The sequence below is a fragment of the Phoenix dactylifera genome, chromosome 3, assembly GCF_051530095.1.
Source record: "Phoenix dactylifera cultivar Ajwa chromosome 3, Ajwa_hap1_PhDact_Kaust_v1.1, whole genome shotgun sequence".
NCBI lineage: Eukaryota > Viridiplantae > Streptophyta > Magnoliopsida > Arecales > Arecaceae > Phoenix > Phoenix dactylifera.
The window spans coordinates 31,567,914-31,689,815 of record NC_143192.1 but is presented as its reverse complement, the minus strand read 5'-3'; the positions used below and the strand labels follow the sequence as shown (position 1 = coordinate 31,689,815).

Genomic DNA, 121,902 nt, shown 5'->3' with positions numbered 1-121,902 from the left:
GGATGTAGTCTACCACTACTCCCAATGCCAACACTAAAAGGGAGGGAGGATTAAACAAAAAAATCAACAATCATGTCTGACCCACATTACTTAAAGAACATTATAGTATCTCCTGCCACTCTCCTCTCGAATAGGTTTTATAGACTAACATAAATAAATCCTCCAATCGTTTTCGCAATAACAGCTTCAGAAAATCAGGTTCCCCCTGTTTATTAAAAATACGCTTTTGCAGTCCTTTACCAGATTCATTAAAAAGGTGTCAGATAAATTTGAGGTGTGGTAATGGTTCATGATCATGAATCTCAGGATAAAAGGTTCAGAGGCACTTTCTTCTTACCCATCTTGCCCTTTAACATCATTTTCACCCTGAAAAGAACAATTTCTGTTTTGGATAAAATAATGAAAAAAAAAATTATTGTTCCATAAACTGGTCAAGAAATTAAGGGAAACCATTGATGTTATTTATGTATTTTTCCTTTCGGCAAAGAAACCAGTGATATTATAATAAATGGTATGATGCAGCTTCAACACATGTTAGAAGGAAAATTTGATGTTTGCTAAGAGCATACTGTTAAATGTTCAGAACCCACTAGGATTAAGGTAAGCTGCATCAATAGTAACATAACCACAACTCCACAAGATGTACCTATCTCAGAAAACTAAGCGATGGAGACTTTTTCTTCGTTTTTCTTAAGAGGAAAGAGTTAGGAAATCCTAACCCCTTATGAAAATATATGATAAGGTGAGTCATGGGGGGTAGGGCAGTGGACTAATACATATTTGCATATTGATGCCAAGTAATTATATCAGCAAGAACAGCCATTGGATCACAAGTTTGAAGCCGGAATGAGAGTGGATAACATGGAAACTGTTGTCTGCAACTTGGATTTTTTTTTTTTTTTCCCTGATGAAAAGGGAGGTGTAAGCCACGCAATTTATGGAATGAAAAAAAGCAAGGTTACAAAGAATTTACAGAACATATCTGAAGAGTAAGAGAGCAAAGAGGCTTACAGCACTTCAGACTACAACAGTAGAAGAACAGAAACAAAAAACTTATTGGCAAAAACAGAGGAAGGATCTAATAAGAACAGCAGGCAAAGTACTCCAGATCAGAGTCAAAGAGTTGAGCCAAAAGGGCTCTGCCTTCCTTGGCCTCATCATGTCCAGAGCCAGAATTTGTTGAAGCACAGATGTCCATTCTCTAAAATGATACAAAAATTTGTAGAAGCACCGTACCGCTGGATGATTCATTCAAGTTAAAAATTCTCTTGTCACGTTCGATCAATAAGCACCAGCATGCGGCTAACAGAGATCGCATTGATCTCAGAACTGCATTTAGCGATGTAAGCCAACCACCCAGAGATCGGATCTTGCTTTTCTATCCTGGAAGTCTCCTATTAAATTTGTCCAACAGGACCTACCAATCTGATTTCTTTGGAGCTGAATGATGTGATGGAATGCCGACGTATGTGACAGGAAACTCGATCACTTTGTTTCCAATTAAACTGGCCAAATGCTGGGTTATATTCTGCGAGAGATTTAATCCTATGAGAAAGCTTTTTCCATAGTTGATTTTGAGACCTGTGAGCAGCTCATAGGAAAGAGGATGAACAAGTATGATATCTGCATGATGCGCAGGGAGAAAATGAAATTATAATTATCAATTTATACAATAAAAGAATAAGTAATTTTTGTGATAAACAATGTCATATAAATTGTAAGTAGAATGTATTCAATAATCGATGTCAAAATGAAATATGAGGAGTTTAACAGATTGTTAAGATCTTTAATAGACCTACGAAGCTTCTTAACAGCATATCCACTCAGAATTTCAAGATTGGTTAAGGATTTTAAAAGAGCTATTTATTAAGGGACCTCATAATTACTTTGCTTTCTTTTTATCAACTAAGCATAGACTACAAAGAGTTTAAGTAAGGATTTTAGGAAGAGTCAGTTGCTGAATGTATTGCTTCCTACTGGCATTGGAAATTAATTATGTTATGGCTGGAGAAAATATCACCATCAATGAATCCAGAGGTGAAAATTACATGGTCTAGCTTTCATGGGCATGCTCACATTTCAAAAGATTCAGAAAGCTCATCAAAGTCCCAGTATATATCAGCTGATGATGTACTTCTTATTGTTATAAGTTCTCAAGAGTTGCTATCTACCATATGGTTTTCCAATGAGTTTTGTCATAACTTCGGATATAAATGGAAACCTTATGTCCAAAAACTGAAGAGCCAATAACTGTTAGTGATGCAGTTTGAGATTGCAAACCTTTATGTACTTACTTTTGACCTTTCTCTAACAGCTTCATGCAATAAAATTAATATCATTTCCTATTCATCATATTAAAAATTCGTTTACTCATCATGTAGATAAATTTTCAAAAGATTCTTCATAAGAGAAAGTTGTAAAAAAATGTACAAATGTATTATTACTAGCATGATGTTATCGTGTTAATATAATTTGAATTTTAAAATAGTCCTATTGTTTAAGTTTGAAGTGGCATCAGATTGTTAAGATCCTTATAGACCTGCTATGAAGTTTCTTAATGGTGTATCTGCTCAGGATTTTAGGAAGAGCAGCTGGTCAGGAATTCAACAGCTTTTTTCAAACCAATGATAGAAACCAAAAGATAAGGAAGACTTCACATCAGACTTAATAAAAATAATATACAACGGTTACCGAGAGATTGGATTTGTTCAAGATTTTAAAAGAACTAACTATTAATTAACAATTTAATAACCATATTTCCTTTTCTTTTTATCAACTAATCGTATTTGTAGGCTAGGAAGTGACCAAGTAAATATTTTAGAAAGAGTCAGCTATTAGGGAAATTAATAATTACTTTTCCTTTTTATCAACTAATTGTAGGCTAGGAAGAGTTGAAGGATTTTAGGAAGAGTCGACTATCAAGGAATTTAATAACTACTTCTATTTTCCTTTTTGAACTGACCAAGTCAGATTGAATTTAAATAAAATTCGTTAGTCAAGGATGGGGAGAAGGTGGATTAAATAGCAGAGTTCTTCAAAAATGGTGGCCAGCTAGAGTCCATACATGCAAAATAACAAGCAAATACTAAAGGTATTGGTAAAAAAGCAAATGATCCGCAAGATTGATAAGAATAAGTTATGGTCCTGAAGGAAAAAAGAAAAAGTATGCAAAGAACAAAACTATAATTAAGATACTGAAAGAAATTGTTAGCCATTTACAGAATATGAAACTGCTATAAGACACACCCATAACTTTACATAGTCAAGCATAAAGACACCTTGAAATCTCTGGTCACAGAGAGAGAGAGAGAGAGAGAGAGAGAGAGAGAGAGAGAGAGAGAGAGAAAGATAAATCAAACAGGAACAAATTACTTACTGGCCATCTTTGAATGGTGTTTCTTTGAGAGGAGATGCACACCAATGGCTAGGAGAGAGATATTCAAGTTAGTGTAAGAAGTGGGATATGTGAATATGATATTTAATTCAAAAGGGGAAATTATGGTAAGCTAACTAAGGGAGTGAAGCTTCTGAGAGCTTGTGGTGCATTAATTATGGGAAATAAGTAGCAAGTGAAATTTAAATTTTAAAATTAAAAAGCCATTACCTGCCTTACCCAGCCAGATGAAGTTTTCTAGATATCCAAGTGATAAAATGTGTAGAACATGCGGTAAGCTTCTTTCACAAACATTTCTTTCTCTATAAAGAAGCCCATATATAGAGTACAGAAAATAATTACTGAATAGAATTTAGATTGTAAAATTTAAAAGTCATAATCTGTCAATCTGAACCTGATCTATTTATTCAATAAGTCAAAAATTCAGATCTAAATCTAACCATTTTATTGAACAGGTAATCCAATCCAAGCTACAATGGATTGAAATTTGAACCAAGTTAAGCAGGTTAAACAGGTTAAGCATTGCCACCCTTGAGTCCCTCTCATGATGCTTGGTGTTCCGTCGGAAGAGCATCACGATGATCATGGATCACAAAGCTTGTACTTGTTATTTTTCAGCATTGCATAATAGCTGTTACGAAGTGAATTCATTGCTGAACTGCAAATATAACAGCCGCTAACAAAAATTAGTGGCTTGTAATGGGATATGTTATTTAGGTGCATTGGCGTTATTGGAACCTTCGGTGAATGTTCTTTCACCAACTTCTTTTGACTGGGTGACTGAGTCAACGGCCCAAAAATAAAGAAAACACCCCACCGGTGCAACCACAGGACGTGGCCACTGGCAAGTGTTTTGTGGACGTGAAGAGAGCAGCTGCTCTCGATTCCCCCACCTTTATTTCCTCCCTCAAATGCTCTCCTTCCCAAAAGTTTCTCTCCCCCCATATTCCAAGGATCTATCTCCTTCTCTTCTCTTCTTTTTTTTTTACCTTCCTTCCCCCTCCTCTTCCATTATCAGGGGGACTTTCCTCTTTGAAGCAAACATGGTGAGCCTCTTCCCCCTATTTTTTGTTTCTTTACCCACCTTGTTAAGCTTCTTAACTCTCTACCAATGATTTTTTTTCTTGTGTCACCATCGGTGTTTGTGTTAGTTTTAGATTGCCATATCTATTAATGCTTTTATTTGGTAGATATATATGTAGAAGCGGCTCAATACATTTGGAGCTTAAGGCGAACTCACTAATAATAATAATAAATGCATTTGGAAATTATATGGGGCCTCAATACTGCATTTATAGCTAAGAGTCTTTTTGGGGCCTCAAAGCATTTATAACTAAGAATCTTTAGGCTTGAGGGCCTCAATACTGCATTTATAGCTAAGAATATGAAGCCTCAATATATCTATAGCTAAGAGTTTTTGGGGGCCTCAATGAATTTATAGCTAAGAGTCTTTAAGCCGGAGCCTTAGGCGCGCGGTCCTGTTACTCCTGTACATATGTTCGATCAAAATATGCTAGTATAGCTCTCGAAAATATTTTTGCCATTAGTCCTTCCTTATGAATACAAACTTACAAGTTGATTTTCAAAGGCCAATTCTTCATCGGGAATAGCAGTTAATGATGAATGTAATCTCAAGTTCTCAGAGCTCAAGGCCAAGCGGAACTTCCGATTCATTGTGTTCAAGATTGATGAGAAGATACAGCAGGTCACGGTGGAGAGGCTTGGCCAGCCTGATGAGAGCTATGATGATTTCACCGCGTGCCTGCCACCCAACGAGTGCCGCTATGCCGTCTTTGACTTCGATTTTGTCACCGATGAAAATTGTCAGAAGAGCAAGATCATCTTCATTTCTTGGTAATGGCGCACCACCCAAGTTTTGAAATCTCTCGATAAGTTTATTAGATTATTTGAATGATCATGGCTTTGGTCTTCTCTTTTAACCCTTTCCTTGAGTAAGAGACTGGAGTTTCCTAGTTAGTTAGACACGGGAAGCAAACGTTAAAACGTTATATTTTCTTCCTATTTAATTTGCAAACCTTGCATATTTAACCCTAACCACAAGTGTGACTTGGAATATTGGCCAGGTTTATGGTTAAACTAATTAAGAACGTTTATTTCTTCTCTCAATTTAACAACTCTACGTGCATTGCTGGTAAAAGCTAACTTTGCATGGTAAAAGCTATTATTGAAGTAGGTGAAAATATCTGAACTTGAAGGAACCTCTAACCAATGAAAAGCTTATATGATCTAAAAAAGTTGGCCTTTTTTCAATCCTAGCGGCAATGCCAAAGTAAATGGCTTCTATATGCCGTGCTTATATCAAAAAAAAAAAAAATATTTACAATGCATATATGTAGAAATTAATTCATACATAATTAGCATTGATGAATAAAAAGAACATGTCATAGTTGTTTGCTTATACATTAATCTACATTATTCGGTAACATGGTTATGGGCAGACCATAATTAATGAATTCACCAAACTACATTAGAAAAATTGCAAATATCTGCAACTTAGAATATATATGAAAAGCCTAATGCAACCACTACTCTACCTTGACCTTGTGCAATTTCAAAGGACGACATTCCAGGAATCATGTATTTTTTTGTTTGAGGGAAATAACATAACTTAACCAACAAAATGAGATGGATGTTTCTCGTGTTCACAGGTCTCCTGATGCATCAAAGGTGAGGAGTAAGATGGTATATGCGAGTTCGAAGGACAGATTCAAGAGAGAGCTTGATGGCATACAAGTGGAGTTGCAAGCAACTGATCCTAGCGATGAGCATGGACGTTGTAAAAGGAAGAGCTATATGAAGAATAAACATATCTTTTACTTTGTTCTCAATGCTCGGGCTTCTTTTCACCCAATCAGTTATGTTGGCGTGCATCCTTATGTTCAGGATGGGTTGTATTGAAGTTTATCCTTGGTGATATTTGAGTAGATCGCGTCGCTTGAAACCATGGGAACAATGTCATAATATTCATTTCCTTTATTTATAAAATAATTTTCAAGATTGTAAATGCCCCTTAAATATTTATTTTTGAATATGTAATAGGAATTGGAAGCAATTATTAATTTCTTTGGCATGCTATACTTTGATTAGCTAGCTATGGGACTTTTTTTTTGCTTACAGAAATCATATTTATAACTGAAGAGTGGAATATTAAACATGCATGCACCCTAACAGTTTTATGCCAAAGTTTAGAATTTGCTGGCATACAATACCAATTTTTCAATAATCAATCACATGAAATTAGGTTACAAACTATTAGAAGTATAGAGATACTTACCTAGTCAAAAAAATAATCAAGCAATTTCCTTCAATAGGATGCAAGGTGCACACCCTATCACAACCCTTGTGAGAACTCGTGTAGGCGTACATTTAGTCCTACATCGATTATGCACTATTAGATTTTAAATACTTAGGCCAAAAAATCTAAATAACACATTTTGGCTAGTTTTTATGAGTCAGGTCCTAGATTGCTATAAATGATATTACAGACGGATCCAATTCGTGGCCTATGGACTAGAGGATGTTGTAGTATGGATCCATTTGGACTAATTATGGGCTAATTATATTATTTGTGGTTGTATTTGAGGTACTTGTTTGGGATAGGTTGTGTGAGAAGAGAGGGTGGAGTCATGAGTCTAGCTAGGTATTAAGGTTAGAAGGGTTTGCTATTCGTCTTAAGTTAGAGTTGGGTCATGAGCTAAGGCTCATCCTAATGGTAGCATCCCTCTATTTGATTACGAGCCTTGGTGGTGTGCTGGCTCCCAAGCATTTGGGATCAAGTAATTAGAGCAAAACTACCGTGACTCAAAACATAGTTGAAGGTCATATAGGTTCTATGCACTAATCACTTTGCTTTATTAAATGGCAACTTCACCATACCAATTTACAGCATGTCAGCTGAGCGACTTTTTGAGTGATATTTTTGCATTACTTTGGGATTTTAGGGTAACTCATCGATGTAATTATATTGAGATCTTCCCATTTCCTCAAAAAAAAAAAAAAAAAAAAAAACAACAACGGTGTTGGTAATTATATGTGATAGTGTTTCCCTCTCTTTGAAAAAGGCTTGGATTGAGGTAGCAAGAGAAAGATTGAGGATGGAGGGGCGGCAGAAAAATTATGGAAAGAGAGAGAGGGCGTTCCTTGAGGCAGGTTAATTCCACACTTTGGGTCGGACTTTGCTCCCGCGCGCTGTCTAAATCCTAATACTAATAGCTCGCCCCTCTTTCTCATTCTCTCTCTCTCTCTCTCTCTAAATCCTAATAGTGTCTTCTTTCCCGTGAATACAAATTCTCTAGAAACCGCAGTTCTCTTTACGATCATGGTTGCATGCGGATGGTTGATTTTAAATTGCAAAAGATGTGTGACAAAAATTTCCGCCAACCGAGTTGTAGTTTTCTTCATCTTACTAAATTTGGAGTGGGCTTCGACTAATTTTCTCTTTTATAAATAATAATAATAATAATAATTTCGAATGCATGAGACCACAACCTTGCTGTATTAAGGGTGGGTTTTGCTTAATTCTCTCTTTTATTAAATAATAATAATATTTCCGACCGTACAAGGCCGTAACCTTGTAGTATTAGGAGTCCAGAGTTTTCGGATTCTACCTAGTAAATATGTATCTCCCTCCTGGCAGCCCTTAGACGTCGTTCCAAGAGCGTGGATTTCCTCCCTTGGTTCTGTACCTTCATCTTCTACAATTCTAGTACTCAAATCTAGCACCATGGAAGCAACTGTTGGGATCCCGTCAAGTTGTGGCCCACATTGACAAATGGCGTCAATATGGTCCAAGTGGGAGAATGTTGGATCCCGTTTTAATTAAACCCTGATCCCGTTTAATTAGAACCCACGTTTGACAAGTGTCCCTTGAATTTCGTAAATCCTGATAATCACAAGGGCATTAAGGTATTTTCACAGTAGTGAAGGGTTACCTTGATGGGGGGTGACTCTTCACGGGTGTAACCATCTGCAGCGTTTGGTCCCTGGAGAGGGCTATAAATAGCCTGTTAGACCCCTTCTCTAAAGCACGCATTAAGAGCTCTCTCTCCAGAAGATCTCTCGCTAATCTCTATTCAAATCTCGATTGATCATGGCTGCGCACGCATTTCAAAGCTTAATTCAAGATGGATTTAGCGAGTCAAGGTATGGTTTATGATTCATTAAGATTAATCATTCCGTCAATGGTATCAGAGCGGGTGGATTTGATTACAAAATAAATCATACTTATTTGATTTATTAATTTACTCTGCTTGAGAACCCGATGTTATTTAAACATCGGAACGAATTTTGGCTAGCCGATGTGGGACTAAACTCTTATCTCTGAATCAGAAGTTTTCCCCATATTCCTTAAAGCAATGACTTTTCTTCATTTGGGCGATGTGGGACTAAACGCTTCCCATCTTTCCCCTCGTTCCATTTTTCTCAAGAAAAATAAAGAAGGGAGAGCGGCGGCCATGGCAGCGGCTCTCCCCGTCCAACTGGTGGCCAACAGGGCCACTGTCCAGCGGCCCGACTCCCCGGCTGCCGCTGCGACCCGCCCCCCGGCGAGCCGGCAGCGGCTGCAACCCGCCGTGGCCGCCATGGCCACCGCGGGCGAAGAAGAAAAAAAAAAAAAATTGGCCGCCATGGCCTGCCGCTAAGCGGCCCCGGCCACTGCCAACGGCGCCAGCCGCGCCACCCACGGCGCCCGCAGCACGGCCTCCGGCCGACGCCCCTGCGGCCGACCCCGGCCTCCGGCCCCGCCTTGTGGCCGCCCCGCGGCCTGCCGCCGCGCCTACGGCCGGCGGCGGCGGTTGCGCCGCCGTCGTTTCGGAGAGAAGGGGCCACTGGTTTTGGCCCCCTTCTCTTTTCGTTTGGGGGAAGATGAATAGTGTTGGGTTTCGGGTTTTAACCCGAAACCCGAATCCGGTTAATTAAAAAAAAAAAAAAAGGGTGAAGGGATTAACAGGTTTCGGGTTATTGGGTATCGGCCAGCAACCCGAAACCCGAATCCTTTTAACTAAACTGTGCATTTTGCAGTTAAACCCCTGACAATATGTTATTATGAAAAAAGGGGCTTTTGAAATTCATATATGGTCCCCAGCCGAAAGTTGAATTATCAAAAGGGTCCTAAAATATTTTTATGTGGTCCCTTTGCTAAAGTTTCATTACAGAACAGTACTTTGACAATTATATATTACTCCATGTAATGAATTTATTGCATAATTGATCAATTTATATGCTTTCTTATGATGATACATGATTATTTAAATTTATTCATATTTTTCATGATAAAAGGATGATATATGCATGAGACGAGCCAAAGCATCTTATGTAGGAAAAGACATATAAATGATTAAATTTTTGCATATTTGTGGTGACGAGCCAAAGCATCCCATAAATTTTAGAATGCTTTAGTTTAATTTAATCAATAAAGAGTCTTTTTATCATCATCTCATGAAATTGAATAGTTGCATCATATATAATGAACTGGCCCCAAAGGGAAATCATTATACAAAGTTAATGGTGGGATGAAATAATGTTATTAGTATGATATTTATGATGAAATCTTGTTGCCCAAAGGCCTTGAATTCTTCATTAACATTGAACAATATCTAGTAAAATTTTATCCATTGAATAACGGTGTCTAAGAAAAGCTTGTCAAAAAGGCATACGTGCCTAAGAAAGGCTGGTACTTAAGTGAGCCTAGTGCTCCACCACCGATCTGGAGCTGATCTGGCTGTTATTCTTTGGATTTTTTCAACTAGATATATAAAGTTCATTAAATATCATACTTAATGCATTAGTTTTATCGTAAAGGGGTAAATCATGTAAAGTTAATTTTGATTTAGTCACTAAATTGCTAATATGGGTTAGTGATTTAGATAAGGTTTTAGCGTAATTATAGCATGCATATTGATAGTAAGCATATGTTTTGCAGCTTTGTTTCTGACAGTTTTTTCACAATCCACATCATCCATCCCAATACTTAATGGTTCAAATTTCTCGGAATGGAAAGAAAGACTGACATTTACTTTAGGGTGCATGGATATGGATTTGGCACTTCGTGAGGACATGCCACCTGTCCCCACGGAGGAAACTACGCTAGAGGAGAAAAAGTTGTATGAGAGGTGGGAGCGGTCAAACCGCTTAAGTCTTTTACTCATACAAAATCATATCTCCAGAAAGATAAGGGGCTCTATTCCTGATTGCAAAACTGCAAAAGAATTCTTAACAGCAGTAGAAGAGCAATTTGTGAGTTCAAAGAAAGCCCTAGCCAGCACCTTAATATCAAGGTTTGCTTCCTTAAAGTATAATGATAATGGTGGCATACGCGAGCACATTATGGAATTACGTGACATCGCTGCCCAATTAAAATCATTGGAAGTAGACATGTCAGAGACTTTTCTTGTACACTTTGTTCTTAATTCTCTGCCTATGGAGTATGCACCATTTAAGATCTCATACAACACACATACAGAAAAATGGACTATGAATCAACTTCTAGCCATGTGTGTTGATGAGGAGCAGAGAATAAAACAAGAGAGGCAAGAGAGCGTTTATCTCACCTCTCATAAGGGAAAAGGACATAAAGAGGTCGGCGGTACCAGTCATCATATTCCTGTTAAGAAGAAGAAAATGAAAGTGTCAGCCAAAGTGACTGACAAAAGGCAAATAAAGTGCTTCTTCTGTAGGAAACAGGGACATTTGAAAAAGGACTGCATCAAGTACAAGAAATGGCTCGAAAAGAAAGGTACTTTTCTTTCCTTAGTGTGTTATGAATCAAATTTTATTGATGTACCTCATAACACATGGTGGATTGACTCTGGTGCTACTATCCATATATGTAAAACTTTGCAGGGATTGTTGAACAAAAGAATTCCAACGGAAAGTGAACGAAGCATCATAATGGGAAATAAGATGCGTTCACATGTGGAAGCTGTTGGAACGTTCAAATTGACCTTAAAGACTGGCCATATTTTGTATCTAGAAAATACCTTCTATGTACCTGGATTTTCTAGAAACCTAATATCTATTTCGAAACTTGTTTCCTTTGGATATACCGTTTCATTTGGATGGTCTTTTGTAAACCTTTCCTTGAATAATATTATTGTTGGTAATTGCTTGTTAGAGGATGGTTTATTCAAATTAGACCTTGATACATCCTTTGAGCTATCCCTTTTATCTCTGCAAAATAAAGAACATTATGGATTAAAACGTAGCATGATAAACGAAAATTCCTCTATGTTATGGCACCAAAGGTTAGGTCATATCTCCATAAAAAGAATCAAGAGATTAGTAAATGATGAAATTTTACCAACTCTTGACTATGGTGATTTTGAAACTTGTTTAGACTGCATCAAGGGAAAGCAGACTAACAAGTTTAAGAAAGGTGCCATAAGAAGCACAAATTTATTGGATCTCATACATACAGATATATGTGGGCCCTTTTCGACCCAATGTTTTACTGGTCATAAATATTTTATCACCTTTATTGATGATTACTCACGCTATGGGTATCTCTACTTATTGTATGATAAGGCTGAGGCATTAAATGCCTTTAAACTTTTCAAAACAGAGGTAGAGTTACAACTTGATAAAAAGATTAAAGTTGTGAGATCAGATAGAGGTGGTGAATACTACGGTAGGTATACTGAAACTGGACAACATTTAGGTCCATTTGCTCGATTTCTTCAAGAGCAAGGTATAGTTGCACAATACACTATGCCTGGTACTCCTGATCAAAATGGAGTTGCGGAAAGAAGAAATCGAACATTAATGGAGATGGTAAGAAGTATGATTAGTCACTCAACTCTCCCAATTTCTCTATGGGGTGATGCCTTAAAAACCGCTGCGTATATTCTAAACAGGGTTCCTACTAAAGCTGTCCCAAAAACACCCTATGAAGTTTGGACAGGTAGGAAACCTAGTTTAAGACATCTACACATTTGGGGGTGTCAAGCTGAGGCAAGGGTGTACAACCCACAAGAGAAAAAGTTGGACTTTAGAACCATTAGTTGTTATTTTATTGGTTATCCAGAAAAGTCCAAGGGATACAGATTTTATTATCCTAATCATACTTTGAGGATTGTGGAGACAAGAAATGCTAGATTTCTTGAAAATGACCAAATCAGTGGGAGTATAAACCCTCAAGAAATTAATTTTGAGGAAAAGCAAACTCCGTATGCTGTGCAAGATTCAAATAAGCAGCCAATGATTCCTCCACCTATCATTAATAATGATTTAGAGAAGGATGAGTCTACTATTAATGTTCCACTTGAATCTGTGCCAATTATCACTGAGAATGTTGCTCCTCCACCTATAGAACCAGTGGATCAAGAAGCAACTTTAAGAAGGTCATCAAGGGTAAGGAGATCTCCAATTCCACCAGATTATATAGTATACCTTCAAGAAAGCGATTATGACATAGGGAATGTAGATGATCCAATAAATTTCTCACAAGCCATAAATTCAGTAAATTCCTCCAAATGGTTAGATGCTATGAAAGATGAGATAGATTCTATGGCTAAAAACAATATTTGGAATCTAGTTGAACTACCTTCTGGAGCTACTGCAGTACGCTGCAAATGGGTTTTTAAAACCAAAAGAGACTCCAAGGGCAAGGTAGAGCGACATAAGGCTAGACTTGTTGCCAAAAGATTTACTCAAAAGGAGGGTATTGATTATCATGAGACCTTCTCTCCAGTTTCAAAGAAGGACTCTTTAAGGATAATTATGGCTTTGGTGGCTCATTTTGATTTAGAGCTGCACCAAATGGATGTGAGAACTGCATTTCTTAATGGCGATTTAGAGGAAGAAGTTTACATGAAACAACCTGAAGGTTTTGTTTCAGAAGGTCAGAGTCAAAAAGTTTGCAAGCTAAATAAGTCTATATATGGACTCAAGCAATCATCCCGACAGTGGTATCTTAAGTTCAATAACGTCATTTCTACATTTGGCTTTGTAGAAAATATTGTTGATAGATGTATTTATCTTAAGATCAGTGGGAGTCGATTTATTTTTCTAGTCCTATATGTAGATGACATTTTACTTGCTAGTAGTGATTTGGCATTGCTTAGGGAGACTAAGCAATTTCTCTCCAGTAATTTTGATATGAAGGATATGGGTGAAGCCTCATATGTCATCGGCATTGAGGTTCATAGAGATAGATCTAAGGAAAAAGTTTGTCTATCTCAAAAAGCCTACATTAAGAAAATGTTGGAGAGATTTGGTATGGAAAATTCCAAACCAAGCCCAGTGCCTATTACTAAAGGCGAAAAGTTGAGCCAATCACAATCTCCGAGGAATGAAATTGAAAGGGAGCATATGAAAGCATTTCCATATGCTTCACTAATTGGGACTTTAATGTATGCTCAAGTCTGTACCAGACCTGATATAGCATATGTTGTGGGATTACTGGGGAGATTTCAAGCTAATCCAGGAATGGAACATTGGAGAGCTGCAAAGAAAGTATTAAGATATCTTCAAGGAACTCAAGATCATATGCTCACATACAACAAATCCGATCTTTTGGAGATAGTTGGATACTCAGACTCAGACTTTGCGGGATGTCCAGATAGTAGAAAATCAACATCAGGTTATATCTTTCTACTAGCTGGTGGTGCAGTCTCGTGGAAGAGTTCGAAGCAAAAGATGACAGCTGCTTCAACAATGGAGGCTGAGTTATTAGCATGTTATGATGCAGTTACACAGGCTATTTGGTTGAGGAACTTTATCGCAGGCCTACAGATCGTGGACACTATTTCAAGGCCCATAAAGTTATATTGTGATAATTTAGCAGCAGTTTCCTCAATAAAGAATAACAAGATGTCCAATGGAAATAAGCACATGGAGGTGAAATATCTTGTTATAAAAGAAAAATGTGATGACCATAAAGTTTCAGTTCAATACATCAATACTGTGCTTATGTTGGCAGATCCTTTGACCAAAGCAATAGCCCCGGGATTGCATAAGGAGCATGTCGGTCAAATGGGCCTTTTCTGTATAAATTAATTGATGTGTTATTGTGCACATTTCAAATGGCTGTAAATCACATTTTTTGTATTTTTTGCTTTAATGAATTCATATGGTTTATGCATACTATGGTAGCAGAAATTGTGACCAAAGAATGGATTTCATGAGAAGTTCATTCATAAGGGTTTGGTTATGATGGTTTAGTAATATAGTGATCATGGAAGGTTATACGTCAATCAAATAGGTGTTATTTCCGCCATGGTTCGTATTATTATTCTCAAAGTAATCAAACATAAAGTTTGCCCACAATTGATATCAGAATAGAAAGAATACGCATATAAAGATTATAAAATTCAAGTGCTAAGGATATTTCACTTGTCAATATGGTCCAAGTGGGAGAATGTTAGGATCCCGTCAAGTTGTGGCCCACATTGACAAATGGCGTCAATATGGTCCAAGTGGGAGAATGTTGGATCCCGTTTTAATTAAACCCTGATCCCGTTTAATTAGAACCCACGTTTGACAAGTGTCCCTTGAATTTCGTAAATCCTGATAATCACAAGGGCATTAAGGTATTTTCACAGTAGTGAAGGGTTACCTTGATGGGGGGTGACTCTTTACGGGTGTAACCACCTGCAGCGTTTGGTCCCTGGAGAGGGCTATAAATAGCCTGTTAGACCCCTTCTCTAAAGCACGCATTAAGAGCTCTCTCTCCAGAAGATCTCTCGCTAATCTCTATTCAAATCTCGATTGATCACGGCTGCGCACGCATTTCAAAGCTTAATTCAAGATGGATTTAGCGAGTCAAGGTATGGTTTATGATTCATTAAGATTAATCATTCCGTCAGCAACTCGAATTGTTTCGCTTATCCTGGCTTCAACTTGGAAACTACGCTCCATTGCTCTCATGGCGTGGTTCTCGTATCTTCGAAAACTCACAAACTCCTTCCCTTCCTTCTCCCTCCCCCGCACTCTGAGATATCGAGACTCAAGCTCCGGCCAACTTCACGACGACAAGGTAGATTGGGGCATAATCTTGGAGGGCCTCTCGCAATGGCTCATCAAAGCCCAAATTCAGACGGTCCCTTACTCAAACCGCATCCACCTGATCATCCCGCCTCTCGAGTATGAGACGCGGCACGGCGAGCTTCTATTCAGGGAGGAAGTGAGCAAGTACATGACCATGAACGATATCCTCCCTCTGACGCACCCCACGGTTGTCAAGGTGCAGTCCATAGCAAAAAAGATTTTCGGCGTCCTGGATTCCGAGCTGGGGATAAACGGGGCGACTTCGACAGCGAAGGAGAGGGAGGTTTCCTTGCCCTCGCTTCACCAGTCCACGGAACACTTGGAAGGCATGGAATGGGAAGTTGTTGTAGCGAGGGAAGAACGTATCAACGCTTTCTACCATCCGGGTGGCAAGATCCTGGTCTTGACGGACCTCTCCGGCGAATTTGGAACCGATGCAGATATAGCAGCGGCCATTGCGCATGAGGTGTTGTCAGGCTTTCGATCGATCTTGTGTTAATTTGTTTGTACGTAGAATTCTTGCGTAAGCTGATGAACTCGCTTCTGTCTTCTGAAGGTTGGCCATGCTGTGGCAAGGCATGCTGCGGACGACTTCAACGATCTCCTGTTTGCAGAAGTGCAGAAGTGGCTGATGTTCTTGTGAAGCTGCCTCTGATCGATCGTCTGCTTGCGATACTGGCTGAAGTTCTTGCGAACGTGCCTCTGATCGGGACCCCACGATTACTTTATCCATTGGAATTACCCATCGGGGAACTCATCCTCAAGTGGTTCTCCCGCAGGTAAATCTTGTTTCTAGTAATGCAGCTGCTGCTGCTGCTGCTTTTTTTTTTTTTAACGTGGCTCCTTTTGCCTCCCCCTTTACATCAAAAAACTGTTGAATAGAACAGTAATGTTTCTTTCATACTTGAGCTGTTCTTTTGCTTTAGAGCAGTGATTCGTACTTAATTTTTGTTTTCTTATGCCTTCACAGTATCACTTTATCTGCGAGCGTGTGTGCGCGTATGTTTTTATTTTTTATTTTTTAAATTATGCATGCCAGGGTGAAAACTGGGTGAACCATGGAACTTTGAATATTGCAATAACGTAGACCTTTTAAAATAATTAAGCCCAGTCCAGATGCAGTACATGAAATCTGTGAATAAATATGGTATAGGCGCTGATTGTCCATTCAATGGCCAGGATAAATCTAATCGTCACTTGATGCATGCACTTAACCTTGTCGGCTAACTAGGTGACATATTGTTTTCTCAAAAAACTAAGTGTCAAATTGTTAATTAACAAAAAATTTAAAAATGCTGTCGTGTAATGGGTAAAGGAAGTCCTACAAAAGCTAATCCACTAGGGATAACATGGATCTACATCATGAATTCTTTGGGTTCTTGAAAGGGTTTGAGCATGGAGTTGCACCTTTAATGAAAGGAAGTAATTAGGTATACCAACGCATCACAAGTTTTTTGAGAGAGATACCAACAAGTCTGACTCGGTTGTCTTTTTTCCCCGATAGAAGTAGCTAAGTTAGGTTATTCAAAGTAATTAAAACATACAGCCATCCCATGACATTATAGTATCATGCTAGTGCCCTTAAAGGAATTTTTTGGTCGCGTGAATAGATCATAGATGTGTATGAGCAATCACTATGGTGTAATATTGCTTCTATCAAAAATAGGAGGTTCTAGTTTCAAGTTATAGGTGATGTATCTTCAAATAAGTGAACCTGGATAATTTACATTAAGTAAATCTGTAATAAACCAAGATCTCCTCCGGAAAGGCTATGTACTAGATAGATCTTGGGTACTTATACAGGGCTAAAGAACCCAAATAATACTTTTTGATGAGTCTTTTTGAGTGAGACTTTGAGTTTTTACAAATGGTATCTGAGCAAACCTAACCAATAATGCATGTGGACTATAAAATACTGTAGCATATGCCTATTCAGGTTGACCACATACTGATCATAGTATCTATGGTTGCATTTATGGTACTTGTGATTGGATTTGAATAAATATGAACTCTTAGTATGAGAAAGATACTAAGGCTTAAACAGAGAATTATGTGAGAATTCATGAGAATGTATGTTTACTCTTACATCAACTATACACTTGATAGGTTTTGGATATGTATACAAGCCAAAAAATTCAAATAACATCTTTTGACTACTTTTTGAGATGAGGTCGAAAAAATTTTTAGTTTACACATATAATGTAAAGATGGAGTTTGTTCTTTAAAAAGTATATTTTGAGTTTGCGGCTTGGTGTTGATTTTTTTATTTATTTTTAGAGTATTTTTTTATAAAAAATACTGTCAAAGAAGTTATCACATTTAATAAGCATTAATAGTTGCATCGTTTCATCCACGTCAATATGAATATGACAGGACCATAAGTTTCTTTTTCTTTTCTTTACATTCTTTTGAAGTGTATATTATGAGGCCAAAATAAAAATTTAGATAATATCTATTTTCTTGATTGTATTGCTTTTGATCTAGGCGGGAGAAAGAAGCTGATGATATTGGAATGTTGTTATGTGCTTCAGCTGGATATGACCCCTTTGACGTGCTGAAGGTTTTCCAGAATGACAGAGATTCACAAGATTATTTCTCTACACATCCATCAGGAGAGACAAGAGCAATGTCTTTATCTCGGCCCAAAATAATGAAGCAGGCTCTAGATAGATATGAGCTGCCCAAGAATTGCCAAACTCTTCCTTAATGAGAATAGGAAAATTTTATTTTCTTTTTCTAGCATATTTTTGTCATGGAGATGGAGGTTTCAAGGGGATGCAAATTGCCTAACCTAGATTTAGATTTTTGATGGGATACCTTGAGGCGTTCGATCCTTAGCTTTCAAATGAGAAAACATTAAATTCAGTCTTTATAATTTTTGGCCCAGTTGTAATTATGTTTTCCTCTTTTCTTGGAACAAAAACTATGGAATTTTTACATGTGCCGTTCATAGTTTCCAAATATGGACATATGTTTGTTGTGACTAAACAAAAGAATATTTAATTAGCTAAACATAACCATCATGACAAAATGGACTATCATGATTAGCTTATAAGCTAAATAGTATTCTTATTGTTTTAGCTTTACAGCAACTAGCATCCTTGTCTTTGAAATTTGGACTCAAAGGCTTATTCTTATCCATATCCACTTCTGTCTCAAGAAAGAAAGGAACTTGTTAAAATTTTTTATTTAAGAATAAAAGAGGAAAAAGGAAGAAGAAGTAGATTGAAGGAAAATGTGTGTTTTCTTTCTCTATCTTTTATTTCCACTATGTGTTGTGTTTGAGTCGCCACCTTAAGTGACTATATTTTTATTTTACCATAGTTGTATAAGAATGTATCCAGCAATTGAAACAAAATAATAAATACAAATTTTTAAGTATTCACACTCTTTCTAATGGAAGTAGAGATGAAATTTTGTCATCCTTTGCAATTCCTACATACATGGCACACTCTCTTTCTCTCCTCGATTTTATTACACTCATAAATTCTAACAAATGGGATAGAAAAACATCGGCTAGGTCTTTGAACCACCATGACCGACAATACAATAAGATGAATATACTGTATAAATCAATTTACGACATGTTCAGTTTGGGGGGGATGGACTATGGAATAGGAATGGTAATGAGTGACTCCTATTCCAGCTGTTTGGTTGGAGGGAGTCACATTCCCATTCTGATTCCAAAGAGAAAAGAAAATATCTCAATCCCCCAAAATCCAATTTCTACTCTTTTCTAGTATTCAAATCTCATTTGGATTCCGGTCATTAACCAAATATGTTGGCAGATATGGCCATTCTGAATTCCATTCTACTCCATTTCAATTCTGATTTTGATTTCAGTCGTGAACCAAATGCGCTCTTATTTTATTGTGTTTGAACCATGCTTTTCTTATATTGAAAAGCTAATTTTATAAACTAAGGATGTCTAGGAATAGGCTCAAGCCCAAAAACTGGGCTCCAGCCTACGAATAGGCCCGAAGGCTGGTTCAGGCTCGAAATATCAGCCTGCAAGTTAAAATGGCCCACTCTCGGGTTTATTTCAGCCCAGCATGGCTTGAATCCTTTATAACATATAATGTATTCTTATGCTTCAGGAATTCAATTTTGGTAACCAAAAAAAATATTAGTAGCTCAATCAGCAGTAAACACAAGTTTATGGGCCTTACCAATCCCTTTCAAATATTTAATCTTTAGAAGTATCTTTTTGTATTTTTGAAACTAAAAGAAAATGTCTAGAAAGCCTGTGGCCTGGCTAGAAGCCCAAAGCCCAAATAAATATTAGGCTCAGGCCTAAGAAGTAGGCTTAAAGGTTGGGCTAGCCCAGCCAGTCTTAAGCTTCACTTATTGTCTATTACATGTTTGGTAGGGATCGGCCCAAACCCAGCTTGGTTGGCCCATTAAGCAAATCTATTTGGAACCTAAATAATGGAAGTTTGACATATGATCCGGCTTACCATATTTTAGATCTCATTCCTGGACTCTATCCAACCCTATCCGTCATGGCAAAAATAATTTCCATCAAGTTTGGTGATCTTTTTAGCACCATTGTTTTTCTTAAATCAATAAATTCACAACCAGAATATTGATACTGAAGAATTCCAGATTTTTTTAACCTCTAAAGGTTGTTTTCAAAAATCTCAATGAGATAATTTTAAGCTATTTGATATATTTTACAATAATGGACAAAGAAAAGTGAGGATGATAGTGTTATTTTGATGATTAACAAGCAATTATCTAGAGCATGCTATAAGTTAAATTGATACTTCATTTATAAGTTCATTACTCTCAGTATATTTGTTTAATTGAAAATGGATAAATGGCCTTGTTCATTTGGATGAATCTAACCTTGAGAATGCAGCAAAGTGTGGTTTGAGTCGACCCATAGGTTGATTGGGTCGACCCCGGCACATCAAGAAGTCATCTGGCACACTCCTGCAAAAATGGCACAAATGAACAGTGAGTTGGGTCGACCCAAGGTAAGCATGAGTCGACCCAACCTCCAAAGAACCTCAAAACACAACAGAAGAATGCTCTCTGGATTTACTGAGAGGGTCGACCCACACAGTGGTTGAGTCGACCCAATCTTGCGTCGACCCAAACCCTGAGAGGGTCGACCCAAAGGCAAGACAGAAAAACAGACAGAAAATGGTTCTCTGGAATTACTGAGAGGGTCGACCCAAGAAGAAGTTATCGACCCAAGTGAACTTTGAGTCGACCCAAAGAATGGTTGGGTCGACCCATGGGAAGGAAGACTGAAATTGAGGTTTCTGTGGTTTCTGAGAGGGTCGACCCAAGGAATGTTTGAGTCGACCCAAGTGAAGGTTGGGTCGACCCAAGGACAGGTTGAGCCGACCCAAACACGGGCTGAACATAACGGCTAGTTGGGCAGAAATGCTTTTTGGACTCCCAACGGCTATAAACGGCTAGTTTCTTCAATCCAACGGTCAGAAAGGACTATTTGGAGGTTGGAGAAGTATTTAAGAGGGAGTATTCATCAGAGGAAGCAAGCTTTTGGGAAAATACATCAAGTGCATTCAAGAGAGAACCCTAGCAAGGCAAGCTTCATCCAAGTGCTTCATTCAAGAGTCAAAAGAAAGGGGTTGAGCAGATTCAAAGAGTCATCAAGAGCTCCATCCTCCCTTGAAGAGTGAAGCATCCTTGACAAAGAAGAGCAAAGCGACTTCAAAGCGATAAATACTTTCTAACTCTTCTTTGTAGTTCATATTGTTTCATATGCTCATTTAGGAGTTTGAATCTTTCCTTTTGTTATTAAACACTTTGTAAAGGTTCGTTGGTGAGCCCGCAAAACCAACAAAGGTTTTTGGTGAACCCGGAAAACCAAAGTGTATAGGTTCGTTGGTGAGCCCGCAAAACCAACAAAGGTTTTTGGTGAACCCGGAAAACCAAGTGTATAGGTTCGTTGGTGAGCCCGCAAAACCAACAAAGGTTTTTGGTGAACCCGAAAAACCAAGTGTATAGGTTCGTTGGTGAGCCCGTAAAACCAACAAAGGTTTTTGGATTGTGAGCCCGGAAAACAATCCAACTGTAATCCGCGGGATTATAGTGAATTCCCAAGGGGACGCTTGGGGAGTGGACGTAGGTGCTAAGGAGAGCACCGAACCACTATATATTGTTGTGTTTGTGTTGTGCTTGTGCTTACGTTTATTCTTGCATCATCTTCTATCTTTGCACTAGTTTAAATCATTCAAATAGTTTAAGGAAGCATCCACCGCACTTAATTAAGAAAACGTTTAAAGCACCAAAATTTAGAAGAAACCAATTCACCCCCCCCCCCCCTCTTGGCTTGTCACCTTGGGCAACAAGTGGTATCAGAGCAAGGTGCTCTAATAGTACTCATTGATCTCACAATTAAGAGTTAAAGATCATGACAACCCAAGTGGGATATTCTATGAGTGAGGGACAATTAATTGATAGACCTCCACTATTTGATGGTATAAACTACACATATTGGAAAGCACGCATGCGCATTTTCATTCAAGCACATGACTACGATTTATGGAGTATCATAGTCAATGGGCTACACACAAACACTAATCATGATAAAGAAAGGGCTCAGCAAAATGCAAAAGCCATGAATATTCTATATTGTGCATTGGATGATAGTGAACTTAATAGCATATCTTTTTGCATAACTGCTAAGGAAATATGGAATATGCTTGAAGTTAAATATGAATGCACTAACGTTTCTAGTGAATTTGAAACTAGTTCCGAAGAAGAAGAGCATCAAACTGAAACTGAAAATCTATGCTTTGGAGCACATGAAGATGAGGTATGTACTCGAACACAAAGTGATTTCTCATTCAAAAATCAAGTACATACTGAAGCTCAATCTGATTTTACATTTGATGAACTTCATGATGCTTTTTCTGATTTATACTTAGAATATAAGAAGCTTAGTTTAAAGAATAAAAAGCTAAATCAGAAAAATCTATCTCTTGCTGAAAGCTATAATATAACTCAGAAAAATAATAAATTACTTTCAGAAGACAATGAAAGGCTAACTAAAGAAGTTAACAAATTTAAGCCTATAGTTGAAAAATTTACTATCAGCTCTGAAAAACTGAACTTAATGATAAATAATCAAAGAGCTGAATTTGAAAAGGCTGGATTAGGATATCAATCTTGGTACACACAAAAATTCCTTAATGATATATGTGTTAAATCCTCCACTATCTATCCTAAAACAGATTCTAATTTATCTAATGAACCTAATGAACAAAAACAGAAAATTAAAAATCCATCATCCACTTATATTAAATCAATGTTTGTTAAATTTAATAAGAGTATGCAGAAATACATTCCTTATAATCCTAAATTCTGCAAGCCTATGGACAAAATAGCCATTAAGAAAATATGGGTTCCAAAAGGAACAATAATAGCTAACCTACAAGGACCCAAAAGAGCTTGGGTTCCTAAGTTGAAAATCTAAATATTTTCTGTAGGTGTGTCTAGCACTCAAGGCTCCAACAAAAGATGCTAATTTAGAAATTGGGTGCTCTAGACATATATTAAAGAATGAAACTTAAAATATACTTTAGAAAAATAATTGAAATGAAAAGAATAATGAAATTAGTAATCCTTGCATCTCATCATTCTCTTTGCCTTAGTATCTAATTAAAACATAAATTGGAGGTATTAATCAATTTTGTGATATAGGTAATATTTTTAAAAATATAATCAAATCACTTCATTTTATAGTATGCCTTACTTACTGCTGGATAAGTTGCTAAATGATTAATCAATTTATTAAGAATAACTCTATGAATTCTCTATCTACTTGATTGAGAGTTTTTATCAATGGTATTATCTTATTGATCATAGACATGAGAATGTATACTTGGTATGCCTTTAAATATATGCACTATGAATACCAAGATTAAAGAAACCACTTTTGGCATATAAAATCAACTCATACTAGTATGGACTTAATCTCAAAAGACCTTGTCATTGGTTCACTTAGATTAATTTTTGCAAGGTCAAAGTTTGCTATGTATGTCATCTAGAAAAATAAACTAGAATCATTTCTAAATTTGAAAATATTGTTTCCACCTTTTAGCCGTTGGAAATTCTCCATAAGAACTTATTTGGATCTCTAGGATTGTGAACCTAGGAGATAAGCTCTCTAATTTTGTAATTATGGATGATTTCTCAAAGCTAATGTTGGTTTTATTCTTGGCACTTAAATTGAAATATTTTCTGCTTTGGCACAAACTTACAAAAGGTTTCAAATGAAAAAGGTTTGCAAACTATGAAAATAAAATTGTATCATGGCATAGTTTTGAAACCAATTTCTTATTAAGTTGTGCACAGAAAATAATATTGAATACAATTGTTTCTACACCAAGAACACCATAAATAAAATAGGGTTGATAGAATCCTTGAAGAAATGAAAAAGACAATGTTGTATGATAGTCATCTACTTAAATGATTTCTGTTAAAGGCTATCATCATTGCTTGTCATACATATGGTTTCTATTAGAAAACTCCTTTTGATCTTCTGAAAAATAGAAAATGATATATTGTATATCTTTTATATTTTTCAGTCATACATGTCATGCTTGATATGTTCTTATGAAAATAATGTCAAATCTGATAAAACAAATATTTCTTTGGATATCACTCTTCAAGCAATGTATATTGAAAATTCAATGAAAAGATACTAGTTGTAGAAATATCAATTCATACTATTCTTATTAAAACTAGATCCTTTATTGAGAATATAGTTTATCATTTTGATTCTATGTAACAATCTGAATTTTGATAGAAACAACTGTTTAAGATAATTTGATTAAAACTTAGCTAGCACGTCTTATTGATAATTATCTTATGCAAATAGAATCTAAGTTAAATTGATTCTGAAAACAAAAAAATTTGATTTAACTTTAATGAATCTTTTTATTGCCTCACATGCTTGTCCTTGAACCATTTTACTTAATGAAGTTATCTCTTTAGTTCAAGTGACTTGTGCTTGCTTATACTTAGGCAATCTCTTGAGTAAAGTGACTCAAATTCAATTATTGTCATGTCTCATGTTGAGTCATCTAGTTAAGAAATATGTTGTATGAATGTTTTTGTATCCTAGAGAACCTAATGAATTGCCTTCAAGAAAAGAAAAAGATTTTGCTAATGATACAGAATTTATGAGCAAGAAATTTCAACTTGAAGGACACATCGATGAAAGATACAATAAACATTCCCTTGCAAACAAAAAAAGAGAGAGATTTTCTTCAGCCAAGGGTGTAAAGAATCTAAAAGGTATTTGGCTTGAAGAATGCTAAATGCACTGGTAATCTAAACTCTTCTCTTGCGAGTTAGTTGAGCAAAATCAATAGTGTGAAATTATATGATTGCATGATTAAACCTTTAATTGTTGATCATCTTGATATCATGCTTCATTCTCATGCTAGTAATAATTGTTTCATGGTGTGATTAAACTACCTTTTTCTATATAATGCATAACCATGAAATACACAAGCTTATGCCTCAAACCTCTAATTCAAAATAACTTGTGATAAGCTATGAATCATTGGGCATAATGAAAATGCTGTTTGCATGGTATATATTTATATGCAGCATATTAGATTAATTTTTTATTCTGCTCTTTCATGTAATTACTTGAAATAATAAAAAGAAAGAGAGATAAAGAAAAGAAAATGAACAATTATTCAAGGGAATACTCCAATCTTTAGGAAAAGCAAAACAAGCATAATATATTTGGCACATTTGTGAGACTAATATAAACATTCCTTTTGGAAGAGATAAAATCTGTAATTAATTACATAAAAAGTTTGAAGTGAACATTTTAACCCTTCTATATTGCTCATCATAGGGATGGTGCTAATGGGGAGGCTAGTGGTAGTACCCGGCACTATTTGACCCAACTATTCGGTGTAGGGCATATTAGGGACGGCACAAGAGGGAGGCTAGTGGTAGTACCTCGTGCCCCTTCCAACTCCACCGGATAGGGAGCAAATAGAGTATAGAGCATAGAAAAGTAAAATCAAAAGAAATGAAGATTAGAATATTCACTGAGTGGTTAAAGGAAGAAATTCAAAAATGAGGAAATGAATGACAAGATAAATGAAAGTATATAAAAAGCTTGTGAAAAGCCAAATGAAGTTTCGATCACTTGAAAACACACCTTAAGGATAAAAGCTTAAATTTAATTTAAAAATGCTTCTATCGTTGCATTTTTGTAACTTTCATTATATACTTCAATGATTGCATCATTTTGGGGAATAACTCAATATGATTTCTAGATGAAATCTACGGTTTAAGAAAAATAGAATTACTTTGGATACCTTGGTTGGTTGCTCCGATACGCATATGAAACATATCATTTTTTATCTTATAAGTGTACTGAAATTGGTCTAAATGATGTGTTTTTCAATGATCTTGATTGCAAATAAATGGTTCTAAACATATGATATTATTTTGATATTAAAAAGATTTATGGTGCTTCATATATACATTGCTGAAAAACTATGACTAAGAAATTAATTTTTTTTTTCCTCTCCTACATTATTAAAGACTTCTATCAAAATATTTATGTATATATATATTATTAAAAGAGTGAATGATCTTAAGTTTAGAAATATTTCAGCTCACTCAAATGATTCTTAAAAGAAAGAAAATGTAAATGCTTTTGAAAGAATTTGAGCTTCAAATGAATTATTTTCTGATTAATATTTCAGTACATTTTCTCAAAGATTAAGAGGAAGCATAACTTGTTCTTAAAAGATTAAAAAGAGTGATTGCTATAAATTTTGAATAATTCTAGATCACTCTACATTCTTGATATCATAAAGTTTCAGTTTTATTCACGTTTATCATTAAAATCTGAAATTCAACAAAAGATAAGAATAATTAAAGAAGAATGCATCTTTTAAGGGGGAGCTTTAGATATTCAGTATCTTATCCTAAAGTTACTTTAATTTGATGCATACCTTGAATTTTATGGATTGATTTTGATGAACCTCCTTATATTGCAAGACTTGCTTTAATTATATAATAAGTTTATACCTTGAGATGAGTTCTATAAAGGTTGTCTTATCTCAAACCTTGAGTCTTATGAAAATAAAATATATTTTCGAGATTGACAATTTTATTGAACAAATTCTAAAACTCTCAAATGGAATGATTAATTAAGGGGGAGAAAGAAAATTTCAGAGGGAGAGATCATATAGAACTTAATCGTATAAATTCGCATCTAAAGATGAGACAAAGAATACTAAATGTAAAGTGGTATTAAACTTTGTGCTTCATTGAATATCTTTTGAAAGTTGGATTTCCATCTGTATTCATCGGTAAATCATTTATTTCTGAAAATTTAATTGAAAAGAATTCCATCTGTCTTAGTTTTGAAAATTTATCTTGGAATCTACTTATGAGTTCTTATTGGCTTGCACTTTGGTGTTTCAATCCTGAGCCAATTCATTTTAATTGATTTTGATGCTATGATCTTTAAAGGAGTAAAAGAAAGTTTTTAAGAGAGCTCTAAAAGAACTTTCAAAGCCTTGAATTTTATATCCTACATTGCATAAATTCATATTTTGGTATCTATGCTCCAATACTTTTATATCATGAAAGAACTTTGAAGTCATTAAGAATTAAGGATTCAACATAATCTTATGTTTTTCGAGTATATAAGTTTTGATCTTTATTTGCTCTTATACTATACTCTGAAAATAAATTAGATTGCTCTCATCTTGTTATATACTTAATATATATATATATATATAAAGATGTTGAGTTTTCATTCGTGCCTTCTTTGAATATTATTCTTGATACTCCTTGAAATAACTTGAAAAAGATTCTATCTACACTTGATTTGAAAATATCTTTGGAATCTACATTTAGAGATCACTTCTGGCTTACATCCTTAATATCTCATTCCTAAAGCCAAACACATAGGAATAAGATATCATTTTATTAGGGATCGTGTGCAAAATGGAAACATATGTATTGAGCATATATGTACTGAAAAACAATTAGCCGACATATTCACAAAACCCTTGAGTGAAGATAGATTCTGCACGCTAAGGAGAGAATTGGGTATATGTGATCCTTTTTATTGAAGAAATATAAAAGGGAGCCAGTAGTCTCATGATACATTCCTCCAATTTCTAAAAATCCATGAAACATGAGTCAAACTTGTTATCTATAGATTCCTTACTCATGTTTCATTGTCCCAGAAAGAATTTATAAGAATTGGAAGCAAGGAAAATTTTTAGAAGCAAAAAGGAAGAGAAAAGAAAAATACTGCACTTGGGTCAACCCAACCCAGAATAGGGTCGACCCAACGTTGAGTCGACCCAAGAAGTTTCTTGAGTCGACCCAACGTCGGGATCCCACTGTTAAAAGGGGGACCCGTGAGCTATCTAGGGCACTGTTTGCCCTTGTCCTCTTCTGAAAACCCTATTCCCCACTCTCAAATCTTCTCCAATCATCTCCAAACAGTAGATTACTTCAAGATCTTGGAGAAATGGGACCCAAGAGAGTCGTAGCCAAGCGATCCGGGAGAGTCTCATGATCTTGTTTAGAGCCTAGGATATGTATCTAGTTCTCATATGTATTTTGTGTTTATCATGCATCTTTAAACTTTGATTAAGGAACACTGTATCTGCTTTTGTTTTTGGTCTGAATGTATGAAAATGATTCCTATTTTGATCAATGAAGTTTGAAGTTTATCATTTATTGCATTTTTTCCCATGTATCTTTTTGATGATAACAAAAAGGGGGAGAAGTAAAGAAAGAGTACTTTAGGAGAAGCAAAGATCATCTTGGCGGAGAAGTAAAGAAAGAGTATCTTAGGAGAAGTAAAGGGAGAAGTAAAGATATCTTTAGAGTAAATAGAGTAACAAAAAGGGGGAGAAGTAAAGAAAGAGTAATAAGAGGAGAAGTAAAGAAAGAAAGAGAAATAATTTGTAAAACAAATTGAAAATCATATAGGAAAGCATATACATCCAAGGGGGAGCAATTTGCAACAATGAAAATGATCAACTCAAAAATTTATATCAAATTTCAGAATTTGGCACACATAAATTCAGAATTTGGCACGCACCTCTCGCACCCCGATACATAGCCTGAAACTCATATTATCTCAAATTTTTGAAGTTTCATCGCTAATGAATTATAAATGAAAGGGGGAGCAATTCAAAGAGTCAAATTGGCAACATTTAAATGATATAGGGGGAGATTTCACAAGTATATATGAAAAGCTGAAATTCAGCAGTTTAATCCCTTTTATAAACTGATTTTAAAGACAAGTATCAATAGGCTTATACTCTTTATTTTGTAATCATCAAAAAGGGGGAGATTGAGGATGATAGTGTTATTTTGATGATTAACAAGCAATTATCTAGAGCATGCTATAAGTTAAATTGATACTTCATTTATAAGTTCATTACTCTCAGTATATTTGTTTAATTGAAAATGGATAAATGGCCTTGTTCATTTGGATGAATCTAACCTTGAGAATGCAGCAAAGTGTGGTTTGAGTCGACCCATAGGTTGATTGGGTCGACCCCGGCACATCAAGAAGTCATCTGGCACACTCCTGCAAAAATGGCACAAATGAACAGTGAGTTGGGTCGACCCAAGGTAAGCATGAGTCGACCCAACCTCCAAAGAACCTCAAAACACAACAGAAGAATGCTCTCTGGATTTACTGAGAGGGTTGACCCACACAGTGGTTGAGTCGACCCAATCTTGAGTCGACCCAAACCCTGAGAGGGTCGACCCAAAGGCAAGACAGAAAGACAGACAGAAAATGGTTCTCTGGAATTACTGAGAGGGTCGACCCAAGAAGAAGTTGAGTCGACCCAAGTGAACTTTGAGTCGACCCAAAGAATGGTTGGGTCGACCCATGGGAAGGAAGGCTGAAATTGAGGTTTCTGTGGTTTCTGAGAGGGTCGACCCAAGGAATGTTTGAGTCGACCCAAGTGAAGGTTGGGTCGACCCAAGGACAGGTTGAGCCGACCCAAACACGGGCTGAACATAACGGCTAGTTGTGCAGAAATGCTTTTTGGACTCCCAACGGCTATAAACGGCTAGTTTCTTCAATCCAACGGTCAGAAAGGACTATTTGGAGGTTGGAGAAGTATTTAAGAGGGAGTATTCATCAGAGGAAGCAAGCTTTTGGGAAAATACATCAAGTGCATTCAAGAGAGAACCCTAGCAAGGCAAGCTTCATCCAAGTGCTTCATTCAAGAGTCAAAAGAAAGGGGTTGAGCAGATTCAAAGAGTCATCAAGAGCTCCATCCTCCCTTGAAGAGTGAAGCATCCTTGACAAAGAAGAGCAAAGCGACTTCAAAGCGATAAATACTTTCTAACTCTTCTTTGTAGTTCATATTGTTTCATATGCTCATTTAGGAGTTTGAATCTTTCCTTTTGTTATTAAACACTTTGTAAAGGTTCGTTGGTGAGCCCGCAAAACCAACAAAGGTTTTTGGTGAACCCGGAAAACCAAAGTGTATAGGTTCGTTGGTGAGCCCGCAAAACCAACAAAGGTTTTTGGTGAACCCGGAAAACCAAGTGTATAGGTTTGTTGGTGAGCCCGCAAAACCAACAAAGGTTTTTGGTGAACCCGGAAAACCAAGTGTATAGGTTCGTTGGTGAGCCCGTAAAACCAACAAAGGTTTTTGGATTGTGAGCCCGGAAAACAATCCAACTGTAATCCGCGGGATTATAGTGAATTCCCAAGGGGACGCTTGGGGAGTGGACGTAGGTGCTAAGGAGAGCACCGAACCACTATATATTGTTGTGTTTGTGTTGTGCTTGTGCTTACGTTTATTCTTGCATCATCTTCTATCTTTGCACTAGTTTAAATCATTCAAATAGTTTAAGAAAGCATCCACCGCACTTAATTAAGAAAACGTTTAAAGCACCAAAATTTAGAAGAAACCAATTCACCCCCCCCCCCCCCCCCCTCTTGGCTTGTCACCTTGGGCAACAAAAAGTGAAGTTTTTCAAAAGATGCTTCGTTCAAGATGCCAAATCAATGAGATAACCTATCTTTTTAATTATTTTTTTGGAAGATGACCTATCGTAAGTGACAACTCACGGTGTAAAAATGAAAAGCTTGTGAGCTCATGGAGCAAAGCTTTGAGATAGAGCCAACTTTATATCATATCAGGAATAAGCAAAGTTCTAATTCCTTAAATTTTCTAATCAAATAAATTATGCATAGTCTCCTGCACCTATGAGTGCAGTCTTCTGTGCTCAAACCGTTTTAAATTTCAATAAGCTCGCGCTTAGTCTGCAGGGCTCATTCACATGAGTTTAGTCCTCTAAGCTCAAATAATTTAAGCATGGCACATGACTTGACCCTCAAACCATAATTAGCAATGCTCTCATGATAATTAAGTGTATTAGTTTGAAATTTGTTATTTTATTAGAGTAGTACATATACAGGTTTCATGGGTAAAATTGGAGTTTGAGTACAAATAATTAAATCTAAACATTTCTGCAAATGCTTTAAAAAAAAAGTTTTTGCAGACACAATTCAAGGTCACTAACAATCATGCCGCAATGTTGTGTTCTTTAAACCTAGTGAAAATCACTATCAGGGTCATGTAAACCATTTCATAAACTTGATCTATAAGTCGAAATACATGCATCTCTCCATTTCCTTTAAATAAAAACAGAAGAAAAACAAAGCATAAACCTACTATGTATCTGGTATCGTGCACATATACAACTACTACCTTTCATATCCTTCTTCATCCATGGCACTATCATTTTTGTTCATCCCCTTGTATTACAGATTGAGACAGCTAAATGCATATATCATCCTTGGTTTGGTTGCCATTGTCCATTTGAATGGACCACTTCTCACCATTTACCAATTTTATCAGAACTCAGAACTAATTATTGTTCAGAACTTGTGAGTTATGATCTAATAAACTCTAATCACGGTGTTATTTCCTTTTCAAAACCCTAAGTTGGCCTCCTTTCTGGACTTTGAGGTGATGAGGCAGTTCAAGGTCGCAAAAGAGGACAATTACATGCATTCTGATCATACACAGAAAACATCATAAGCAATTATCAGAACCAAAGGTTATTCTTTTCATTCTCGTAACAAATCCAAGTTTGAGTTGAGAGGAGATGGATTGGGTCAACAATTGGGATAAGATGCAGAAATTATTACAGAAGTTTGTTATACTATTAAGTATAGATGGATTTGGCCAAGGACTATTTCTTACAGAATTTTGTTAATGAGCTTCCAATTGAAATGAGGGTTCCCTTGTGGAACCTAAGACAACGTCTATATAGATATCCCATAAGGTTTTGATTGGAAAACATGATGCATATGATACTTACATGGTAGATGTAGGTCCATTACTTATCTCTTGTGACCTTGATATATAGGTCTACTTTGGTCTGCCTATGCATAGATATGCCTTTTCTACACAATATTTTATTGCTGAATATCCATATAATAGTTGTAATATGCTTTCCTCATTTACTAAAAACATTAACCTAATTTACTTATTCTACTTGTAAGTTATAGTATGTGGCTTATAAACTCCTTTTTCTGGAAAAAAAAAAACTTCAGATTTTTTTTAAGAGATACTTGATTCAGAGTGGGGAAAGAACCAAGATACTTTGCATCATTGAACCAAGGTGGCGCACTATGTTAGGAATTCTTAAAGCATAATGAACAAAAATTAAAGAATGGATTTTATTCACAAGCTTAGCCTGCCTTCTTAATATAGGTAACATGTGATGTTAATAGATGAAGTAGAGATAGACCCAACTTTATAACATAATACAAATAATCCATTCTCAATATTTTTACAAACACTTGAAAAAAAAAGAGAGAGAAAAGGAAAAAAGTTCATGTAGACATAATTCAAGGTTCCAAACAATTATGCTACAACATTATGCTCTTTAAACTTACTAAAAATCACTGCCAGGCTACGTAAACCATATCATAAACTTGATCTATAAGTCAAAAATAGGCTTCTCGCCATTTTTTGTTGAATGATAATGGACCAAAAACCACCCATAAGCTGATTGCGAATCCTAGCCCCATGCTTATATACAACCACTTGATTTCTGATCCTTCTTCATCCATGGCATTATCATTTTGTTCATCCCCTCCAACAACATTTGGACCTTGATTTGTCTTGTCATCTTTGCACTTTTCAGCTAATGGGAACCCACAAAGACTAGGATTACAAGCATAGATAGATGGATCGGTGAAGGTCTAAAATTGATGACCTGATGGAACTCTTCCTGACAAGTTGTTATATGATAAGTTCAGAAAACTCAAAAAAGTCAAGGCAATCATGCTTGAAGAAATTCCACCAAAAGAGTTGTTTCTTGATAAGTCAAGTGACTCCAACTATTGCGACGCACTAATCTTTTCTGTGATCTCTCATGTCAGATGATTTTTAAATAAGTTTAAGCTCACGAGTCCCAAAAGGTTGGTCAGTTCTTCTAGTATCGTTCCAGACAAGTTATTGTTTGAAAGGTCCATAATGATCACAAGTGGAAGCAATGTGACATACCCAGCATTCTTTCCTTTTATGGTCGCTTGCATATTTTCATGATAGCTACCATTATTTCTTAAAATGGTTCCATGTGTCTCCCCTGACACTTTCATGGCAGTGAAGTTCCCAAAGCTCGAAGGAATGGTTCCTAATAAACTATTATTTGCAAGATCCAGGATTTGAACAGTCCTTAATCTTGATAGATTAGGAGAAATATTTCCAACAGGCTTGTTTAATAGTAGGCTAAGGAACTTCAAAGATAGTAAATTTTCTCCTATCCAAGTAGGTATTGTACCAAAGAATCCATTTTGTCCAACATCAAAAGTATCTAAAGTCATACAACTCTTCGAGGATAATGGAAGTTCTCCTGATAGATTATTGTTACTCAAATGCAACGACTCAAGATATGGTAATGAACAGATTGATGGAGGAATGCTTCTAGATAGACTGCTGCTTGAAAAATTCATGATAGTGATAAGAGAAGAGTGGTTCTAGCAATCAGGGAGCTCGCCCAACAAGTAGTTTTTTGAAAGATCAAGAACCTCCCATTTGAGTTGACAAAGAGACAAGAAAATTTCACCACCTAAATTATTTGTGGAAAGAGAGAGATATGACAAAGAAGGCATACTTTGCTAATGCCTGGATGAATCACTCCTGAAAATAAGTTGCTTGATAGGTCTACCACCCCCATAGTAGAAGAAAAATTTGGCAAAGGACCCTCAAAGTAGTTAGAACTCAAATTAAAATATCTAAAGTTGATGAAGCCTATTAGATCAGGTAGACGACCAATAATTCCATTGCCGGAGATATCCAACTGAAATATCTAGAAAAATAACTTCCAAAACTAATCTAGCAGAGTGTCTAGAATTTTAGTGCTAGATATATCTAGATTGCTATTATTTTCTTGCATCCGGAGCAACATTGGAAATTTTGGTCCTAGCTTGCAAGAACCAATATATGACCACTAAAATTGAAAAGGGGGGATCCAATTAGATATCAAATTCAGAATTAAATGGTTATCTGACAAAAATAGTTCATTCAATTTGGTGAGATTGGCAAAGTGTTCTTCAGACCCGACACCCTCCAAAAAGTTCGAGTTTATGTGTAATGAAATTAGCTCTGCTAGCCTTCCAAGACGTCCCGAGATAGTCCCATTCAGCTTACTATTGAAAAGATCTAATTCTTGAAGTGCCGACGGTCTTCCAATTGATGCAGAAATAGGACTAGAAATTGAATTGTCACTTAAATTGAGAGCTTTGAGCATTCTAAATTTCCCCAACCAATCCGGCAAATAACCGCTAAGCCAGGTGCCCCCCATATACAGAGTTTCTAAGCTATTTTTGATGCATCCCGTAAACACTTTATCAAGTTCATGCAAATTGGATAGTAAACATGCATAATGTATAATAGGCTTAAATTGGAAGGTAAATATTTAATAATAAAAGTAATGTTGGAAAGCAAAAGGAGTGTTTAAGGGATCCTAGGCTATAGCTCTAAGACTTGAGAGCTAACGGAGGGCTAGAAGAAGTTGGAAAAGACCAAAAAGGGATCTAATCTCTTCTCGAATGGTCTAAGATGATGAAGAAAACAATGGTAACATTTGGATTTTTTTTGTTGACTTGGTGAAATCTGGTGACATCTATGGATTGGCTAAAGGAGAGAGCTATAGATCAAAGACTTCGTTCAATAGGTTGAATGCTCTTTTCACAATCTGATGGCTAGAAGTGTTTTTTTCCTTGTAGCTTATGGAGAGAAAGTAATTGGGAGCTCAAAAAGATCATATCTACTTTATATTCACACCTTTTGATGTTTTAATAATTTTATGATGGATTTTTAGATAATTATTGGGTGACTTTAGTTAACAGGGGTTGAGATGTCTACAAAATATTAAACTATAATTAAAACATGTAGGCTATGGGTTGAGGACACCATTCAATTATGATCCTAATTTGAGCCTATTCTACTAGTTTTCAAAAATCATCAAATTTAGGCTCAATATTGAACATGGTTTCCAATCTACTTGCATATGTACAAATTGAACAAATTAGGTGTGAGGAAGTTAATTGGATCCACAAATCATTAACCGAGATATAGGAAACATAGAATTGATGGGTTATTTTGAGAGAATTGGACCAGTTGATTAATCATATTAGATAGGATGAACTGCGATTAGAACATGTAGATTAATTTAGTGAAGTTAGCAATGAACGTATTCAATTAACTTATAATTGGTCAATAAGAGATGGGATTAGATAGAAGAGTGGGTGGATTAGGTTCAAAAAGAAGTTGAACTCTAGGAATTGCATCGAAATTGGTAATTCGGGTATGAAATTAGGGAAATATATCAACTGTATCAATTGGCATAAGTAGGTTCATTATGGATGCAATTGTTAAATTAGACATAGGATGAAATTGGATTTGAACAACCTTGAGCTATTAAAGAAATAGAAGATGGAATATAATTTAAAATTTTAATAAGATTCTAATTTCATTTTGTCTTAAAAATATTTATTTTTTATATGAGCACAGCTCCAACAATGAAGCGGCACTTCAAATTTATTTTATAAACTATTGATTAATATCTTCAATACGTCTAACTTTGCTTCAAAATAAAGAATTACTTAAGGTTAAAAACCAAGGATAGATTTGTAATCTCACACTCTTACCTATGCCTTACTTATAGATGTTGAATCCCCCATATAATTCACAATGTTTTCATTTCATACTTATCACAGCATTTGACTCTTCCACAAACTTGATTTTGCAAAGCAATCCTAACTCGCTTAGAAACTAGTATAAGGTATCATCATCTCCGAAATAACACTGTATCTTAATTTCATCTTATCACAGTGTGAGATTTTTCCATGAACTTGGTTTACAGAGCAAATAGTGTCTTGACTTGTTTATTAACCATAATAAGGTATAACAATAAATTTCAATTTGATCCTTGTCAAACACAATTTTGATATCTTTCTTCATTCTATTAAAATATTATTCTTTTTCTTAGTAATATAATTTAGAGTTTCTTGAATAACTACAGGATGATTGTTACAAAATGCTGTGCTTTTTTTTGGTATAAGATTGCTGCACTCTTAAATAATTTAAAATCTTTCAATTCAGCAAATAATCGAGATAGGTAGCCGGACACAAGCTAACCAAAAAAAGAGAGCTTAAGTTGTTAAGTTTTGGGTCGAAGTAGTATATCAATCATTTCACCCTTCTTTTACCATCCAATGTGGGACTATATTTTCAAACATGTTTCCCAATAATCTCCCTCTTATGTATACTACTCACATCCTTACCTAATCCCCCCTCTCATCCAAATGCACCATCATATGCTACTATATGTTTTCAGCACACTTAAGTTCACTTGTCATATGCCCCTCTCATACAATTTCACCGCATAGTGTTTCACTTATCAAGTGTACTTCTGAACGTATTATATTGTGCTCCTGCATACTTTTATCACACTCTGGTTTACTTGCTATATTACATGCCCTAACTCTTCATTATGCCCTACTCTCCTCGTGTTCATGGCATTGTTGTTGCACGTTACTTTCCGATGGGCTTGAGCCTACATTTTAAGCTTGATGGGCTAGATCGGGCTTGAAATATTAGCTTGCTGATGCAGAACAACTGTAGGAAGAAGAGGAAAGGGGGAAGAAGAGGAGGAGGAAGAAAAAAAGGAGGAGAAGAGGAAGGGGAAGAAGAAGACAAGGAAACTAATTTTTATTCATCATTCATCAAACTCTAAACATGAGCATGGACCCATATATATAGGGTCACAAAATAACAAACAGATTCCTACAAATAAAACAATTCCAAAAAGGCCCTAAAATAACATTATGCAAATAAACCCAAATGACAATATGCAAATAAACCTAATCAACATATAATAAACATAACTAAAATAAATCAATCCAAAATAAAATCAAGCTAGCTGAATCGGCTGGAATCCGCTGAGCTGGCTGGATCCTGTGGCGACCGGCTGATCTGGTATTGGTGTCCGCACCAACTCTTCTCGGGTGGAAAGATGTCTACCTCGACGAAAGCGGCTTGGTAAAGTCTCGGTACTACTCCAATAAGTCAGGATCAATCGGCGGTATCTCCTCGTGTTGGGTCCAAGTATAGCCGGACCTTGGTTGTCCTCGCCAACGAACCAAAAAATATTGGATGCCTCCATCACTGGTAAAAACTATTTGCTCGGCTAAAATAGAATCAATATACTCTTTTTGTGCTCCATGGAGGATAAAAGAAAACGAAGATGGCATGGAATTAATAATAGGATAAACATCGGGTATAGAAGAGTGTGCAACAAAAGAGTTATCGGGAATTGCAACTAAATCTTTAATATTAAGAGCAAAGCTATGACCAAAATCAAATGGAAAGTCAATGGCATAGGCGTTAGTGCCATTCTTGTGCAACACCCTGAATGGTCCAATACTAAGAGACTGCAATTCCTTAAGATGGATCATTATGTAACCCCAAGTTTGAAATTTTTTAGCATGGAAATCAGCTTGCATCCTATATTGAGTAGTACATGCATGAATGCCCTTATGGATTTTCTGATGCAACTTATGAATGTGTTGTGCAAATGCATATGCAAGCTCCGAAATCCTAACATTAGTTTCGATGGGTTGTGTGAGGGCATATCCAACTACACTCATGGTGGACTGGTCAGACTCGCTATCTGACTGTGCAAGCGAGCTAGGCGTAATGTGGGTGCTTCTTAGGGTTTCAAGTTTGTCATCACACTCTTCCTCAATGTCTTAAATGTCATCAAAGTTTGGTTTATAAATTTGTTCCTCTAAGTCATCTGTGTCACCTCCTAGTTCTTGCTGAGCAATAATGAAAGATTTATGAGTATATTGGAAGACAATGTGACCAAAACCTTGGCATTTGTAACACCGAATTGTGGAATGTGGTTTGGGAGGCTCACCAAGAATTTTCGTGTCGTTAGTGTCTCGGTTTGGGGCATGGGCAGTAGGAGGGGGCCTAGGAGTAGTGGACCCTATGGAAGGTTTGGGTCCTGAGGAGTTAGGGCCCGTGGAAGTGCTCCATGTGGCAGGATGCCTTACAAATGTGGATTTAGTGTTCCATCGATTAAGGAGATCGTCCTGGTAGTTACGGGGTAGGTATTTTTCTTTAAGTCTCTCTTTTATCTCTACCCAATCAGTTATTACATATTGATATTTCCTAGTTAACAGCTGTTCCATGTTTTTCTTTTGAGGTCGGCTTGATCAGAATTGGGTGACTTGATGCCGAAAATAGGACGATCCATTTTGCCTCCCATCAAGACTTGGTAAGTCTTAGTTGAGTTTTGATCATTTTTTAATTATTATTTTTTTAAGTATATACCCTCCTAAATATATAAAATTGTATGGATACATTTGTAAAGTTACTATTTACATGTATACCCTTATAATTCTCTTTTTGCATATCACGTGTTGAGGGTGTTTCAGTTATTTCAATTTTAAACCACTAAGATGGGACGAGCATATTTGCAGAAAAAAAAGAAAATTATATATATGAATAGCATCTTTGTATGTGTATTCATGTAATTCCATATATTTAGATGAGCATATGCTCGAAAAACACCTTTCTTTGTTTTTTTTTTTTTTTTCCTCGAGGCGAACGAATCTAAAATGTTTGTTTACAGGTTGCAGCCTTCAAGTTCTGCATTTGGGGGCAAGGGCAAAATTTCTACCACTTGAAGTATTCTAGCGTATTTATAATTTGCTGAATAGTTACACTGCCTTTATCTAGGCACATTAATCTACATCATTTAAAAGCATCTTTCTAATATTATAACATTACTCTATCTAGTCCATGAACTTGAGAGTTGAGCAGTGTTTGCGCTGCGAATTGCTAAATGATTTGCATTTTATAGTTATAATAACTCGTTTCAAAAAAACTATATATCTAAATCAAATTCAACACATGCTCGGAAGATAAGAAACAAAGGAAGTGCACCAGATTATTTTTTCAAGAAAAGAACCATCCAAGTGCTTGCTCGGATGTTATCATCCCTGGTCAAAGTAGGTACAGGGTAAGAAGGGGGCAAGGATTAATTTGGTTAGTGAATTCCAGTGAGAGCCATCTTGGACGGGTTGAGCGGGTATGTGGTAGAAATTAGAAAGGATAAGGACTAATTTGATAAGGATTAAGAAAAGCCTACATTTCCCGGATGACAGATCACCAACTTCTATAATTTTCATACGCGCCTCTCACGTGCGGGCCGCTGCAACCGGACAAGATAATTTAGTGATGATTTCAGGACCGTTCATCAAATTTCCACGTCACAAACCGCCCCTACCACGAGTCCACCAATCAGGGGCTCACCTGGCCAGGACCAACCTGAAAAATAGCCGAAAACCCCTACCGAATCAAGCCGGTTCTACTCCCTCCTCCCTTCCCGTCTCCGTTCCGTTTACCACCCTCGCCATCCTCCTCCTCCTCTTCAGTCTTCCCCCCCTCTCTCTCTCATCCCCTCGCCATGCCTCTCTTCTCCTCTTAATCCAGGTGAGATCTCCCCCCTTCATCTCTCCCTTCACGTTATTCCCTATCATTATTTCCAATCCTTTCAGATCTCGTTTCACCCCACTCTCCTCTCCTCTCCTCTCCTCTCCCCGTCTCCATTTCCTTTCTTTTACTCTGTCAGATCTATTATCCCACGTCGATTTTAATTTCTACCACTCGCTATTATCACCACACTCTGTTTTTTTTTTTAATTGTCTTTAGACGGATTCTTTGATCCAGAAGGATACAATGGAAGAGGATCCACATGAACCCGCCAAAACAGCCTCCTCCCCGCCGGCCAACTCCTCGCGGAGCCCGGCGCCCGGCGGGGCCCATCCACCCGCGGGCCTCACACCCGACGACGACCTCTTTGAGCCCGTCTCCCTCGGCAATCCCGACCATGCCCCCGCCACCGCCGACTCCGTCCGCTCCCCCACCTCCGACAACCTGAACCGCTCCTCCGGCGCAGGCGCCGCCTCCGATTCCTCCCCCTCCGCCACCGCCGCGGCGGAGCTCTACGACTCGCACTCTGCTGACATGCACACCTTTCCGCCCCACAGCCCCTCCGGCCCGGTGCTCAGGCCGTCGCCCTCGTCGGGAAGCTTCGATTCCTACCTGTCCCCTGTGGGCTCGCCTACGAAGCCGAGGGCGAAGCCGGCGATGCCTGACATTTCCCCGGAGCTCGTGCGATTGGTGGACTCCGCCATCATGGGGAAGACGGAGAGCATCGAGAAGCTCAAATCAGTGGTCTCGGATGGTGGCGATTTCGGGGACGTGTCGAGATCCGTGGTCGATGCTCTGCTTGTTACCATGGGCGGAGTAGAAGGCCTTGTTGAAACTGGTACTGGTGCTCCTGCAAATCCTCCGAGCGTGATGTTGAGTTCCAGAGCTGCGGTGGTTGCTGCTGAGCTGATCCCTTGGTTACCCTGGGAAGGAGACTCAGAGACCCACATGTCTCCGAGAACAAGAATGGTTAAAGGTTTGCTTTTAATTTTGAGAGCTTGCACTAGAAATCGTGCAATGTGCTCGGCTGCGGGATTGCTTGGAGTCCTGCTGCAATCAGCAGAGAAACTATTTGTCGATTCCCTTGATCGGGTGCCCTGGGATGGCACACCATTGTGCCAGAGCATTCAGGTTTTAGCAGGGCATTCATTGAGTGTAATTGATCTTCACCACTGGCTTGGACTAATAAAGAAGACCCTCAAAACTGACTGGGCAACACCATTGATACTGGTGCTGGAGAAGGCGATGCGGAGCAAGGAGGCCCGTGGCCCGTCATGCACGTTTGAGTTTGATGGTGAGAGCTCTGGCTTGCTTGGTCCTGGGGAGAGCCGATGGCCTTTTTCTAATGGATATGGTTTTGCCACATGGATATACATAGAGTCGTTTGCAGACACACTCAACTCGGCGACTGCTGCTGCTGCCATTGCCGCTGCAGCTGCAGCACAGTCGGGCAAGACATCTGCGGTGTCAGCAGCAGCAGCAGCAAGTGCACTTGCAGGAGAGGGCACTGCACATATGCCGAGGCTCTTTAGCTTTCTATCCTCTGATAACCATGGTTTGGAAGCCTACTTTCATGGCCAGTTCTTGGTAGTGGAGGTTGGTGGTGGGAAGGGTAAAAAGGCTTCTTTACATTTCACGTATGCATTCAAGCCACAAAGTTGGTACTTTGTTGGGTTAGAACATACTTGCAAGCAGGGTTTGCTTGGAAAGGCAGAGAGCGAATTGAGATTGTATGTTAATGGGAACTTGCATGAGAGCCGCCCTTTTGAGTTTCCCAGGATCTCAAAGCCATTGGCTTTTTGTTGCATAGGGACGAATCCACCACCCACAATGGCTGGTCTGCAGCGGCGTCGGAGGCAGTGCCCCCTATTTGCAGAGATGGGGCCTGTTTATATCTTTAAGGAACCCATTGGATCAGAGAGAATGAGTCGGCTAGCTTCAAGGGGAGGAGATGCATTGCCGTGTTTTGGAAATGGTGTAGGTTTACCCTGGTTGGCAACAAATGACCATATGAGGAGTCTGGCAGAAGAGAACTTGATGTTGAATTCTGAGATTGAAGGAAGCTTGCATCTTCTATACCACCCTAGCTTGCTAAGTGGGCGGTTCTGTCCAGATGCATCTCCTTCTGGTGCAGCAGGTTGGTTAGTTTGTAATTTTTTTTCAATCTTATTCATTTCATTGAACACTTAGAAACACTGAAATTTTAGTGGAATTTGTTGACAAAAAGACAATAATACGGGTGTAATTAAAAAAATCATGGCCAGATGAGTAGTGTTTATAAACATTTCCTAGATCACAGTGTGTGGATACTCCCTCCAAAAACTAGTACCAATAAATGGTACCTGCAGTACCCTTTTCATAGTATCTATTTCGCACCCCTTGCACTTTGAAAAAGAATTTCAAATTGTATGTTGAACACTATCCATTTGTTTCCAGGCCTTTGGGAAGGAGATATTGATCTTTTGATCAAATTCAATGAAATCATTGATTGCTGATGTAAATTCAATTTTATTTAAGTAATACCACATACAGATGAGAAACTTCAGTTGGATCACTTTGACATAGGATATTAGGGCGTCTAATAACTTTGTTACAAGATGTTTAGATTAGACAAGGCAATATTGGACATATATCTGTATATGATGTTTATCAATAATGTTCATTCTGAAGTGGGCTTGCAACAGATGAAACATGATGTAACGATAGTAAGATTAAAAAGTAAGTAAAACATGAAAATGATATTCTCAATTTGTATTTGTGTAGGCATTTTCGTTTACAAGATGATGAATCACACCTGTTGTTCAAACTAATCTGATATATGGAATCAACTCCATGACTTGTCCTGAGGATTAATCTTCAGTAACTTTTATTTCTTCATGTTCTAGTGCGGCTTGCACCTCTCTTAGGCTTCACTGCTAGATGATCACCCCCTTCAACCACATCAATGCATTTCTTTGAGTAACTGGGAAGGAATCCCAACATACTTTAATCAACTTTTATCACTTTTAGTAAAAAAAAAGGTATCTCTATGCCTGAGGCTCCGACTACTGCAAGGTCTCGGGAGGGTCAGCTGTACGTACCCTTAACCCATGTGCGGAGAGGGTGTTTCCGTTATTTCTAACCCGTGCCACCCAAATCACAAAGGTGAAACCTTGCTAGTGCACCAAGGCCCACCCTCTCTTTACTTCAAATATAATTGTTTTTTCCTTCTTAACTAAGGCTTATACTAGTCATGCTCTTGGCCCTTTCAAAACTTTAAAATTCTTGAGGGGTTTCATCTTGTAGCGCATTTACATTGTTTGACATTACCAAGATTTTGAAGTTGGCTGGAAAGGAACATGATTCATAATGGTCTCTTGTCAACATGAACAAGCTTTTCTTTTAACTTTACCTCAAAATATTCTTCAATGGAGAAGTAACTTAAATAGTGGAGAATGAAAAGGGGCATTTTAATGATTTCACTATTTCCAGGCAACTTAATTTTGCCATGATCATGGATGACATGTGTGTCTGGATTTCAAACTCTTAAAACTTTTCATCACCAATGGTCAATATTCTTGCTGCCTTGACATACAATCAAGAATTTTGAATGGTGATCAAGGAAAACAAGAATACCTTATACTAGATGATGCACCCTTATGTTGTAATCTATGCCAAAAGGGCACTTTATGATATTTCACTAAGAATCCCCTGGAAAGGTTACAAACCTGGTTTTTATTGCAGCGCACAAGGGGTTCAGTTGTTAATATGGGGCCGAAACGCTAACTTTGCCCTTGTGGTTCATAGTGAAATGTGATTTGAAGTCGTTTCAGGGAAGTTTTGCAAGATAAAAAGCATTTGGCAATTCTTTCTGATGAATGGAATGAGGGATTGTGTTCGCTTAGCCCATAACTGTTTTGTCCTTTTCAACTTGGACTATAATGATGAAACCTGTTTTTAGAATGTCCTTTTTATCCTTCTATAGTATAACTTTTGCATTGATGAAGCTGCTTAATGTGTGGTCAAGCTTTAGGGTGGGCTAAACACTACAGAACAAAGACTACCTCCTTCTCCAAGATAACTATTTGAATTTTGAATCTGACTTTAGAGCTCTATACATGAAGATCCCTAAGCACCACTAGAATACAATTGGAATAACTTACAAATATTTAAGCTAAGATTTTCTTTAGTGCTAAGATTACTTAGAGAATTAAGTTATAAAGATACTTGGATCTTCTCTGCTATTCAAAATCCAAATCCATAGCCAACTAATACTGAACTCCTCAATTTGATGATTGTTCCTTACCAAACAAAATGTGACTTTTCACTGGTCTCCTCTGCTTAGTCTTTTAATAATCTGAACATTTAAAGTAATAAAGATAATTTAAAAACTTGCTTATTTAAATTACTATAGTTGGAGAACACTCAATTTCTGTCTGTTCTGCTTCAGCTTGCTATTATCTCTATCCAATTGTTTCCAAATGCTGAACTTGTAACTATGATAATTATTGCTCAATGTATAAAATTTTGTACCTCAAATGTCTTTATAATGATGGCAGTTAGCTTATGTACTTAAATGATATTCTATAGAAGGTCCTTTCATCACATGTTTGGTCGTTCTGTAATACTAAGCATTTTTTGTTGACTATTTTCTTAATTTTTGCTTATTAAAAGTGGGGTCGGGAGTCATTATAAGAGGTACCTGTGACCCTAATGATCTTCTGCCAATTATTTTTGTTTGGTTTTATGAACCCATTTTCACTCAGCATTTTTATTGAGGTTGCCACTAGGGTTGCCTTAAGCTTTTTCCAAATCCTTCGAAGAACTTGCATCCGTGCTATTTTAAGCTCTCCTGCTGCTTGCTGACCCTTGAATACAAATCCTGATATCCATGTTGACAAGCAATCATCAGATCTTTGTTGCACATGCCCCTGCCATCTTAGTTGGTCCATCACTTTTCCTCAGTTCGTGTGACTGTTTTCCCTTGTAATTCCTCTTTCTGGTCATATCAGTCCCAGACTATACTAATTTAACCACATACCAACCTTAAATTTCCCTTCCACATTACCCCCTCCCCTTCCTTAGGTTATGGAACGTTACCCCCCCAAAGCGCATGTTTCTGGACACGAAGCTGTACAATATTACTAGACTTACTGAAGTTTGATCATATTTTCTCTAAGTTGCCAAGGCATGTCTTGGTCATGTATCTTCTTATCAACATCTCTCCACTTTATCCACCTAATTTTTAATCATTTAGTTGTCTCTTTTTTTACCTCTTCATTCTTTTGTATATCAAATCCTAGTTTTCGAAATCAATCATATTTCAGAATCTCAGTCTTCAGTTTTTTGCAGGGCATTATTTCCATTTCCATGTAGCCTGAATTGGCAACCAGTATTTGTTAGATACTACTCACAGCTTAGCAAACCACACAGCCTCTGTCAGCACTGGATTTGTGTCAGTAGATAATATAGTCATGTTTGAACTGTTACAAAAGATTTACGTCTGAACTTAATGTGTAGGTTTGTCTATTTAGTGTGCAGTTGACTGGGTGTGTATGTACTATTTGGTAATCTGAAATATTCCAGCCTTTTTTCTATATCTGGTGGTCATATTGTTGAGGTTGACTGATCTTTATAATCTTAAACGCCCCTATGTTTGAACAGGCTACATCTTTGGGAAAAGTTTTCACAGAAATAGAAGGAAAGCTATTTCTTTTTTATTGCCCATCATGGATGTAACTTAATCCACTTTGCCAGATTTTATCATGCTTCAAAATATCACATAGGTCAGGCTTGTTCATGCTAGACTATGTTGGTGAGAATCGTTTTTGTATATGTTGAGATTATGATTATTGTTGAGTCATCCTGTTCTTTTCCTACCTTCTGAATCTGAAAATATCATCTGTGCAAAAAATATAGGTCTTTCAATCATTCATACTTGCAATTCAGCTTTTGCTGGTCAATGCCATCATATTATAATGCATTATCTGGACTTCACCTTGTTAGCTTCAGGATCAAACATTCAGCTCTTCAGGATGAAACATTCAGCTTCTCTTATTTGGGTTAATTAAATCAAGTACATGTTCTTCCTAAATCATTTACATGATTCCTGAGAATTGCATTATGATTTCCATATGCTTATGGGTGCTTTCCAGTCAGTTAATAGCTTATGCCCTTTCTCAAACTTTTCAGGTATTCACCGAAGACCTGCTGAGGTCCTTGGCCAAGTTCATGTTGCTTCTCGAGTACGCCCATCTGAATCTTTGTGGGCCTTAGCATGTGGGGGTCCATTGGCTTTACTTCCGCTGATAGTGAGCAATGTTCAGAAAGATAGCCTGGAACCTGTGATTGGTGATTTGCCCATGTCTCTTGCAACAACTTCATTCTCTGCCCCTATTTTCAGAATTATCTCCAGTGCAATTCAACATCCTGGAAATAATGAGGAGTTATGTCGAGCACGAGCACCTGAGCTTTTGTCAAGAATTTTACATTATCTTCTGCAAACTCTATCAATGCTGGAACTTGGAAAGCAAAATGGGTTGAGTGATGAGGAAGTTGTTGCTGCAATTGTGTCCCTATGTCAATCTCAGAAAAATAACCATACACTTAAAGTGCAGCTTTTTAGTACTTTGCTTTTAGATCTGAAGATGTGGAGTTTGTGCAACTATGGTTTACAGAAGAAGCTTCTGTCTTCACTTGCAGACATGGTGTTTACAGAATCAGCAGCTATGCGGGATGCCAATGCCCTGCAAATGCTTCTTGACAGCTGCAGGAGGTGCTATTGGATTATTCGGGAAAAGGATTCTGTTGATACTTTTTCACTTCATGGTGCACCAAGACCTATGGGTGAAGTCAATGCTCTGGTTGATGAGCTCTTAGTGGTCATTGAGCTTTTAATCGGAGCAGCTCCATCTTCATTGGCTGCTGATGATGTTCGTTGCTTGATAAGTTTCATTGCTGACTGTCCACAACCTAATCAGGTAGATTCATAAATTGTCATCAAGTCGGTTACTGTTCAAGTAAAATATGATGAAACTATTGCTGTTGTCAATTTAAACAATTCTTGTTCTTGAAATTCTAGATTAGTTCGTGTACCAACATTTATTTAGTGCTATTTTCTTTTTCATAATTGTCAGCAGTTAATTGCATCTGTCTGCACTTCCGTGAAAATTATGTATCATTGTTTAAGAAGGCTTATTTGCACCTTGTCTTGCATTGGCTCTTGAGAGTGACTTTCAGAAAGCACGTTGAGGCTCATGGTTGAGGCTTTAAATGTGAGATATATTATTATAAAGTAGCTCATGTGAGCCATATGTGTAGTATTTTGAGTTATGCCTTAATTTTTTTCCCTAAGTTTCTTTGTATTACATTATATGTGGATTTAAGTTTGAAACCTAAGTATGTTGAGATAGGTTATCGTAGCCATTAAGATTCACACACACCTTTGTTGTTTGGAACTTTTTATTTTACCAGTTCCAAACACAATGCTGACATCCTTTAAATTTATTATATTCACACGTTTTTATTAAACTTTCAATTTTTCATGATTTTAAGCTTTTGGTCTTTGGATTACTGCATCATTCATACAATACAAGTTGTAGGCTTGATGTTTGAATTTTTTGTGTTTGTGTCTGCTTTCTGACTTGGTAAATATCAGATAGTTTTAGTCTTATCAATGTACAATCTTTAATTATACGCTAGTTCTTGGTAACATGCTTTATATTAGAGTTTCTACTAGTTATTTTGGCTTAGAACTTTTCTTCTTGATGCTTTTTTCAGGTTGCAAGAGTGTTGCACGTAATCTATAGACTGGTTGTGCAGCCGAATACATCTAGGGCTCACACATTTGCACAGTCATTTATATCTTGTGGTGGAATAGAAACACTTCTTGTTCTTTTGCAGCGAGAAGCCAAAGCTGGTAATCATAATATTTTGGATAATTCTAGTGTATCTGCTGCTGATAATGCATCTGCGGATGTTTCTAGGATGGCAACTACTGGTGGCGAACCAAAAAGCCAGGATGATGAACTAGAATCTCCTGAACAGAAGGAATATGGTTCTCAGGAGGAGATCACAAAATTTGGGTCTTTGAATACTAATAATGGTTCTTTTAAGGTTTCCATGGGCACAAACATTGAAAGAATGATGTCTGCTTCTGATAACCAACTGTTGAAGAATCTTGGTGGCATCAGTTTCTCAATAAGTCCCGACAGTGCTAGGAACAATGTATATAATATTGACAATGGTGATGGGATTGTGGTTGGGATAATAACCCTATTGGGTGCTCTTGTCTCATCAGGTCATCTGAAAAATAACTCAAATGCTGCTACCCAAAGTCCATCAAGTAACATTCTGAGTATTGTGGGTCCTGAAGAAGGGAGTACGATGTTTGAAGACAGAGTTGCTTTGTTACTTTTTGCATTGCAAAAAGCATTTCAAGCAGCTCCACAAAGGCTTATGACTACCAATGTGTATATGGCCATATTGGCAGCAACGGTATGAACAGTTTGCACTACTTGTCAACTACGTCTATTATGATTCTCTCCAATATAGTTTTTAATAGCTAAACAATGCTGAACTGTCAAAAATGCACTACGATATAGAGGATTTGGCATGAATAGTTTTGTCTATGGTTATCTCTTCTCAGAATGTTGAGATAGTTACATGAGTCAAGTTATCTGGTTACAGATATTTTTCTATTACTCCTTTTCACTTGATCAGGCTTTTCTTTTTTATTCATGATGATGAACTATTTGTTAATTGCTGAGGGCAAATGTTTTTAGCTTCAAGTTGGATGTGACAATGTTGAAACCTGAAATTTTGACTTGTTCATTTCTTTGTGTTGTGTACTTCAAGATAATAAAAGTCCATCAGGTCATCTTGCATGATTTTGTAGTGCTTTTCCTGGCCCTGTTTTTTTTTTTTTTTTTTTTTTTTATCATGTTACTGTTATTACTAATAGAATCTCTTACATGGAGTTCAGAAATTAATATTTTTTCTGAGAAAAATGTTTCTCCACAGGAAAAAGTATGTTGTCAATGAATAATGTTGTTTAGTACAAAGACTTTGCGCTTGTCCGGTTGTCCCAGTACCAGTAAAATGTGGCTAGTAATTATATAACATAGACATGAACAATCATGTTAGAGTTGTTGATAGATGAACTCATGACTGCTGTGGCAGAGCAGGTAAGTTGACCCATCTACACCTAAACATTTTGGTACAACTGTAAGTACGTTAGCCAGAAATCCAAAGAATTCACCCTCCATTGCTGTTGCGCATGGCCTAATTCCGATACATGGGTACTTATCATATCTGGAAGCATAATATAGGCAGATATTAGAAAATTTTCTAAATGTTTCTAAAGCTGACTTATATTGCTGTGTAACTGCAAAGGGCAAAACTTTATAAAGCAAAGATCTTCACATAAAATACTTCAGGAAGGATTAACAATAAACGGTAAGACCGATCTCTGTAATTTAAGATATACTGAGGGATGGGCAGGCTAAACATAGTTTCTCTTGGCTGTTTTGGAGCTTGATTGTTGTTGCTTACAATGCTAATACTGAAAGCAGAGTCTCTGGGGCAATGTTGTTTGGCCCATGTTTTTAAATAGTGGTATTGAACCCATACAGTTTTTTCCTCGGAATGATATGGTACTGTAGAGAGCTTCGGAAAAATTGATAAACTGTCGGTACATTTTGAAACCGACAGCTTCAGAAAAATTGATAAACTGTCGGTGCTCAACTGTCAAGGTTCCATCAGTATGCACTGGTGTGCACCAGTATAAACCAGTATGACCAGTATAGTACTATCGGTATACAGTGTTTCGGTATCCAGCACCCATAACAGTGCTGATTGTGTCAGACGTATGGTACCGGTTGTACCATCTGGTTTTTGATACCATAGTTTTGCCCTTTTTTATCTTTTCACTATAGACACCTATACATTGTGCCAGCAACAATTCTCAGTTTCCTGGTGCAACAGATTTACCCATGCTCTTAAAGAGTGGTAAGTGGACCTGATTTGCTGCTTTTATTTAATTAAATCTTGCTGGCCAGATGTGCAGAAATTAGAAACATGTCCTGTCTCACTGGAGAAGGAAAAATCTCTCAAAATTTCATTAGATGTGGACTTCCATTCACCATGAGTCATTCTCTTACTCTTTCTGATATCACGTTATATGGTAATGGATTAAGAAATTGCAGGGAGCATGGATATGGTGTTGTTTTTTAATTTTCTTTTTCTTTTTCTGAGACCATCATCATTGAAGTGAACTTGAGCTACTCCTACATCAATTAACTATAAAAGAGGCATTTACATTTTTTGGAAAGATGGACCTGGGTCTTCTAATTTGATTTTCACCCAAATTTGTTTCTAGATAATATTTTGAATTTGTATCATAGTTTTGTTGATGCTAAGCCTTAATATACTCTTGCAGCATTTACATCTTTACTGATTCTTTGAAGTGTGAAAATGCTAAACCACATTATCTATCTTTTGATCCAGACAAATGTTTCATCCACTGATGATGGCCTGAACGTGCATGATTCTGGTCACCGCTTTGAGAATCTCCAACTTTTACTGGTCCTTCTCCGTTCACTTCCCTATGCATCCAGGGCATTCCAGGTTCGAGCTGTACAGGTAACATGCTGGGACCTCTTTAACTTCTGCACAGTACTTTTTGATCTGCATGCCTACAATTGTGCATATTGCACTGCTGTATGTTTCCTATTGCAAATACAAATTCCTTTATCACGGCCTTTTGTGGTACTACAGAAGCCAACCGCTATGAAATTATCATTATGGAGTTATTGCTGATGTCACTAGCCAGGCTTAGATTACTGATTGCATTCTCTCTGTGAAGCTTTTATCTAATTTTGTTCTTGTCATCATGGTAATTTATGTTTGCACAAGGATTTCTAATGAATTTTGTTGTTTATATATGATCGTTTTAAAGCTATCGTTTCTATGAGACAAATGGGAAATACAAAGAGGAGTAAGTTTTTGTCTACACCCCTGATCATCTATTAGTGTTGCATTCTCACTGAATCATCAAAATCTACATGAGTGCGTGGTAGCTTAGTCTAGTCTATTTTCTATACAAATAATGCAAAATGTAAATTTTCAAAAGACCGGAACCCTTACCTGTCTCATAATCCCGGTAACATACTGAGGCAAAAGCTATTGCTGTGTACAAACATGCATTAGTTGCCAAATTATGCTGCCATCTTTGCTTGTGCTTTATCCCTTCGAAAGAGCTATACAAAACTAATAAGATAATAGTCATATTTAAAAATTATTATACCCATCGCCAACTGCTTTGTTGTACTTCTATGTACATATGTTGCATCAGCTTTTTTAAGCTGCCCACAAATGTTTGGCTCATGAAGATAGTGTTTGTAGGTGGTTGGTTGGTTTTGTCTTTTCAATTGGATGCTACAAGGTTCGCCATCATGGTATCGAACTCCGTTTTGGTACCATCTTACTACAGTATCAGTATGCCCAGTATAGAGGCCAGTTTGGCGTACTGAGTGTCGGTACGTTTTTTGTACCGCATACCGATTCAATATCGTTATAGTACAGTCGGTACGCACCGGTGCTGACCGGTTTATATCATGTTGTGTGGTCAAAGGTAATCAAATGCAAGTTGTTTAGAATGGAATATCAGATGATGTGTAGCTTCAAATTTTCCACTACCCTATTCCCTCTCGTTTCTTTTTGGCCCTTTGCATGCTATTTAGGTAGATTGCCAAAGAATGCGGAAAATGCAAAGGCGCCTAAGGTGTTTGTTTCGTGATGGATTGATAATGATTTAGAGGGAGGCTGGTGATGGTTATCTTTACTATTTTTAATAGGAGGAGGTTTCATGCCTGGACTGCCAACTTTGTTACCCAAACTTACCTTTGTAGCTGGAATCTTTAAAAGATGCAATAATTTTCTCTCTCATTTCTTTGTACAACTCTATTATCAAGGGTACCCAAGCTTTCGCATGCCTCCCAGAAAAATCTTAATTTCTCTCTCCAATAATTTACGTCTAATAGAGTCCTAATTAAAATAGGCAAGAAAAGAATAAATGTGTGAACTTCCATTCCAGCAAAGTTTAATTTAGATAGGAAATAGGACAATAATCGGTCTGGAGCATGCATTTTATATGCTGTGATCAAATAAACTTTCCTTATCAAATAAAAAATCTCAACCATTAACTTTATTTAGAGAGGGGCCATGCTTGCGCTGAGAGTGAGGGCAGCCATGCTAAGAGAGAGAGAGAGCAACTCCCCGTTTTTTTTCTCCATCTCCTCACCCTTTCTTGAAAGGCACATGCTAAGTGTGCTTAGTTAGGTTGAGAGAGGTTAAGTATATGGTTGTGCCAAGATTTCTGGTTTGTCGTTCTAAGTGCCTTTCTTGGGGAGTAAGTCCATGAGAATAGTGGTGTTGGTTCCTCCTTTGAGCAGAATTTCTAAGAAGAGGGGAGTGGGAGATAAAATAGAGGAATTTGTTCCAGGTTTTAGAGAGTTTATTTCAGGTTTTGTTGAAGTCATCGAGTATCATACATTCATGAGCCTGTAGCTTGTTTTTATAGTGGCCCATTTGGTTTTGATAGGAAAAATTGACTAGTGCATGGCCAAGTAGATGTTTGAAATGTGACTGAAAGGGTCTATATTGACAAAACGAGAAATTGCTTTAAGGGAACTCGGTTGTCTGAGAATATTAAACTGTCGGAGTTAAAATGAATTATTAAAGGGGGAATTCTTGACAGCAAGCATTTTGAAGAAGCTGTTCATGGTTATACAATTGTTTCATAATTTGTCTGATGAAGAAAATGCGCTGGTTTGTTAAATGAAGATCATCTTTTAAAATATCTGGGTTTTCTTGGCAGGCTTATTGCCAAGTTTGCTAAAAGATAGTTGCCATACATTATCTGTCCAAGACACCAAGCTAGATGTTCTGTTGTACATCATAAGCTCTGTTGTTGTATGAATATTGTTGCAAATTATGTGAATTATTCCTTTTGAGCATAAGAATGTAAATCAAGTATTCACTTTGTTGCTCTCATGGGAGTGACTTAAATTATGTCGAGACTTGTTACTATGTTTGAATATAGTTTACCATGACTTATGATAACAAATCTCGTATAGCTAAGTTTATCATGTCTAAACACTTTTGTCAATAGAAAAATTTGAGAAGTGCTATCAATGAATTTAGGCAAGACAAAATTACTAGACTTTTTCAAGTGCTACAGAAAACTTGTTAGCAGGTGTGAGTTTTCCTGCTCAATATAGATCCCATTCCAAATTGTAAAGCAAAAATGGGAATTGCAGATCATGCTGCGTGAGATGATTCCTTCTATCTGTAATAAAAGGACAGCAGCCAGTTCCTTTAATTTTAATCTAAGGGCCCAAAACTCACTAGTTCCTTGTTCATTCTGGACAGATCTAGAACCCATGCATTGGTATATGCTTCTGTCCAGCTTGTATTTCTTTTACATTAATGTTGTAACTTCATTGGGCTTATTTTCATTTCCTCTTTTACAAAACTGGCTTTGTTTTCCCCTCTGCTTGGAGTGAGATAAAACTTGGGTGAGTTACAGTGATTGTTTAGAACCAGTATGGCTTTGTTATAGGTTATCCTCTATTGGAAACATGTAAATTCATGGACAAGGGATTCCATGAATTAAGCATTAAAGAGCCCATCAATTTGTTCACTAGAAGTGCAATGCTGCAAGCCATTCTCAATATAAGCATTAGGATGTCAGTGTGTATGGGTACAATGCTTACACTGAAGCCATAATCTATAGGATGAGATTCTGCCATCATCGTTTTGCCCTTCTGATATTTTTAGGGTAACAAGATTTTGCAATGCGTACACTGAAGCTGCACTTTTATAAACAGCTGCAGAATGGTATTAGACAAAATATGGTCAAAATGAGCCATTTTTGACAGCTTAACATGTTTATTAAGTATTATAAATTTAAACCAGTGTATTACTTGATATCTGGGTGTTGAACAAACTTAGTCATTTGTAGTATGCCATGGTTGATGAACATGTTCTCAGGTGAAACAGCATTTGTTCTCGAGGAGTGGGCTTTTCTGTTTGCTTTGGGAGGCTTTTCATAAGATACATGTATCAATATATGTAAAAGCATGCATTAGAATACACAGTTAATAGCTTAGTGAAGTTAAAAGTTATTTGGCGGTGCATTATGATTGGTGCATACTGTCTGCAAGATGTTGTACTCTTAAGAGTGGTAGATTTGGGATTTGCAGCATTCTAAATGGTAGTGGAGGCATCATGGTCTGCCGAACCGACCGGAACCGGTCGGTTTAAGCTATACCGAATCGGTGCCGACAGCTACGGGTATGGTTTGGCGGTGAAAACCGGTACCGAACTGAAACGGGTGCGACCGGCACCGGTAGAAGCGAGAAAGAAGAGGAAGAAAGGAGAGAAGAAGAAGAGAAAGAAGAAAAGAAAGAGTAATAGAAGAAGAAGAGAAGGCAAGTACCGGGAGAAGGAGGACCTCCCTTCCTTGCTCGCGGGCAGGACCTCTCTTCTTTTCTTGCTCGCGGGAGAACGGGGGGAACCGGGAAAGAGAGGAGAAGAGTGGAGGAGAGAGGGGAAGGAGGGTTCGCGAAGAAGAAGAAGAGGAAAAAAATAAAGGAAAAAAAAAACCCGCATGCGGGGGCGAGTGGGAAAACGGGCACGAGTGGGGAACTGCGAGCCCGCTTGCGCCTGCTCGCGTTCCACGCGCAGGGAACCGCGCCCGCACGCGATTCCCTGCACTGGCCGTGATTTCCCGCGTGGCGAACCCATGCTGGTTGCCCCCGCATGGGCTTTAATTTCCGCACAGAGTGGCATTTAATGCCACTCTATGGTAATGCGGACGCGCGCGCGCCCGTGCGTGTCCGAGGCATTTTTTTTTTGTTTTTTCTATCTCGACCGGTTCGGTACCGATTCCGACCGGTACCGGAACCGGTCTTTACCGGTACACTGGTACCATCGGTACCGCAGACCCTGGGAGACATGAACCATAATGAACATCAAAAAGTTGGGAACTCAGGCAAAAGATTTAATGCACAATCTCTCTTTCTCTCTCTTGTATGTATTTTGGTTGAGCTAGGATACTTCTGGCAGGACATAGGTTCAACCCATTGTAAAAGTACTAATCATGTGTTTTTGTGGTTTAAATTGAGGATCCTGCCCTGTTGATCTGATCTAAAATAATTAAAATTCATATAAATAAAAAATCATGTGTTTTTGAGGTTTCTTATCCATGCAATAAGTGGGGCAAAATGGAGTACGTCAAGATATTAAATTTGAGGTCAATTTGGTTTTGGCTGAAATAGATAGCCACATTCCAACACCAAATGAAAGCTGGCCAAAACTTATTATGGATGACATATCTATTTATGACTTTTCAATATTATTTTGAATCATTTCTTCGTTTTCTCAGATATATTTTGGCAATGAATACGTTATGTGGGTGATTTTTTGTTTTCTTATCTGTACTTCGCTTTTCCATTCTTTTGGAGAGTGGATTCAGAATGTAAAAGCTAGGATCTGGTAGATTTAAGGTTAAATCTTATAAACAAACAGATGAATTATATCTAGGTGTAATCTTGTTTTCAAAATTTATGAATTTCAAATTATATATTGGATTATGCTATTCAATGGTCACTGCCATATTAATTTCATATTCAGATGCAAGTTTGTATTTGAAGATTAGATCTTATAGATATTTGCATAGTTATGTCTAACGTAATTAGATAGTTCTTAATCAAAACATATTTCTTGAGCCAATATGCAACATAACTTGTTGATATTCCCAACATTTTTTAATATAATTTTGGAGTATTATAGAATTACACCTTTAAATCTGAGAGCACTGTGACCGTACATCTAATGATTACGAACAATACAAAATACTTAAAGCTTTGTTGTATGTGTTTCCTTGGCCTATTTTCTTTTTCTACTATTTTCTATCTCATCTTTTTCATCAGAATAGCATATCTTGGGCTGAAACTGTTGAAGCTATCGAACTTGAAACTTGATTTGTCGGGCAAAATTTGAATAGTTTCGTACTTTGGGTGGTAGATAATAGATACTGTTGTGGTTAAAATTTGGCCTGAGGGTGACCATGCCGGAAGAAGCTGAGAAGACGCCGGCCGGGATAGAGAAAGAGGGCCACCTCTTGCGCTCTGGGGTACCTGCACAAAGCCTTGGCCGGAGATTCCGGCGAAGGCCCTCTGATGGCTAAGTTAGCCGGGCTTTTGGAGAGGTTTCTAAGTGCCTTAGATGGCCTCTTATGACTTAAGAGTACTTGTAATAGCTTATAATGGCTTGTCCAAACTTACCGAAGGCCTTTCCCTACCCTTTTTTATAGGGTGAGTGTCTCGGCTGTTACCTGAAATTTCGAGTCGATTCGTAATCAACTGGCCATTAATTGGAGGCGGCGTACAACATGGAGATCTATCCTGCGGGCGAAGAATTCGGGAGATATCTTTTCGGATCTGTTCTGAGGGTCTGCCATGTCATTCTTAATGGAAGTGGTCGAGGAAGTTCTTAAATGCGTCGTGTGTGCACTTACTCCGAGGCATTACCTGGTGGTATGCGAGAAGTCAGTCATCAATGCCCTGCCCCCCGAGGCGACTGTCATAATGACTAGCATTTAACACCGCGATCCAGGAAGATCTGCTGAGAGAGCCTCTGGCATGATTTGGCTCTTGGCGGGATCGAGGTCTACTTGGCTCTTGGCAGGGCGTCGTTGCCTGTGGCCGAGGGAGCCTCTTCCGCTCGCGGTTGACACTGCAGGGCGCCCTGGAGCTCAGGCCGGGACGTCATCGTACCTTCGGTGGAGGGAGTCTCTTCGGCCCTCTTGGCTCTGAGGTTTGCTCGACCAGAATTGGGTGACTCCATGCCGGAGTAGGACGATCCATTTTGCCTCCCATCATTTATGCTCGGATATATTTTAATTTATACGACAGATGCGCATGAAAGTTGAGCTTAGTTGGATCTCTATAGACTATATAGCACATTAAAATATTTTATTGTGCTCTTAAAGCCATTTTTAGATTCCTTAACATTTAATTTTCAGTTTTAGATATTTTAGATGTTCTAGGTCATGTTTGTTGGCATGGATTTTCAGATGTTGCCTTTTGATTTTGCGGTGTGTGTTTGAAGCCTAGTCTTATCGTGAGAATACTAGCTCAATTATACTTGTCTGTGCATGTGCGTATGTATGATGTATGTATGTACATAAATATGTATGTATATAAACGAGGAGACCCAGTCTAGCACTATCATATAATTCTTGATGTATGTATGCATTTCGAAAAGAGACAGTATTTTATGAAGCGTGGAGTCCCAGTCTAGCCTTATCATGTAATGCTTGATCTCCAATGGCTGCTGACATGTTTAAACTGATTTTCCATGTATATGATTACAGGATCTTCTGTTTTTGGCTTGCAGTCATCCAGAAAATAGAACTAGTCTTACTTGCATGGCAGAATGGCCTGAGTGGATATTGGAGGTTCTAATATCTAATTATGAGGTGATTTTTTTTTTTTTTTTTTTTTGACATTGAATTCTGTAAACTGTATAAGTACACAAAAAGTTAGCACATGTATGTATTTATCTGTTACTGAAAGTGGCTAACAATATGCATGCTAATATGTGTTACTTTTTTGGTATGGTTTTATGCATGATATGCTTATGGTTATTTTGCTTTATGAGTTGTTTTAATATATCTCTTGCTTTTACAGATGGGTTCAAGCAAAGATTCAAATGGTGTAAGCATTTCTGAGATAGAAGACCTCATACATAACTTTCTCATTATCATATTAGAGCATTCAATGCGTCAAAAAGATGGATGGAAGGTAAGCTTTGTCCATCTGTCGTTGGCAATTCGTGTAATTGCTCATTTCCCTATAGTGTCCTTAATTTTGTTGATGAATATTCCTTGCTCTTCACTTAATCTAGTGTCATGGTAGTCACAGACTAAGCTCTGAATAGTAAAGGTTGCAAAAACAATTCTGCAAAAAATTATTATGTATTATGAAATATTGTCAAAATGGTGGCTTGAATATGCATTTGAGTGGCTATATTTGTTGTTCGTGACTGATTAAGGATGTATTTTGGATGAAGTAAAGGCCTACCTATTTAAAGAATAGGAATGATAGAAGTATAATTGCCAAAAAAAAGCAAATGCACTTTGCACCATACTGCTTGGGTTTTGTCATGGACTGAATCAGAAAACCATCTTATTATTTTGTTAGAACTTAGATTTCGCAATTTATGCAATTTGTATATTTATCTATATATCAAATTTGAATTATTTTCACTAGCACCATGCACAGGGGAAAAAATGTGGACTTCTGTGATTACTCTAAGAGGCTGCAAGAATATGGGCCCAAAGTGGGGATTCCTTTGGGATACGCATGATCATACTTTCTTTCTGTTGTTAAAATGGTATGGGGCTTGCAAGGAATAATACTACTAGGACAAGGCCTCAAGTGAAGGCCATGGAGGAGGGCTACACATGGCAGGCTCGAAACCTGTGGTTGTATAATATAGATTCTTCTCTAACCATCTGAAGCTGCTCAAGTGGGTTTTTTTTTGCCATTCAGAAATTGTTACAAGTAATGTAAAGTTTTGTTTTACTCTATAAAATCTGTCTAGTTTGAGTTCTAAATCTTTGGGAGAAATTTTATAGTTCATTCACAAATCAATAACTTTACGCTTCGGTGTCTCTTTTCCATGGGTATGTTCTTATTTTTGCTTTTCTTTGTTTTTGGGCTTGGAAATTTTGCAGTAACTGAAATTTCAACGACATATTCCTAGTCATGTGTATACTTTTCTTTTCTTCTTCCCCTCTACAAATCTAATGCTTCTTCTCATTCTCAAACAAATGGAACATAGTATCTAGTGAATTTCTACCAACTTTTCCTATATGGCATCGTGAAGGAAATCCATTGACAACTTTCACCTTCATATTCAAGCAGTAGTCACCTCTCCATTTATTCAAAGTGGTGTTTGCCAACTTCTGGTTGCTCTTACAGTCTCCCCCTATATTTTAGCAAAATTACAGTCTCCCTCTATACACGGAGGTGTTTGCCAACAACATATTCCTCATAGGTCGTTGATCTTTTATGATATTGAGCCTTTGGATTTATGAATTTTTGAATTTCCGAATGATTGGTCATGGAGATAGTAGGACTGACAATTGAGGCAAATCTGTAATACTGGGGCTTAATTGTTATTCTGTTAAGTTGGTGTTAGAAAAGTGAAGCTAAATACATGTAACATCCTTGGTTTGCTTGCCATTATCAATTTGAATGAACCACTTCGCACCATTTACCACATTTGTCAGAACTCAGAGCTAATTATTGTTCAGAACTTATGAGTTATGATCTAATTAACTCTAATCACCATGTTATTTTCTTTTCAATACCCTAAGTTGGCCTCCTTTCTGGACTTTGAGGTGATGAGGAAATTCAAGGTTGCAAAAGAGGACAATTACATGCATTCTGATCATGCACAGAAAGCATCATAACCAATGATCAGAACCAAAGGTTATGCTTTTCATTCTCATGACAACTCAAAGTTTGAGTTTGAGAGGAGAAGGATTGGATCAACAATTGGGATAATATGCAGATAATATTACAGAAGTTTGTTATACTATTATGTGTAGATGGATTTGGCCAAGGTGACAATACCTTATAGAATTTTGTTAATGAGCTTACAACTGAAATGAGGGTTCCCTAGTGGAACCTGAGACAACTTCTATATAGATATGCCCCAAGCCTAAGGTTTTGATTAGAATTCATGATGCAGATGATACTTGCATGGTATATGTAAGTCCATCGCTGATCTATTGTGACCTTGATAGGTCTACTTTTTTCTACCTATGCATAGATATGCTTTTTCTATGCAATATTTTATTAGTGAATATTCCTTATAATAATTGTAATATGATTTACTTATTTACTAAAAACTTTACCTAATTAACTTATTCTACTTGTAGGTCATAGAATGTGGCTTATAAACTCTTTTTTCTGAAAACAATTAACTTTAGAATTTTTTTAAGAGAGACTTGATTCAGAGTGGAGAAAGAACCAAGATACATCGCATCCTTGAACCAAGGTTGCACATTGAGTTGGGAATTCTTAAAGCATATTGAACAAAAATTAAAGAATGGATTTTTTCACAAACTTAGCCTGCCTTTTTAATATAGTTCATGGGCGATGTAAATATATGAAGCGGAGTAGTTTTGGCTCCGGGCCTCTCGATTAAATGGGCAGACCTGGGGGTTCAATAGGACATATATATTGCATATGTTGCTGTAATTTGTTAATTTATGAATTTTCATTTGTTTGGAAATTTAGGTCTCTTCAAAAATTTCGTTAGTTACGAGGTAAAACTTAAACTGTTAAACTGAAGATTCCGTAATAGTTAAAAAACGGTTCTTGCATTTTACCATTTTCTTGGTGACTTTGATAAGCTTTTTGCAATCTAATTGCATGTTGTTGATTGTACAAGCACATTTATATGCGAAATATCTGGTAAAATATTTATGTATAAATATTAGATACTCTTAACTCTTGATACCTACCTAGCTAGGGGTGTGCATAGGTCGGGTTGGGTCAGTTTGGAGCTAAACCTGAAACTGAACCAATTTAAACCAGTTTCCTAAAACTAAAACTGAAACAAAATCGACTATCTGCAAAAACTGCTTGCAACTAACCCGAAAAATTTTGTTCGGTTTTGGTTTAGTTTATCGGGTTGATATTCAATGGGCTGGGCTAAGTCTAAACATAAAAAATTTCATTTCATATAGGGTTGACATTCAATGGACTAGACTAAATGGGCTGGGCTAAGTCATTAAAATTTTATTTTATATATAAAAGAAAATATAAAAAATAAAAAATTGAAAAATATATATATAGATACATATGGGTCAGGCTGGGTTGGGTTGGGTCGGGTCTGGTTGAAGATATATATTTGTATATATACACACAGGTTGGGTCGGGTCGGGTCGGTTTGAATTGATTTTGTGAAAACTCAAACCAAAACTGGACTTTATTTTTTATGGTTCAAGACTTTCTCAAACTGAGACCAAACCAAAAAAAAAAAATGATATAAACCAAACCGAAGAGACCGGTTTGGGTTGGGTTTGCAGTTCGGCCTGTTTTTGCACGCCCCTAGGCTTGGCTGTCTAGGCTTCTTGCTTAGCCTTCAAGGGTGTTACCACCTAGGACTACCTTGCTCTCTAAAGCATGTTAGTCATAGTATCAATTTAGTATTCATCAATTTTCTTACTGTTGCCTTGTACAAATCATAGATTATCATATTCATTGCATCTTTTCATTTATAGGATGTAGAAGCAACAATTCATTGCTCAGAATGGCTGTCAATGGTTGGGGGATCTAGTACAGGAGATCAACGAATCAGGTACCTATATAAGGCAGTCATTTAACAATCATATCATTAATGTTGTTATCCCATACTCATGTTAAAATTACTGTTTGTTGTGGTGTACTTGTCTCCTGTCTTTTAGAAAATACAAATTGTTAATTTATCTCTTTGATTGTTGAAACTTTTGTTTTACTATACTATTGCTATTATTGCAAATATATCTGCTTATTGGCTTTATTATGGCAAAAATTATTGGAAGAAAAATGTAATTTCTGATGAAGAATAAACAATGAAAATTAGTCAGAATTCTTGTCTTGTGAAACATCAATGTTAATGGGTGGTTAGCATCTTGCTTCTGACGAGCTGTAGTAGATATGCATTTAGATTTGGCTTATGAAACTATGTTATGTAAAACTTATTTTACATAACCTTTATTAACTCACTTTTTATATTTGAAGACGTGAAGAGTCGTTGCCTGTCTTTAAAAGAAGGCTATTGGGTGGCTTGCTAGACTTTGCTGCTAGGGAGCTTCAAGTTCAGGTAAGTTCCAATTTGTAAATGTTTAAGTTTCTTTTATGTTGCAACTGTTTTGAAATATAGCATGTTGAAGCATATTGGAAATTGAATCTTACTGACATCATTGGTATTACGTATTTTTGCATCATTAGGCTGTATGTTTGGAGCAATATATCACCGAATCTATAATGACAAAACATTTGTCTAGATGATATAATCATTTTCAGTTCAACTATCACCATTGTCTTGTGGCTACCAGATGTGGTCATACAAAACCCTAGGGTGACAGCTTGCATGATGTTATAGAGCATTTTTAGTTTATGAACAAATCGACGACTGGGGTTTAGTTTATGAATAAATTGATCAAATAATATGATATGACTTAAGACTGTGTCATGCAAATATGTGTGTATATGTTTACATTTATAATTTATGAATAAATTAATCTAATAATGATATTCTTATGAATGAATTAATCTAAAATCATACTTTATGCAAAATGGCATAAATAGATATGAAAATGAAGGATGCAGCACAAAGATCTATGAAATAAGGATGATTCGACTGGTGTTGACATTCAAGTGTGCAGTTTTTTTCAATACAAAATACTAGGCTTTAAATATTTATATATATATATATATTATTTTTTTTAGAGAAGCTTTATGAAAGGTTTCAGATGTTGGCACATTTATTGAAAATGAAGGATGCAGCACAAAGATCTACAATGTACTGATTATCTGATTTAAGGTCTATCGAACTGGGCTGTTCGGCCCAGTTCAGGCAGTACTGAACCGATCCTGTGCGAAACCAGATCGGTTCGTCATTCATATTCGGTTCCGGCCCCTAGCGACCGGAACCGATATTGGATTGGCCGGAACCGGCCAGAATCGGTCGGAACCGATATTGGACCGGCCGGAACCGGTCCTTTACTGGCCGGTTCGGTACCGACTCGGTGTGAACCAGTTGGGTATGGGCCATCTGCTACTGCCTTATCGGTTCGGTCCGATATCGAGCTGTATCGGGTGCTGACCGGTACGCGTTCGGGTACCCGTTTGGCGGATCTTGATCTGATTAGTGTTAGTATTTTAGTATTGTGAAAATTATCTTTTGATCCCCTCAACATTGCCCATGTTGCACATATACCCCCTTGCACTTTAAAAATTTTTAACCAGATCCATCAACTTAATTTCTGCTGCAATGTGACCCTTCCATCCATTTTTCCTATGACGTTAACAACCATCTGGGAATGACTAAAATATCTCTTTTAATATAAAAATATTTTTGCTGCAAAGTTCTTGTACTTTCTGAACCATGGATTGTTGTGCCGGAACTGGAGCTTGGACAGGTTGCTTAGCAGCACGGGTCGGTACGCCCTGTATCGACGCAATAGAGGGGGTAGAGGAGAGGAAGAATAGGAGGGAGAAAGAGAGGGAGAGAAGGGAGAGAAGAGGGTGACGGAGCATGGTGGAGGGTGGAGGGCTGGCGAGCCGCGTGGAGGCGAAGGGGCTCTGCTTCTAGTTTTCTTCTTTCATTCGAAATAGGGGGCCTAGAGGGGGCCCCTTTTGATTCTCCGTAGCCCTCGACCGGCCGGCCTCTACTTTCCTCTCTCTTCCTTCCTCTCCTTCTCCCTCCCTCCCTGCTCTCTTTTCCTCTATTTCCTTCTCCTTCTCCCCCTTTATTGCCGGCGTCTCGTTTTGGTTGTCGGAACCGTCCCGATCTGCCGCCGGTAGGGCTCGGTACACCTTGAAGCGGGTGGTTCGGGATGGTTCCGCCCACCATGTTCTGAACGGTACCAACCTATCGGATGAGGCTTCTCCCTGTCTGCTGCCCACGCTGCACATATTCCAAGCTCGACCTCTTTGCTCTTGCTTCCACCCTTGCCCTTGATCCACCACTTCTATTGTCGCTTGCATTATCCTTATCTCCAACATCACCTTGAGCGATAGCCTTCTCCCACCCTCCTCCACTTAGCCACCATGCTCTCTAGCCTTCTCCATGGCTCTGAAGCAAATCCATAGCTAATTGGTGGTCAAAGGATTCAACTTAGATCTCCAAGCACTTATAGAGCTCTTGATTTCATCTGCAAATTCTCTTCATGGAATTATGTGCCATGTTTACAATCTGTTTGAACAAATCTCTATGCTAGGCCTCTTCATATGGAACACATGATTAGAGGCGCTTCACATAGGTCCACATATCTAATGCCATTTTTCTTTATGCTCAGATGCTAGAATGGAGTGTGAAGCCCAATATCTTCATAATTCATATCACCTTTCTCTTCCTCCTCATGGCCTGCACCAAGCTCGCATGGGCCTTTGCTGGAGCCCAGTTGCATGAAACGACTGCGGGTTGGAACTTGATGCATTGTTGAGGAATGCTCATTAATCTAGATGTAGATTCTAGAAATTTGATGATTGGTTCTTCTTGCTTGATAGAGTGGAAGATTTAAAGGCTCCTGCTGCATGAAATGATTGTGAAGTGCGGGTTGGAACTTCGATGCATTCTTGAGAAATGCTCATTAATTTATGTGCAAGCTCTAGAAATTTGATGATTGCTTCTTCTTGCTTTATAGAGTGGAAACAACAAAAAATTAACTAAGAAACTAGGCAACAAAAAAAGAATATGACTACCGGAAAAAAGGAGTCTTTGTTATAGGAATGAGAACAAGAGAACAAGGAGAAGAAGAAAAAGGCAATGAATGATCGGAGGGACTGTCAAGGAGGGGAGTTTGTGTGAAGAGAACGGAGAGAAGGTGCCACCTGAACTCTCTGGTGGTTCAAGAACTCCCCATGGTAAGGTGATTTGAGCTCTTTTGCTCTCTTTAAATCCAAGAGCTAGGATGTGAAAGGAAGACCAATGATTGGTCCTGATAGTTCGCTCTCTCTCTCTCTCTATGGCCCGATCAACAAGATTGTCATGAGACAAAATGTTGGATAGGAAATGGAGATAGAGGATTTAGTGGGTGAGAACTACACGTTGGATCAAGATTTTCTGTATCGGTCAGTATCGGTGCATATCGACCGTACTGTACCATACCAATGCATTCTGACTGTACCGTATTATATCGATCAGTACTGGTGCGTACCGACTATATTGTACCATATTAGTACTGAATCGGTATTTAGTACGAAGGATGTACTGGCACTTGGTACACCGAAGGGGGTACAATACCATGCATACCAACACTATAATAGAATGTGGTACGGTCTAGTAGTAAGACGACAAACCTTGCATTGGATACATATTATAGGCTCATGGAGAGCAGCAAGAGGGGGAGACAGGGAGCAACAGGCACATCAAGGAAGATAATGAGTAGGTTGGGGGGATGGAGGCTTCCCACTTTCCATTCTTACTTTCTTCAGATGGCAAGGGTATTTTTGGGAGGGTCAGATTGCAATGACGATTAAATTAGTGGATCTGTTTGAAAATTGTTAAAGCACAGTTGTGTTTGTGCAACACATGCAAAGTTGTGGGGAATTTTCCTTTAATATTTAGTTTTCCCATACAAGATATATTGGATTTTAAATGCTTGGATGTGCAATCTTTTCAAATGAAGCTTCATAAGAAGTTTTAGAAGTTCACTGCCTAGAGATCCAATAATCAATCCATCTGTCAACTGCTTTTTTTCTTTTATGCATATGCGGATCCTTCTTATTTGACTTTCAGGATTGTTTCCGTAAATCTCTTTGTTGTCAAATGGTGATAGAATTGTAGAAATGGCAAGGGATGTTGGTTTTGAACAGGGAGTAGTGGTAAGGTGGCAAGTAGAAAGATCAGCTAAAAAGCTGGAGAACGGTGCTGGAAGGAGGCCTGTAAAAGTTTGCAGATTAGGAAAATTTATTTACCCAACAATTCCCTCGTTGCACTCCATTTTTGGTGGTTTTGAAGGTTGGTAGTTGATCCTCAATAGACTGGAGGATAAGAAGCGGAAAGTCGGCCAGTTTTTAGTGATTGTTTGGATGGAAATTCTGACAAGGGGCACTAACTATACTGGAATCTCATACAGAGGAAAGCCAGTGATTGTCTTATTAAATATTATTTCGGATAGATTTTTTTTCCTTTAGCTTTATGCTTCTATTGGTTTTCTTAGTTTGCAACTTTGCATGTTACAATTGTTGACTTTGTATCGAGTAGTACTGCATGTTATTGGTCATTCCAGTGTTTATCATCTCTAGCTCTATATATGGGAATTGGAATTTAATTTCATCAAGCCGTTTAGCCTGAAGTGATGTCTATATTAGGACTAGACTCTGGCATCTGAACTCCCATGCTGTATCTGGTATTGGTGATCACAATGTCTTGTAGACAGGATAAGGAATTGCAAACTTATGTGAAAATTATTACGAAACAAGATTGTAGGTAACCATGTAATTAATTCATATCAAATTTCCTTGCAAGAGAGTTAACTCTAAGGAATGCTGTATCTAAGTGTTGGCTTACATGACCAAGTGATGGATGACCACATCTGTGCATATTACAGATATTTCAGTCTCTGCTGAAGAAAGGGCTATATATGTCTAGATGTATTTACTATCATGGAAGATCTGTAGCTTGTAATTGTCACTTTGTTTTTTATTAAGGATAACCCAGGCATGCTGTTATCCTGTTGGTACTAACCACATTAGAATATCACACCATCGTCTATACATGTGCTTTTATTAAAATATTTGTGAAGGGTGCTAAACTAGTGATGTCTTCATTCTACGGTTGGTCTCTTTCTCTAATCTCTGGTTATTGTTTTTTATACCCTTGTGTAGGATATAGAATTGCTAACTGTACATTGTGTATTAGCTTTCAGAACTTGAATCTTGTTTGCTGCTTTTTGTCAAGAAGAGGTGCCAAAATAATAATTTCACCTAGCTCTTCTTTTGCAGCAGACTCAAGTTGTTGCAGCAGCAGCTGCTGGTGTAGCAGCTGAGGGGTTGTCACCACAAGAAGCTAAAGCACAAGCAGACAATGCTGCTCATCTTTCAGTTGCATTAGCTGAGAATGCAATTGTAATTCTAATGCTTGTAGAAGATCACTTGCGGTTACAAGGGCAGCTGTTTTGCACTTCCAAGTCAGTTGATGGCCATAGATCCCCTGCTGCAGTGACTTCATCCACTATTAGTCACTCAAATTCTCTAGATAGAACTGGCAGTGAATCTATGGATGACATTGGATCCAGGAGGACTTCATTGTCCAGTGATACTGGTGGTCTTTCCCTTGATGTATGTATGCTGATATCTCTGTAATAATTCTATTATTCCATGTAGTGAACTTTATTTATATGGACCTCATTTCTGATGATGGTTCATTTGTTTGTTGTATACTGGTATAATGAATTTATCTTGCTTTTTTCATTTGAGATGCCAATTGTTGCTTTGAGTGATGTGATGCTGGTATCAAATCACTCGGGAGCTGCTAAACATCGAAAATGATAATGTTTCTCAGTAAATTTCTGGTTGTATCTAGACTTCTAGAGTTTGCAAAATATTGTTGATTTATCATAAGAGGCTGCATTTTAATTTGCTCTCTTTCTTAGTTCTGGTGTAGTATTTGATGAAAAGGTATCCATAATTTTCCTACATGATTATATATCAGTATGCTCTAGTTTTCAGTATCCCATATATTAAAATTTTGTTTCAGCAATGTAATTGTTCATTTTATGTTACGACACAAATTATTTTTGAACGAATATGTGCGTCCACCTTCAACATTCAACTTATGTTTGCATGGATTTTAAAATTTTGCAATGTTAGGATTAGCTAATATTTTATAGCCGGTGGCATGTATCGGTGATCTTTGAAGAGATGATTTCTCAAGAATGGCTGATATTGTTTTTCATATCTTGGTCGATTTGGGATACCCATTCTAGAATATGTATGTACATATGTATGGATGTATGTATGTATGTATGCAAGTATACACGTTTATGTATATGCATGCATGCATAATCTGATCGATTCAAATCTAATTAAATAACTTCTTGCTGAATCTGTTTTTCCATATCATCCAAGTCATCTCTAAGTTTGTATATTGTTCTCCAATTCAGGTCCTTGCTTCTATGGCTGACGCAAATGGCCAAATTTCTGCAGCAGTTATGGAGCGCCTTACTGCAGCAGCTGCAGCAGAGCCTTATGAATCTGTTCGGTGTGCGTTTGTATCTTATGGCAGCTGTGTCTTAGATCTAGTTGAAGGTTGGAAGTACAGGAGCAGATTGTGGTATGGTGTTGGCATTCCCCCAAAATTGACAGTCTTTGGTGGTGGGGGAAGTGGTTGGGAATCTTGGAAATGTGCTCTGGAAAAGGACTCAGATGGAAACTGGATTGAGCTTCCATTAGTGAAGAAGTCAGTTGCCATGCTGCAAGCACTTCTGTTAGATGAATCTGGAATTGGTGGTGGTCTTGGTATTGGAGGTGGATCTGGCACTGGGATGGGTGGAATGACAGCACTTTACCAGCTGTTGGACAGTGATCAGCCATTTTTATGCATGCTTCGCATGGTTCTTTTGTCGATGAGGGAAGATGACAATGGCAATGATGACATTTTCATGAGGAATATAAGTATAAAAGATGGCATATCAGAAGGGTTGAGTTATCAAACTGGGAACACCAAGCCATTAGATAGTAATAATCGCTTATCAACAAGGAAACCTCGTTCAGCACTTCTTTGGAGGTAACATTGTACTAAACTTATCTGTTTGTTACACTCAAAAATGGTGCAATTTTGGATCTAGGTTTAATTGATTCCATGTCTCTTCTACTAGATCAACATGTTGTTTCCTTTCCTCCATTTGAACTTAGCCGTGCTGCTATGTGCTTCCAATGGTTATACTTAGGTCCTTTGATGTCCCATTTAATGAGGTCCGTGCTTGTCATCAAACAATGTCTTATCTCTCATTACATTCTCATTCATTATATTTCTATAATGAACTACTGAAGGCTGAAGCTTCTTATGGTTTTACCATTTTCTAGAATTACTCATTTAGGTTTATTATGCATCCAACTCTACATTTTTGTCCTTGCTACAGTGCATGGATTTAATGCCTCATTAGTGCATAGCTTGATATATGTGGCATAATAATGTATTTACTTCCATGTATTTTTTAATCAATCCAATATACTTATTAGCTAAATCATTTTTGTTTTAGTTTGTGGAAATAATATATTGTGTTCTGCCTCTCTTTTTTATGTAGCAATTCCATTTCAACTTTCAAAATTATAGGGGTGCATGTGGTCATGGAGTAAGTTAACTCAGTTTAAATAGTAACTCAAGGTTTGCATAGTTAATACTGGGGTATGTACTAGTTGGCGACCAGTTTGGTATGGTACCAATACGTACTAACCCGATGCATATCGAAATAGGGGGAGGGAGAGGGCGAGAGAGAGGACTCGCCTAGCCATCACCATGGATGGCGGTCTCGTCGAATGGGGTTGCTAGGGTTTTTCTCTAGGGAGCAGGAGGGATAAGAAAAGAATGCTTGATTCGGAGTTCTCTCGCTCGTCCATCCTGGAGAGAGTGAGAGAGAGGTATAGGGGAGAGAGGAGGGGGGATCGGAGAGAAGGAGACGGTGGGAGACTAAGTGGGGAGAGGAGGATCTGAGAGAGGGAGAGAGAGGGAGAGGGGAGAGGAGAGATGATCATCGGAGAAAGGGAGAGAGAGGGAGAGGGGAGAGGAGAGATGATTATCGGAGAAAGGGAGAGAGAGGGAAGGGGATAGGCACTCGTGAATCGGTATCGGGAGAGATTGGTCGAAACCCTAGCCTTAAGCCGTTATGAATTGCTGAAAACAATTTCCGTAAGGGACTGGTCCAATTCAGTATGTGCCAAACCATCCGGTTTGGAAAGGTTTGGCGATCCCTAGTTTAATTCACTCCTAAGTCCTAACTCACTTTATTATTGAATAAACTACTCCACCCTATAGAGTGGAATAGTTTTCTCCGAGTTAGGTGGAAAAGTAGCTTTACCAACTTTTAAAATATCCACTTTGCCCTCGGAATAAATTGCTTATTTTTTCTAGTGCTTGGTGGGTTATATTGGAATAAATGGCTTAAAGGGGTTTTTGTTCCATTTAATCCTCCTTTAATCCCTAACTAAATACAGCCTAGATGCCTTATGTCCATTTATATTGTGGGAAAGTAATGAACCGTGTCAATGTGATCTTGGTTCATGAGTTAGAGACATATCCTTTTAGGTCGATTTTGGACATAATCTTGTATAGATGTTTGATTTATGGTGTTGTGGTTCTTGTGAATTTCATGCATGAGAAAATTGTTTCATACATAATTAGAAAATTTGTTGAATAACTATTGCAATTATTGATATAGCTATTTGTATCATATATCCAGGGTCTGCTGAACCCGTCAGAACTGACCGATTCAGCCTGTACCGTACTGGTACCGGCCAGTACTGGTACGATACAACTATAGAATTTGCTTCCAACCCTAATGGCTCCTTGCCCGTACCGGTGGAACCAGTGCGGTTCGCACCGATACAACTTGGTATCGGTGCGAACCGGTACCGGCACCGGAGAAGAAGAAGAGGAAGAAAGAGAAAGAAGAGGAAGAAGAAAAGGAAGAGGAGAAGAAGAAGAAGAGAAGAAACCTACCTATTGCACCGGGCCTTGGGCCAACCTTCTTCCTCGGGCCGACGAGGATCACCCGTCTTGCTTGTGGTTCCGGCCCCTTCTTTGCTCGCGGGAGAAGGGGGAAAGAGAGAAGAAGAGAGGAGAGAGGGGAAGAAAGGAGAGGAAGAGAGTTCGGAAAGGAGGAAAAAGAAGGAAAGGGAAAAAAAAGGCGTTCGCGCACGAGGCAGCGCGCCCCCGTGAGCGCAAACAGGAAATTGCTCACGCTCGTGCGCGGTTTCCCATGCGAGGCAACGAGCCCACGCGGCACCGCGCGCAAGAACGAGCCCACGCAGCCCCGCGTGGGCATTTAATGCCACAGAGTTAATGCCACTATGTGGCTAAAATACGGACGCACGCGCGTCGATGATATTTTGTTTTTTTTGGCAGTTGGCCGGTTTGGTAATGATACCGAATCGGTACCGGTCTCCACCGGTACGTCGGTTCGGTCGGTTTGGCGTACCTTGCATATGTCTATATATTTGTATGTTAATATGCAGACATAAATTGATATTTGTGAATAAGTCACATTGTAGGATGTATCTCTCCCATTGGGCCACTATTACCTATTTGAACATTTTTATATTCACTTTGCAGAGTCAAGCTTTTCTCCCTTTGAAAATATAGAAAACATATTTGAAGTGTCACTCGACAAATTATCCGCTAGCTATCTGCTCTATGCAATCTGTTCAAGTCATGGTTGGCCGCACTGCCCCAAATCGAATCAACAAGGAATCGGGATGGTTCGCCTTGTTGGCTTCGTACATAGGCCGAACCACCGCCAGTTCAATTATGAACCCTCCCAAGTCCTGATTCATTTATAAACTGCCCCTCCCCTCCCTCTTGGCTTACAATTTGAGAGAAGCATCACCCCTTCCTCCAGCTCGCGATGGTTTTTGGGAGCCTCCCTCCCTACTTAATTGACACTGCTCGCCCTGTCATCGGTAAGCATGCCCTCTATCTCTCTCTCTCTTTCTCTCTCTCTCGCTCTGCTAGGGTTAGTGTTTCCCTCCCTCCCTCCCTCTCTCTCTCTTGCTTCACCATGGTTAGGGTTTAACCCTCGGCCCTCCCCCTTTCTTCCTTCCTCCCTCTCCCTCTCCCTCCCTCTCTTCCTCTCTCCTTTTTCCTCTCTCCACCTCCTTCCCTATTTTGGGAATGCCTTGGTTTGGCACAATACGGACTGTACTGCATCGAATCCTATAGCCGGCCGGTACTACCTCTAGCACCGGTTCAGCAAACCTTGGTTCAAGTGATTGATACAACCAAACATAAAACTACATATGTGACACTTTTCTACACATCATAGTGGCATATTTTAAATTATGAATATAACATGTTCATTGAAAAACTTTTTTGAAGGTAGATGTAAAAGTTGAAGTGTTACTAGTTAATTTAATCTACACATGTTTAAGAGGCTTCTAGCTATCACAAGTCATTACTTGTTAAATTAGTTGCATAAACCAGCATATGGTTATTGAAAGGCAACCGCCAAACTTGCCAACACTCAAATTCGTAGTCCAATCATTTTTGCTTACCTATAGTACATGGAATGTACTAATTTTGAATAAGTTAGATCTTTTCTCATTTTTCTCTAGCAAGCACCAAGAAGCCTTGTGCTTATAGTCCACCCTTTAAGTTGGCCTGTGGTATCAGGTGTCAGAAATCTCCTTACTCAATTGATACCTCTCCTGCATTTGCTGTTACAATTATATTAAACAGAGATTTCTTTCTTAACAACCATCAAATTAACAGTGTTGGAGATGGTTAAGTGGCTAACAACCAAGGCAAATGAGAGAGAAATTGAAGGGAGGGTGACATTGACAGCATTTCTTTGGTGCTTCTGTTCTCTTAATTCTTGTTACCATGGATGCTCTGCTACCTAACTTTGAGGAAGGGAAGGCTTTTAAAAGAGAGGGAAAATTAGGAAAAGAATTTTCACCAGTCTAGTTTATGGTCGTTGAAGCCTCAAAAGTATGTGGATCATAATTTAGGTCCCACTAAAATGGGATGGTACCATTAGTACCACAAAATTCTAACAGAAACCAGGACCGGGACACTTGTGGGACACCGGTCGCTATTTCTAACTATAAAAATAGAGAGAGAGAGAGAGAGAGAGAGAGAGAGAGAGAGCAGTAGGGGGTCCAGCTCTCTCTATATCTGGCTTAGTCACAAGGGGCAGTGCAGGCGGAGACTGAGAAAGACAGGGAAACAGATGGGGGAGAACAAGAAAGGAAGGAAGAGGATAAAGGAGGGGAAGGAGGGAAGATTCAACCTGCCCTTACAGCGATCTGGCTTCTGTGATGCTGGGAACCTCAAAAAGTATCAATGTTTACTCAAATACTCATTTGGGAGACAAAAAGTTCAAAAAGAAAATGACAAACAAAACCAGAAAAGTGCATTTTGGTATGGTACAAAGATGCCAGATCATCCTGATAGTTGGGAAGGTATGTGGTACTGGTATTTTAAACCTTTTATTGCGTAAAGAGAAACTAATGCTGATTCCCTAATGTGCAATAAATAATAGAGAAATACCTCAGCAGTAGTTAGAGAACATTAGATGAATTTTCCATGGCTACTGCATTATTTATAGCATACATTTAATAGTGGTAGTGAGTCTTTTACTCAATGATTATGTCGTATTGGTTATTTGTCAGAGATCTAAGACTCATTTTTGGTTTAATCTGTGTCATTTTTGATGCTGTTCTTCTGTTGTATTAGAATTTTGTATATCATTCTCTCTGAAGGTTGGTGTCTTCAAACAATTTACTCTAACAATATGCCTATGATGTACAGTGTACTTGCACCAATTCTTAACATGCCAATATCTGAATCCAAGAGACAAAGGGTGTTGGTTGCATGTTCTGTCCTTTACTCCGAGGTTAGTTAAATTTGTCTTCTCTTCCAGTTTTTCCAGTTAAGCAAGATATGTTTACTTTCTTGTCTTTCTCGGGAATGATCTACTGACATGCCTAAACATGATCACACATTTCAACTTGCAACCATGCCATACGCTTTCATACATTTGTTCTAATGGTCTCTCTGGTTACTAAATTCGGTCTATTATTACTACTGATCTATCCAGTAAATATATGACTCACTCTACTTTATTTTTTCTAAACTCTGACTTCAACTTTATTTCTTTGGGAGCAATTACAACTTGCTTTTCTCCTCTCTCCTATGAACTTGATCTTGTAACAAAGAGTCTATTTTATGGGGTAGTATTCTTTCTTTCTTAAAGATTAAAAAAGCTGAAGCAGAGATATGATGCGGAACTTGAAGAATAAATATATAATTGGATATCTTTTCTTTTTTTCCAAAATTGATGACCAAAAGGTACCCCAAAGAGAGCATTACTATATTGTAGATCTTTTATCAGTATTATTTAGGCAACTGAAGAATGTACAAGGTTATGAAAACATTAATGGGGAGAATAGAGTGAGATGCATATTAGTTGTGTAATTGGCACATTTGATGAACTGTAAAGGATGACCGACACAGTTGTGTGGCTAATATATTGATGTACTATCGACAAGAATTGTCTGATGCTGACATGGTAAAATGAGAAAATCAGAATGAGTACATTGGATGAAGTTTAGGTTTTCCATTAATTGATAGACATGATATGGGCCTGTTCTAGATGATAGTGGATTTTGTTTTGTGATCTAGAAATAGTATTTTCTGTTCTTCAATTTTTATAGGGTTTTACTGTTGTTTTAGAACAATATTGATGGAAATTAATGTCTCTTTTCTCTATTCGCCTGCATAAGTGTTGCTATATTATGCATCATGTATCATAAAAGGACTGTTTTCAGCCTCCATGATACAGTTCATTAAGTTTAGCAATGCTTCAATGACATCCAGCTTACAATTGCTAAACAATGTGCATGAAGGAAAGACAATGTGCCGTTCAATCAATTCCAAGATGAATTTACCTATCCTTTTTGTAAGGCTGTTTGCAACAATGTCCATGAGCAAACTGTACTGGCATTATTTTTAAGATAATCGACCTTATCAAAGTGAAATAGTAACAGATTTCTATGTGTACAATGGGTGCCGAAATTGCCAATCAAGAAAGATATTCTGAAATCTGAATGACCCTTCTGTTTGACATAAAGAAGTAATAAGAGAGTATTTTTGTATCATTATCTGATTATTTTTTTGGATCTGGGTGTTCTATTGGCATAGCGTTGACACAACTTCACTGACCAAGAATTAGCAACTGTTAGTTCATTCCATAAAGCGCACGCGTGTGCGAGAGAGAAATTCATTTGCATGTGATAGATCACTGCATATTGTATCAGTTTCTCAATGAATGTCACTGACAAGAAGAATGAAGAGAGAGATACGAATCATGATGAGCGATTTCTTGAAGGTATTGAACATATTTCATTAATAATAGGTGTACTTTCTTCTAAGCAGTGTATTCTTTTGGCAAGTCCTTTTCTGTTTCCTAACAGTGAGCAATATTTCTTTTTAAATCCTCCATTTTTGTTCCTTTCCTTTTTTTAACTCAAGTTTATCCCTCCGTTGGTTTGAGGAGCTGCATATTAGCATACTTTTAGTGCAATAGTTGCATTATTGCAGGCCCACTCATGTCAGCTTACTGATAGTGCGATTAGTGCAAGATTTATTATAGCAAGTAGCAACCATGTGGTAGATCTCTATATTCTTCTATGACCTGAAGTGATTCTACACTGCAGCCATATTGATATGACCCTCTATGACTTCCAATTCACTGTATGAACAAGTTTGTTGGTCTCCTATTTAACTCACTAGATGTATTTTAGTTCTCTTTTGTATATTATTGAAATATCAGATCTCTATGTTTAATCAATTCTAAGCATCATATCATGTAAGGTATGCCGCCTCGGTACCGGGCCCTGTACTAGTGCCATGCTATTGCTATATTATAACGGTACGGTGCGGGGCTGGTTTGGCATGCCAAGTGTCGGTATGCTCTCTGTACTATGTACCCATATGGTATGGTATTGCCCTGTACCGTCTAGTTCAGTATAGTATGGCGTACCTTGATATCCTATCATCTATGTACTAGTCTCTTTGTAAGAGCAACTCAAATCCAATATCTTTGCTTATATTAAAGTTCAAAGCAAGAAAAGTTTTCCTCTAACCCAATCATATTAGTTTAAAATCTTGGAGCACATACATACCTTTAGTCAGCAACCATTGGCCCATTCTTCTAATATTTTGAGCATAGTTGATATTGCTTAAACATAGTGCTTTTGCGACTTTTAAAACAAGAAAACACTTCTCCAAAAAAATAAGTATTCAGTACTATCATTTGAAAAGTGCTTCTACAAGAAGAAAAGTCAAAAAAGCCTTTTAGGTGAAGCTAGAAAACCTAGCTTCTAAATTCTCCACCTTTTTTTTTTTTGTGAAGCAGAAGCAATATCAAATATACACTTTATGACAAAAAAAGGGAATAAAAATAAGGATAACAAATAAAGAAATTGTCTCATGCATTTAAATTTCTTATCCTTCTTCCCCTACTAGATTCCATCACTTGCAAGGTTGTTAGACATCCTGGTAGGCCCTTGATGATGAACCTTAGGCAAAGCACCTAGGTGGCTAGGTAGGCACTTGAAGTTAAAATTTACTCAATAGATTCTCCAGATAACATAAAGTACCATAATTTGTCATTATACATATAGCTTTTAAAAAGATAGCTTTTGGATAAGGTGGAGAACATGGAGGGCATGAAGCAATACTTGCTGGATGGTGGTGATTTCCTTAACTACTTAAGCTTGTATAAATAGATACCAACTTAGTTTCAGTACTTCTGTTTTCTAGAAATTGTTTGGACAAAATCATAAAATCATGAACATGTTTTGATAAATTTAGACTGTATTTTTAAATCAAGTGATATATGAACTCAAATCGTCAGTTTGCACTCTCTGTAGTCCTTAAAATCCAAACATGGAAAAACTAGGGTTTCTTTTTCTTCATTCTAAGATAAAATAAATTTACAACATTATTATTAAATAGTGAGCATAGTCAAAGCAACAACCTAAGCACCAAGGTATTCCGAATCGGTACCGGTAGGCGTATCGGTGGCCTACCGGTCCGGTTCATTGTTCTCGGTACCATTTCAGTACCGGGTCGGGCCCGTACCGAGAGCCAGAGCCAGAGAAGACGAGGTGAAAGAGAGAGTGAGCAGGGGAGGGAGGGAGAAGGAGAGGCCTCCGCCGCCAGCGGAGGGCCGGTGGAGGCCGTGGGGGGGCGGCGGAGGCCTCTCCTTCTCCCTCCCTCCCCCGCTCGCTCTCTCTTTCTTTTCTTTTTCTCAGGCTTCAGTTGGGTTCTGTTGGTACGGGTTGTGTACCATTTTCCACGGCTGAACCATACCGGTCAGGGTCCAGACCGGTATGGTACGATACGTGCTGAACCGGCAGCATACCATGCTAAGCACTAGGTGGCCTTTAAGCAACCAAATGCTAGATGTCCTAGTAGCTGCCTTGCTTGATATACATGAGAGTTGTAGGCAAGGTTTGCCAGACAAGTATTGGAGCTCGTACTGGCCGACGATTGGTTCAATACAGTACGAGCCCATATCGTACTGTGTCGGACCGAAACAGGGAAAAGAAGGTGGAGAGGGAGGAGGTGGAGGGAGAGAGAGAGGAGGGAGGGAGAGAGATGGAGAGAGGGGAAGGGGCTTGGACATTGATTGGCATCAATCAACATTGAAGAGGAATGAGACGAGTGACTGACGACGCACATAGTGGAGCTTTGAAGCTCCCATCATGGTAGAAGAGTGGAGAGAGGGATAGAGGGGGGAAGAGAGAGAATGGATGGTCGGGGGCATTTGGGGGAGAGTGAGGTTTTTGGGAGGGTTTTAAGGGGCTGAACCATCCTGACCGCTTGAACTATCCTGGTTCTTGACCGGTTTGGTTTGGTATGGCTCGAACCACCCAGTTCAGGATAGTTCAGCATACCTTGGTTGTAGGTACTTGGTGGTTAAGTTGCCAAATCACCTTAGTGGCTGTCATTGGCTATATCTATTACTTGTACTATATCATGAACTTCATATCTCATTCTAGTTAGTGTTGAAGACATAAAACTATCTTGCTATCAACTAGTATTTTCAAAATCAGTTGCAATGTGTGGGCGGTCAAGACATTTGAACAGGTTAGTATTTCCAAACAAAAAAATAAAAGATATATTAAATATAGTAATTTTAATAATATTAATTACAATTAACATCTAACATTAATGATTACTATTAAGTACTTAATTCTTGCTAACAGTAGTCATAATATTATTAAAAAAATAATATATGCTTGTTTGGCTCATTTGAAATCTATATCTAACCCAAGTGTCATATTCAACCTGTTGTATTCACATAGGCCCACATCAAGTGGGCTACACATGGTCATACAATTTTATGAAGCCCACATATGTGGTCGAATAATGGTAAGGAGGCCCATTATATGTGGCCACAAAATGATGAAACGAGCAATTTATGTGGCCACATAATAATAAGTAGGCTACATATGTAGCCTTGAAATGCTTGTCCTATTGCATATGCATGCGCAGGGTGCTAAGTGAGCCACCTTTTCATCCCATATATGGTCTGACTGCATTTTATAGCTGCATATAGGGTATGCAGTGTGGTTTGGAGATTGCATATGCATAAGTGGCTGTATATTCAGCAACATGCACCACATTTTAAAACACTAGTATCAATTGTCACTTAAATATCATGTACTTTGCTATTATCAATTGAAACTATGGCACAATGTGTTACAATATATTGTGTCAAATAATGAAAATTGGCGGTATGTTACGGTTTGTAAATAAACTCGAGTTACACTACAGTATTGATATCAGAATCCTAAGTTAGTCTACATTATAATACAACATATTTGAAAATAGACTTTTCAGCATTATTTAATTCTTTGGATTAACTATGCAAATTTACCATAGGGATGATGAGCAACTATAGGACTAGGAACTGGGCCCGCGCGCAGGGAAGAGCGCCCGCACGGGTGCGAACGGGGAATCGCGCGCCTAGCTTGCTCCCATGCACAATTTCCCGCATAGGAGAACTGCGCCTGTGGCGGTTCCCTTGCAGGGAACCGCGCCCGCGCACAGTTTCCCATTTAGTGCCACTCTATGGCATGACCGCGCACAGTTTCCCATTTAGTGCCACTCTATGGCATTTAACGCATTGTTTTTTTTTCTCGTCCGCGCGTTGTTTTTTTTTCGTGTCCGCGCATTGCGTTGCTCTGTTGGCCGATCGGTACCGAACCGGTACCGGTGCCTACCGGTACGTCGGTACAGTCGGTCCGGTAGATCTTGGCTAAGACAAAACTGGACCGCAATATTTCAGACCGTGAATAATAGTGTATCCAAAGATCCCATTAGACTAATGCTTTCATTTCCTTAATATGTAGTATTATTCTTGTTTATGATTTTTTGTCAATTGCTTTACTTTTTTGATTTATTTTAATAAAATTTCATTGTGATACAAAAAAAAAAAAGTTTGTGCTTTTTTATCAATCTCATGATGCAGGTGTGGCATGCCATTGGCAGAGACAGAGAACCTCTTAGAAAACAGTTTGTTGAGGCAATTTTACCACCATTTGTAGCCATTCTAAGACGTTGGCGACCCCTTTTGGCTGGAATTCATGATCTTACTTCCTCGGATGGTCAAAATCCTCTTATTGTTGATGATCATGCTTTGGCAGCAGATGCGCTGCCAGTTGAGGTGAATAAATTACTGCTTTACTTTAATTATTCCTTTTACATAGATGTAACTTCAAATTGTTTCATAACTTGGAATTTTGCTGCCTGGGAAACACGAACTTTTCCCTCAACGTTGTTAATGATCTCCATGTTTTACTTCTGAAATTAATTTCTGGCAAAAATGCTACCATTTTCTTGTTTCAACAATTTTACTGGATGTATGTATGAAATATAATTTAAATTCTCATTTCTGTACTTAGGTTATGATATCTTTATATAAAAGTTAAGCTAATCGAACATTATTTATTTGGATTGTTGTCCAACAAGTGATTGACCTTTAAACTTCCTTTTTATTGCTTGAATGAAATTCATGCCTAAGCTGTGGTTTCAGTTGATTTCAGGAGTTGGTTATTTTTCCAGTTACGTTTTATTAGTCATTAAAACTATTAATATTTTTAAACAAGTGATTCAACGTACTTATAAGGACTCTCTAGATCTTGGCCTTCTCATCAAGCTTCTATGGACATCTTTTCTTTGCATAAAACTTCTCTTTTCTACAAGTCTCTGTTAAATTAAAAATATGCAAGAGTTTCTTTAAAACTATGATATTGGTTTTCTACAAAAACATCATACTCGTTATTCATTAAATTTAAGTGTTTCATCCCAACATTTTTACCCGAAGTTTGTTTTATTCACTGCACCTTGCACCTTACTGCTTGTAATTAATATCCTTATATTTTCTCCCATTGATCCTTGACTTGCGTGAGGGCTTTTGATGTCGCTACTCTTAACTGCTGTTCTAATATTCTTTTCTCGTCCCCTCTAACCAAGTGTTTGCTGTTAATTTATTATGGTGCTTGTGTACCTGGGTCCCACGTTCCAGGCATTATTGTGTAGCCTGAATATCTAACTTGATGTAACACTCGCCCTTAATTTTAAGCTGTTTCCAGTTGTTAATCAATTAGCTAATTGTGTTCGTAAATGACATTTACTTAAACTGGCTAACATTTTGAGTATGACATTAATAGATATGTAATTTTATTTCATATTGTTGACAAATTTTTGTGATAGTCCCGTTGTATCATACATCTATTTTACATTATGGACCAGTTTAGGGAGTACCAACATCTGCCACTGGAACTAGACAATTTTAGAAATTTATGATATGGTTGTGAAATGGGTTTCAGTGCACTATTTTCTGTAGTCTGGTATTAATGTACGTCAACTTGTTGTATGAGCATTTCCAGTCCTAGAAACTTTAAATGGACCTAAAATTATGTAGTGACTGTATTTTCGTCCAAGCATGATTTATATGTTATGATGGATTGTATAATTTGTGTTCAATTTCTGAATTAAATAGTTCTGGAGTCTATTATTTCCAGTCCTAAAAACTTTAATTTTGGACCTAGAATTATTTCCATGTCTCATTTCAATGTGTTTTGGCCCACCCACCTCTAAGAGGAGGGAGAATTCCCAGCTATAGTCACTGCCATGCTCCATTTTAAAAGGCTCGTCTTGAGATCAGATGCCCTTGCTTGACTAGTAGCAGGCATCGCCTTCGATGCAATGACTGATAATAATAAGTAAATATTATTATACAAAGCTATAATTTTAAAACATCATTTACTGCACTCTGCATATGCAGATTATTCTGAACATTATCATATTGGTGTCTGCTTAATATGCGTGTGCCTCATCTTGACCACTTCAATGATTTGTTCTAATGTATCTTAGTATATGTGCATACATGTAATGCATGGATCACACCTATTATTCATGCATGGGATCATAATGATGACCTGTTAATTGTCATCTGCTATATTCAGTACACAAAATTTACAATCTGGATGTCTGTAACCTGCATTTATGATTTACAAATAGATCTGATGCTTAGCAGTTAGACATGCCAGCTTTTTATACTTGCATTGTACTCTAGTGTCTCTTGTTGTCTAATATATTTGTCCTTTTGGTACCATTATGCTTCAAAATCTTGTGCACAAGTACTAGCAGAGTATCTGAACTTAAAATGCTGATTGCACATGTACCAAACATGGTATCTGTTTGTCTCCCAGTGTTAACATGTCTAACTTCCTAACAATATCATTTCTAATTTTATACCATTATATTCATGTAAAATATGCCCAAAACTTTATTAGCCCTATGTGGTTCTAGCAGTAGTATTAAAGTCTCTATTCCGTGCATAGTCTTGTCATTTGTTTCCTGGCTTGTGTGCTCTTAAATAGTGAATTGGATTTTTCTGATGCTTTTTGTGTAATGAAATATTGAGATTCAAGTTGTTCTCATCGCAATTTTGTGAAACATTGATACTTCTCTATGTTTTGTTTTCTTTCTTATTATTTCTTCTGTGTTGGTAATACATCATTGATTACCAAACTGGGGTCCTTGATTGGACAATTTGGTAAAACTTGGTTTGCAAAGCCAATGGCATATTCTGCGATCAGGCTTGTTTTCTTCTTCTTGTTGCTGTAGTTGTTGTTGGTGACATCATCAGGATTGATAATTTCCTAACCTCATTTCAGGCTTCTCTTTCAATGATAACCCCTGGCTGGGCTGCTGCTTTTGCATCACCTCCTGCTGCAATGGCACTAGCGATGATTGCTGCAGGTGCTGCTGGTGGAGAAACTGTGACACCTGCAAGAAATACCCCGCTTAGGCGTGACACATCATTGCTTGAGCGTAGAACAACTAGACTGCATACATTTTCAAGCTTCCAGAAGCCTCTTGATACACCTAATAAATCTCCACCAGTACCAAAGGACAAAGCTGCTGCAAAGGCTGCAGCATTGGCTGCTGCACGTGATCTTGAACGTCATGCCAAGATTGGCTCTGGAAGAGGTCTCAGTGCTGTAGCAATGGCAACATCAGCACACAGGAGGAGTGCAAGTGATATTGAGCGTGCAAAGAGATGGAACATATCAGAAGCTATGGGTGCTGCCTGGACAGAGTGTCTCCAGTCAGTTGATTCAAAATCAATATCAGGGAGGGATTTTTCTGCATTGTCTTATAAATATGTTGCAGTCCTTGTAACAAGCTTTGCTTTAGCAAGAAACATGCAGCGCTTGGAGGTATGATCGGCATGCTACTCCTTCCTCATGTGGTGTTTCTAAATAGCCATGTAGCATATTGAGACTTTCAGATTTGCAGATGGATAGACGTGCACAAGTTGATGTATTAGATAGACACCATGTATCTACTGGGACTCGTGCATGGAGAAAGCTTCTTCATTGCCTAATAGAGCAGAGTGTGCTCTTTGGACCTTTTGGAGACTCCCTATCTAATACTGAGCGTGTATGTCTAGTCTTGTTTCTTAAATTATTATGTTGTTGCTATATCCCTTCTCTTCTGTACCATTTTTTTTCTGAAAATATTTAATTTAGGAGATTTGTGAATGTTTTAATCTGCAGGTTTTTTGGAAATTAGATCTTACAGAAAGTTCATCAAGGATGAGAAGTTTTTTGAAGAGGAATTACGGGGGATCTGACCATTTGGGTGCAGCTGCTGATTATGAAGATCGATTGCATATTAAATTTGGCGAAGAATCGGATGTGTGTAGTGCTGATCCAGATGCTTCATTCACCACCAACCTTTCTTCAACTGCTTCCATTATAATACCCGAGGCGATGTCAGTGGAGGAAAGGAATGAAGACGATGAGCAGATGGAAAATGAGACTACTAAGAACAGTATCGACAACCAGAGGCTTTCTCCAGCTGCTGACCAATCTTCAAAGGCATCATTAGATCCTAGAATTTCTGGAGCCTCTGGTGATCAAAATTTGGTTCTATCCACACCAGTAGTTGTTCCTGGGTGTGTGCCTGGTGAAACTGATGAAAGGATTATTTTTGAACTTCCTTCATTGATGGTACGACCCTTGAAGGTTGTACGTGGAACCTTCCAAGTAAGTGCAGATGTAACATCTTTGTTTATGCTTAGGCTTTATGCTCTGATATGTGCTGGTCCAATCTTTTGGACATCTATCCTGCTCATGTTAATACTCATCTGAATTGAATGCACTGTTGTGCTCTAAATATAGGCTTTTTGACAAATATTTCTTTTCCATTTTGTGTATTCATCTGAATCAAAAGTCCTGTGGTTGGAATGCTTAGGGTTTTCTTAGCTGACAAGATATTGTGTCACATAGATTTGCAGCAATCTTATCACTAACGCAGTTAGTGCTTCTGGTTTCAATCGAAAAAAATTTCTAGGCAAAGCTAGCAAGCTTTGTCCATTGTTCATTCTATTTCCTTGTGGTTTCATTTTAAATGAAATTTTGATGGAAATTTTTAAATATGCAATTTCTGAAATTTTATTTTTGTGAAATTCATTGTTCCCGCCTGTGTAGGTTCACAATTCTTGGATCTGTGGAAGCTTTCACAGGTGTGCTGATCAGCTGCAACAAAAAAGGGGCAGAAAGGATAGGAGTAGGTCTATAGGCATGAATCCTAAGATCTTAGGGATACCAAAATATGTTTGTCATATCATTCAGTATTTCAAAAGTCTTGAGATTGTGGAATTGCTTGGCCTCTCGTATCCTCTGGATATTGCTTTGGCCACCGGGTTTTCCTCTTTGATTGTACCTTCTGAAATTTATCTTCGTACAACTGAATATCCAACTTGTTACCTGGTTGTTTTATCATTATCTGCAAAACGAAAAATAGACTCATCATGTTCTTCTATCTTTCATGGATGTTTATATTTATCCAACCCCTTCTTCTCTTCCCAACTGAATATGGTCAAATGGATGGTAATAATTCCAGGGCCGTCAGTTTATTCGGCATAGATAATCACGTTACTCATGCTGCAAACTTGTCTAGAAATATGTTATAATTTTAAAAGTCTTCCTCTCTATTCTATATATTGCTTATATTATATTATAACAATTCTCTTCAACAGAAATTCCATCTAAGATCTTGTTGTTCTTTCTTGAATTATTAGTTCATTTTGAGGCATCTAATAAAATTTTTCTTATTCATAAAATCTCAATCAAATTTACTTTGTCATTTTCCAGATAACAACAAAGAGAATTAATTTCATAATCGTTGAGCTTGCCAATGATACTTCCACAGAGGATGCGGTGACTTCTGGTTATAAAGAGCAGGACAAGGATCGAAGCTGGTTGATCTCGTCCCTTCATCAAATGTTTAGTAGAAGGTAAATGCGATTTTACTACCATTTTATTGTCAATTAAAGGCTGCCTTCAGATGTCTCCTTGTCATGGGATTAATATGTGTTATAAAAACAAGAAAAAAAGAAAGAGTACACTTTATATCTTTCCTTCCTGAAGATGTCACCCACAATTTGCAGTTTTGCCAAAACTTTGAATCCAAAAGAGAAAGAAATGTTTCAGTTTTGGCTGGAATAGATCTGAGTTTTCATTGAAACTAAGTTATAAAGAAATATGATAATTATGTCTTTTTCTCTTTTAACTATTCTTTTGTTGTTGTTGACGTAAGTAAGAATTTGTTTCTTGATCTAGATTGTGTGCTTTGAGAAGACTTGGAAGCTTGGCAATAACAAGTCTCAGTGGTCTTTAGAGGAAAGCAAAAAATTTTCACAAGTTTTGCCATCGAAAAATTCAATTCCCGTAGATATTAGGTTGTCACTATTTGGATCATGAAGTTATAGCGCATACCAAGCCATAAAGATCATATTGTACTTACTAGTTGCTACCATGGTATGCTGAACCCGTCTGTACCGGCCGGTTCAACCCGTACCGGACCGGTCCAATTCTGCAGTGAAAAATAGTTCCGGCCCCAATGAGGCTGGAATCGAGCGGTACAGTGTCCGTACCAGCCTGAACCGGCCGGTACAAGACCGTACCGGACGGAACCGGACCGGTTCCGTCCGATTCGGCCTGCGAATTGGATGTCACAATGCCACTCTGTGGCATTCCACAGCGCGCCATAGAGTGGCATTTAATGCCACTCTGTGGCATTTGCTACAATGCCACATAGTTAATAACACTCTGTGGTCACAGCGTGTTGCCGCGCGCCGTGTGCACTGCGCGCTGTTATCCGATTTCGTACCGGTATAAACCGGTCCGAACCGGTACTGTACCGGTTCGGTAGGCGACCGGTACGCCTATCGGTACCGGTACAGCATACCTTGGTTGCTAGTAGTACTGGCATGTCTTTTAATACCACATTATACAATATTGGCACATGGAATGATATCTCACATATGCTTTGCGGGCACCAGTAGGTATACACATCTCTATGCGGTACTTTACCGCGTTGATATGTACCATAAGTCAAGGTACCAATACTTGTACTTTAAGCCCTTTCGTTTCATCTAAAACTACATATAATACTCAACATCAAGGTTTGCTGTCTCGATATCGGACTTCATATTGGTACCGGACTCTATATCGGTACCACACTAGCATAGTATCGATACGATATGGTACGGAATATAGTGTCAGTCGCTACCTGTACCGGATATCGGTACCGAACCGGTATAGGACGGTATGTTCCGTACCATCCGGTTCGAGCCGATACGACTTACCTTTCTCAATATTGTTTTTGTTATTATATTTTTCAAAAATATATTTTGTTGTCCTATTGAGATACCGCAAAGGATACATCCAATGGATGCAAAGAATGTTATATAGTTTGAACTTTGAAATGGTGCCTAATTTATTATTTTTGACATTAGTTTCCTATAATTTCTATTTTTAAGGATTTTCATGACTCTTTATTTTTTTTTAAATCTTTTTACTTCTACAGCAAAATTTTTGAGACCAAGATACGTTGAGCCGGTATCGGTTGGCGTACCGGTCGCCTACCGGACCGGTTCATATCGGAACCGGTTCGGTATGAACCTGTCTTTTGCCTTTTTTTTTTGGTTCACGTCCGCGCACGGACGCGCGCGGATAAAAGACTGGCCACAAAGTGGCATTAAATGCCACTCTATGGCATTTATGATCCGCGCGGGGCAGCGCGCTCGCATGGATGAACTGGCCCACTCCTGCGCGGGCGGGGGAACTGCGTGTGGGGTAGTTTGCAATGTGGGGAATCGCGCGCCGCGTGTGGAAATGCGAGAGGCGGGGAACCGCGCCCCGGCGCGCATCCCCGCACCCGCGTGGGGTGCTGTCTCGAGGGAGCGTGTGGCCACGCACTCTAACACCATAGCGTGCACGCGCTGTGGTTTAAAATTCAGCACGGTATGGGCCGATACGAGATTGGTACGCAACTGGTACGCACGCATATCGGTCGGTACTGGTCCAAAAACAGCTGGAACCGGTTTCTTCGCTATCCAGGTACCGGTTTTAGGCTGGACCAGTCCGTACTGGGCCGAACCGGCCGGTACGGTCCGATTCGGTAGACCATGCTTGAGACCATTGGAAACTGCCGAAATTGAAATTGATTGCTCTAGTTGAGCTGAAACCCAAAATCTCTAGGTTAGTGCCCAGTCTCCAGAGTAGCTTGTCCATAAAAGCTCCAGTTTACCAGGTGGAGCTACAAATAGGAGGATGGAAAGGGACGACTAATTTCACTGGTGGTGGTTGAATGGACCAACTATGAAACGTCTTTTATTTTCGGAGCATAGTGCGGCGCCGAGCGAGAAACGTCTCTTCTTTCGGTTTATTCACTGATCTGAAATGAAACATATCTTCTAAACATTACTTGCACCCATTATTTTTTGGACTCCTTTTATTTTCTTTGCACGAGAATCAGGTTTTTAGGATTATTCATATTGACCTCTGTAAACATTTTCTAGAGGATAATGTGCAACAATGTCGGCAAACTGCTAAGAGAATTTGGCATGTCTGTGATGAAATCCTCAATTATTTGTTGGGAGTCTATTCTTATTCATGATAAGAATGTAGCAATGTGTTTAGTAATATTGTAACGACCAAGGGTCTCAACAAAAAAGGACTAGCTAGATGCTTAAGTACCCAACATCTCCTCAATGCATAGCCAATGTATGACTAGACAAAGTCTGTCATTTAAGCCTGATGTCTTTGCCAAGGAAAGGGTGGAAATCACAAACCCCAGGATCCCTCTTGTGGTTAGCCTAAAAGGGACAATGATCCCTTAGCCACATGGTCTATGGACTAGGTTGGCTCTAATACTGTTCATAACAACTTAGGATCTCACCCAAAAATGGCGAATCAGGAGTTATTATTTAGGGTCCTTGCCCTTGCTTAAGTACCCAAGGCCTCATTTATGTACGCCCAATGTGGGGCTAAACATGCCCGCATGGTCCTCACACTCTCCCCGTTTAAGCCCTGGCATCCATGCTAGGGGTAGGATATAGTCATAAACAACATGACTAGCTCGTAGTAAGCTCCAAAAGGGTCTGTTTTGTAGTGACTTCTAGTCACGTGGGCTGCAGACTGGGTTGATTTTGTTTGTGATAAGCCTAGATCTCACCTAAATGGGGCTAGCTAAAAGTTAGTAATTGGAGCCCTTGGCCTGCTATGGGTACTTAAGGTCGGCCAAGACCCCAATTAATAACTTCTTGTCTAGCCATTTTGGATGAGGTCCGAGGTCTTTATAGTTATTTCTAGAATGAGTATACTTTCCTAAATTGTTCGAATCAAACAATCACTATGCTAATGCCAAGAGTGCAACTTTGACCATACATTGTCATCATTGGATATGATAAATGGAAAACTTGCAACTTAAGAACCAATCTGCTTGTATATGATATGTGTAATGAAATATACTTGTTTTTTCCCTATACATGGTCTTATATATGGTTAGTTATGTATCTTAGTATTGTTATTTTGGTGCTTGTTGTTCTGGAGCACTAATATCCTGACTGTCTTTGATTATTACTAGAGAGCATGCAATGCGTAATGTGATTTTTCATCTTTATAAGATTGACTGATGTATCTAACCTTAAATACTCTTACATATGAGCAACCATAGATAATTTTTTAATGAGTAATCTTGCTTTTTGATTGTTAGAATACTCTACAGTCGTATTAACTTTTAAATTATTTAATGATAACATGGTCTCTGTCATTTTGTGACATGTTCTTTTCAGATATCTTTTAAGGAGGAGTGCTTTGGAGTTGTTTATGGTTGACCGATCAAATTTTTTCTTTGACTTTGGGGTAACATATATGTGTTTGAAATTCGCTCTTCTCTCATATTTCATGATTATGGGACATGGTTGTTGCACCTGGCCATCATATTGCATGACTATATTGAACTTTTATTGCAATTCAATCCAGAGTATCGAAGGGCGCAAGAATGCCTATCGTGCTATTGTTCAAGCTCAGCCTCCTCGTCTAAATAATATATATCTGGCTACACAGGTCCTTACCCTTTTTGCAACTTATCATTGTTGTGGTCTAGTTTATATCAATCGTTATTGCAACTTTTTAATTGGTTGTAGAGACCTGAACAAATTCTCAAAAGAACTCAGCTCATGGAACGTTGGGCAAGGTGGGAGGTAAAAGATAACCATGCACTGCCTATTGATTCTACAATTGTTACATTATAGGGGTTAAAAGTTAAGAGCGAAGTACAATCGTGTCACTGCAGATTAGCAATTTTGACTACTTAATGGAACTCAACACCCTGGCTGGGCGTAGCTACAATGACATCACCCAGGTCAGTTTGTTGAATGTTTCTTTTAGTCATGTTTTGATTAATTTCATTGTAAGTCAGTTCCTAGTAACCTTTTATTCTTTGCAGTATCCTGTTTTCCCATGGATCTTGGCAGATTATTTTTCAAAGAAATTGGATCTTGGGGATCCTGCTTCATTCAGAGATCTTTCAAAGGTAGGTTCTTTACTTTCCAGGTCATGCTTGTCCTTACCATTTATAATTTAATTGTATGCTTGACCAGACTAATTATAATCATGCAGCCAATTGGTGCATTGAATCCTGACAGACTAATGAAGTTCCAAGAGAGGTACTCTAGCTTTGAAGATCCAGTCATCCCCAAGTTCCATTATGGTTCACATTATTCTAGTGCGGGAACGGTAATTATTTTATTTCAAATTTAACCTATATGACCATCTTGTCTATCATAAACCTACAAGACCATTCACATATATATTTGTGCATCCATTACCTTTGTCCATTTCCTCTTTTTGTTTATGTCTGCATGCTTTCTTTTGCTTTTCTCAGGTCGAGTTCTTTATTCCTCCTACTTCCTCAACCTATTTTTTTCAAAATGAGTTCTTTATTCCTTGTACTGTAGCATATATATTTTTTGTCAACATTATCGAACTTATTGCTTTGATTTCATCTGGTAGGGTCTATGCTGTTATGAAAATTGTTGTACAATTATGCATGATAAATATTACTGTTGTGAACTTGAGAGTTAACTCATTGCATGTATCTGCTTGAATCAATTTGTTAACAGACTGATACACCATAGAGATTGATGACTTTTGGATTGTTGCTAATCCTTAGATCATTCAAAGCTTTGTTGTTGCATGCTTGATTATTAAATATCAGTTGTGTCCTTGAGGCACTATTGTTTATCCTAAAAGGCATTGAGCTTCTCCAATTTGGTGCTTCTTATAAAGCTAGTGTCTCTAATCATGTTATGTAGGGTATCCAGTTTTTGGAACAGAGCCTAGATCTCTTTATTGCCAGTCAGAAAATTATCTCTTCCTACTGTAATCCTCAGTCCTGATATCATTTTGCCTTCTCTGCTTGAGTGCTCAAAATAGGAGTTATTGGCTTTACTAGCAAGGAAGTCCGAAGGAGTAAGCACTGTCCTAGAAGAGAAGAGTTCTTCTGTCTCCCTCTCAAGCCCTTCCTGTATACATAAATGCATGCATATATACATAATATATGTATTTATGTATGTGTAGATGTATATATGTGTTTGTATGTAAATGTGTGTGCATGTGCATGATATCCAACCATTCTCTCTCCCCTCTTGTTGTTGATGCTTTTGGGGCTCTTTCCTATTTAGATGCTAGTCAGAATGTGATCTCTTATAGAAAAGATAATTATTCTGAAGCTGCAAAAGTAAACTCTAGTCAAGCTGCTGGGAACTGGAAATGATTAATCCAGTATGTGAAGTATGAAAATGTGCTTCTTCTAAGGTTAATGAAAAACAGAAAAGGATGATTGTTACAGATTGTGGATGTTGGACTGCAAAATGCGCTTGTGTTGATCAGCCATACTGGTAACCAGTGAAACTACTTTTGCGATAAATATAACCTTATCAACAAATCTTTCCGGTTCTATAGAAATTTTAAGATTTTGCTGAATGGTGAAGAACATGGAAGAATAAAATATATTTCCTGTAAAGCATATTAACAACTTTTGTTATAATAAACATATGTCCGGATCATGTTATCATATTGTCTTGATATTTTGATGAGAAAAAATGAACTTTTATAACTTTCTGAATGTCAATCAACTTAATTTGAAGAAAGTAGTTATTGGAGGTACTTTCCATTTTCTCGAGAATTTCTCATAAAGATAAAAGAAATTTTAAACTCTTCTGAATCTCCTAAGTTATTCTGGATGAAAACCTGAGGGCAAGATTTTGTACTATGACTGTAAACCTGCTGCTAATGTAAGATACTTTATTATTTGTTGCTTTAATAGGGGCTGCTCGTAATTGTTCTCTCTTCTTGTACTTTTCTCGTCTTATTTCTATTTTCTTCCCTTTTCTGTTTATTCTTTGGATTGTTTATATGTGTTTGAGGGAAAAAAATCAAATAAAAGCAGATTATACATTTGATGTCATATTCTAGTTTGGCTGTGTATTGCAGGTTGAAGGAAGCTATCTTGATGTTATTAACTTTGAAGCTTTAGAAGCAATTTCATGTTTATGAAAAAGAAATCTTGCATAGATGTTTTCTAGGAGTATGTTAAGCAGTTTTATACTTACATCAGCTAGGCATTAAAGTATTTATTTGTTTGCGATGTTGATTAACTCTTGAAAGTTATTATATTCTCATCTTTTGTTGTAAATATCCTGTTGCTTTTAATGTTTCCCATTACCACTATGATTGAAGTTGTTGACAAAAGTGCTCATTTGCATTTTATATGGAATTCCCAAGAAATTCTGTACTTCTGCCTTGTATTTGATAGCCTATTGCTTAACACAATGTTTGCCAGACTGGTCGGTACCATACTATACCGGGCATACGGTACCATACTGGTACCGAACTGGTACGTGGTACTGTAGTGTACCGATATTCAGTATGCTGAACCTTACTATATCAGAATGCATACTGACACTATAATAGAATAGTACTGGTATGGGATCCGGTACCAAGATTGCAAACCTTGGTTTAATATAGTTGTGTTGGATAATTAGTTAAATTTGTGTTTCCTTCTGTCTTGGTGCTTTTGCAGGTCTTGTATTACCTAGTTAGAGTGGAGCCTTTTACTACTCTAGCTATTCAACTACAAGGCGGAAAATTTGACCATGCTGATCGCATGTTTTCTGATGTTAGCAGTACTTGGAAAGGTGTTCTTGAGGACATGAGTGATGTAAAAGAGTTGGTACGAATCCACATATGCAATTCATAAAAGCAATTTTTTCAGTTTATATTTTCTTAGTGTTGCACATGACTTTAGATGAGGTTGCCAATTGCCATCCATTGTTTCTACCTTTCGGTCATTACTGTTTTGATTATTTTCTGTGATGAATCTAAATGTGGCCTTTCTGTATCTAAGTTCTTATTCTGTGTCTCTAGGTCCCAGAGATGTTCTATCTCCCTGAGGCACTAACTAATGTCAACTCAATTGATTTTGGCACTACACAACTAGGAGGAAAGCTGGGTAAGTACATTTTGATGGCCAGAGTTTAGATGCACAAAAGGCGATGAAACATCTGCAAACAATGCATTCATGTTGAGTCATCTTTCGCAGATTCTGTCAAATTGCCTCCTTGGGCTGACAGCCCTGTTGATTTTATCCATAAGCATAGGATGGCTCTTGAGAGCGAGCATGTATCTGCTCATCTGCATGAATGGATAGACCTTATATTTGGGTATGTTAGTTATGTTCAAACTGTATACTTAGCAGGAATTATTCTTTCTTTATTATCACCGCTGTAACACCAAATGTGATGGTAGGAGTAACATGGAAAGAGGCCCATTATTTGTTCTTTTTGGCTTTTGTTTTTCAAATTTCTTTGTAGTAGATCCCACCAAGATATGGTTATGTAACAACTTGCCACCAGACAGGTCTAATTGGCCTAATAGTAAGGATCAATCAGAAAAGAGCATGCAACCTGACAGTCCATTATATTGATAGCCATGGTATTTATTCCTGATCAACAAATAGCACCTTCAAATGTGGATTATCTACAGGACTAACATTCGAGACCCCTCCCTAGCAACTAGTGTTAACCTTTCCATATGTCACCCAACATGCGTGCCATTAAGCTTCACCAAATCTAAATTCCAGCTTATCTCAATGGGATCTAAAACCAAGACCTCCACCAAATGAAGAGCACCCATATCTGGGCTGAGCACCTTTTTGTAGTTCTTTTTTCAGATACCTTTTACCATTTACTATCTGGATGGATAAACTGATGTTTCAGATACAAGCAGCGAGGCAAAGAAGCTGTGGCAGCAAATAATGTTTTTTTCCACATTACATATGAAGGGACAATTGACATAGATAAAATTGCAGACCCAGTAAGCCTATTGGAGTTTGTTCTTAATTTTCATGATTGAATATCATGGTTGCTTATATCTGTCCTTTTAAAACCTGTAAAGGTACAACGACGTGCTACACAAGACCAGATTGCATACTTTGGGCAAACCCCATCTCAGTTATTGACTGTCCCACACTTGAAGAAAAAACCATTTGCAGATGTACTACACTTGCAGGTACTCCTTGATGCGTTACTGCACTTGAGTTTGTCTTCCATAAACGAGGTGTTGCAAACATTTGTTCTGTGCTTGCATCCGTCAGTATGTTTTTCTGACAAATTTGGAATAATATTTTGCTGAACCTAATCTTGCTAACCTGCCAAATTGCCAAAAATACATGCTAATACAAGTTGATTAAGAATGATGTGGTTTCTTATACATTCAAAAAATTGAAACTAGAAATACGAATGGTCTAAATTAAAAATTTTGTTTGATATGGAACATCTTTTCCCAAGACCTGTTATCATGCTTGTCTAAATGAAATTGCTACACATGAAGTTGTTCTCACCAGCAGGAGTAGAGCCCTTTCTTGATTGTTTTATCCTCTGTAATCATTATGCTCTTGAAGATTCTCTCCATTCCAGCAATCCAGGTTATCCTCCAAATTTACTTCCTGGTGTCTAGCCCTTTGATTTGCTTTTTGCCAATCATGTCGGTTCTGCAAAATATGTTACTTGTGAGTCATCACACATAGTGCTTGGAGATCCAACTCGGGCTTATTTCATTGATATATAATCTCATCATGTCCAGGTTGCTTAAAGCCATATTTCTGCTCTTGAAGTTACCTGATTATATTACAGATGTTCTCTAATGGATGCAATATCTTACTTATCCTCTGTGGAAATGCAAGAAGCATGTGGCTTTTGAAAGTCATAAAATGTCTTATTGGTTATGCCATAGTATAGCATTCTGTCTGTTTGTTTTTAATAGACCTTTCCCTGTAAAAACAGATTTTTATGTTACCATTGTGACCTCAATTGTAATAATAGCCCATATGTGACAAAAGTTGTTTGTGTCTACATTACAGGTCATTTGCTACCCTGAAAGTAAAATACAATAAATTAAAATGTGCATTGTGTAAGCAGAGAGAGACATATTTTCCATGAATTTCAATTTTTGAATCGCTTTCTCATTGGCTTGTAATATTATATTTAACATAGCGATTGATTTTTGTCCTTTGTTTACTGCATTCATGGATCATTTTTGAATCTTTTGAACCTCACCTTTTGTGCATAATTAATTTTTTAATTTCTCCGCTGAAATCATGTTAATTTTATTTGGCATAAAGCATGAAGCATAAAGAGCTGATCCTTGCTTAGATTTTCTAAGTGTTTGTGCCTTTTGTTCAGACAATATTTCAGAATCCTAGCGAAATTAGACCTTATCTGGTTCCAAATCCAGAACATTGCAATGTTCCTGCTGCTTCTATTTTTGCATCACACGACTCTGTCATAGTTGTAGATGTGAATGCACCTGCAGCAAATGTAGCACTGCACAAATGGCAACCGAATACTCCTGATGGCCAAGGAACACCTTTCCTGTTCCAACACGGGAAAGCTTCTGCAAGTTCCACAGGTGGAGCACTCATGCGCATGTTCAAAGGACCAGGGGGATCTTGTACAGAAGATTTGCAATTCCCTCGGGCTTTAGCATTTGCTGCATCTGGAATACAAAGTTCCACTGTTGTTGCAGTTACATGTGACAACGAAATTATCACTGGTAGGTATCAGCTTTTCTATTCATCTTTGAACATTTATCCTAAATTGAATTTCAACTAGCTGCTTTCCCCTAGAGAAATTTTGAAGATTCTGACCTGCTTAACATCCTCTTTTATTATCAGATACATCAGATTATAATGTTACTTGCTAGATTCATAATGTTAAATAAAGCATCCAAATTTCGATCCATGCCAACTTTATTGGCATCATAATTATTGAAAATATAATTGTGTTGTATTTTTCTGGTAAGTACATACTATCAGTGCTACATTCTGAGCAGGTATAGTTTGGTTATGCAGAATGGTGAGAATATGCATGCCTTCCAGCTTTCTCAGTTTTGAAATGAAAGTCTAATTTATATATTGGAAGGACATAATATTAATTGCATTGGCTGACCTCAATATGTTTGCTAATATAGAAATATTTAGACCACCAAAGCTAGCATATTGCATTATTCAGGTCATTATTTTGAGCTTTCTGAGTCAATTCACTTGAGGAAATATCTCCTTGTAATATGTTAGTGTCAAACCAAACTTCTAGTTTTAAAATATAAGACAATAATATCCAGTTTGTTATTTTATATGATTTTTTACTTTTTCCTTTTCTGTTTGAATATGGCTGGTAATCGTCCTATTCGACAGCTACGTTAGTCTGTCAAATACAATATCCTCTTTATGTTCTTCATATAATGAGAGGACTGCATATTTGGACCTTTCTTGCCTAACTGTATGGACATCCTGTTGATTTTTTATGCTGCATATATATATAGGTGGGCATGCTGATAATTCTGTAAAATTGATATCCTCGGTTGGAGCAAAGACCATTGAAACTGCAGCAGGACATTGTGCACCTGTTACTTGTCTGGCTCTCTCTCCAGACAGTAAATATCTGGTTACAGGTTCTCGAGACACAACTGTAATACTTTGGAGAATACATCGGATGTCCCCTTCACACATGAATAGTGTTTCAGAACCTTCCTCAACCACACCCGCAACTCCAATGAGTCCTAATGCAGGTGTTAGTAGCTCAAACAGTACCCCAGAAACTAGGAGGCACCGGATTGAAGGTCCTATGCATGTGCTAAGAGGTCATCTTGGGGCAGTAACATGCTGTTCTGTTAGTTCTGACCTAGGCATTATTGCTTCCTGCTCAAACAATTCCGGTGTTCTTCTGCATTCGTTAAGGAGAGGCCGGTTGATGCAAAAGCTAGATATTAGGGAAGTATGTGCAGTCTGCCTCTCATCTCAAGGAGTTGTATTAATATGGAACAAGTCAGAGAAGAAACTTTCTACCTTTACAGTCAATGGGATCCCCATTGCTACAAAAGTTCTATGCCCTTTTTCTGGCGCAATCAGTTGCATTGAGATTTCTGTTGATGGAAAAAGTGCTTTAATTGGAACCTGTTCTTGTAGAGATGATAAGCCGAAAGAAGAATCTGCTTCAGAAGATGATTCGCAGTTGAATAAGACCAATTGTGGTGCAACAGAATCACTTCCACATGGAGCTAATGAAGAAAGACTAGCCATTCCTGTGCCTTCAGTTTGTTTCCTTAATTTGCATACTCTGAAGGTAAGGCAATATATATAGGGGAAAACTACTATATACTGGGTTTCATGTTCAAAATTGCCACAGTTGTTGTTCCTGTTCGGTATGATTTAAATTAACAGAAGTTGTTGTGCAGGTATTTCATACCTTGACACTAGGGGAAGGTCAAGATATCACTGCTATAGCTCTAAACAAGGATAATACCAATCTTTTGGTTTCAACAGCAGATAAACAGCTCATTGTCTTCACTGATCCTGCTGTAAGTGTTTCTAAATTAAGTTCTGCATTAGAAAAAAAAAGTTTCCTGCTTTTGTCATCCTATTAGATTTTTGTATGGGTCACCAGTAATTCGAGTTTTCTGCTTCGTAGTTAATTTGACACTTGATTAGAAAAAAGGAATCTCTATGACAAAGTTGAATCGTATCCTCTTCTGTTGACCTCTATGCATACAACCCTCTTACATCACTCCCTAGAATGGGTGTTTAGTGGTATGCATGGATGGACTTGCGCTGATATTGAACTGTCTTCTCATCTTTGCAGTTAAGCCTGAAGGTAGTGGATCAGATGCTTCGGCTTGGTTGGGAAGGTGATGGGCTACTCTGGTGATGAACAAGTGCAAAAGGATAGGTACATTCTTGGAACTTTGGCAAATCTTGGCCCGCTGTCGAACAAGTACACAAGTTAGAAGAAGCGCCGCCGGAGCAAATAATAGTTTGATATGATTTAGATACGTTTGTGTAAAGCAGGGAAAGTGAGACATGGAGGAAGAGTTGTTTTTTTCTTTTGGTTTTTATTATTTGTGTGATCTTATTCTTTTATATATAAAGAAAATCATTTTTGTGATAATTTCCCTCTGTACTTTCATTTCTAGAGTTTCTGGCCATTCTTACAATTTGTATGCATAATAGTGTGCAATTGAAATAATGCACTGTACATGAGAACATGAAGGAAATTATAGCTTATGTATTCCTGATGCTTTTGCTATGTTAGAAAGGGTACCAATTATCTTCAAGATATCATTAGGAGACTGTTGGATGCCCCAGCAAAACCTAATGAAAACCTGTGGAAACTATGAAATTTAATTATCATCATCATCATTATTTGGCGGTAAAACTTGATTTTTTATGGAATATATTACTATTAGGTATTAGGAAATATGGGAACGGATATAACCATAATCTTGACATAGAAAAGTGCTGGAGAAAAGGATTTTATAGCTGCTTAAGAAAGCAGAAGCCAATCTGCCACTCCATTCCAGGATCCTGGATGTGTTCTGTACAGACTTATCTCTTAATATCATGAAGTCATAAGTTGTCTTGGGTGCAAACGTCACATTCATGATGAACAAACTATTAATTAAATCATAATAAAATGCCAGTTATCATATGAACTCGTGCACAGGTGGAGAGACTAGAAAGAAATAAGAAAATTTTTCAAAGCTTGTAAGAGAGAGAAGGGAATTTGCTGGTAATAGGTGGTAGGGAGACTAGAAAGAAATAAGAGAATTTTTCAAAGCTTGGAGTCTGTTAGTAACCTCCCATCCTTTTCAAATAAAGAAAAAAAAAGAGGAAAAAACCACTGCTTGTATTCTATAGAGGGTACAGCATTCTTTCTCAATGTTATCAAAGCATGTCGTTATGAATATTAATATTAAGTTGTTTTGGGGATCAAATAACATGTTAACAAAATCTATCTTTTATTAGAGACCTACTTTCTTTTATTGGATGAATTGGAATCTCCTGTGCCCCGTTTGGATATATAAGAGAGAAGATAAAAAGGGAGAAAGGAGGCGAGAGAAAAAAAAAGGAAAAAGAAGAAAGAGAAACTCATGTCCAAGTGAAAAGAAAAGAAGAGAGTAGAAAAGAACCCGAGAAGAGGGGCGAAGAAGATTTTATTTTCTTCTATGGTCACTTTTGAAGAGATCGAAAAGGGGGTTTGGAGAAAAATTACTTTGTCTAATTTTTCTTCTCCTCTCTCTTGACTTACTATTCAAACAAAAGATTTTAGTTCTCTTCCTTTTTTTCTTATCCTTAATTTCTATCAAATGAGAAAAATTTAATTTCTCTTCCAGGGAGTTTTACTCTCTCCTCTTTTTTCCTTTTCTCTTCTGTCCGATTTTTCTTAATCCAATAGGAGCCTGGGAGACTACCAATTTTGCATTTGGCACCCTCAACCCTGGCAATTTATTTCCTCTCTCTCTCGGGTTATACAGTTGGCCGGATACTGGTGTTTCGGGCTTGGGCCGACTAGGGGGTTGATTATATCAGGTTGTAGGTCCGTTGGTTGGGTCAGGCTGGTCCAGATCGATGCCACGGTCCGACCCAACGGCGCCCCGACCCGGCCAACTTTGCATCCCTTTGGTCCCGGTGGCGTGCCGACCCGCAGCACCCGTTGCACTCAACGGTTCCGGTCCCTTTCCCATCCCTGCTCCTATAAATATCCCAACCCCAAAGAGTAAATGTTGAACCCGTCACCTCCCTCTTTGTCCATCTCCTCCCTCTTTCTATTTTCTTCTCTCTTTATTTTTCTAGGTTTTCTTCTAGGCGGGACTCAATCTAGGTATTATTCGCTTCTCTCAATCCCTGATCTCAAGAAATTAGGGTGGTCCCAATCCATATAATTCCTTCTATCTCCCTTTTCTTTTCGTTGATTTCTATTAGAATTTTCCAGTTCTTGGATCTGATCGAGTTTGGAGAAGAGATGTTGGAGCAGCTGCTGATCTTCACCCGGGGCGGGCTGATCCTGTGGACGTGCGGCAACGCCCTCAAGGGTTCCCCGATCGACACCCTCATCCGCTCCTGCCTCCTCGAGGAACGCTCCGCCGAGACCTCCTTCAGCTACGACGCCCCGGCCGGCGGTGCCGCCTACACCCTCAAGTGGGCCTTCCACAACGACCTCGACCTCGTCTTCGTCGCCGTCTACCAGCGGATTCTCCACCTCCTCTACGTCGACGATCTCCTCGCCGCCGTCCGGAGAGAGTTCTCGCAGATTTACGACCCCAAGCGCACGGCGTACGATGAATTCGATGAGATCTTCCGGCAGCTCCAGAAGGAAGCCGAGGCTCGCGCCGAGGAGATGAGGAAGTCGAAGCAGTCTAATCGGGCGTCTCTCGTGGCTGGGAAGAAGCAGGGGGCGGGCGCCGGCCAGAGGGCTGGGGGGCAGGGAAATGCGAAGCAGAAAGGTGGGAAAGCTGGTTCTGGTAAAGATGATGATGATGATGGTGAGTCGGGCAGAGGGCGTGGGTTATCGAACGGGCGGGAGAATGGAATCAAGGAGCCTTCTCGTGCCCGGAGTGTTGTTGTTAAAGGAAAAGACAACGGAGCCCCCGAAGTAGGGGCTTTCGATGTAAATAAACTACAGAGGCTGCGCCCAAAAGGTGGGAAGAAAACAGATACTGGTGGCTGGAGGGCTTCCAAGGCGGAGCCAAAAAAGATAGTAAAGAAAAATAGGGTTTGGGATGATTCACCTTCCGATTCGAGGCTGGATTTCACGGATCCAGTGGATGAGAAAGGGGATGAGATCGTAGATGTTGGGAAGACAGATCATGGAGAGAGCATGATGGACAAGGAGGAAATTGTGAGCAGCGACAGTGAGAGCGAGGAAGATGAGGAAGTGGAGAGTGCCAAGCCTGGCACCGAGAAGAAAGGGTGGTTCTCATCAATGTTTCAGAGGTAAGAGTTTGACTTCTATGTTACTCTCCGTGCTACGTGGCTGTATAGGTGGTTGTGTTGGTGTTGATTTATTGTTATGAGCTTAACATACAATGATTTCTTTGTAGGGGTGGAAATGGATTGGATCAACGTCTGCTGTGCCGGTACTGAGCTCGTACCCGTTGCCCGGCGGCACGGGTCGGTACAGCCCCGTACCGTGCCGGCCTAGTGCTGACACAGTAGAGACGGGGGAGAGGGAGAACGGAAAAGAGGAAGAGAGAGAGGGGCAGGGAGGGAGAGGGAGAAGAAGGAAGAGAGAGGCCGGACGGGGCCTATCGGTGGAAACCGGGTATCCTTCGTGCGGAGGAGGCGGAGGCGGGGCGCCGCCTTCTGTCCTCTGTTTCATTCGAAACGGAGCCTAGAGGGGCCCTTTTATTTTTGTGAATTTTAAATAAAAAATTAAGTGAAGTCGGCAATGAGTTTGCCGACTTTAACTTAAAATCCGCATAAATAAAAGAGCTTAGATGGGGTCCCTATTTCGAACAAAACAGGAAACTCTGCGGCGGAGGCTCCCCGGCCTCTGCCGGACGGCCTCTCTTTTCCTTTCTCTCCCTCTCCCTCCCTCCTCTGCTCTCTCTCTCTCTTTTCCTCCTTTTTCTTCTCCTTCTCCCCCTCCGGCGACGGGTCTCGATTTCAAGGACGGAACCGTCCCGGTACGGCTTGTGATGCTCTGAACCGGACGGTTCGGAGCAGTTTTGTCGACCATGGATTGGATGATACCCATCCAGATCCATGTTCATATCCGAATCTATCTAGATATGGCTACAAATTTTAACATCTGAACAATATCCATATCTATATTTGTGTTCATTAGAGAAAATCATATATGGATATGGATTATGGATAATGGAGACAAAAATATTTAATCCTTATCTGGATATGAGGCTTTGTTTGCAATCATATTTAGTCTCCTATAGCTCTCATAAATTCCAAAACAAAATAAACGGAAACATCAATATGTCTTTTCTTTCCATATGATGTCATCTTTCATTTGGTGAACTGCATCATTTTTTTAATTCAAAGTATGTTACTTGGAAAAATTATTAGGATCCACTAAGGGCTCATTTGGTTCGCGGGAAAAGAAGGGGGGAAAGTGTGGTCAACGGGAAAGTAATGAGATGCCTCTTGTTTGGTTGGAGTTTTCAAGGGAGAGAGATGGAAAAGTTGTATTCCCATAGAAATATGATTCCCACATTTCATGGGAAAGTCTTTCCCATGAGGCGGGAATCACTCCATGTTTATTTTTTTCCAAAAAGGCCCTTCAGCATTAAAGAGGCATTAAAGATCCAATTTTTATTAAGGGTATAATAGGAATTACACAACTTTTTCAGGAAAGTGGATGGTCAACCAAATATAAACACTCTGAAAATCTGTCACTTTTTCATGTTTAACCAAACATGCCAAAAGTACATTTTCAGGCATTCTCTTCGTAGGAATTTTCTTCGCAGGAATCATATTCCTAGGAGGAAAAATGCTTCCCGCGAACCAAACGAGCCCTAAAAAGTTAGGTGATTAGGTGAGTGCAGCTTTATCTTTGTCATTTTTATATGATCATTTGTTTTTGTTCGAGAAATTATAAAAGGGAGTTGTTGAGAGTAATATACCTATTTTCAGAAATAAAATATAAAGTAGAATATTATCCTATCCATAAAGTTTAGCCGTCTGAGTTGGGGACATTTGTGAATACCTGATTCATATCTCTGTCAGTTGAAAACACATAGGGCTCGTTTGGTTCGCGGGAAGCATTTTTCCTCCTAGGAATATGATTCCTGGGAAACAAATTCCTAGGAAGAGGATGCCTAGGAAAGTACTTTTGGCATGTTTGGTTAACCATGGAAAAGTGACAAATTTCCAAAGTGCTTATGTTTGGTTGGCAATCCACTTTCCTGGAAAAGTTATGTATAATTTCTATTATGCCCTTAATAAAAATTAGGTTTTTAATGCCTCTTTAATGCTTCTTTAATGCTGAAGGGCCTTTTTGGGAAAAAATAAAAATAAAGTGATTCCCGCCTCATGGGAAAGTAACTTTACCATGTTTCTCATAGGAAAGACTTTTCCATGAAATGTGGAAATCATATTCCCATGGGAATATAACTTTCCCATCTCTCTTCTTTGAAAACTCCAACCAAACAAGAGGCATCTCGTTACTTTCCCGTTGACCACACTTTTCCCCCTTCTTTTCCCGCGAACCAAACGAGCCCATATGATTGTAGCATATGATTATCAAGATGTTATTTAGGTCCTCTGCAAAGTGGAAACCAAACTTCCGTTTTGGGTTTGTTTGCCATACAAGATGGATCCTGAGCTTCTGAAACTCCTTCCCTATAGGTCTTTAGTGTTCTTCTTGTCTGGGTTCGCATTTCCAAATCTCAAAACCTGCCAAGTACGACAAGCTGGCCCAAAGTTGGAAACTTGGTTTCCACTTTGCAGTGGAGCTAAATCACATCCCATTTGATATTCATATCCGTATTTTTACTAGCCAAAATCAAATGGATATAGAAATTGATCTTGGTGATTCTTAGTCTCTTGCTTTTTTTTATATTGCTCAAATTGTTGATTTATGAAGCATTTAAAGGAGTTGGGTCTAATGAAGAAACAAGATGATTGAATTTTTGGACAATTGTAAAGTACTGATGAAGTGGGTGAAATATTAAGCAAGTTGCATTTGGGGTTTAAATTCATTATATGGAGAAGATGACTATAACCTTGGTCTCTTTTGATTTAGAAGTATAATGTTCCTTTTTTGAAGTAGTGTCTTAGGGGCTCATAGTATTTGCAAAGTATTGATGTCAACGGATTGGATCGTACTTTTAAACTGATTTTACTTCTTTTTGCTGAGAGTTAGGTTTAATCACATGTGGGGACTCTTAAAGAAAAGAAAAAAGGGTCTTCATTTTTCCATGTGTTAAAATGCAGCTTCATGCATAGGGAATGATGTAGAATTTGCTTCTTTGTTAAATTGAATATGTTGTGGGTTTCGCTCGTATGTAATTAGGTTATTTTCTATGCAAATTGGGGTGAATGAGAGAACTGTGTACCCTCATGTTTAAGTGGTGTTGCAAGTTTATTAAGTTGGGCGGCCTGCATAGGTAAACATGGTCTTACCATCTACATTTCATGTCGTTGGCTTGTATCTTGAGTTGAGATTGTTGCAACTACATAGTTGCTGCTAGGTTTGTAGAATAATAACAATAAGATATGAAATATGAAAAATTTTCTTATTGATTTATGTTGTTTAATCAATTAATGGTTCCTTTAGTTTACTTGATTTATTAACTAGGTACAGATGTTGTTTAATTTTAAATAACTTTTTATGTTATATTTGTGAAATTTATGTGAATGTTGGTTAATCAATGTTTGATATGGTTTGGTGTTGGTGTTCTTTCCTTTTGCTTGTTACCTATTACTATGATGAAACTATAACAAATGTGTTGTTACGTTAACCAACAAACCCTTTCCTCTTCATATGGTCAGCTTTTCTGATCAACGTATGGCTCGTAAAGTTTGCAAACACATTACTACCAGCTCTTAAGTAGATGTCAACCATTTATATTGGTGCCAAATGCCTAATCAAGGCAAGTTTGGGCTATGAAGCAAGTTGCAAGTTACACAAACATATCCTGTTTGTTATACAATTAAGCTCATGCAATTAGGGCAGAGGGCCTTAATAAAGCAGAAAAAATTTATGACACCTATTTTCATGTTATCCCCATTGATGTGTTGGCAAATATATATTGACACATATTCATATGTAGGATAGCTTGGGGTTGCTCAGTGAACACTTTACTATGGATAAATGCATGTTGTTGGTCATCAGATTAAAAATAAAGGATACCTGAAGCTAAACATGTATGATCAGATTTATATGCTAGCTAGAGATAGATTCAGGGCTTTGTTTGGAATGGAAATATGTATATGTAGGTCACTTGGACCTAGCATTATGTTATAAGGAGAATCGATGTAGGGCTCCATTGTCAAGCCTTTACAATTATAAAGAAGTATGATGAGCTTTATTATGTTGCACATGATTTGTAAAATGTAAATTATACTGAAACATCTTACTGACATTAGGCTTGTTAACGAGACGAGCCCGAGCCTCCCAGGCTCGGGCTCGGTACCGAGCTTGGTATTGGGCTCAAGCTCGGGCTTACTTGGCAAAGTAAAGGCTCAGGCTTGAGCTCGTAAAGCTCGTTTCAGTTACAAGCTCAAGCCCGAGCCCGAGCTCTCGGGAGCTCGGGCTCGGGCTCGATGAAAAGCTTGGGCCCATTTCAATTGTGCATGGCTTATCCACAAAATTGATTTGTATACCACAAAATGTCCAATATATTAGAATTACAGTCACATAAGATGAATAGTAAAAAGTATGTATCACAAGGATATAGTACATAAGAAATAATCAGAAGCATTAACCTTTGGACCTTTGGTACATTCTTTATTCAACCACTGCCACTCCCTTCACCCTGCTCTTCCTGGCGGCCCTCTCGGTGCTGCTCTCCACCAACCCCTCCTTCCCTGCGGCCATCTCCTTCCCCGCGGCCACCTCCGTCGCCGTTGACCCTTCCGTCGCCGGCGACGCCCTACCTCGGCCGCACCTTCCTGGGCCTCAAATCCGACCCCCTCCGCACCTGCCTCCACCTCCTCCTCCGCCAGGCGGCCGACCACTCCGCCCTCGTCCATGCCTACGCCGCCTACGCCCACTGCCTCAAGCTCAATAACTCCTGCCAGCTCTGCGCCTTCGAAGACCTCACCTCCTCCTCCTCCCTCGCCGCCCGCCTCGACTCTGTCCTCCCCTTCGATGAGGACTCCCTCCGCCCCCTCGAGAAGGAGGCTAAAGACCGCATCAAGTTCGCCCGCGCCCTCATCTCTGAATCCAAGGAGTCCTTCGACTGCTACTACCAACATTGTTTGCTGCTAAATCTATTCGAGGTTGGTATGGCGCGAGCAGAGGTGGGACGGTGCCTGGCCTAGCACTTCGGCCAGCCGCAGCACCACCATCTCGAACAGCATGAAAGGCGCCCCCGCCCCCTCGTACACGCTCCCCATCGGCAACCTCACCCCTAGCGAAGCTCCCGACTCCTCGCCGTCAGCCATGGTTTGGGCCGGGATGTACGCCACCGCGTTTGCGCTCCGGCACGCCATTCTCCCCGCCTCTGGCCGCGCGGTCAGCAGCGCCACGCGGGCCCCGGCGAACTTGGCCACACTGCAGATGGCGTCGATGGTGGAGAAGTTGCCGGGGCCGGCGGAGGCGAGGAGGTCGCCGGCCGAGACGGGAGGCGTGGTGACGTCGCCGACGACGTGGGCGGAGAGGCCGAGGTTCTCAGTGAGCCAGTATTCACTTTGACTCGAGAGAGGAGGGCTAGGAGTCTTGGTCCTCTTGGAGAGCTGGAGAGAAGGGCCTTGGCCGTTGGATGCAGGGTTTCCAAATGATCTCGACCGTCAAATTCTGAATTTAGTCACGAGCTCGTTTGGGCTCGTGAGCTGCTCGGACTCGAGCTCGGGCTTGGGCTCGGATTTAAACGAGCCTCATTTTGAGCTCGGGCTCATTTGACTAACGGGCCGAGCCCGAGCCGAGCTTTTATTGAGCCGTGCCCGAGCAACTCGGCCTGTTAACAGCCCTAACTGACATGTTAAAACTTAAAAGGGGTTTCGCCCTTAGAAGCAACCTTCAATTGATTGCGACATTTGGTCATGCTAATGTTAAGGTCATTTTGTGCTTCTAAGTTGCACTTTCAGTTTCTCCAGGATAATATGTTTAGCTTTTTTCAGGTTCATTGTCACATGATCATTGAGTTGCCTTTGGAAATCAAACTTAGATGACTTAAGGGAAATTTGAAAAAAAAAATGCGGAATTAAAGAGCATTGAGTTCATTGCCACGTGATCATTGAGTTGCCATTGGTACTGTCTTATTGAGACTTAACTTCTGATTTATCAGTACTAAAGAAACATTTTAATTTTATAAGACTAATGTACTTGATTCATATTTTGTAAAGGAAAAGAATTCTCTGTTTCTTGTTTTCATCTTTCACTTGATTTTTATGAAAAGGAAGATTCCAAATAACCATACCAGTTTGCCAATCTAAGAGAAAAATGTCTCATGTAGATTAAGTTACCTGTGAAAAATGTATGACCTCTTATTGCAGGATACCTCCTATTTTGGTTTAGTTAATGAGGTTTACATTCTCAACATTTTTCTGTTGCTATTTAATTAGTTGAATCATGAAAAATAGCAAGCAAGGTACGCCATCTCGGTCCTAGGCTCCGTACTGGTGCCAACCTATTACTGTGTCAGTATACCCTGTAAGGGGGCTAGTTCGGCATACTGAGTCTCGTATCAATTTATATAATATGCCCCATACCGCTTGGTTCGGTAAGGTATGGCATACCATGATAGCAAGCTTTTTGTACTAACAATTTTTTCTCGCCCTTATATATTCTTGAGTTCAGCATTGCAGGTAAAGCTGTTTTGGAGAAGGCGGATTTGAAACCAGCATTGAAAGCTCTTAAGGATAGGTTGATGACTAAAAATGTGGTACGTGTCTGGTCATCATATATTCTTGTTACATGACTAAGTACAAACGCTTATTCTGTTTTGAGTTCTTGAATGCACTGATGGAGTTACTAAGTTGTGACATTTTGCAGGCAGAGGAAATAGCTGAGAAGCTTTGTGAATCAGTAGCAGCTAGTCTTGAAGGGAAAAAGCTGGGATCTTTCACAAGAGTTTCCTCAACCGTCCAGGTTTGTCAATAACATTCCTTTTTGTTATACATAATTAGTTGTCAACTGTATTCTGCTTTCGTGTGCACTTCGCAAATTCTGTCTTATTGTTGCATAAATACTACAGACAGCAATGGAGGAGGCTCTTCTTCGCATTTTGACTCCGAAACGTTCCATTGACATTTTGAGAGATGTACATGCTGCCAAAGAGCAAGGAAAACCATATGTTATTGTTTTTGTTGGTGTCAATGGAGTTGGTAAATCTACCAATCTTGCCAAGGTTAAAATAAATTTTTCTTTTCTTTTTTATTTTTTTTCTTAAGGATGCAACTGAGATCAGTTTGGATAAGCTGAAATGCTTAGTTCACCTGTTTTCTCTTACCTACAATGCGCAGGTTGCATACTGGCTCGTACAGCATAATGTCAGTGTCATGATGGCAGCTTGTGATACATTTAGGTCAGGTGCTGTTGAGCAGCTCCGTACGCATGCACGCAGACTCCAGGTATGACTCTTAACATCCTTTTCACTTGTCATAATCACATCTTTTTGATGGTATATGTCTGAAATGTTGTGTGTTTAGCATTAAACATGAAAAAAGTTGCAGCTTTCTGTCCAAAAGGTGAGTGCACATATTGCTCTACATCTTTCTGAATGTTAGATCAAACAATAATATTTCAGCCTAGTCATGCCAAAAGATCACAATTGTTCCTTAAGCATACTGCAGGTAGGGTGCTTAATTTGCTTTTTGGCATGAGTATACCAAAATCATCTGTCATGTGACCATTCAATTGAATATAAAATATCTCCAACTTGCGATGGTGTGTAGTACTTTATTCAGAGAGCACTTTAGGTATGTTGTGATTACAATTTTGGTGTCTACAACTCTCTATGTGTTAAATAGGTATCTGATAAATATCTACAAAAGAAAAATAGTCGGTTGGGATTTCCAGTATAAGATGCATGTTTCCAACTTGTAAGTCTTGCTGTCTGCTGAGCGTCATCAATGATAATTGAAAATTTTCTGCAGGTACCTATATTTGAGAAAGGTTATGAAAGAGATCCAGCGATTGTAGCAAGAGAAGCTATTCAGGAGGCCAGTCGTAATAATTCAGATGTTGTTCTTGTTGATACAGCTGGCCGCATGCAGGTAAAGAGAGATTGCGATGTGTTTTTTTTTTTTTTACTTTTTTCCTTTTTCCCCTATATCCATCTTCTGACTACTATTTTTGCTTTTCTTTGTAAACACATAACATGTCAGGACAATGAACCACTGATGAGAGCACTCTCCAAGCTCATCAATCTCAACAACCCAGATTTAGTTCTTTTTGTTGGAGAAGCATTGGTTGGAAATGATGCTGTTGATCAACTATCAAAGTTTAACCAGGTACTGAGCTTCTCATGGTTAACTGATTCTAGTTTTTCTTAGAAGGATGCAAAATATCATGCAAGAGTACCTATTGAAGAGGGAAGAAAATTGTTTGTTGTGTTTCGCATTACTGTTCGGCTGTTTCAGTAATCACTTGATGTAAACCCTTGTGCAGAAATTGGCAGACCTATCAACAGTTCCTAATGCTAGGTTGATCGATGGCATCCTGCTTACCAAGTTTGATACAATCGATGATAAGGTTATAAGCTGTTAGGGGTTGAAGTTCCCTTTACAATGAAAATATCCATTTTCTTTTCTTTTTATCTCACTGGTAAATTTCTTGCAGGTTGGTGCAGCCCTTTCCATGGTTTACATTTCTGGAGCTCCTGTAATGTTTGTTGGCTGTGGTCAGTCCTATACAGACCTCAAGAAGCTCAATGTCAAGTCCATTGTGAAAACTCTTCTGAAGTGAATTCTGTTCCACACTCTCACATGACTGCCTGTTACTTCTTTGCGAACTTAAATCCCCCATGACCTCATCGTCTTGACTTTGGAAGTGAATCAGTTTACTGTTGTTTAAATTCGTGCATTGATTTATCTTTTGTTATAATGTGTTCTCTGTTTAAATTTTGCTCTAGTTAATCAGGTGTTTGCAAAAACCAAAAGAAATCTGTTGGTAAATGCCTAGTTCTAGTTGCTACATATTGTAATGGCAAGGAGAGGATTATATCTGCATTATAAATGATAGTAGTTGGTAGTAGACCAAATCAACTTGTTTCTGGAAGTAGGTTGAGACCATTAAACTTACCTCAGGATGTCAAAATCATTTGTTGGTGCCTTTCTAATCGAGATCAGTCAACTATATCTGGTTTAGGCACATCTCCTCCTTCACACATAGAAATCAGTTTGGTGACTGCAAAACTATGTTCCTGAGATCACAGCCAGTAATTTTCAGGGTTTCTTGTTATTTGTTAAATGTTTCCTACCATTATTTTTGAATGGCTGCTGCTTGATGGTTTCCTCTCAATATACTCTTAGGTAAAATCTCATTGCTGATATTGAGCCCTATAAGATCTGCAAAATGTAGCTGCCATATGATGATATAAAATAATTTGGTACTTAAATCCTTATACTGTGGCAATATTTCATAGCAGCTCCCCAGAAATTCATTATGTACACCCTCCATACAATGAATATGAACTAGTGTCATCATGTTCTAGTATTTATTTTTCTGTCTAGTGATGTTCCTAAATCCTGATGTTCTTTCTTTTTTTCTTTTTTCTTTTTTTTGTTGCTTAAAACAGGTGCTTCATACAGTACGTGAGTGAATATACCCAATAAGATCAAAATACAGTAACTCACGGAGTGCCAATGGCAACTCCCCCTCCTCCGACCAAAGGGCATACCCCGAGTGGTGGGCCACTTAGGCAGCTACCCAATCGGCTGCCCCGTTGGCCTCCCTGAGAATCCTGATGTTCTTCAGCATCACGTGTTGGAGCCCATGTTGAGGACCTCTTGATGTCCTCACTGGGGGTGCAAACTAACAAACTAATCCATGAATTGGCTTTGGTTAACTAGCTCCATCAGTCTAGAAACACACATGCTCTTAAAGATTCACCACCAAAAAAAAAAAAAAAAAGCTTATTTAACATTTTCAGGGAGGATGCATTGATGTTGGTGATGCGCTGGGTAAATGACAGCTTTTCAGGATATTAAGCAAAAAGTTCTCCCATTCGTTAGTTATATAAGTTCTTTTTTAGTTCAAATAACTATCGCAGAGGAGCATCAAGAAAGCTCATTACTCCTCGAGAGTTACAGATTGTGAAGGTGAGCAAAATCTATACAAATTTATTAGTAAAAGCAATATGATGTAGTGCTACTCTATTCGTAGAAAATACACAATTTAGCATCTCTGAGCAAGACTGCAGCGTCTAATGGTTATTCAATCCTGAAAACCACCATCTCCAAAACCGAAAACTGTCTTTGGCTTTCAACAGGGGCCACGCGTGCCCGAAGCAGGAAAAGAAACGAATGATAACAATTCGCGAAATAAAATAAAAAAACTTTCGAGAGAAATGACATAAGCCATATTAGGGTCACAATCAGCTTAACATGAACATGTTAGATAAAAAATGTTTAGTTTGATTTCAATTTTTAGGTTGCAGATAATGTATTCATAGCTTTGAGCCGTTAAGACGGCTATTATTATAGGTGCAGAATGGGACACTATTCAACGTTACAGATGAACGAAAGTAGAACCAACTGCATTTGCCCGTGCAAAAATCCTCACTAATGTGGGAAAATCGGATATTCAAATTATGGTAAATTCATGGACACAAGTTGTGCAACCAATAAGGTTGGGCGACTAAACAAACACCCAGGTAGCGAAAGTGAACCAATTCGGAAAGGTTGAATGAAGGGGTGGTCTTTTTGCTGTCCCCATTGCTGAACCTATCGCAGGACACTGACAAGTGCTTGCACCAAACACAGCGCTAGTTCTCGAAAGGTCATCAACTTCGTGATTGTTTCTAGCTGTGCTGTGGGTGTCCTCCTATTGGTGAACAGTACTAACCTTCGTACACGTATTGTATGGAGAAAAAAAAACAGTAGTAACCTCCCGAATTTTAGACTTTTCAGTAGGTGGACTATCAGTATTTCAAAATGTGTTAGCCGCACAGGTGCCCTCGCAAAGTTAGCCAACTTTCTGGTATGAGGTGGTGCCATCACAACCTCTATCCACCAAAAGCAAGGTTTAATATCCTTGATTAACCTATTAGTTCTTAAAACCAATAAAATTTTGAGCTTCTTAGATAAAGGAAAATCTAAGATGTCTGACCCTACACTAAGTTCTACCTCACTTACAACTAATCTATGTTAAACCCTCAGCTAAAGAACATAACATAGACAGTCGTAAAAGCTTCAGAGCATTTGATAATCCCAAAAATAGATTTTAACAGCATACATCCAAAATTAATCTCACAAAATGTCGAAACGAAAGACAATTAATCAATAACATAATTCATAAACATTGACTATCCGGAATGCTATTAAAACACAACATGAATTTTATTCCTTAAACTAAGATTGCATAAAGAGCATTGCTGCTTTATTCCTAATCTTTTGATCACTCAGAGCATAACCCAAAGTTCAAGCTACTCCTCAGCATTTGAAAAATAACAAGAAATATAATGATGAGCTAATAGCTAGTTAGATCCTCTACTACCTTTTGTTGGATCAAGCATATAAAATAAATTACTTAAATAAATATAGATAGCTTTATGGGTCCATAAGAAAACAATTTGGAAACAAAAAAAGAATTCCATGTTTAGTTTTTGACGACCCAAGTAATTTTAAAATAGATATTGTCTTGAAATTAAAGTGAAATTGTTGGATTTCAATATAGAAAAGAAAAATTATAGATACACCCCTTTAAGTTTGGGCGAGCAACACATGGACTTCAAAAGTTTAAGTTTTTTTAATTAGCCATTATAGCAGATATTTTTTTGTGCCAATGTGGCCCAGTCGTCATCTCTGTTAGGAATTGTTATCCTATGATCATCACATGATAACTCAACTGACCTTCTATTTTTAAGATATCCTTCCTACTAATTTAGAATTGGGTTGTCTAGATTCAGGCCTTCTCCAGTAAGATTGACAAGATCCGGACCTCCTCCAACAAGATCGACTAGATCTAGGACTGCTCCAACAAGATTGACTAGATCCGCTTTCTGTTTGAAGCTCTCATCTGCTGCTTCTCCACCACTACCATCCTTGCCGCAGTGTCCGATTAGATGAACCCAACCCGGAATATGAACCGTAAAAGAAAATACCGATCACAAGAATACCGGTTACAGTACCTATCAGCCAAAGAGGAATCCTTCCGGTAGTATCGGAATGGAACCCCTATCATGCCCTATTTCATGGTTGACTATCTCAACACCTTAGGTGGCTTCTCCCTTCCTCCATGCCTTCACCGGAATATGAGGATGTGATCACATCTTGACCTTATAATCATATAAAAATACCACTAGCTAGGCAACTGGTATCATGGAATGTGAAAATAAGAGTACCATAGCACAAAGAAATCAGGACTATCTATTATGAGGATTTCTTGCTAATAGTGGGCATGGTCGTTAGAGCTAAGAAACATCATCTGAAGGCAACATAACATTTTCTTATTATTAGCAAGGAGGGGGGATGGGTATACAGAAAAACTAATCCTAGAATAATCCCCAAAGGAATCACATGTTTGATAGAATGGGAAGGTTAAGTGATACCACATGAGAGATGGCTAACAGTTAGAAGAATACGAAAATTTCCACGCACTAAATCCCAAGATAATAGCACTTTTTGACATATTTCCACGCACACGACTAGAACTGTATGGCGAGTACTCATTCACGTCGAGGCTCCTCGCATCCTCTTTATCCAAAGAAGCAACATTCGTCTTCGATTCCTTCAATTTGTTCTTGTTGCCAGCTTCCTCCATGGATGAAAGCGTGGTGTAAGTGAGCCTCCGGTGAACGTAGATTATTGGGGCAGGGTGTTGTCTTATTCCTTCTCTTTTGTTTTCTTTCCTCTCTTCCTTCTATTTTCTAACTTGGATCTGGTTAAAGAACAAATGTGCCCTCTAGGTCTTTTCCTTACTTCGTTAACGGTGTCGAGATTCAGATGGACAGCTCGGCGATATTGACACACAAAAAAATGTTACGATGACTAATTGACAAAATATAAACTTTTGAGGTCCATGTGTTTTTCCTCCGAACTCGAAGGGATGTCTGTAATTTTCTTTATAAAAGACTATTAAGCAATTAATCAATTTCATAAAAATCCAATAATATGATTATGCAATCCCTTTCTTGATCTTTGCAATTAGTTAGTGCCATTATTAGCCTCGTGACAAGGCCCAAAACTATACTTGATCACATTTAGCCATGAGATTGATGTCCAAAAGAAACTAGTTTCTGGATGCATGCTTTATGAAAAGTCATCCTATTGTCTAGGCTAGAATCATAGTCAAATTAGAAAGCAAAATTTTATTTTTCCACATGAACTCTAAAATTAGATTTTCATCCATACAAATTTATTAAGTTTTATAATGCTCATAAGCTTTCAAACATATTTCTATCATGATAAAATAACTCAGTAACTTTATTTAAGATATTACTATCATGATAAATCAATCTAACAAATTCTTTTGATACATTGTCTTCATAAGGAATTCTGCTAGCATGTTCTATTAAAAATGTTTCTATGTTTGATTCATATTTTAAAATTGTTATTTTGCGCAAGATTAATTAAAGCATCATATTTATTTTTGGATCATACAATTTCAAGAAAATAACTTTGTAAACTTGATTTCCAAGAACAGATGTTATTTTTATTTACAAACTACATATTTGAAAACTAAGCATACAAAGATGGTGGTTTCAATAAGTTAAGGTATTTGTTTTTACATTAAACTTTTTAATAAATAATACATGAAATACATTTGCAAAGCATTAGGATGATAGTGGTACTTGCCCAATTGAAAGGATCTTTTTGCAACATGCCAATGGTACACTATCACAGTCCTGATTCCTGAATAATACAATATAGCATTCAGTTTGAGTGAAGCCAAGGACACTAAATCCTAAGGTTGAAATCCACAAGAGCATCCATGAATAGGCAGCCCCAGGCGAGAAAACGGTTACCTATTAGTCTAGGACTGAAATCTAAGCCTCCCTATATGCCCTATTAAATGCAATAGAGCCCCTAATTAAATTATTTACATGAGAAATTTATTCAACTTAGATATACAAAAGGACTATCATATATCAAATTGGATTTCTAACATACAACATTCTACCTCGACAGCCATACGAGGCTATTCAATTCGAGAAAATACACCAAAACTCCTAGGAGCAGAATGTTTGTGCTTTTACCCAAATGCTATCATTCAACACCTCAAGCCTTTTAGTCCTCCTTCAATATGAGAGTCCCTAGCTCATCTTCACCAGAAGAAAAGAGAAAGGAGTTGGGCATATGCATAGAAATAGTCTTGGAAATAAGGATGATTGGATCAAGGTAATTTTAGAGAGGAAGAACAAATAAATTAAAAAGAGTCAAGATTGGACTTACCAACCTGGAAAGATGATGCAAGAATGGGTGAGAGTGCAGCAAAAAAGGAGAGTAAGAGTGGTGTCGGAGATGGGGGAAGAGAGTCCTTACATTTGAGGGAGATTAGAGGGAGAGAAGTAGTGCATGAGAGAGAGAGAGATGGCGAAAGAAATAAGGTAAGAGAGAGATGGCGTGTTGCAGAAGGGGGCTTGAGAGAGAAAAGAAGAGAGGGAATGCGAGTTTGATCAGATGAAACACATCAGATTGGGTCAATTTTTTGGGTTAGGACTAGAGTTTTGGTCTTGGTCTGGGTTTAGATAGTAAGAGAGAGATAAAAATGAAGAAATGAGGGAGGAAAGAAAGAAATCCAGAGAGAGAAAGGAAGGAAATTTAGGAGAGAGATTACATAAGAATAATACGTGCATGGGGATTAAGGGTCGAGGCATGATGGGGATGGTCGCATGCATCCAAAAGGGTGCCCTCCCAACGTGGAAAATGAGCAAGATTTGGCTCAATCCTTGTGAAATCTTCTTTTCGTTTTTTTCCCCAAGTCTGGGTGTTGCATATCCCATTGCTCCCTTTCTACTTCCCTCACTGGCGTGGAACGGAGGTAAGCCAACCCCCCCCCTCTCCTTGTACCTCCCTTTCTTTCTCCAGCTTTTTTCTCTCTCTTTCTCTCTCCAATCTAGATCCATCAGCACGATTATTACACTACTAATGGCAAGAATGGAAGGAGATGGCAGGAATGTGTATTTCTTAAAAACATAGATGGAGAATGAACAATTGAAGAGGGAGGAAAGGGGATGGCTACTATTTGTGCTCCAAGTTGATGTGCTTGAAGTTTTGTATTAGAGGAGGATTTAGAAGATGGGGGAATATAGCAACTAGAATCATTTGGCTCTACTTGTGTACATGTTGGATTCTCTATTCGTTCTCTGATGTCCATTTTAATCTAGTCTATAATAGTGGAAAATAATTTGGATTAGTTGTCAATCAATTTGCTGTTTATAATCCAAATAATTTCTGATTGGTTTTTGTACTTATATATATTTTCAGCCACAATGAGTCAAACTGCAACTTTTACAATCTCTGAGTTATCGTCACTTGCTGGAGAATCCAATTGTGATTGTCACAAGCCTTGCAGGTGGTGGGTTTTCATCCAACCAGGTAGCAATAGACAAAGATTTGTCTATGTGCTAATTAGTGGTGAGTACCAATCATATATTAGTTTTTTCTTACCAATTTATACAATATATTTTATCTTGATTATTAATAATGGCAGGTTGAAAGCAGGGGATAGTACAACTGATGTTTACCATACCATGCTTGACTTTATTTTTTGAATTGGATGATGGGCTCACATCGGTAGTTTGAGTTGTTGGATGCGATCTATTCTCTCTAAACTGCTTATACACAAAAAATTATGTGATTTGGAAACCGCAAGCCTATGTATCAAGTGGTCAAAATTCTTTGAAGGAGAAAAGCTTGCCCTATCAATAGTTCTCAGTAGGATTTGTTTGCTTATATCTGCTTTTTAAAAGTATGTAATAGCATCGAATTATTAAATATTGTATTCATTCAGATATTATGTCATGTACTTGAATTCTAGAATGTTTAGTGCTTTTTATTAGCTTCCATTTCCACGCTTTGATTTGAACTTGGAAAATGTATCAGTGATTGCAAATCCTAGTAAAGCTGTGTATTAGTTTGTCTAGGTGCTTTGTATCTGAATGTATCGGTAGCTTAAGAACAGCACATTCAAGAATCAATAAAATCACAAGAACTTAATCCATTGAAATAGAATTTAGAAAGCCATCACCATCATTATGCGTTGGTTATACAACATTATTCCAAATTTAAGGGCTACAGAGAGTAAGTTGCGCATTTTTCCTTTCCGTCTCTGTTTCTGAAAATCAGTTTAGACAGTTCTCTAACAACCCCAACTTAAACACCAGTTGAATTGTCTCCGATGTTGGCAAATGATTAGCAATTATCTAATTATATGCTGCCCAAGTTTGAAAACCCAAATCATCTTGACATATAATATGAAATAAGAGGAAAAAAAAAAGCTTTTGCTAGTTCAATATTCTAGAAGTATAGCGTTTTTCTTTTTCTTTTTTCTTTTCTTTTTTGAGGAAACAGGTGTAGCTATATTCTTGTAGTCTCCCGCCCTGTTCTTGTAATATTCTGGCTCTAGTTGTGTATTCTATAAGTTAAAACTGAAAAAAAAAAAAAGTTATTCTCTGGCTCTGTTCCTCGTAATATATGAAATAAGTACCTCTGAAACTCAATGAATTTCGAGGAATAGTCATAGCAAACTAATTTGTTACCAAGATTGTCAAACAGAAAACATTTAACTCATATAATCTTCATGACCTATAATTTCTACCCAATGTCAAGGTCCAACCTACACTTTCGCCCGTATTTGGAGAGCTTCCAAGTCCAAGCCGGTATGATCTATAGGCAAACAGTGGCCCAAGTCACAATTGATACATGAAATTTTCTGCACATGTTCTGTAGAGAGAAAAAATTGGTCTCCTGCGGGTGACGTTACTGACCAGGTGCTTCATAAGTGGTTCATTAGGCTGTCCTATGACCAGTTTTTGTCAAATGCGTGCAGTGCTGGGGAAGGAAAACGAGGGTCATTGGGTTCATACTGAGGAACATCAACGACTTTTTCAACAATTTGAAAGGCTTCCTTTCCATCAATACCTTCTTTATATAGACATTATAGTTATTAAAATAATAACAAAGATTTAGTTGTCTATAGATTAATAAATATAACCTTAATAACAGTTATTTAACTGATATCATGTTATAATGACCCTTTTATTTAGATTTTCCCTGCTCTCTGTTTCAAGGACAGGGTCTTTCATAATCCATTCATTTGATTTCTATTTTTCTAAAGGAACCATCTATTTCTATTGTTACCACAATAATTGAAATACATAATCTATATTTTTTTATTTGTAATCTATTTTTCCCTTTTGAGGCTTTTTACTTCTATTTTCATTTTTTATTTTTATCTTTGTAAGCTTCTTACAAAGAAAAATAAAATGCGACGTCTTCTTAAGTCCAAAGGCCGTGCCGTCGTCTCCTTATACTTATTGAATGGGTCGTCGTATCTGCCGGTCAAATAAATCCCACGACCTTGGACTATCTCTTGTCAAATGTCAACAAAATCAACGGTTTTGGGCTGGCTTTGACATCCTTGCTTTGCTTGGTAAGGCACGTCTGGTTTCAGTCTCCATGCTATAAGTAGGACAACTTTTGCCAATAAAAAAAAAAGCAAGCAAGAGAGGTTATTGGCTTTTTGCTCGAGGTTTCTAACATTTTAGCTACTAAACTTTGTCACTCAGTGCTATAATATAATGGCTAATCTTCGCCCTTTTGTTGCATTTCTGTTTGGATATCTTTGCTTCACCACCAATTCAATCAGCCGCTGCAATGGAGAGTCCAACGTCAGATGCATACAAAGTGAGAGGCTCGCACTTCTCAAGCTCAAGGCAGGCCTCAAAGATCCTCATCATCTTCTCTCCTCATGGACGGGTGCATACTGTTGTGAATGGACAGGAGTGTCCTGCGATAACAAAACAGGGCATGTCATCGCCATCGACCTTCGATGCCAGCATTTATACGATGATCCTTCGACCGACTGGCATTTGGGAGGTGAGATTGGTTCTTCCTTACTCGACCTGAAGCACCTGAAGTACTTGGACCTGAGCTCAAACAATTTCGGCGGACGTAGCATCCCACAGTATATTGGTTCGATGACTGGATTGAGATATCTTAACCTTTCTAATGCTGCCTTTAGTGGAAGGATTCCTCATCAGCTTGGTAATCTTTCAAACTTGGAGTACCTTGATCTCAATTCGTTCTATTCTTTGTATGATTTAAATGCTGATGGTATTCAATGGCTCTCTAATCTCTCTTCTTTGCGGTATCTCGATATGACTTGGGTGACCCTTGCAAAAGCTTCTGACTGGTTTCATGCAGTCAATGCGTTGCCTTCTCTCTCAGTTCTTCATTTGCCTTTTTGTAGGCTTTCAAACATTCCTGCTGCCATCTCACATGTTAATCTCTCTTCTCTTGCTACCCTTGATCTTTCCAACAACGAATTTGATTCCAGGCTCCCAGAGTGGTTGTTCAATATCAGCAGTCTAGTAGAACTCAATCTTCAGTTCAATCATTTCCATGGTTCAATTCCTGATGCCTTTGGTAGTATGGCTTCTCTTGAGGTCCTTCAGCTAGGAATCAATGATTTTGTAGGGTTAGTACCATCTACCATTAAATACCTCTGTAACTTGAGGATTTTGGATCTGTCATCCAATAAAATTGATGGAGAGATGATGGTCTTTCCAGAAATCTTTTCCGGATGTGTTAGGGAGAGCTTGGAGGTACTGAATTTGAGAAGCAACGAATTGAGAGGAAAATTGGCAGGTTGGCTGGGGCTGCTAGAAAGATTAACTATTCTGGACCTCAGTGAGAACTTACTATATGGTCCCATTCCTGCATCTATAGGAGAATTATCAGCTCTGAAGACTATATTTCTTGACCACAACCAGTTGAATGGCACACTTCCAGTAAGTATTGGACAGCTTCAGAATCTGAAGGTCTTTGATGTTTCTTACAATTCGTTGGAGGGACTTCTAACAGAAGATCACTTCGTGAATCTCTCAAGGTTGGCAGATTTGGGCTTGACTTCAAACCATTTTGTCTTGAATATGAGCTCAGACTGGGTTCCTCCATTTCAGTTAAGGCTGATCGGTTTGCGCTCTTGCCAATTAGGCCCCAGGTTTCCTGCATGGCTCCAGACACAGAAGGACTATTGGGCAATGGACTTGTCCCATGGAGGAATAGTGGATATCCTGCCTGACTGGTTATGGGACTTGTCTCGTCAGATTATACTACTAGATCTCTCTTACAATCAGCTCGATGGCAAGGTTCCTGCATCATTGAGGTTCGCCAGTATTTCTATTCTTATTTTGAGTTCAAACAATTTCTATGGTCCATTGCCTCCTTTGCCTTCTAGCATAGAATATCTGGATCTCTCCAACAATTCGTTTTCAGGTGATTTACTTCCAATCTTTGCTGGCGAGCCATCACTTCTTTCTAATTTGTTTCTCTCTCATAACTTGATTAATGGTACAATTCCTGAATCCATATGTACAGCGAGAGAATTACAAGCTGTTGATCTCTCGGGAAATCTCTTGTCCGGAGATCTCCCTCAATGTTGGGCAGAGTTTCCATCATTGTTGGCGATAGATCTCGCCAACAATAATCTCTCTGGTTCAATTCCAAGCACCATGCGCTCTCTCAGTGTACTCCAAACCTTGCACTTGGCTAACAATAGCATCTATGGAGAGCTTCCTGAATCTCTGAAATACTGCGAAAGCTTGGTAAGTCTTGATCTTGGCAGAAATAGATTATCAGGGATGATACCAACTTGGATTGGAACGCTGCCATTTTTGAAGATTCTCCGCCTAAGATCAAACAACTTTGTTGGCAACATCCCTTCAGAGCTGGCTCACCTTACTGCTCTTCAGATTTTGGACCTCGCAGAGAATAGTCTGTCAGGTTCCATACCACAAGGTTTTGGAAGCTTCGCTGCCATGGCATCGACAAAAGAAGCCAACGAAAGCTTGTTGGATGCTTATCAGAGTTCAATACGGTATAGTATCGATGACTATGGTCCCATGGGCTACATGCTGAGCTTGCTGGTGGTAATGAAAGGAAGGGTATTGGAATACACCAAAAATCTTCAATATGTGAGAAGCATCGACCTCTCAAAAAATGAATTGTCAGGTGAAATCCCTCCAGAGTTGATGAATCTCTACGGGTTGCAGAGCTTAAACATGTCGGCTAATTATCTTACAGGCACAATTCCTGATGGCATTGGTGGACTGAGGTTGCTAGAGTCTCTTGATTTATCAAGAAACAATCTCATGGGTCCAATTCCTACAAGCATGTCAGTCTTGACTTCCTTGAGCCACTTAAATTTGTCATATAATAATTTGTCAGGAAGAATTCCATCAGGCTATCAGCTTCAAACTCTTGTTGATCCATCCATTTACATGGGAAATCCTGGACTCTGTGGATTTCCTCTTGATAGAACATGTCTCGATAACAGAACATCGAATGATCAAAATGTTTACTGTGGTGATGGAGATGAATGCGGAACTGAAATGCTTTCTTTCTACCTGGGAACTATTCTAGGATTTGTGATAGGTTTTTGGGTCATATGTGGACCTCTACTGTTCAACATAACTTGGAGAAGAAAATACTTTCAGCTCATTGATAGGATGAATTGTAGGCTTATGGCCTGGATTCCTAGAAAGGTGTAGGGGGAAGAAAGGTAGTGGCTAAAGAAAATTGTAGGGGAAGTTGGGCGGAAGATTCATTCTCACTTTCGCATTAAAACTGTACATGTAAATACTTTCATGAAGCATTCAAGTTGATTTCTATGTAGACCTACAATTGATGTTTGTAGGCATGTACTGTATGTATAAGATAACAAACAAGAAGGCCAGTTTCCCTTTAATTTCTTTTTTTTTTTTCTTTTCCAAGCAGTTTTCTGGTATCTTCCTTGTTAGCATAATTTTGGGGATCACGTAATAACCTGCATGGCCCATAATATTTTTCTTTATTAGCATGATCTTGTTAGAGTGATTTTAAGAATCACATAACAATTTATATCAGTTAATAATATTTTCTATTGTTAGTGTGATCCTATATCAACCTATGTTATTTTTCATATATAAAGTCTGTACACAAGTATATATAACCCTTGAGATGTACCGAATATAATGGAACAGAGAAATAAAATCAATTTTCTTTTTCTCTTATTATCTTTTTTTTCTTCTTCTATAAATATTTTAATATGGTATCAGAGCCACCGATCACGTAATCTGCCATTATCTCTTCCGTTCTTGTTGTAGTCGTCGTCGCCAGGTTAAGAAGCTTTGAAGACCCCCATTGCCGATCTATCGATTTCTGTTTTCAAGTGAATAGCACCCAAAAATTCTCTATTTTTTGGTGGATCCGCAGATTCTCAATTTCTTCGCTGACCTCTATTTCCTAATGAATCAATATTGATCTCATTAGTAGATCTGCATATTCTCTATTTCATATAGATTACCACCCAAAAATCCTTATTTTCTATGGATCCGCAGCTCCTCTCTACTATTTTTTTCCTCAGCTTCAGATCTTTGGCCATTTCTCCTCTGCCTTCGGCTCCTTCACCCTCCTAATTCGAAGCCAATTGCTCATCTTCAATGGTGCCTCCATCTACGAGCATCGTCGACCTTTAGTTGCCTTCTCTCCAAGCTCTATTCTCATTGCAACTATCATCTTCTATGTATCTTCTTACTGCTACATCATCAGACAAGTCAATTAGCCACATCGAGAGACATGTCAATCTGTCACGTCAATCAGATATATCAGTCTGCCATATCGGTTTCTGAATTGTTTTTTCAACTTCTAATCTGCTACATCAATTTTTGAGCTGCTATAATAACACGTGTTCTACCACATCAGGCTCTATGCAGCCACGTCAGTTTTTGATCTACCACCATGTCAGTCTCTGAGCTGCTATGTTAGCTCTTAGTCTATCACATCGGCTTTTGAGCTACTACTCCAGCTCTTCATCTAATACGTTAGTTTTTTGATACATTTGTGTTATAGTTTCCAAACTCAATTTGGCACCTATAGTATCATCTTGGATTTGAGGAGGAATATTAGCATAATTTTAGGAATCATATAACAACCTGCATCAACCATAATATTTTTTTTATTAACATCATTTTGTATCAACCTATATTATTTTTTTATTAGTATAATCTTGTTAGAATGATTTTAGGGATCATATAACAACTTGTATCAGTAGTAATATTTTCCATTGTTAGTGTGATTCTATATCAGCTTATATTATTTTTCTTATATGGAGTCTATATACAAGTATATATAACCTCTGAGATAGACCGAATATGATGGAACAAATAAATAAAATCAATTTTCTCTTTTTCTTATTATCATATTTTTCTCTTCTATAAATATTTTAACATTCCTCAAGACATGTAAATAAATCCGGTGATATTTGTTCTACTGACTAGCTGGCTGCCATGGTGGACGCCAGGAATCCTGTGAAGTTGTAGGTAAAGGTCCATCTTGTATTAATAGACTCACTATTGCTTAATCTATCTACATCTTTCCCATTAGATTTACAAATTTTCACTTTCGCTTGCACATCTGCACCCTGCTTCTTGTCAGAAATTTATCATTGTAATGATTTTGCCCATGTATATGACTGAAGTACTCGGGGCATGCTGTTTCTTGATTGCATCTCAGTGGACCTCTCTCTCTCTCTTCTTTTTTTTTTTTTGATGTAAGACTATATCTCGGCAAACAAAAGAAAGAGAATTTTTTTTATGATCAAAGAAAAGAAAAGAAAGAATAAAAAAAAGAAAAGAGAATTATATCCGGACA

The 121,902-nt window shown here is 38.2% G+C and overlaps 4 protein-coding genes and 2 pseudogenes across 14 annotated transcripts; 5 read left to right on the top strand and 1 right to left on the bottom strand.

The window, feature by feature from the left end:
• The first annotated feature begins 2,025 nt into the window (after positions 1–2,025).
• LOC103718078 (actin-depolymerizing factor pseudogene) lies at positions 2,026–6,403 on the top strand (annotated as a pseudogene).
• An 8,872-nt stretch (positions 6,404–15,275) lies between these two features.
• Positions 15,276–18,104, top strand: LOC103718076 (mitochondrial metalloendopeptidase OMA1-like). Its single transcript, XM_089929908.1, has 3 exons — positions 15,276–15,891; positions 15,954–16,176; positions 17,882–18,104. The coding sequence occupies exons 1-3, from the start codon at positions 15,276–15,278 to the stop codon at positions 18,102–18,104; spliced, it is 1,062 nt and encodes a 353-aa protein (XP_089786034.1).
• Positions 18,105–32,375: 14,271 nt separating this feature from the next.
• Positions 32,376–33,545, bottom strand: LOC148714305 (receptor-like protein EIX2; annotated as a pseudogene).
• A 5,767-nt stretch (positions 33,546–39,312) lies between these two features.
• Positions 39,313–96,373, top strand: LOC103718064 (BEACH domain-containing protein C2-like). 8 transcript variants are annotated; one of them, XR_015976197.2, is made up of 32 exons: positions 39,313–39,441; positions 39,661–41,578; positions 45,613–46,400; positions 47,200–47,916; positions 49,927–50,061; positions 56,861–56,965; positions 57,177–57,290; positions 60,788–60,864; positions 61,287–61,368; positions 66,222–66,554; positions 67,379–68,001; positions 72,742–72,826; positions 78,476–78,670; positions 81,189–81,734; positions 81,814–81,957; positions 82,074–82,565; positions 83,676–83,818; positions 87,662–87,731; positions 87,852–87,935; positions 88,016–88,072; positions 88,165–88,233; positions 88,318–88,404; positions 88,491–88,607; positions 90,955–91,104; positions 91,299–91,383; positions 91,474–91,594; positions 92,150–92,246; positions 92,328–92,441; positions 93,726–93,983; positions 94,752–95,551; positions 95,664–95,786; positions 96,068–96,373. XR_015976197.2 is itself a non-coding variant. In XM_026808837.4 (32 exons), the coding sequence occupies exons 2-32, from the start codon at positions 39,688–39,690 to the stop codon at positions 96,131–96,133; spliced, it is 8,883 nt and encodes a 2,960-aa protein (XP_026664638.3). In that variant the 5' UTR covers positions 39,313–39,441; positions 39,679–39,687; the 3' UTR covers positions 96,134–96,373. The 8 variants fall into 8 exon arrangements, 2 of the variants coding, with proteins under 2 accessions (XP_026664638.3, XP_088574091.2); XR_015976195.2 differs by having other exon boundaries at positions 66,219–66,554; positions 93,744–93,983; XR_015976196.2 differs by having other exon boundaries at positions 66,219–66,554.
• Positions 96,374–97,979: 1,606 nt separating this feature from the next.
• On the top strand, positions 97,980–108,890 carry LOC103718063 (uncharacterized). Of its 4 annotated transcripts, none has more exons than XM_088717966.2 (10): positions 97,980–98,086; positions 98,188–99,198; positions 105,683–105,767; positions 105,878–105,973; positions 106,080–106,232; positions 106,348–106,455; positions 106,981–107,100; positions 107,212–107,337; positions 107,495–107,578; positions 108,624–108,890. In XM_088717966.2, the coding sequence occupies exons 1-10, from the start codon at positions 97,986–97,988 to the stop codon at positions 108,645–108,647; spliced, it is 1,908 nt and encodes a 635-aa protein (XP_088574092.2). In that variant the 5' UTR covers positions 97,980–97,985; the 3' UTR covers positions 108,648–108,890. The 4 variants fall into 4 exon arrangements, with proteins under 4 accessions (XP_088574092.2, XP_008804929.4, XP_008804928.3 ...); XM_008806707.6 differs by lacking the exon at positions 108,624–108,890 and adding an exon at positions 107,666–107,900 and having other exon boundaries at positions 97,981–98,086; XM_008806706.6 differs by lacking the exon at positions 108,624–108,890 and adding an exon at positions 107,666–107,900 and having other exon boundaries at positions 97,988–98,086; positions 98,198–99,198.
• Positions 108,891–116,651: 7,761 nt separating this feature from the next.
• Positions 116,652–121,175, top strand: LOC103718075 (receptor-like protein EIX2). Its single transcript, XM_089929538.1, has 2 exons — positions 116,652–118,488; positions 118,591–121,175. The coding sequence occupies exons 1-2, from the start codon at positions 116,790–116,792 to the stop codon at positions 119,760–119,762; spliced, it is 2,871 nt and encodes a 956-aa protein (XP_089785664.1). The 5' UTR covers positions 116,652–116,789; the 3' UTR covers positions 119,763–121,175.
• Positions 121,176–121,902: the final 727 nt, after the last annotated feature.

Excerpts from the sequence above, each read along its gene's own strand:
- LOC103718076 (XM_089929908.1), top strand. The coding sequence starts at position 15,276 with ATGGCGTGGTTCTCGTATCTTCGAAAACTCACAAACTCCTTCCCTTCC. Across the intron at positions 15,892-15,953 it reads AGGCTTTCGATCGATCTTGT|GTTGGCCATGCTGTGGCAAG; the intron begins GTTAATTTGTTT and ends TGTCTTCTGAAG. Across the intron at positions 16,177-17,881 it reads CTCAAGTGGTTCTCCCGCAG|GCGGGAGAAAGAAGCTGATG; the intron begins GTAAATCTTGTT and ends CTTTTGATCTAG.
- LOC103718075 (XM_089929538.1), top strand. The coding sequence starts at position 116,790 with ATGGCTAATCTTCGCCCTTTTGTTGCATTTCTGTTTGGATATCTTTGC. Across the intron at positions 118,489-118,590 it reads CTCCAACAATTCGTTTTCAG|CGAGAGAATTACAAGCTGTT; the intron begins GTGATTTACTTC and ends CCATATGTACAG.
- LOC103718064 (XM_026808837.4), top strand. The coding sequence starts at position 39,688 with ATGGAAGAGGATCCACATGAACCCGCCAAAACAGCCTCCTCCCCGCCG. Across the intron at positions 72,827-78,475 it reads GTTCTGTCCTTTACTCCGAG|GTGTGGCATGCCATTGGCAG; the intron begins GTTAGTTAAATT and ends CTCATGATGCAG. Across the intron at positions 81,735-81,813 it reads GAAACATGCAGCGCTTGGAG|ATGGATAGACGTGCACAAGT; the intron begins GTATGATCGGCA and ends TCAGATTTGCAG.
- LOC103718063 (XM_008806707.6), top strand. The coding sequence starts at position 97,986 with ATGTTGAACCCGTCACCTCCCTCTTTGTCCATCTCCTCCCTCTTTCTA. Across the intron at positions 105,768-105,877 it reads GGTTGATGACTAAAAATGTG|GCAGAGGAAATAGCTGAGAA; the intron begins GTACGTGTCTGG and ends GACATTTTGCAG. Across the intron at positions 107,579-107,665 it reads TTGATACAATCGATGATAAG|GTTGGTGCAGCCCTTTCCAT; the intron begins GTTATAAGCTGT and ends AATTTCTTGCAG.